Raw genomic sequence first — 136585 nt, forward strand, 5'->3', positions numbered from 1 at the left:
AGCTTAACACACTCTTGATCAAGACAGTGTGAAGCAAAACCAATTTATGGTTCCAACAAGAGCTTCATCAATGGAGGGCAACCACAATTATCAAAAGCTTCACACTCTTGATCAAGACAGTGTGAAGCAAAACTAATTTATGGTGCCAACAAGAGCTTTATCAAAGGAGTTCAACCACAAATTCTCAAAAGCTTCACACACTCTTGATCAAGACAGTGTGAAGCAAAACCAATTTATGGTGCTAACAAGAGCTTCATCAATGGAAGGCAACCACAATTCTCAAAAGCTTCACACACTCTTGATCAAGACAGTGTGAAGCAAAACCAATTTATGGTGCCAACAAGAGATTCATCAATGGAGAGCAACCACAATTCTCAAAAGCTCCACACACTTTTAATCAAGACAGTGTGAAGCAAAACCAATTTATGGTGCCAACAAGAGCTTCATCAATGGAGGGCAACCACAACTCTCAAAAGCTCCACACTCTTGATCAAAACAGTGTGAAGCAAAACCAATTTATAGTGCCAACAAGAGCTTCATCAATGGAGAGCAACCACAATTCTCAAAAGCTTAACACACTCTTGATCAAGACAGTGTGAAGCAAAACCAATTTATGGTTCCAACAAGAGCTTCATCAATGGAGGGCAACCACAATTCTCAAAAGCTTCACACTCTTGATTAAAACAATGTGAAGCAAAATCAATTTATAGTGCAAACAAGAGCTTCATCAAAGGAGTTCAACCACATTTCTCAAGAGCTTCACACACTCTTGATCAAAACAGTGTGAAGCAAAACTAATTTATGGTGCCAACAAGAACTTCATCAATGGAGGGCAACCACAATTCTCAAAAGCTTCACACATTCTTGAACATGACAGTGTGAAGCAAAACCAATTTATGGTGCCAACAAAAGCTTCATCAATGAAGGACAACTACAACTCGTAGAAAGCTTCACACACTCTTGATCAAGATTGTTCGAAGCAAATTCAATTTATATGGTTCATCCAAACCTTTGACTACTACAAGGTGTGGCTTGCATCAATCTCTTGCTCAACAGTGTGAAAGCAAAATTTGTATATGTTGTCCATCCCACATTTTCAAATTTCTAGTTTCCCAAAAAAAAAAAAGGAAATTGGGAAATTCAACAAAGCTTCATCAATGGAGGACAACTACAAATTCTCAAAAGCTTCACACTATCTTGATCAACATAGTGTGAAGCAATATCAATTCATGGTACCCAACAAATTTCGCCTACAAAGCTTAACCAACAAAAGCTTCAACAAATGAAAGGCAACTACAAATTCTCAAAAGCTTCACACTATCTTCATTAAGATAGTGTGAAGCAAAATCAATTCATGGTACCCAACAAAGCTCCACCACAAAAGCTTCACCAACAAAAGCTTTAACAAATGGAAGGCAACTACAAATTCTCAAAAGCTTCACACTATCTTGAACAACATAGTGTGAAGCAATATCAATTCATGGTACCCAACAAAATTTCGCCTACAAAGCTTAACCAACAAAAGTTTCAACAAATGGAGGGCAACTACAAATTCTCAAAAGCTTCACACTATCTTCATCAAGATAGTGTGAAGCAAAATCAATTCATGGTACCCAACAAAGCTTCACCAATAAAAGCTTTAACAAATGGAGGGCAATTACAAATTCTCAAAAGTTTCACACTATCTTGATCAAGATAGTGTGAAGCAAAATCAATTCATGGTACCCAACAAAAGCTTCAACTCAAAAGCTTCACCTACAAAAGCTTCTACACAAAAGTTTCACACACAAAAGCTTCACACACAAAAGCTTCACCCATAAAAGTTTCACCCATAAAAGCTTTACCCACCACAAAAGCTTCACTTACAAAAGCTTCACCCACAAAAACTTCACCAACAAAAGCTTCACCCACCACAAAAGCTTCACCCACAAAAGCTTCACCTACAAAGCTTCACCTACAAAGCTTCAACACAAAAGCTTTACCGACAAAAGTTTCACACTATCTTGATTAAGATAGTGTGAAGCAAAATCAATTCATGGTACCCAACAAAGCTTCAACACCTAAGCTTCACCTACAAAGCTTAATATATATATATATATATATATATATATATATATATATATTTTTTCGAAAATTTGAAAATTTGAAAATTTGAAAATTTGAAAATTCGAAAAAAAAAAAATTGCCTAGGCCTCTTCTTCTTTGGGCCTAACAATTTCATAACAAATATATATGAAAGAAGAGTTTTGGGCTACCACTTAGAAGGAAATGTCTCATTCGTCAACTCCCTCGACCGGACACTTGGGGGACTCCTACCATATGCTACTGCACCTTGATACTCGGAAGTCTCACGACCACTCAATGACTTGGATTTTTCAAGTCTCCAACCGAGAAGTTTTCCTAACTCGGAAAATTAAGGAAGCATTACCTCAACATACATGTTTCACTCAAGCTTCAACATACAAGCTTCAACAAAAGAAAAAATTCAAAGAACTTAGTGAAGAAGACATTGATGTATTTAACACAATACGTTGAAATGAAGTAAAGCTTGTTTATTGATATCTCCGATAAGTTACAAATATGTACATATACATGAATCAAAATAAACAAACAAGAGGGAGCCTTCACAAAGGTTGCTCAGGAGAAGTCTCAGCAGTCGGCAAAGCCTCAAAAAGAGGAGGCACCAGAGAGTGATTATTCGGAGCCTCAGTACTAGGCAGAACCCCAGAAGGAGGAGGCACCAAAGATTGATCATTTGGAGCTTCATTACGCGGTACAGCCCCAGAAGACGAATGCAATAAATGTCTTTGGAACAAACCCACAAACCTCTGATGATCAAGTAAAATCTGATCATCAGATTCCTGCAGCTGGTCGAGCTTCCTCTTCATGTTTGTAGCACAGTAATGTGCGAGCCTGTGCAACTGTTTATTCTCATGCTTGAGCCATCTGATCTCCTATTTGAGACTTATCACTTCAGCCGCCAATGATTCAACTTGGTGGGTTCGAGCAAATAGGCGTTGGGCCATATTTTACACAGAACCTGCACATTGAACACTGAGAGCCAGAGAATCCTTAACAGCCAACTCATCAGACCGTTTGGAAAGTAGTCTGTTATCTTTGGGAGTGAGAAGGTTCCTGACCACCACCGCAGCGATCATATCATTCTTCATCACAGAGTCCCCAACGGCAAGAGGACCAGTAGAAGATAAGAATGATGAGTGCCATATGTTGTCTTAAGAAGGCATAGCTGCTTCTTCACCAAAGTTTAAGTCAAAACGATGGTCGGATGGGCCAGACATTCTCAGAAATGATCTCTAAAGTACAAAAATAAAGGGAAAATTCCTGCAAGCAATAACTCTCTGAACGTATTTCTTGCACACAATTGGTGCCCCTATAAAAGAAAGGGCAACAAGGTCGTTGGTTCAAAAATCGAAGAGGCACCACTCTCCGGATTTCGAGAAGCAGATTTTCCTGAGTAAAATATGTCGACAATCCCCACATGCAACATCAGCTCCTCGGGTACCACAGATAACTTTGCCAAAGATCTCTGACAAAGTTTAGACACATAAATTTTGAAGGTCCAGCTACCCTACTATTACCCACAAGGGTAAATGAACAACACCACTGCTTGATAACTGGAAAGTCCCTGTGTGTGTCAACCTCAGTGCTCCGTGGCAAGCTGACTGGCAAAAATGCCCAACCTTTACTCACATCGAGAAAACACTCCCAACAGGATTACTTTCTCAAAAATCGAAGAGGCACCGTTCCCTGAATCTCGAGAGCCAGACTCTTACCAGGATTGCTTTCTCAAAAATCGAAGAGGCACCGCTATCCGAATCTCGAGAGCCAGACTCCCATCAGGATTACTTTCTCAAAAATCGAAGAGGCACCGCTATCCGAATCTCGAGAGCCAGACTCCTACCAGGATCGCTTTCTCAAAAATCGAAGAGGCACCGCTCTCTAAATCTCGAAAGCCAGATCCCCAATAGGATTGCTTGTTCAACAATCGAAGAGGCAACGCTCTCCAAAAGTCGAGAACCAGATCCCCAACAGGATTGCTTGTTCGAAAACCGAAGAGGCACCGCTCTCCGAACTTCGAGAGCCAGATTTTCTTGGATAAAATTTGTTTGCAATCTTCACACGCAACATCAGCTTTCCAGATACCACAGACCACTTTTTCAAAGTGCTCTGATAAAGTTAAAACACGTGAAGCTTGCAGCTCCCACTACATTGCTATGATCGAGAAGGGTAAAGGAACAGCGTTACCACTCGCTGTTGGGACGATTCCTGTATATGTCGACCTTCATCCTCCACAGCCAGGCAGACCTGCAAATAAAAAATGCTCAACTTTTCCTCACATCCGAGAGGGCACTCTCAGCAGAGTCTTTCGAAATACTCAACTTTTTCCCCCAAATAATACCTCTGCAAATAAGCCACACTAGAGCAAAAGTATCTCATATCATCAGGGTTAAAAGCAAGAGTATCCTATATCATGCTTCTTCCCTGTCTTTTCCTTTGCCTTTGTTCTTACCTACAAGATAAGGAGAAAGAGAGCAATCAGTCAGCACTTGGAATCAAGCTTCCAGTCAGGAACTGACTGCCTGGAACCCCTTGTCTGATTACTTACCTGGCATTGCTCTCGAGTACTCATCTTTAACATCTTATGCTTCGAGAGAAGCAAGGTTCTAAAAGACACTAGGCGCTAGTCGGGCGGCGGCTAGGGCCTAGCGCCTAGGCAGCTAGGCGGGCGCCTAGTGGACAAGGCGGATTTAAGTAAATCCATTATATTTCGTGTAAATAAATGTCTGTTTATACTTAAAATATATATAATTTCATCATAAACTACAAAATAGAATGACATATGTATTATAAAGTATTGGAATATAATGAAAACATGGGAAACAAGCATATAGTGTGTGCCCATTTAAGTATTCAACAAGTCTATTACAATTTATTGAAAAAAAATTAAATGCAAATTGAAAGTTATCTATTTTCTATCAAAGTGAGTCGCAACCTAGGCAGGTGCCTAGGCGGGTCTGGGCGGGCGCCTCAACTGGTCTAGGCGCCCTTTATTAATTTTCAAACGCCTAGGCATTAATCGGGGCGGTGACCAGCCGCCTAGCGCCTAGGCGGCGCTAGGTGGGGATTTTTAGAACAGTGGAAAGAAGATACCACATATGCCTGAGGAACAGATAGGGCAAGTAAGAATGATACAAGGAAGCATGTGGAGACAAGCATAACAGAATATGTGCTAATACATCCACTACTTTGTCAACAGCAAAAGTATCCCATATCATTAGGGTCGAAAGTACTCTAGATTTGATGGACTTGTTTTGACCTTCAAATTCTTGAGTCGGCCTTATACTCTGGAGGAAACCAGAAAACCCTCCAGCCCAGTTTAAGAATAAGCCTGTGAAAAGTTACTTCTTCAAAAGCAAAATTATCTCATATCATCTCTTTTCATTTTTCTTCTCTTTATCATTCTTGCTGCCTGCAAGATAGGGAGAATGAGAATAATCAGCCGGAACTCGAAATCAAACTTCTGATCTAGGACTGATTGCTTGGAACTCTGATTGCTTACCTTGTCTGTCACATTTTTCGGCAAATCTCCTAGCTCGGCGACTTGGGGGACTCCTACTATGTAATTTATTTTGAAATAAAATAGTACTTGAGGTATGAAAATGAAATGTTTTAAAGATGTTGTATGGGGTTGTAATAGACCTCAAACCTGAAGGGCTACTATGTAATTTACCTTTTTAAATTTGTAAAGGAAAGAAATCAAGACTCAAGAGGCAATCAAAGGGCATTCATGGCACTCTGTATTCTTTTTTATTTTATTTTTCTATTCAAAATGTAGCAATTAGAGTAATTTGTATATATCAAATCAGTTTTCAATTCTCGCAAATTTTTTTTTTGCACCTAGTGTAATTTTAAATTTTCTCGCACTTAGCGTAAATTTAAACTTGACACACTTAGCATAATTTAAAATTTTCCCGTACTTAGCGTAAATCTAAATTTCTCGCACTTAATTGTAATTTTAATTTTCTTGCAATTTACTTTATCGCAATAGGAGTATTGTAATGTAATTATTTATCAATTCAATCCATTCGACTAGTCCATTTGGGTTGATGCGATTCGTCTTTTTATACAATCAGCTCACCATATCAATCACCAAACTCGCTTCCACCCATCCATTCTCATCATGTCCGCACAGACAACAACAATCTCAACGTCTATCTAACACTTATTTAAAATTTCTTGCACCCAAGGGATGGAGTTTTGGCGTGAGTCAATATGTAAAAAAAGGAATGCAAATATTGTGTAAATATTAGAGTCCTTTATTAGAAAGGATATTTGTGATCTTTATTGTTTCCTTAGAGACCAAGGATTGTTTGTACTTATATTCAAAGTTATGGAATACAAGAAAATTAAGCTATATAATTCTATTTGGCATTTGAGCCGAGTTATCGTAACCCTAAACCAGAAAGCAGTTTTCTTCCACCGTGCTACTGCTGTAGTATTGGAAGTCTGCAGTTTTTTCCGCAGAGAGTCAAAGTTGTCGTATTATGCTGTTGTGCTGTGTTGTCGAGATGGCAAGTATTGAAGAAGGGTCGAGGCTGAAGTTGGAAGGTAGTTCACGTGCAATAACCAACAACTCAGTTTCGAGTCTCGTAGTTATACAGAATGATGCTTCAAGCGTACTGAATACCGTGAAACTCAATGGATCAAACTATCCTCTTTGGTCCAAAGTTTTGGAGATATTACTGGACGTGACAAAAAGTCGTGACATGGAGTATCAAGAAACCCAAGGAATAGAGTGACGTGTATGAAACTTGGGAAACTGGGAATGCAATTGTAAATGAGTGATTGATTAATTCCATGGATCTTACCATCATGTTTCATCCATCTTCATACCGATAAAGAAGTATGGGAAGAGGTTGCTTTAATGTATTATGATAGTTCTGATATCTCTTAGATTTATGATTTAAAGGTAAAGTTGTTTTAACTTTGTCAGGAAGGGCATCCTATTGGTGTGTACTATGCTGATCTCAAAGCTGTTTGGCAAGAATTAAACCAACGAAGACCAATCAAGATGGAGTGTACTATTGAATTGAAGGCGCTTCGCGAAGAAATCCAATTGGACCGTGTTTATGCTTTTCTAGCAGGCTTAGATGACATATTTGATAAGGTACGTAGTGATATTTTGAGAACTTAACCCTTACCATCTGTCGATGATGTGTTTTTTGTTGTTAGGCATGAAGCACAACATCATGCTGCCATGATAGGATGAAGTAATATAGGCAACCAAGGAGGAATACCGACACTATCACTAGCCATGGTGTCATGGCCACCCTCTGTTGGCCGGCCCTATGTCTTGTCTTCATTGGCAACTTCTCGTCCTTTTATCCGAGAAAATAAAGATCATTTAAAGTGTACTTTCTACGGTTAAACCCGTCATACTAAAGATACCTGCTTTCAAAAGCATGGGGTACCTGAGTGGTTCCCTGAATTGAAGAAAAAATTGCGTGCAAAGGAGCAAGCCACTAATGGAGCAAGTAGGAGCTACTTATCCATAGCTGCTACCGCACCTAGTGCTAAAGAGGTTGTGCCTAGGCCTGGAGATCCGAGTCAAACCTTGTTGACTAGGACTAATCCTAGTAAATTGTCATCCGATACAGGTATTATGAGACGTGTTCTTTTAGCCTCCGACACTGAGCATCATACAGGTTGGATTCTGGACTCTGGTGCAACACACCATATGACATTTGATAGAAATATGTTTAAATATATGATGATTCATCGAAAGTGTGTAGCAATGGCTAATGGTACCACTGCCCCGGTTATTGGAGCAGACATTGTGGATCTTATGCCATCCATTTTTCTTTACCACTGCTTACTTGTTTCATCATTGTCTCATCATTTATTATCTATATCTCAGGTTACTGAGCAATTGGATTATGTTGTACTTATGTTTCCACTATTTTGTTTACTTCAGGATGTTCAGACTAAGGAGATAATTGGGCATGGCACTAAGAGAGAGGGGTTGTATTATGTGGATGACATCGTTCATGGCAGAGCTAATGCAGTTTAAGAATTTCATATCAGTAATTTGCAAGAAGTTTGGTTATTACATCATTAGTTAGGATATGCCTTTTTTGGTTATTTAAGGCGTATATTGCCTAGTTTATTTCATGAAATAAAAGAATCAGACTTACATTGTGAAGTGTGTATTCTCTCTAAGAGCCATTGTGCTTCACTTCTTCCTAGTATGAATAAACAATTGTTTCCGTTTGATCTTGTGCACTCAGATGTTTGGGGGCTTCTCCTATTACTACTCTTTCTGGAATTAAATGGTTTTTACATTCGTTGATGACTGCACTCACCCGTATGACTTGGATATATGTGTTGAAAAAATAAGAGTGATGTTAGTATGGTGTTTCAATCTTTCTCTCATATGATTACAACATAATATTCCTCCGTTATTAAAGTTCTCCGCTATGATAATGGAGGTGAATATATTATTTCTAAGTTGTCTGTTTTTCTTCGGGATTAAGTAATTCTCCATCAAATAATGTGTCGTCATAGTCCGTAACAAAATGGGGTTGCTGAAAGAAAGAATCATCATAGTTTGGAAACTGCTTGTGCATTGCTTATTGGTGCATCAGTTCCTAAGCATTTTGGCCTAAAGGTGTCACTTATGCAGTTTATGTGATTAATCGATGCCCTCTCAAGTTGTGGAATTTTATACACCTTTCCAAGTGCTGACTGAACATGTTCCAGTCGTGTCTACAAATACCCTTACTCCTTGGGTATTTGGGTGTGTTGCTTATGTTCATATTCACAAGATTCATCTTAGTAAACTGGATATATATGCCATTTAATGTGTCTTTGTTGGTTTTGCATCGCAACAGAAATGGTATATATGCTATCATCCAGAAACTCGACATATGTATGTGACGATGAATGTTACTTTTTTGGAATCTGAATATTTTTTTTCTCTGTTACCATCACCTTGAGATCACCAGGGGAGAACACTAGTGGCAATCTTGGTGATTTTGGTTGGTTAGATGTACAAGAAGATGTGATTTGTGCTTTAAGGGGAGTGGGCGTTGAAGAAAATACCTAAACTGATACAGCAGTATCTTGGCCAGCTCCTGTCGAGACTGCTGCAAGCCTTCAACTGTTATTTGCCGAAAACATTATAGACTATCGGTCATGCCGAGGAGTGTGCTGGTTTTCTGCCAGCTTTTGCCGAAGGCATAACAGCTCAGCAATAGGCTGCTACTGAATTTAATATAAGAGAGGATATGCAGATTCTTGTCAAACCTACATCACCCTCTCTCTAGCTCAATAGTGTCGTCCAATATGTCTTCTTTGAATATCCCTGAGGTAAGTACCATAGATGCTTATGTAGCTAATCCAAATAACGTTGTAAGTACATATAAGTTGCCACCAAGGCAAAATCATGGTGTACCTTCTGACAAATTTTCTCCAGAAGGAAAAGTGAAGTATCCAATAGCCAATTATGTGTCATGTAAAAATCTTGCACCTGAACGTCAAGCATGGGTAAATAATGTGGAGTCAATTCAAGTACAAACCCTAGTGAATGAAGCTTTGAAGGATCCAAAATGGGCTAAAGCGATAATATCACATGGGAAATAATGGAACTACCAAAGGGAAACAAAATAATGGAACTACCAAAAGGAAAAAAACTAGTTGGATGTTGATGGGTTTTTACAATTAAATATAAGGCTGACGATCAATTGACAGGTACAAAGTAAGGTTGGTGGCAAAATGATATACTCAAACGTATGGTGTTGATTACCAAGAAACTTTTTCTCCAATAGCCAAGATGAATACGGTACGTGTCTTATTTCTTTAGTTGTAAATTTGGATTGGCCATTGAAACAATTTGATGTAAAGAATGCTTTTCTTCATGGGCATTTGGAGGAAGAAGTATATATGGACTTTCCTTCGGGATATGACGCAGGGGAAAACCGGAGTATGGCGATTGCAAAAGTCACTCTATGGACTTAAGCAATCACCTTGTGCATGGTTTAGTAGATTCACTCAAGCCATCAGAAAGAATGGATATTATCAGAGTCATTCCGATCACACCTTAGTGAAATAGAGAAGTGGTAAAGTGATAGCCTTGATTATTTATATGGATGATATGATAATAACAGGTGATGATTCCAATGAGATTGTAAAATTAGAAAGAAAAAAACCTTGCTGTCGAGTTTGACATGAAGAATTTGGGAGATTTAAAGTAGTTTCTTACAGAAAGTATTTTCTTGGAGTCGAAGTTGCTCGCTCGTCCAAAGGTATTTTCTTGTCTCCACGTAAATATGTTCTAGATTTATTAAAGGAAACATTTATGCTTGGGTGTAAACTTGTGTACACTCATATTATGGAGAAACATCACTTAGGAATTTATCCAGATAAAAAACAGTTGACAAAGGCAGATATCAAAGACTGGTAGGAAAATAATTTATTTTGCCCACACTCGTCCAGATATTGCTTATACAGTGAGTATGGTGGGTCAATTTATGCACTCACCAAGTGTGGATTATAAGGTTGCAGTTATGCAGATCTTATCATATTTAAAGTCTGCTCAGAGAAAGAGAATTTTGTATGAACATCATGGTCATATGAGGATTTAGAGGTTTACTCATGTTGATTGGACAAGTGATGTGACTGATAGGTATTCTACGTCTGGGTATTTTTCGTTTGTTGGAGGAAATTTAGTTACTTAGCGAAGCAAGAAACAAAAAGTGGTGCCACGGTCTTCTGTGGAAGTCGAATACAAAGGCATGACGCATGGAGTGTGTGAGATTCTTTGGTTGTGAAAGCTGCTTTGGGGTCTTAGGTTCAAGCAAAATGAGGCTATGAAATGGTATTGTGATAATAAGTTAGCAAGAGAAATAACAAAGAATCCAGTACAGCATGACATAACGAAGCATGTTGAGATTGATCGACACTTTATTAAAAAAAGATTGAGAAGAAGATTGTGTCAATACCGTTCGTAAACTCGGAAGAGCAACTTGCAGATGTTCTTACTCATGTCGTGTGCAGTAGGAACTTTGGTGACTCACTTATCAAGTTGGGCATGTGTGACATCTATGCACCAACTTGAGGGGGAGTATTGGCATGAGTCAATCTTTAGAAAAAGGGAATGTAAATATTGTGTAAATATTGTGTAAGTATTGCCGATTCACCACCTTACCCTACGATTTACCTATTAAAATGAAGGTAGAAATGAGAGGGAGAGATTCGTACCTTCGTGGTCCATTGTCGTGGCTAGGAAGTGGGCTTGAACCCGTCGGACTTGCGGAGAGAGTTGGGTGCGCTAAGCTCCAAAGGGTGTGCTCTATGATTCACGAAGGAGATAAGGGAGAGAGCGCAGAGTGTGGGTGGTGGTGAGTGTGTCCTCAGGGAAAGAGAGAGAGCGAGAGCTGAGGGAGGGAGGTCTGCGAGAGGGAGAAAGTGTGAGCTGAGAGAGTGACTTGGGGAAGAAGAGAGAAAGAGAGAAAGAATGAGGGATGGGGAGCTGCCACATGGCAGTCAAAGAGAGAAAGAGTGTTAGGAGAAAATCCAAGAGGGAATCCGGATTGGATAAAGGACCTACAAAAAGGTAATTTCATAAATTTAAAAATGTGAAATTACAATTAACTTTGGGGTGGGGTTTCACAAGTGAACCTAACATATATGCAATTTTCAAAATGTTAAGTAGTTATTTGAAATGTTTTAAAAGGTTAGGACCAATTTGGAACCACCTCCAAAGGTTGGATAGTTATCTAGACTTACCTAATTTAATTTCTATGCAATATATTTACACTATAGGGTGGGAGAAGCAATTGATATCGAACTTGTTATTCACGATATTCGAACCTAAGACCATTCAAGAAAAAAATAACACTAAATTGTAATAGTAAGCGGTAGAAGTTTGAATCATTTCTCAATTTATGCTTGTTTTATTTACTAGAAAAAAAAACTATTTTCTCATTCTTTGATTTCTTCGTTTATGGCAACTGATTATCATCCAAAACTATGAAACATTTATTTTTATTGAATTTTGAGAGATTACATTAATTGATTATTATTATGGGAAATGAGGAGGGGGAGGGCGTCAGGTAGTCGACAGCCGGCACTCCATGATCACGTCGAATCCTTATGAAAATGAATCCAGAACAAAATTGCGCTAAAGCTAGGGCGTCACCCGTAAGTGGCGCGCTGTGTGGCCCGAGCACAGTGATAAGTGAGCAAGGGTCGCTGTATCTCCATCGGCACCCAGATGCAGTGTTAAATGAGCAAGGGGGCCATAGAAACTTCTTTTCGAACGACTCCACTCAAAGTTGTATGGGAGCATATGCTCCTATCAACTTTACACGAGACACACAAAAGAAGTACTTTGATCCTATTAGACGGGGGAGGGTGAAGAAGTTAGGACAAAAGGGTAGAGTTCAAGAGAGAAAACTGCGTTTAGGAACGTGGAATATAGGAACCTTAACGGGAAAATCTATGGAAGTAGTGGAAGTTATGGTGAGGAGAAGGATAAATATTATGTGCCTACAAGAAACTAAGTGGGTTGGTAGTAAGGCAAAGGATCTAGAAAACTCAAGGTTTAAACTTTGGTATTCGGGCACAAATAGAACGAGAAACGGTGTTGGCATCATCGTGGACAAGACCTTGACACAAGATGTTGTAGATGTCAAGAGGGTAGGAGATAGAATCATGACAATCAAGATTGTAATAGGACAAGAACTTATCAATGTGATTAGTGCGTACGCACCTCAAGTAGGGTTGGATACGAGTTCGAAGGAGAAATTTTGGGAAGACCTTGGAGACTTGGTGCAAGGAATTGCTCAGACGGAGAAGTTATTTATAGGAGGAGATTTAAATGGACACGTGGGTAGGGAGACAGGCAACTATGAAGGTTTTCATGGTGGCCATGGTTTTGGGGAGAGAAACGAGGATGGGGAAGCTATCTTGGATTTTGCAATGGCATATGATCTCTTCTTAGCCAATACATTCTTTAAGAAGAGAGAAGAACATGTGATCACCTACAAGAGTGGGTCGTTAAAAACACAAATAAATTTTCTTCTAATGAGGAAAGGGAATCGTATAACTTGTAAGGATTGCAAAGTTATACCAGGAAAGAGCGTGGCTAATCAACATCGCTTGTTGGTGATGGATGTACATATCAAAAGAGTGAGACAAAAGAACAAGACTTGGAAGTGCCCAAGGACTAGATGGTGGAATCTATAAGAAGAAAAACAAGCCATTTTCAAAGAGAAAGTAATCACCCAGTGTGTGTGGGATAGAGAGGGGAAAGCTAGCCAAATGTGGGATTCCATGGCTAGTTGTATCCGAAAAGTAGCAAAAGAGGTATTAGGAGAGTCCAAGGGCTTTGCTCCACACCAAAAGGAATCTTGGTGGTGGAATGAGGAGGTACAAACAAAGGTGAAGGCTAAGAAGGAATGTTGTAAAGCCTTATACAAGGATAGAACTGATGAAAATGGTGAAATGTATAGAAAAGCGAAGCAAGAGGCGAAGAAAGCTGTGAGAGAAGCAAAGTTAGCGGCTTACGACGATATGTATAAACGACTAGATACCAAAGAATGAGAGTTGGATATCTATAAACTAGCTAGAGCAAGGGAAAAGAAGACAAGGGACCTAAACCAAGTGAGGTGCATCAAGGATGAGGATGGAAAGGTTCTTGCTACAGAGAACGCGGTTAAAGACAGATGGAGAGGTTATTTTCATAATCTTTTCAATGAAGGACATGAAAGGAGTGCTTCTTTAGGGGAGTTGAGTAACTCAGAATAGTGCAGAAACTACTCTTTTTATCATCGAATCCGGAAGGAAGAAGTGGTTGTAGCTTTGAAGAAGATGAACCATAGAAAAACAATAGGCCCAGACGATATACCAATCGAAGTGTGGAAAGTTTTGGGAGAGACAGGTATAACATGGCTCACTGACCTTTTCAATAGGATTTTGAAAATGAAGAAGATGCCAAATGAGTGGCGAACGAGCACTTTGGTGCCTATCTACAAGAATAAGGGCGACGTACAAAATTGCATGAACTATAGGGGTATTAAGCTAATGAGTCATACAATGAAGCTCTGGGAGAGAGTCATTGAGCATAGATTGAGGCAAGAGACACGGGTACCGGACAACCAATTCGGGTTCATGCCAGGGCGCTCAACCATGGAGGCAATCTATCTCTTACGAAGATTGATGGAAAGATATAGAGATGGGAAAAAGGATTTACACATGGTCTTTATAGATTTGGAAAAAGCGTATGATAGGGTCCCAAAAGACATTTTTTGGAGGATTTTAGAGAAGAAAGGAGCACGAGTAGCATATATCCAAGCTATAAAGGATATGTATGAAGGAGCAAAGACTGTCGTAAGAACCCATGAAGGACAAACTGAAAGCTTTCCCATAACTGTAGGATTACATCAAGGCTCATCCTTAAGTCCTTACCTTTTTGTGTTGGTAAAGGATGAGTTAACAGGACATATTCAAGATGATATTCCTTGGTGTATGCTTTTCGCAGACGATATAGTGTTGATAGATGAAACTCAGGAAGGGGTAAATGCAAAGCTTAACCTTTGGAGAGAAGTGTTGGAATCTAAAGGTCTTCACCTAAGCCGATCAAAGAAAGAATATATGGAGTGCAAGTTCAGTGCAAATGGAGGCCAAAACGAGTTAGGGGTGAGGATCGGAGATCAAGAAATACCAAAGAGCGACCGTTTTCGTTACCTAGGATCTATCTTGCAAAAGAACGGAGAATTAGATGGAGATCTCAACCATAGAATACAAGCTTGATGGATGAAGTGGAAGAGTGCATCCGGCGTGTTGTGTAACCGCCGTATGCCACTGAAGCTCAAGGGAAAATTTTATAGGACGGCAATAAGGCCAGCGATGCTGTATGGCACAGAATGTTGGGCGGTGAAGCATCAACACGTATACAAAATGGGTGTAGCGGAGATGAGGATGCTTCGTTGGATGTGTGGGCATACGAGAAAGGATAAGATTAGGAATGAGGATATCCGGGGTAAAGTAGGAGTAGCCGAAATTGAAGGAAAGATGAGAGAAAATCGGTTACGGTGGTTTGGACATGTGCAAAGAAGGCCTACTGACGCTCCGATTAGAAGATGCGACTATGGGACAAAGGTTCAAGGCCGAAGGGGTAGAGAAAGACCTAGGAAAACTTTGGAAGAGACTCTAAGAAAAGACTTAGAGTACTTGGATCTAACGAAGGACATGACACAAGACCGAGCACAATGGCGTTCTAAGATTCATATAGCCGATCCCACTCAATGACTTGGATTTTCCAAGTCTCCAACCGAGAAGTTTTCCTCACTCAGGAAATTAAAGGAACACTACCTCAACCTACATGCTCCACTCACAAAGCTTCAACAAAAGAAAATTCAAAGAACTTAGCGAAGAAGGCTTTGGTGTATTTAACACAATACGTTGAAATGAAGGAAAGCTTATTTATTGATATCCCCGATAAGCTACAAATATGTACATATACATGAGTCAAAATAAACAAACAAGAGGGATCCTTCACAAAGGTTGCTTAGGAGAAGTCTCAGCAGTCGGTAGAGCCCCAGAAAGAGAAAGCATCGGAGGGGGATCATTCGGAGCCTCAGTACTGGACATAACCCTAGAAGAAGGAGGCATCAGAGGTTGATCATTTGGAGCTTCATTACGCGGTACAGCCCTAGAAGACGAAGGCAATAAATGCATTTAGAACAAACCCACAAATCTCTGATGATCAAGTAAAACCTGACCATCAGATTCCTTCATCTGGTCAAGCTTCTTCTTCATGTTTGTAGCATAGTCATGTGCGAGCCGGTGCAACTGTTTATTCTCATGCTTGAGCCCTCTAATCTCCTGTTTGAGACTCATCACTTCAGCCGCCAATGATTCAACTTGGCGGGTTCGAGCAAATAGGCGTTGTGCCATATTAGACACAGAACCTGCACACTGAACACTGAGAGCCAGAGAATCCTTAACAGCTAACTCATCAGACCATTTGGAAAGTAATCTGTTATCTTTAGGAGTGAGAGGGTTCCTGGCCACCACCGCAGCGGTCATATCATTCTTCATCACGGAATCCCCAACGGTAAGAGGACTAGTAGGGGAGACGAAGGATGGGCGCCATATGTTGTCTGGAGAAGACGGGGCTGCCTCTTCAACAAGGTTCAAGTCAAAACGACGGTCGGAGGGGCCAGACATTTTCTAAGGTGTTGAAGAGAGAAGAGGTCGGACAAATCAAGATCTTAGAAGTGCAAGAATGGAGCTTCTACTGGTGGAGATTCAAGTGTGCTTTGGAACTTCATGCCAGCCCCTATAAAAATCTGCACTCGACGGAGCTTCAGAAATCGAAGAGGCGCATGCTCAGAAATCGAAGAGGCGTTTGCTTTCTCAAAAGCTGGGCTGCTCAGAGACCACGAGGGTCGATCTCAGAAACCGAAGAGGCGTCTGCTTTCTCAAAAGCTGGGCTGCTCAAAGACCACGAAGGCCGATCTCAGAAATCGAAAAGGCGCTTGCTTTCTCAAAAGCTGGGCTGCTCAAAGACCACGAAGGCCGATCTCAGAAATCGAAGAGGCACCTACTTTTCCAGCCTTGTCAGCACCTGTCACACGCACACTCAGCTTTGCGGAAATTATGGGCATTCTGTCGAAGACTTCTGGTGAAGTAGAAAGCACATGAGTCTTACTGTTCAAGAAGGGTAAAAGAATAGCACAGAAACAGCACTAACAAAGTTTAGACACATAAAATTTGAAGGTCTAGCTACCATATTATTACCCACAAGGGTAAAGGAACAGTACCACTGCTGGATAATTGGAAAGTCCCTGTGTGTCAACCTCTGTGCTTCGTGGCAAGTTAGACTAGCAAACATGCCCAACCTTTACTCACATTCGAGAAAACACTCCCAACAAGATTGCTTGCTCCAAAATCGAAGAGGCACCGTCCTTCGAATCTCGAGAGCCAGACTCCCAACATGACTACTTTCTCAAAAATCGAAGAGAGGGTAAAGGAACAGTACCATTGCTGGATAATTGGAAAGTCCCTGTGTGTCAACCTCTGTGCTTCGTGGCAAGGTAGACTAGCAAACATGCCCAACCTTTACTCACATTCGAGAAAACACTCCCAACAAGATTGCTTGCTCCAAAATCGAAAAGGCACCGCCCTCCGAATCTCGAGAGCTAGACTCCCAACATGATTACTTTCTCAAAAATCGAAGAGACACCGCTCTTCGAATCTCGAGAGCCAGACCCCAAGCATGATTGCTTTCTCAAAAATCGAAGAGGCATCGTTCTCCGAATCTCGAGAGCCAGATCCTCGATAGGATTGCTTGTTCGAAAACCGAAGAGGCAACACTTTCCCAACTGCAAGAGCCAGATCTCCTTGGATAAAGCTGTCTGTAATCTTCACACGCAACATCAGCTTTCCAGATACCACAGACCACTTTTTCAAAGTGCTCTGACAGAGTTAAAACATGTGAAGCTGGCAGCTCCCACTACCGTGCTATGACCAAGCAGGGTAAAGGAATAACATTACTACTTGTTAAGGAGACTCCTATATATGTCGACCTTCATCCCCAACGGACAGACAGACCTGCAAAAATGCTCAACCCTTCCTCATACCTGAGAGGGCACTCTCAACGAAGCCTTTCGAAATATTCAGATTTCTTTCCCCCTGATAATACCTCTGCAAACAAGCTATACTAGAGCAAGAATATCTCATATCATCAGGGTTAAAAGCAAGAGTATCCCATATCATGCTGTTTCCCTGTCTTTTCCTTTGGCCTTGTTCTTACCTGCAAGACAAAGAGAAAGAGAGCAATCAGTAAGCACTTGGAATCAAGCTCCCAGCCAGGAACTGACTGTCTGGAACTTACTTACCTGGCATTGCTCTCGAGTACTCATCTTCAACATCTTATGCTTCCAGGGAAGATACCGCATTTGCCTGAGGAACAGATAGGGCAAGTGAGAAGGATACAAGGAAGCATGTGGAGACAAGCGTAACAGCACACGTGCCAATACATCCATTACTCTGTCAAAGCAAAAGTATCCCATATCAGCAGGGTCGAACGTACTCTAGATTTGATGGACTTGTTTTGACCCTCAAATTCTTTAGTCGGCCTTATACTCTGGAGGAAACCAGAAAACCCTCCAGCTCAGTTCAAGAATAAGCCTGTGGAAAGTTACTTCTTCAAAAGCAAAAGTATCCCATATCATCTCTTCTCATTTTTCTTCTCTTTATCCTTCATGCTGCCTGCAAGATAGGGAGAATGTGAACAATCAGCCGGAGCTCTGATTGCATACCTTGTCTGTCACATCTTTTAGCAGATCCCCTAGCTCGGCGACTTGGGGGACTCCTACTACATGGTTTGTATCGCGCTTGACCAAGCCTGAAACTACAAGTAAGCTTCAAGTGAAATTGATACATTACCTTGTGCATCTCCACCAGTTAAAGATACCACCCCTGGATGGAGGAAGAGTACTCCCAGAGAAGATGCCACATCTACCTATGAGACAGATAAGGCAAGTCAAGACGATACCACACTCCGATACTTAGAAGTTTCGTGATTACGAGATCATTCTCACACAATATTTCCTAATGTCATTTGTACTAAATCATTCACCTGTACTCACTAAAGGAGAGCTTGAACCTATGTACTTGTGTAAACCCTTCACAATTAATGAGAACTCCTCTATTTCGTGGACGTAGCCAATCTGGGTGAACCACGTACATCTTGTGTTTGCTTTCCTATCTTTATCCATTTATATACTTATCCACACTAATGACCGGAGCAATCTAGCGAAGATCACAAAAAGCGACCGTTTTCGCTACCTAGGATCTATCGTGCAAGAGAACGGAGAATTAGATGGAGATCTCAACCATAGAATACAAGCTGGATGGATAAAGTGTAAGAGTGCATCCGGTGTGTTGTGTAACCGTCGTAGGCCACTGAAGCTCAAGGGAAAATTTTATAGGACGGCAATAAGGCCAGCGATGTTGTATGGCACAGAATGTTGGGCGGTGAAGCATCAACACGTACACAAAATGGGTGTGGCGGAGATGAGGATGCTTCGTGGGATGTGTGGGCACACGAGAAAGGATAAGATTGGGAATGAGGATATCCGAGGTAAAGTAGGAGTAGCCGAAATTGAAGGAAAGATGAGAGAAAATCGGTTCCGGTGATTTGGACATGTGCAAAGAAGGCCTACTGACGCTCCGGTTCGAAGATGTGACTACGGGACAGAGGTTCAGGGCCGAAGGGGTAGAGGAAGACCTAGGAAAACTTTGGAAGAGACTCTAAGAAAAGACTTAGAGTACTTGGATCTAACGGAGGACATGACACAAAACTAAGCGCAATGGCGTTCTAGGATTCATATAGCCGACCCCACTTAGTGGGAAAAGGCTTTGTTGTTGTTGTTGTTGTTGTTGTTATTATTGGCACTCCAAAATCTCATTCTACACTCCTCATAAGTGTATTTTTCTTTCCTAATATAGAAAGTTTGGAGTGTATAATGAGATTTTTGGAGTGCTAATAACAATTCCCATTATTATTATTAGAGATTTGATTAGTTTCTGTCATTTTCTCAAGGCATGCAACAATGATATAGTTGGTAAAGTGAATAGTTAGGACACCTTTAGGACAACATGACTGCAATAATCATGTATATTTGTTGATATTTGTCACAGCAAGGTGATGGCATGGCCAACTTTAAAGGCCTACATTTGCAACCGTTCGCGGAAAGATTACAGTGCAGTACTAGAAAGGATTCATATCTCATCTCGACTATATATAGACACTATAACTGGAAAAGAACCTTCATTACTAATTGGTGTTTTGTTTGTTCGATGACAAATGCTAAGGAGACTCTCAAAGTCAGACTTTCTACGGACTCTTTGTCACCTAAAGCTTAATGTCAATTTCTGTGTCAACATTCTAAAGCATTGTGCCAAGGAACACGAGCGTTGCCTTCATCCATATTAATCATGGTGGTCGAGTTGCCTACAATAAAGGATTAAGTATTTCCAAGCGAGAGAGTTTAGCCATGGAAAACTCTCAAAGTTCAAAGATAGGTTCTATTTTTCTATCTTAATTTCTAGGCTTCAAAGCCTCACAATTAGATACTACTAAGCTCAGAACCTCCTCCTAAATTAATTAACATCAATGCGGGGACTCAAAGTAAAATTTTGACTTAGATAGTTTGAGATTTTTTCGTCTCAGCAATCCTTACAAGAATGTTTGTTAGACATTAGATGCTACTGTTTGAGCTGCTTAATCAACACATCAAAGTTAGTGTAAGAAGACCCACCATGTGTTGTAGCTGCTTCTGCTTTCTTCTTCCATTCCGTACTATTTTCCCTCATTTCCTTCCCTTTATCACCCTCCATCAATTCCCTCACAAGCTTCTCAACCTTGTCCCTCTCAACCTGTGTGTCAATCTCCATCCCAAACCCCCACTTATTACACAAGTAAAAGCAATTGGTTTGTTGTTCTGCAAAAAAGGGCCAACAAATTAAGGGCACTCCCTCACAAATGCTTTCCAATGTGGAATTCCAACCACAATGTGTTAGAAACCCTCCAACTGAAGGGTGGCTGAGAATTTTCTCCTGTGGGCCCCATTCCAAAAACAAAGCTCTATCCTTTGTTTCCTCCATGAAATTCAAGCTTGATATGATCTCTTCCCCACCATCCACCAGATTTGGCCTCATCACCCACAGAAATGGATACTTGCTGTCAGCAAGCCCCCATGCAAACTCGGCCAATTGTTCCTTTGTCATGATCACTAGGCTTCCATAGTTCACATAAACCACTGATTGTCGCGGTCTTTTGTCTAACCAATCCAAACATTTCTCGTCTTCCGTCCACAAATTGGCTTTGATCGAGTCCAAGTAATGAGTCGCGGAGAGGTGATGTTGAAGCAATGAAAGCGGACCAATGGTGTAGAGGTTGGGGAACCTGGTTTTGATCACGTCCAAAACTTCTTGCTCCAGTTCATCGAATGTGTTGAGGATTACACCTTGAGCTTTCATAGCAATGTTAACTGCTTGTAGATTATAGTTGAACATTGTATCATCACTATCCGTGGTCCGTAAGAAGGTGGGCAGATCTTTCAAACGAATTCCTTTCATTGCTGGTATCCAATCAATCGCCGTATCAAGAAAGCCATTGCTCAATTGGCTCTCGTCTGCACATCAAAAAAAATAGAAACATGATATGGATTACGATTGAGAAGCCTTTAATATGTGTATTTCCATTATGATATCAATCAAAACTGAAATTACTATTGCTCAGAAAATGATGTTACAAGTTTCAGAATGCGATCGTGTTATTTATAAACATGGTAATGTTCCCTCGGTACAAGGATGTTACCAAACAAATATTTCTGTTACGGGACTGTGAATCTTGACCAGAAATTCATGCAACGATCGAATTGGTTAATGATTCAGATCCATAACTTGACAACCTAAGTTTTTATCGGAGAACATTTCCATGGAGAGTAGAGATCAAACCCAAATTATACTGCTCATAAAGTGAATACAAGTACTGTCTCAAAATTATGCTGAAAATGTTTTCCTAAAATAAATTGGAAAATTTGATAGGGCAAAATAAGTGTGTTTAATTTGAGATCAATGCGATTGTAGCTGGAAATTAAGAAAGATTTGTACCTTTCAATGGAAAATAGCCTCTTTCTACTAGATCTTCATAGTGTAAATACCCCAGCATACCACAACCACTAGGAGTAAAAAAAAGCATCTCCGGGATGCCAAATTCTTGAGCAACTTGTAAAGTAAATCCCATCACTCCATCAGAAATAATACAGCTGACGGCAGGCACATGATGATCCGACGATGAAGCATGATTGAGTTTAGTGACGAGGTCTCTGAACGAGCGCTGGCCATCAACCTGTATCTTTGTGACCAACTCCGGGAGGTCAAGTATCCCTCGTTCGTTCGTTGGTAGTAAGCCATCGGATATGGTCTCAAACCGGAAATCGTTTGAGCTCTGGAGGTCATCTAGACTAGATAGTAAACGCCGGGCGTTAAACTCCGTGTGCACGAAGGTGATGCAAAAGCCTTTGAAGTGGAGGAGTTTTGCAAGTTTGAGCATTGGGTTTATGTGGCCTTGCGCTGGAAGAGGAATACAAACGGCATGAGGCTTCGTCATTGAATTCATTTTTTCACTGTTAATTTTGCAAAGGAAAGTAGAAGCATTTATCTTGAAGATACATAACAGTGGGAATCTCACCAATCAATACATAGACAAAAAGAGTAGACAAAGTGAAAAAAAATAAACTATAAAACAAACACATGGTGGGGGTCTCACCAATCCATGTAAAACCAAACGGAACTTTGTATAGATCAAAACAAAACTAAAAATAAATTATACTAATTAGTGTTGTAAGTATTGGATGTTCACTATGTAGTGGGAATAGTACGTTTTGTTACTATGGTTGGTGTAATAGGTAAATGCTTAATGGATGTGGTAGGTGAATGTATGTTTACGTATCCGTCATTGGAATGGGAATGTGGAATTGAATTCTAATTATGGAGTACTCCGGTGTTTACTAAACATGGAGGAATCAAAAAAGCAATGGGGCCCACACAAATTTTGGAATTCAATTCCTTGTATTGGTGGAATTGGATTCCCTAGATATAGGAGGTAATCCAATTCCTGATTGTTTGACACTTTTGTTCCCTTTATGCCCTCACTTACTTTTTTTTATTTCCAATACTCCTTTATAAACCCATTAAAGTATATAAAATATTTGATTTGGGACAAGGACATTTTAGTAATCATACTGGTTTATATTTCGAATCTGCTAAATTAGTAAACAGTTTTATGGAATTCTATTCCGATTCCAGAACATTTAAGTAAACAGTTTCAACATAAATCTGATTCTGACTTCTCCTCATTTCAACTCCTCCTCAATTCAATTCCTTTACAATTTAATTCCTCCTATTTTCATTACCGTTACGTAAACGCGCCATAAGTGAGTGTGGTAGGTGTTGTTTTAACATCTTGCCTGTTCATTTGCCTATATAAGGAAGGTCAAAGTGTAAGCAGAGAGCACACATTAAGAAGAGAGGGAATTATGCACAACATCAAAGAGAGGAAGAAGAGAGGAAATTATGGAAGAAGAGAGGAGAGAATAGATAGAGTTATCTTTATACTCCTATTATTCTAGATTATAAATGAAAACATCACTGCTGCTCCGAGGACGTAATCCAGTCATACTGACTATAGAGAAACTTTGTAAATTTTGTGTCTTGTTTCATTTATTTCATTGCACACGTTACCACCGATTTTACAACAATTATAACAAAGATAGTAAATTATTCAAACAGTTAGCCGCCCCAACTTGGCCATAAAAATAATATAGAACAACTTGGCCATAAAAATAATGTAGAACAACTATGCATGAGTGGAAAAGAGAGGATCTGATGAGTGGAAAAGAGAGGATCTGGACAGTGAGAGAGACTTGAGGTACCGTTTGGTACGTAGACGGGACGGGACGAGACAGAACAAATGATGTAAATATTAAAAAAGATAAGGAGAAATTTTGTCATAAAATGTTATAAATTTGTGTTCCACGGATGTGGAACGGATCGTTCCAGGGGGAAGAGGTGGAACGAAAAATCAGCCAAATTTCGTCCCATGGGACAACCCGTTCCACAGTTTTTAGGCGCACCAAACGTAAGACGAAACGGTTCGTCCAGTTCCGTCCCGTCCTGTCCCACATACCAAAGGGTACCTCATGGAACGGGATTTGTTCTAGTTGTACTCCCTTCCTAGTCAAGTGGTTGTTCATTTCTACGTCAGAGCCGCCTATGGATTACAAATATAAGAGGCCCTTACATTTTGTAATATGCCAATGCTTCTCAACGGTTTATCCAACAAACTTTCAACTTGAACCACCTGATCGTAATCTCAATTAAGTGATTCCAATGATATGCACATGGTCATTAATCTTTGTGCAATTATCTAAAAAAACAGTCTCCAGCCTTCATGTTTTCTTGTAGGCACAGGCCCTGGCAAACCGTCATAATTAGTGAACAAGTGTGAGCTTCGCTGCCCGACAGTATGGAGTACTGCACACCGAGGGAAAGGCATTGGGTTGCCAATTAGACTCAAATAGATTGCAGTAACTTCTTGTTCTAGTGTAATAAAGAATGTTATTGGGAAGTAATTATTTTTCTTGTTTCTGACACAACATAAACCTGTATACATTTACCTTCACAACGGATAAAAAGTAATAAATCAGAATATTTCTGTAGTACTTTTTTTTTTGTGGAAAACCTCGACGGTACGGACAAGGTAAATTTATTGATTTGAAAAAAGAACTTATATAAAGAATGTATAACAGAAAATCAGACTCAACAGGAGCTGACTTTTTTTTTGTTCCAAAGACCATGAAATGGTGTTGGATGGAGGCTATTCCTCTATGTCAACATAAAGGGAGTCGGTGTAAGATTCATTTGAGTAGATGGAACCATCGTCTTAGCAAGAACATCTTGCTTAAATAAGTATGAAAAATCAAGATAATCTGTCTTCTCCTGGCTCCTAGTCTAGAGAAATGAAGTTGATGAATACAACTCCGATGATTGCAAAGAAAGAATTTGCCTGTCCAGAACTGGTACTTTGAACACCCTTAACCCTACTTTCCTGCCCATACACAAGCTGGGTACCGAACTCCTTTGTCCAGAAACCATATTCTTCATTCATGGAAAGACGTACATCGTCCCTTTCTGGTTGTAGTCGTCAAGTAGTTCATCATTTCGACATCAGTGCCTGCTATGGATTCCAAAATTGTACAGGTCCATATTGATATAGTTGATAACAGACCAAGTTTATTCAGATCACTAGCTGTAGCGTTTAAATGAATAACCGTGGCACTGTCGTTAAGCACAAGCTTCGAGCAACCAATAAGAACAAGTTCCTCTAGAGACCTCAACATGCGCAATCTTTTCGGAAGCTTCATAAGACTTTGGAGTCCTTTAGATTCAAGAAAACAAGTTTCCAGTGGATCAACCACACAAACCAAATTTATGCAACCCTTAATTAATCTCTCAAGGTTAGGGAGTCCGGACAAGTCAGGTGTTGTCTTAAGGTCATGCGAATGACTGATATTAAGTATTTTTTATCTTAGAAGAAACTGTATCAAAGAGAAGTGATTGATTGAAATAAATACACAATTTTCGTTAAATTTATTTTGGGTAAATTACATTTTACCCCTTCAAGTTTGAGATCGATTACAATTTCTTACAACATCTTTAAAACACTTCAATTTCATACATTTACTTATCATTTTATTTCAATTTCATATATCCGTTAGAAAATCCGTTAAGTAAAACGTTAAGTGATGACATAACAAATATGGGATCCACATTTGTCTGACGTGACTGCCAAATTTGTTACGTGGAAAAAAAATAATTTTTTATACATTTAAATATAATAATTTACCCTATTTAAAAATTTAAAACAAAAAAAAAAACCCCAAAAACCCATCTTCCCCCCCCCCCGACCCACCTCCTCTTCTCCACTCTCTTCACCTCCCCTCCCATCCAAAAATCCACCCCATCCCACCCTACCCCCACCTCCCCTGCAACCCCCCTCCCCACCCCACCCAAAACTAGGGGTGGGCACGGTGCGGTTCCACCCCTAAACCGGAACCGAAACCGGAAAATATCAATAGTTTAGTTCGGTGCGGTTCCGTTTAAATTTATTACTAGAACTTTACGGTTCGGTCTGCATCGGTTCCAATTCGGTACTTGTCGGTTTACGGTTCCGAATACTAAATTATTTGAACACCAAATCATCATGCATTCAAATACATCTCCAGACTACTAAATATGCTAAATATGAGACAAGATGATTAATCAAGTACAATTAAGTTCAACTAACCTGGAACTGTAGAAGATAATTAATCAAACAGTAGAAGATAAGAGTGTGCAGATGCCCTTCGCTCCAAAATTTCACGAAAAGCTTCAAATGGGAAACAGTAGAAGATAATTAATCAAACATCTGTATGCTTCAAATTGAAAGTGGACACAATATCTTTATTTAAAAGGACATAAGGTTTAAGCATAATATACATGATACGCCCTCCCAAGATGAAATGAGAACAATAAATTAGGTCTCAATCGTCTATTTGCGAATGGGCTAAGGGCTGGTTTGGTATTGCTGTGCTTTGAAAAAAAACTGATGTGAGAATAAGCGGCTGTGTTGTGAGAATAAGCGGCTGTGAAATAAAGCCAGTAGAGTGTTTGGTAAACTTTTTTGTGAAAGTGCTTTTGGAAAAAAAATCAGGATGATAGTGTGTCTTTTCATTAAAGGAGCACTGTAGCTCCGTGTGCTTTGAAAAAACTGGCTTTTTTTCAAAGCAGCAAATAGCAGCTTCAGCTTTTCCTTTGATTTTCAGCTTATTCTCACAGCAGCTTCCAAAATAAGCCCTTTTTTTTCAGTTTACCAAACACAAAAATGACCCTCAGCTTTTTTTCACAGTGGCTTTTTTTAAAATCACCTCAATCCAAAACGGGGCCTAAGTAATGTATATGCCTCAATGCCACTGTACAGGGAGGACATCCATTCAATCAAAATGACCCCAATTAGACAATTACGTTATACTACTTTTCATTTTATATTATTTCTGTTGTGGGGTACTTTTAGTTCTCAGCTTCCTCAATTTGCATTATAATAGAAAAAAATAACATTACTTATTTCAGTTCAACCATACAGTCCATGACTCCGTGTAAGAGCCAATATCATACACCTCCAGAGAGCCACAACTTTCTTGTTCCTCCCCAAGATCAGAGCATTATATTCCAACAAAAGATAATAATCTCAAGGGCAAGCCTAAAAATACCAAACATCCTCAAAACCAAGACTATGTCTTATGAAAGAACAATGTCGAGAGAGGTGCCCATCTCCAATGTGGAGATGAGAAATACATAATCTTTTGTTCTTTTAGTAGCAAACAAGAACTTATTACCAAATAGAACTCGTAAAAAATAAAATACAAGATATCAACCATAAGAGAAAAACAATCCTCAAAACCAAGACTATGTCTTAGAGCAAGTCCACCGGGGGTAAGAAAGGCCAGCACCCAGCTAAAATACTAGCCCGGCACCCAGTGAAACCACTCCAGCCCAGCATTTTGACCGGCACCCAACCCAAGCTGGTCTCTAGGCCAGCCTAAAATCGACAGAGGCGTGAGCCGGCCCGTATGACGCCAGCGTGACGTCGTGGAGTTCTGTTCGTCGATGTACCTGAGGTTGTCTTTAAAGATCTGGAACTGCCGCTCCTTCTTTCCCAGGGCGTTGTATGCCTTGCCGTGCTCCGCCAGCCACCCCTCGTAAATCGACATCACCTCATCGTCGGTCCTCTAGCTACTTGTGGACTTGCTGTCTCCGAGGTTGTTGTCGTATGAGATGATGGACATGTCGAGGGCCGATGATACAGTGAAGATCGTGAGGAGGAGAATCGCCACGGTCGGCGACGATCTGTATGGCCCCATTTTTTTGCTGTGTTTGTATGCTGAGAAAATAAAGAGGAGAAGGGTGGGAGTGATAAAATGATAAAATATTAATATTAGATGATAAAATATTAATTGATATGAATAAAATAATAATTGATATGATAAAATATTAATTGATATGAATAAAATAATATAATATTAGATGAACTAGGTGCCAGCTCATTTTTAGGGGTGGAGATGCATTGGCCTATTACTGTTCACTAAAGTATATTACTGTTCACTTGAGTAGATAAATGAGCTGGGTGCTGGCACAAAGTCCTTAGGGGTGGATTTGCTCTTATGAAAGAACAATGTCGAGAGAGGTGCCCATCTCCAATGTGGAGATGAGAAATACATAATCTTTTGTTCCTTTAGTAGCAAACAAGCTTGAAATCCCCAAAAACACGAGGGTTTACATTTGCATGAATAATACCTAAATTGGAGTTCGAGAGAAACTAGGGTTTTCGAAGGAGTTCTTACCTACAAATGGTACCATTCAACTCGTATGAACCTCAGGAACACGATGGTGTCCTTTAAACCCTCGATCTGCAACTTTCCATTCGTGTTGTTGTTGGTCCATACGTGAGGGAAGGAGAGAGAGTGAGTCCGAGGGAGAGAGAGCACATGAGAGAGGAGAGAGGAAGAGTTTGTGTGTGTGTGAGTGGTCCACGTGGGTCACCAACCAAAACCACAAAAACTAAGTTCCAATTTTGTCCAAAAATTAAGGAAAAACATAAGTTTGAACCACCATTAACATGCATATTACACACCACCACACTCACGTCCAAGGGTAAAATAGTCAACTCACGTCATCGATAATTTATTTCAGGACGGGCTGTGACAGTAATTCCGTAATTGCATGCCAAAAATATTATATTCTAAAAATCGCTAGCACTAGTTTGAGTTCCATTTTCTCGTTAGAGAGACTAACAAACAAATAATGAATCGTAACTGTAAGTAATTTGAAATAAAAAATAAAATCACAAAAACAAAATTAAAAAGTCACTTAGCCCATGTATATCCGCCTAAGCTCGTCTAAGTGCTTATTAAATTAGTTAAATATGACGCTTTTTAGAACAAAATAAAAAAATGTTTTTATAAATTAGGGCATAGCATTCAACATTAAAAGTATCTACTATCGAATGATGAAATTAAGTCGTTATTAAAAGATTTTGAGGTTTTTCCACTCATTATCAATTGACGTTAAGTTATATGCTTACATTTTAACGTACAATCAATATTAATTATTTGTGTGCAGATATGAGCTTAGTTAAGTTAATTAAATCAATGTAATTTTCTATGTACATTCAAGTTTAAATCCACCTTCCCATAATAATTTTCTATGTACATTCAAGTTTAAATCCACCTTCCCATAATTTAGATGATTTGTAGTCTAAATTATTGTAGCGTTTATTAAAACAAAAACAAAAAAAAATCAAACCTACCCATTTTGTTTTCCTATTTTAATTTTTTCCCCTATTTTTACAATTTGGGGGCTGAAGTTTCAGGAAGACGGAAACATGTAGAGAAGGAGAAAGAGAAATAGATAGAGACGGAGACGGCGAAATAAAAAATGGGATCGAGAGCGAGAGCAGCCGGGGCATTACCAAACCTGATTCGGACCCTCCGGAAAGAAGCCCACCCGAAACCCGCAACCCAACAATCACTCCCTTCTCTCAGGCGCGCCTTCTCTCTCTACGATCAGATCAATCTCATCGACAACGTCCCCGACGACCAGCTTCGCTTTCAACGGTACCTACCTATTCCTTAATTAATTTTTGATTAATTTTTTATTACTCCCTAATCAATTTCAGTTTTAGCCACTAATTATTACAATTCTGCCATTTGTGTTGGTGAAGGTATACAGAGAATGGATTCACAGTGAATGGTGTGGACTATGAAGGAAGCTTGCTTTGTGTGGGAAATATGTTGATGTCTTGGGCTCCCACGAAATTCTCTGATGTCACTCCTGATAGGTATTTGCTCTGCACATTTTCCCCTTCATTTTTCAAATGTATACATGAAAACTTTGGGCTGTCATCGATAATGTGTCGATACAAATTTCGGGTTTAGAAAGCGTAATGGTTAAGATAAGGGAAGGATGTGGGTCAAGATTGCTCTGACTTTTCTCTTCTTCTGTGGAAATTATACCGAATAATCTAATTGTTTGTTATAAGACGTGGGTTGCCTACTTGCGTTTGGGTTTGGGGTACATATTGTGTTATGGATATGTATGTGTATGTACTTACTAGTTGAGTTGAGGAATGAGCTAGCAAGTTTATCTGAATTTCATCTTCATTGTTGTGATGCAGCTTATCAATCTTCAAACTTGTGCGGCCTATACCTGGTAAGTTTCAAATTCTGGTTTAATACGGTAGTTGTGTCTCAAAGTTTGTTTCTTCTTTTCCTTCTTGTTATATGTGCCTTGTTTAAGATTGGCCTAAGTCAATTTCTTTAGGTAGACTCGTAGGCAGAATTAGAGAAACACATTTCGTTTCTTTAAGAAGCAGTAAGCCAATATGTGACCAGTTCATTTGTAGGAATCATGGGCAGCCAGCTAACCATTCGTATAGAGAGCATTTGGCACAAGCTGTTCACTTGTGTGAAAAAGACTCTTTGTATGGCGCATAATTTTTAGGGCATGTTTAAGTGTGTTTCAGTAGCTTTCTAACATATTTAAATATAATACCTCTAACATTCATACAGAGAATGGTTATCCCCGGTTCAACCATTGAATTCTAAAGTCAGCTTATAAGTATAATACCTATAACATTCTAACACTAATAATTTAACTTTCTCATGATAATATCCAAAGCAAACCAAAAAGGTCTTGGATCTTAAAGTAACTGAACCGGAAACCTTTTTATAACTATAGGCTACAGGGAATAGTGCTCTTCACATAGCATGTGACTCAGATAGAACTCCTGAAAATCCCATGCGGGAGGCCGACGAAGAATAAGCATGTAAATATACATCCTTGTGTACTGATCTCCCTTGTATTGTTAACTTGTAGCATTGTGATCCTGTGTCATCTTATGCATCCAAATCTGAAATAGTAATGACCTACAAGTACATGTTGTTGATGCACAAAACCAGCGATGACTTTGGTACAACAGAAAGTGTCAGGTTTGTGACCTTCGCTTGGTTGCTTCGATCACTAGTGAAGATAAGTACGTAAATGAATAGGGACAGGGAAGCAAACACAAGATGTACGTGGTTCACCCAGATTGGCTACGTCTACGGAGTAGAGGAGTTCTAATTAATTGTGAAGGGTTTACACAAATACATAGGTTCAAGCTCTCCTTTTGTGAGTTCTAGTGAATAGTTTAGTACAAATGACATTAGAGATTATTGTGGGAGAATGATCTCTATTTATAGAAGAGAGTTTCTAGTTTTGTTCTGACATTGACATGTGTCGTGTTGTGATTGGCTTCTGATGTTGACACGTGTCGCGCTGTGATTGGCTTCTGATGTCGACACGTGTCGCATTGTGATTGGCCTCCTGGTTGAAGGGAAGCTCTTCTGGGTCCTTGACGGTATAACGTTGACCGGTGCTCAGTAGTTTCGGGATTGGTCAAGTATGGTACAAACAGTGCTCCCCTAAGTTCCCGAGTGAGGGAAGCTCCTCGGTTGGGGACTTGCAAGATCCAAACCACTGAGTAATCACGAAACTTCTAAGTACCGAAGTGTGTTATCATTTTCATGTGCCTTATCTGTCTCATATGTAGATGTGACATCTTCTCTTGAAGTACTTTTCTTCCATCCAGAGGTGGTATCTTTAACCGATGAAGATGCACAAGGTAATGTATCAATTTCACCTTGGGGTGAACCACAATACATCTTGTGTTATTTACATTACTTGCAGATTCACGGTCGGATTTACGTTGTACTAAGACCATCCGGTTTTGTGTATCAACATTTGTTTATTTTGACTCATGTATATGTACATATTTGTAGCTTATCGGAAATATTAATAAATAAGCTTTGTTTCATTTCAACGTATTGTGTTAAATACACCAAAGCCTTCTTCAGAAAGTTCTCTGAATTTTTTCTTTTGTTGAAACTTGTATTGTTGAAGCTTTGTGAGTGAAGCATGTAGTTTGAGGTAGTGTTCCCTTAATTTCCCGAGTGAGGAAAACTTCTTGGTTGGAGGCTTGAAAAATCCAAGTCATTGAGTGGTTGTGAGACTTCCGAATATCAAGGTGCAGTAGCATATGGTGAGAGTCCCCCAAGTCTTCAGGCAAGGAGAATTGCCGAATGAGGTGTCTTGCTTGTTACTAATTTGTCAAAGTAACAAAGTCTGGTTTTGATATCACACCTTCATATATGCCTTATCTAAAAATATTTTCAACTTTTGTGTGTTTGATGCTGCATGCTGCTGACTAGACAAGATCAAGTGCAATTAGTAGCTTTTCTCTCTTTTTGATAAGTACCCTGTGTCCTACCTAGCTTCATTTTCTGTGTTATTCTTCTTTTTCATCTTTTCTTTGGTGTATGGGAGCTTGCCTTTATTGTTGTTTACGTTTTTTTGTTTTTTGGTGGAATTGTTTTTCGTTTCCACTAATCAGCCTGAGTTGTTGCAATATAACACCATTCTCTATAGCTCAGATCTCAAAGTCGTTTTCATGAAAGTTGTTCCTTATCTTGTGAACTACAACATATCCAAATTTAAGATCCATCGGAGTAGTACAACTCTAGACATTTAAGTATGATGAATAATTGTTCATCAATTTTCTGTTAACTCGTCAGACTTGTGGTGAGCTTCGAAACTCCATTTTCTCTTGTTCAGCTCAACATATTTTCTTCATCGAAGTTCTTCCTCACCTTGTGAACTACAACATATCCAAATTTGAGATCCATCGGAGTAGTACAAATCCAGAAATTCAGGTATGATGAGTGACTGTTCATCATTTTTCTGTCAACCTGTCAGACTTGTTGTGAGCTTCGAAACTCCATTTTCTCTTGTGCAGCTCAACATACTTTCTTCATCGAAGTTGTTCCTCACCTTGTGAACTACAACATATCCAAATTTGAGATCCATAGGAGCAGTACAAATCCAGAAATTCAGGTATGATGAGTAACTGTTCATCATTTTTCTGTCAACCTGTCAGACTTGTTGTGAGCTTCGAAACTATATTTTCTTTTCTTCAGATCAACATATTTTCTTCATCAAAGTTGTTCATCATCATCTCTTCCATAACATATCAAAAATTCAGAACAAACTAACGGTTGAATATTTCTATATCTTCGAAACACCGCAGCAGCTTTGAAGCTTGCAGAAATCTGACCGTCATGTTTGTATTTACTCATGTGTTGTTGTACAAGTTCAAGAGAATCTTGGTTTTGTGAACAAAATTTATTTATTTGCCACAAGGTTTTGTGTTTGGAAAATAGTTGAATAGGTAAGGTTTAATGACTATAGATTTTTGTTTAGGTATATAGCGTGACTAGTTAAAGCTATTTTTAGGACACAAAACTTGAATTAGCTTTGCACTATCTTGATGAAGAATGTGATGCTTTTATATGTTTTGGTGTTGAAATTTTGTATTGTAGGTGAAACATTGGGGTTGAAGCTTGATAGGTGAAGCTTTGGTGTTGAACGGTTGAAGCTTTATAGGTGAAGCTTTGGTGTTGAAGCTTTATAGGTGAAGCTTCGATGTTGAAGCTTTATAGGTGAAGCTTCGATGTTGAAGGGTTGGAGCTTTATAGGTGAAGCTTTGGTGTTGAAGCTTTATAGGTGAAGCTTTTTGTGGCACCATAAATTGATTTTGCTTCACACTATCTTGATGAAGATAGTGCGAAGCTTTTGAGATTGATATTTGTCCTCCATTGATGAAGCTTTTGTTGGCACCATAAATTGATTTTGCTTCCCATAAAAGACAGCATCCATTGTAACCACGGATGCAAAGGTAAATTTACCCCCAAGGTCACTAATGTCTGGGTATAGAACATAACATGACCCTTGGGCGGCTCAGAAGACAATTCTTCACAACGCACCAAACGTATTCTTACACTAAGGGGGATACTACATGATCGCCTTAGGGCCTCAAGTTGCTTTTCGCTATCTAACAAGTTATTTTCTAAATGGTCCGCTGTGAACTCAAGCGAAATATGGGTATGGCATCACAAACAACCCCCTCACCCACCAGCATGGAGGAATAACCAATATTGGCTAAGGTTTGGCAATTGTGAGGATCATCCAACGTTTCTTTCGTACTAGACTCTAACAAAGGCCATGAAGATCCTGACGTTGCAGGCTCAAACCTAGAGTTAGAGTTAGGGGACCCCTCATCACTAAGACTTCCAGACTCCGACATCTACAACAAACAGAAACAAACTCTATCACTACATGAAGGATCAAAACATAAGGAAGCTCATAGGGCATGAAGAAAAGCTCAACCAGTTCATTATGTTCTTAACAAAATACATGAACACTCAAACAATTCAACAAGAATGAAAATATCCGATCTAGTGGAGAAGATTACCAACTTGAAGATGGTACAACAAAGCAATGTCAGAATCTCTCTCAAGTAAAGAGCATTCTGTCTTAAAAAATCACTACAAGATGAGCAAATGAATGTAAGGTAAAGAATGGAAACTTACTCTTCTCATATATAGTTCAACATGGCTATTGACATTCAAAATTCAAATTCAAACCATGAGAAAGCTTCACATGAAAAATCTTCAAACTTCTAACACTTGGGAGTTCCAAATTTCAAATATTTCAATTCCTCTTTCAAAAAAAAAAAAAAAGAAAAGGGAAGGGGGAACACAGCATCTTCATCAATGGATTCAAATATCAATTTCAAAAGTTTCGCACTATCTTCATCAAGATAGTGTGAAGCAAAATCAATTTATGGTGCCAACAAAAGCTTCATCAATGGAGGACAAATATCAATCTCAAAAGCTTCGCACTATCTTCATCAAGATAGTGTGAAGCAAAATCAATTTATGGTGCCACAAAAAACTTCACCTATAAATCTTCAACACCAAAGCTTCACCTATCAAGTTTCAACACCAAAGTTTCACCTATAAAGCTTCAAACCTTCAACACCAAAGCTTCACCTATAAAGCTTCAACACCAAAACTTCACCTATAAAGCTTCAACCCTTCAACACCAAAGCTTCACATATAAAGCTTCAACCTTTCAACACCAAAGTTTCACCTATCAAGCTTCAACCCTAATGCTTCACATACAATACAAAATTTCAACACCAAAACATATAAAAGCTTCACTCTTCATCAAGATAGTGCGAAGCTAATTCAAGTTTTGTGTCCTAAAAATAGCTTCAACTAGTCACGCTATATACCTAAACAAAAATCTATAGTCATTAAACCTTACCTATTCAACTATTTTCCAAACACAAAACCTTGTGGCAAATAAACAAATTTTGTTCACAAAACCAAGATTCTCTTAAACTTGTACAACAACACATGAGTAAACACAAACATGACGGTCAGATTTCTGCAAGCTTCAAAGCTGCTGCGGTGTTTCGAAGATCTGGAAATATTCAACCGTTAGTTTGTTCTGAATTTTGATATGTTATGGAAGAGATGATGAGGAACAAGTTTGATGAAGAAATTATGTTGATCTGAACAAGAGAAAATGGAGTTTCGAAGCTCACAATAAGTCTGACAGGTTGACAGAAAATGATGAACAGTTACTCATCATACCTGAATTTCTGGATTTGTACTGCTTCGATGGATCTCAAATTTGGAGATGTAGTTCACAAGGTGAAGAACAACTTTGATGAAGAAAATATGTTGATCTGAACAAGAGAAAATGGAGTTTCGAAGTTCACAACAAGTTTGACAGGTTGACAGAAAAATGATGAACAGTTAATCATCATACCTAAATTTCTGGATTTGTACTGCTCCGATGGATCTTAAATTTGGTTATGTTGTAGTTCACAAGGTGAGGAACAACTTCGATGAAGAAAGTATGTTGAGCTGCACAAGAGAAAATGGAGTTTCGAATCTCACAACAAGTCTGACAGGTTGATAGAAAAATGATGAACAGTCACTCATCATACCTGAATTTCTGGATTTGTACTGCTCCGATGGATCTCAAATTTGGATATGTTGTAGTTCACAAGGTGAGGAACAACTTTGATGAAGAAAGTATGTTGAGCTGAACAAGAGAAAATTGAGTTTCGAAGCTCACAACAAGTCTGACGGGTTAACAGAAAATTGATGAACAGTTACTCATCATACCTGAATGTCTGGAGTTGTACTACTCTGATGGATCTCAAATTTGGATATGTTTTAGTTCACAAGATAAGGAACAACTTTCATGAAGACGACTTTGAGATCTGAGCTATAGAGAATGGTGTTATATTGCAACGACTCAGGCTGATTAGTGGAAACGAAAAGCAATTCTACCAAAAAATAAGAAAACGTAAACAACAATAAAGGCAAGCTCCCATACACCAAAGAAAAGATGAAAAAAAAGAATAACACAGAAAATGGAGCTAGGTAGGACACAGGGTGCTCATCAAAAAGAGAGAAAAGCTATTAATTGCATTTGATCTTGTCTAGTCAGCAGCATGCAGCATCAAACACACAAAAGTTGGAAATATTTTTAGATAAGGCATATATGAAGGTGTGACATCAAAACCAAGCTTCGTTACTTTGACAAATTAGTAACAAGCAAGACACCTCATTCGGCAATTCTCCTTGCCTGAAGATTTGGGGGACTCCCACCATATGCTACTGCACCTTGATACTCGGAAGTCTCACAACCACTCAATGACTTGGATTTTTCAAGCCTCCAACCGAGAAGTTTTCCTCACTCGGGAAATTAAGGGAACACTACCTCAAACTACATGCTTCACTCACAAAGCTTCAACAATACAAGTTTCAACAAAAGAAAAAATTCAGAGAACTTTCTGAAGAAGGCTTTGGTGTATTTAACACAATACGTTGAAATGAAGCAAAGCTTATTTATTAATATTTCCGATAAGCTACAAATATGTACATATACATGAGTCAAAATAAACAAACAAGAGGGAGCCTTTACAAAGGTTGCTTAGGGGAAGTCTCAGCAGTCGGTAGAGCTCCAGAAAGAGAAAGCACCGGAGGGTGGTTATCCGGAGCCTCAGTACCGGACAGAACCCCAGAAGGAGGAGGCACCGAAGTTTGATCATTTGGAGCTTCATTACACGGTACAGCCCCAGAAGACGACGGCAATAAATGCCTTTGGAACAAACCCACAAACCGCAGATGATCAAGTAAAACCTGACCATCAGATTCCTTCATCTGTTGAAGCTTCCTTTCCATGTTTGTAGCATAGTCATGTGCGAGCCGGTGCAACTGTTTATTGTCATGCTTGAGCCCTCTAATCTCCTGTTTGAGACTCATCACTTCAGCAGCCAATGATTCAACTTGGCGGGTTCTAGCAAATAGGCGTTGGGCCATATTAGACACAGAACCTGGACACTGAACACTAAGAGCCAGAGAATCCTTAACAGTCAACTCATCAGACCGTTTGGAAAGTAGTCTGTTATCTTTGGGAGTGAGAAGGTTCCTGGCCACCACTGCAGCGGTCATATGATTCTTCATCACAGAATCCCCAATGGTAAGAGGACTAGTAGGGGATATGAATGATGGGCGCCATATGTTGTCCGGAGAAGGCGTGGCTGTCTCTTCTCCAAGGTTCAAGTCAAAACGACGGTCGGAGGGGCCAAACATTTTCAAAGGTGTTAAAGAAGGAAGAGGTCAGACAAATCAAGATTTTAGAAGTGCAAGAAGGGAGCTTCTACTGGAGGAGATTCAAATGTTCTGTGGAACTTAATGCCAGCCTCTATAAAAATCTGCATTCGACGGAGCTTCAGAAATCGAAGAGGCGTTTGCTTTCTCAAAAGCTGGGCTGCTCAGAAACCACGAGGGCCGATCTCAAAAATCAAAGAGGCGCTTGCTTTCTCAAAAGTTGGGCTGCTCAGAGACCACGAGGGCCAATCTCAAAAATCGAAGAAGCACCTGCTTTTTCAGCCTTGTTAGCACCTGTCACATGCACACTCAGCTTTGCGGAAATTACAGGCAATCTGTTGAAGATTTCTGGTGAAGTAGAAAGCACGTGAATTTTACTGTTCAATCACCACTCTCTACACGCAACATCAATTCCTCAGGTACCACATATAACTTTGCCAAAAATCTCTGACAAAGTTTAGGCACGAGAATTTCGAAGTTCCAACTACCCTACTATCACCCACAAGGGTAAAGAAACAACATCACTGCTTAACAACTGGAAAGTCCCTATGTGTGTCGACCTCCGTGTTCCGTGTCAAGACAGACTGGCAGGAACGTCCAACCTTTACTCACATTCGAGAAAAGACTCCCAACATAATTACTTTCTCTAAAACTGAAGCGACACCGCTTTCCGAATCTCGAGAGCCAGATCCTCGACGGGATTGCTTGTTTGAAAACCGAAAAGACACAGCTCTCAGAACTTCGAGAGCCAGATTTCCTTAGATAAAGCTTGTCTGTAATCTTCACACGCAACATCAGCTTTTCAGATACCACATACATCTTTTTCAAAGTGCTCTGACAAAGTTAAAACACGTGAAGCTGGCAGCTCCCACTACATTGTTGTGACCAAGAAGGGTAAAGGAATAGCATTACTACTTGTTATTGGAAAATCCCTATATACGTCGGCCTCCCTCCTCCACGGACAAGCAAACCTGTAAAAATGCTCAACCCTTTCTTGCATTCGAGAAGGCACCCTCAACGTAACCTCTCGAAATACTCAGCTTTATTTCCCCCCGATAATACCTCAGCAAATAAGCCACACCAAGAACAAGAGTATCTCATATCATCAGGGTCGAAAGCAAGAGTATCCCATATCATGTTTTCTCCCTGTCTTTGTCTTTGTCTTTGTCCACGCCTGCAGGACAAGGAGAAAGAGAGCAGTCAGTCGGAACCTGAAATCAAACCTCCAATCTGGAACTGACTGCCTGGGACCTTTGCCTGGTTGCTTACTTAGCATTGCTCTCGAGTACTCGTCCTCAATTGCTGTCAAGGTCATGAATTCCTCCGGCAAATACCTCATGACAGTTGATCAGATATTGGTACTTTACATTGAAACTGCCAAGCGTGGATGAGTCACTATGAAGGAATGTTCTGAATGACCATTTAAATGCAAAGGTTGCACACCACTTCTGCCATGCAAAAGATTGAAGCAGAAGGTTCAACAATGAGCTGAAACAGATCACTACAGCACGATACCTTTCCATACCACATTCATTATTCTGTCAACAGCAAGAGTATCACATATAATCAGGGTTGATCATACTCTAGATTTGATGGACTTGTTTTGACAACCTTCAAATTCTTGAGTCGACTCACTAAGGCGTCGTGAATTGCACGTGCCGATTCACCACTCTTGAATCAAATCCTTAAAGATCAACCCACCAATGGTCCTTGAAGATATCACAAGCCCGATACAAGATCAAGTGTCCACCACCCTGAATCAAATCCAGCCTAGTTCAAGAATAAACCTGTGGAAAGTTACTTCTTCAAAAGCAAAAGTATTTCATATCATCTCTTCTCCATTTGTTTCTCCTTATCCTTGGTGCTATTTACGACATAAGGAGAATGAGAACAATCAACAGGAAGCCGAAGTCGAACTTCCGATCCAGGTTGCTTGCTTGGAAGTCTGATTGCTTACCTTGTCTGTTACCTCCTTCGACAAATCTCCTAGTTCGGCGACTTGGGGGACTCCTACTATAGGGTTTGTATCGCACTTAACCAAGCCCGAAACTACAAGTAAGCTTCAAGTGAAATTGATACATTACCTTATGCATTTTCATCGGTTAAAGATACCATCCCTAGATGGAGGAAAAGTACTTCTAGAGAAGATGCCACATCTACATATGAGACAGATAAGGCACGTGAAAATGATACCACACTTCGGTACTTAGAAGTTTCGTGATTACTCAGTGGTTTGGATCTTACAAGTCCCCAACCGAGGAGCTTCCCTCACTCGGGAACTTAGGGGAGCACTATTTATACCATACTTGACCAATCCCAAAACTATTGAGCACCGATCAACGTTATACCGTCAAGGACTCAGAAGAGCCTCCCTTCAACCAGGAGGCCAATCACAATGTGACACGTGTCGACATCAGAAGCCAATCACAGCGCGACACGTGTCAACGTCAGAAGCTAATCACAACATGACACATGTCAATGTCAGACCAAAACTAGAAACTCTCTTCTATAAATAGAGATCATTCTCCCACAATAATCTCTAATGTCATTTGTACTAAACTATTCACTAGAACTCACAAAAGGAGAGCTTGAACCTATGTATTTGTGTAAACCCTTCACAATTAATGAGAACTCCTCTACTCCGTAGACGTAGCCAATCTGGGTGAACCACGTACATCTTGTGTTTGCTTCCCTGTCCCTATTCATTTACGTACTTATTTTCACTGGTCTTGGTACAACATAAATCCGACCGTGAATCTGCAAGTAATGTAAATAACATAAGATGTATTGTGGTTCACTCCAAGATTTGGGCTACGTCCACACTAAATATGTATTTCTCTGAGAGTATTTGTGAGAGAAGGAGCTCTGTAATGTTAGAGCTTTGAGAGGGGGTGAGAGGCTTAGGAATTGGTCTCTCCTAATTGTGAGGGTGAGGGGCCCTTTTATAGAATAAGGACTCCTCACTTATTACATATTTGCCCCTTCCTTTATCACATAATTACATTTAAGTCCCCTGAGTATTTGTACGAGATCTAAATACGATGCCCTAAATATGGTATAAACAGTAGTCCCCCAAGTCTTCAGTCAAGAGAGTCTTTTGGCTGGAGACTTGAAATTCAGTACATGTGTGGGCCGAAGTAACTAGATGTTGTCTTGAACTGATGTTCGATGTGAGGCGGTGCCCAATCTGAAATGATGTTCAACTATAAGTAGCACATGCTGTGAGGCTCGTGGCTTGTTTTGCCTTGGTTGGCTCGGCTTGTGGCGTTGAAGGTGAGGGAGTTCTTTTTATAGAATAAGGGTTCATTCTTCAATACATGGATGATGGGCTAAAGTTGATGCTCTCTAATGATGGTGAAGGAGTCTCTTTTATAAAATAAGGGCTCGCTCCTCAATACATAAATGATGGGCTAGAGTTGATGCTCGCGGCGAGGCGGTTGCTCAGTAGGCGGCGATGCTTTCTAATGATGGTGAGAGAGTCTCTTTTATAGAGTAAGGGCTCGCTCCTCAATACATAAATGATGGGTTAGGAGTGATACTCGCTGCGAGACGGTTGCTCAACTGGCGGCGTTGCTCTCTAATAAAGGTGAGGGAGTCCCTTTTATAAAATAAAGGCTCGCTCCTCAGTACATGAATAATTAGTGCTTTCTAATGAAAGTGAGGGAGTCCATTTTATAAAATAAAGGCTCGCTCCTTAATACATAAATAATGGGCTAAGTCCCCCAAGTATTTTTCATGAGGCCCAATATATGGTACATAATGTAGTCTTCCAAGTCTTCGGTCAATAGAGTCTATTGGCTGGAGACTTCAAATTGAATCTGTGTATGGGCCGAAGTGGCTGTTGTTTGGAGGCGGTGTTTGTATACCCTGCACTGAAGCTTTGTAGGTGAAGTTTTGCAAGTGAAGCTTTGAAGCTAGAGCTCTGTAAATGAAGTTTTTGAAGCTGATTGACATGAGTGATGTTCATGAATGTTTATGTTGATTGACATGAGTGATGCTCATGGATGTTGTCATGAGTGATGCTCATGAATGTTAACATGAGTGATGCTCATGAATGTTGATATGAATGATGGTCATGAATGTTTATGTATGATTGTCATGAGTGATGCTCATGAATGTTGATATGAATGATGGTCATGAATGTTTATGTATGATTGTCATGAGTGATGCTCATGAATGTTTATGTATGAATGGCATGAGTAATGCTCATGTATAATTTGGAGTACTGGGCGTATTTTTGATCACCTGGTTGGTGGCATAAATGAGAGTACGGGTTGCACATTTCATCACCTAGTTGGTGGCATGAATGGCTAGTTGCCAAATGATATTAGAGTACAAGTTGTACATTTCATCACCTGGTTAGTGGTAATAGCGGCAGGTTTCCGAATAATTGTGGAGTACTGGGCGTACTTTTGATCGCTTGGTTGGTGGTAATAGCGGCAGATTGCCGAATAATTATGGAGTATTGGACGTACTTTTGATGACCTGGTTGGTGCTATTTCGGGCTTATGAGCCTTCGCCCTCCACAACATGTCAGCCCATTTGTTTTGGGCTTTGCCGTTCTTTTATTTTTTTTATTTACCCTCTGATGGGGTTTATACTGATGTTTTCGAAAGATACGAAAAATAAATTACATCATACAAAAACAAGAAAAATAAACCACATCACTCTGGTGGGGTGTTTATTCCTTGCTTTTGCCTGTGTTTTTTCTGCTGCACTCCATTTCCTTCTCTTTTTCTCTTTTCCTTTTGCTTTCCACTATGTCTCTGTCTCTGTCTCTTAGCGAAATTGGAGGGCTAACTCCACTTGCTTTTCTTAGACAGCGTGGTCATGCCCATCCATTCTCACTTTTCTATTGTCTTTTTCTGCTGTTTGAACACAAGCTGGTGTATTCCAGCTGTAAAAAAATCCCATCAGAGTACTTTTCTTTCTGCTCTTCTGCTTTTGCTTTCGGCCTCTTCACAAGCTTTTTCTCTGTCCACCCATGTTTGCAAGGTATCTTTTGGTGCGCTTTGCCTTAATTGCACCTGATGGAGGTGGAGATGTTGGGCACAACGGGACCACCAGGGACGAAGAGGTTGCGGATCCACTGCTATGGATTCAAAGCAGGTCTGTGAAATCTGTAGAAGCCATTGTAACTGGTATACTGACATTTGCTGCATGCCTTACTGCTTTGAAATCCAACCTGGCAGCACATGCACACCGCCTGAGCCACCGCCACTGCCTTCGTCAACTTTCATGTTTTTGTTGTCCAGTGTGGCATGTGTAATTTTAGTGGCTGAATCAGAAGAGCAACCTCCATGGCACAACGGTCACGGTGGCATTTCATCAGATTTGGTGCAGTGGTTGAAGATGGACTCGACCATTGCAGTGACTTCATCTTTTCTAATGGGTCTGAGATCCTCAAGCCTCTTTGCAGAGAAAAGCTTAAGGGTGCACATCTTCCTCACCTTCATGTAGTGGGGCCCATAGTGAGTCTAGATAAGATCCTGACCGTCCCTGCTAATCCCACACAGTGACTGTAGTCCGAGTTATGCGGAGGCTGAGAGCGGTCCACGTCCGAGTTGTCTGGAATGGCATTTTTCAGGGGGCTTGCGGAAATTAGTCAAAGCCAGAGATCCTTCAAACGCAATCGCGGCCCTATCGTAAACCATATCGGCCTCTTCCGTCGTCTCGAACGTTCCGAGCTAGACCTCAAAGATTAAACTTTAGCCTTCGCGGAACTGCCTCGTGGATCATGGAGGACGAGTTTGTCCAGGCCATTGACGCCCTTGCTGGATTCAGCGCCGAGATGAAGGCTTGTGTTAGCATTAGCCATAGCACTAGCGCCACTGCTAGTATCAATTAATGCATTCATGGCCACTACAGCAGAAGTAGCGGTTGGATTCGGAGCTTTGTCGCTGCTCATTCTTTGTGTAAATCGATCGATCTCGTGAATGGGTTATTTCTTGCTGTCAGTGTTGCCTGAAAACAACGTCACCGTGGGTCAATTGGAGCAGCGAGTCGTCTTCTCCTGCGATTTTGATGAGTGGGACGTCGGACTCCATCTCTTTCTTTCTCTGTCTCTGGAAATCTAGGAAGATCAAATGATTGGAGGAAGTTGTTGCGGATGGAAGAAATGGTCGAATCAAATAGGTGTGCAGAGTAAAGTAATAGAGTGTGCAAATTTTGTGTTTTTGTGTGGGTTTTTACAGATTCACGGCGGAAAAAAAATAAAAGAGAACAGACACAACTTTTCGTATCGTTTCCCACAGACGGCGCCAAATGTTGATGCACAAAACCGGATGGTCTTGGTACAAAGTAAATCCGACCGTGAATCTGCAAGTAATGTAAATAACACAAGATGTATTGTGGTTCACCCCAAGGTTTGGGCTACGTCCACACTAAATATGTATTTCTCTGAGAGTATTTGTGAGAGAATGAGCTCTGTAATGTGAGAGCTTTGAGAGGGGGTGAGAGGCTTAGGAATTGGTCTCTCCTAATTGTGAGGGTGAGGGGTCCTTTTATAGAATAAGGACTCCTCACTTATTACATATTTGCCCATTCCTTTATCACATAATTACATTTAAATCCCCTGAGTATTTGTACGAGATCTAAATATGAGGTCCTAAATATGGTATAAACACATGTCATTCATTTTGATGGGAAAAATTTAAATGTCAACTAAAGTAATATGTACAACCTTGGCTTCAATCATGGGGATATTTTAATTTTCTTTCCAACCGATTTTCTTTTCCTCATCTCCCTCACTATGTCTGGCCATCCCCTCCTCACTCGAAGACAAAGTGACCTAAACTACTATATATATGGCTCTTAAAATGATTGTAATTGAAACAATGTAGGAATTGTAAGAAATTCTAATGCGTACAGAGGGAAATGTAGAATGTGGAGCCTCAAGTTTTTGGCTCTTACAGATTCTGTTGATTTTTGTGATGATTCAGGCAAGGGAACTGTTATTAGCATTCCAAAAATCTCCTTCTACACTCCTCACGGGTGTATTTTTCTTTCTAATTATAGAAAGTCTGGATTGTCAAATGAGATTTTAGGAGTGCTAATAACAATTCCCTTTAGGCAATGAAAATTAGAAGATGAAGGGGTATCACTTTTTCTTGAATTTTAAGAGCTCTTTACAAAGTTGAAACATAGCAGATGTAATTCCTTTTTTCTTATAATCTACCCGGATGTAATTCCTTTTTTCTTATAATTTACCCTACTTCTTGTCATACTACTGGAAACAATAGGTTACTCTTTAGTTTGAAATTATTCCTTGTTATTTCTCTAGTGACATTAATTTGATAATTTATTTCAGAGATTTTGATTCTCGGCTGTGGGAGAAACATTGAACCCGTAGATCCTGAACTACGACGCTACATTCGTTCTACGGGAATGAAGTTAGAAGCCGTTGACTCGGTATATTTCATCCGTGTGTCTATTTTATTTCCCTTTCTTGCACATTATTCTTATTGTGGTCACTTAATGTTTTGATTGATCAGACAAATGAATACGTAACATAGCTTGTAAGAATATGATGATGCTACTTTATTCACATGACATCCTTTCCTAACATTATATATATATATATATATATATATATATATATATATATATATATATATATATAATGTTAGGAAAGGATGTCATGTGAATAAAGTAGCATCATCATATATAGGATGTATTAGGAAAGTAGGGGATATATCAAAAATTCAAAACATGATCAAACTATTTTGGTAGTATGATAACTGGCCACTTATAGTGTAATTTTTCTTCTAGGTTCCATATGGACCCTAAAAATCTTAATGTCAATGAATAAGAATTAATACTCTAGTGGGGCGGAAACTTTCTTCCGGCATCAATGGTTTTCCATCTAAACAAAAAAAACAAAAAAACCAAAGGTGATGAAGGATTTGATCATCTCTTGGTAATTATTTTTGTATTAGCCCCAACTTAATTTTTGTCTTGGGAAATCTTCGTGAAGGCTTTCCTCCATTTTCTCTGTACTTGGCTGTCTTTTGTGAGAATAAAGTGATACTATACATGGGCAATCAACTTCACTGAGGGGCACTTTACAAACTAGCTCTTCAGGTGTTTTCCTTTGCTTAAACTGATGCCATAAGTTCTCAGTTTCAAATTGATTCACTATCTTATCCGCTGCATAGTGTTTAAGTCCCAGCATTGGCAAATTACAAATTTTGTTGGGTGGTTTCACATGCAAGTCTGTTAAATGGAGAAAGTGTTATCTGGTTTTAAAGGTTGAAAGTTTCAACCATTTATTAACATTCGGGTGGGTCGGGTTCAATTGGGTTAATAGTACTTCGACCCAACCCGCCTATAGAAGGGGTGGTCAGGTTTTTTCCCATATTTAAGTTTTTAATGTTTAGAACTCAACCCAACCCAACCTATATCAGTTGGGTTGGTTGATAGACCCACTAAAATTCCCACCTCTAGTTGAAACAGTCGAGGGTCATACTTGTTGAAACAGTTAATATTTTAAGTTACTAGTGAAGGTGTTCTATATGCAGGGTTACAATTTGTATTGAGAATCTTTAACCTCGTTTTATATTTCTTAGTTTTTTTTGCTCCCATGTGATCTGGGCTGTTTTTAATGAAGCGTATTTTCCACATCTATTAGTTTGTTGTTGGTCTTTATGTCTAGTTGGAAATTTGTGCAAACATTTTTTTAACAAAAAGTAGGAAATTTTTAGTTTATTATCCCCAGAGTCCCTAGACTCGCTAGTCCTTAGGGTGGAAATTGTATTAGGAAATATCCTGACTACCGCTGTTTTCTGTGTGAGGCCACAACCTACCATCTCTTTCTTCAGTTTATTTGCATACATTGTTCTAACTGGAACACATTCTACTGCAAGCCCTGTACCAATTTTCAAGATCAAGTTGAGGCATGAAATCAATTGCTGGATTTTTACTGTAGGCGTGATGTGAACTTTAGTTAGTGTCTGGTAAAATAATAGGTTGAATTCAAGCGTCGGTTCTTGTTTAGTTTCAATATATAGAGTATTCTTACTTTTATTTGGATCTCTCAGTCTAACTCTCTCCCGTAACTTATATTGATAAGTTTTGTTGTAACTACTCTATTTGACCTCTTCGAAGGTGTGATTGGGGCCTGTAGTTCCAATTGGTGGAGAGTTAAAAAGCTGATTTGGATGCTTCATTTCAATCTCTATATCAAAATGATATGACAATTAGAGCTCCATTTCAACGGGGTATGATCACGGTGGTGAGTTCTACTACCAACTTCTTTATATTGTGTGTTTTTGTCTCAGAGAAACGCTATATCAACTTACAACATTCTGAACGAAGAAGGTAGGATTGTGGCTGCTGCACTCTTGCCATACGGAGCGGCGTAATGATGCCGGAGACTCGGTGCAAGATGCTTGTTTTCCGCGTTGTAAGGATCACTCATCACTAGGTACACACAACTTCGAGAAAACGAATGCATTGATCAAGTAACTAGTGTATTTGGGAGGCATTCATAACATAAAACGAGGAAGTATTTTATCAAGTATAAATGTGTCACATTCTGGAATGAATTGCTTGTTACGTGATCCTATTCTTTTTATGGCTTGTGTTTTTTAATCGACAGGCGCAGGATGATTCAAACTTTTGATCTCTTTTAATGGTATGAAGAGAAATATCATTAGACGAAGAGCGATTTACTGTTTTTGGTGAGGTTTAAGTGGCATAAGCCTCAAATAAAGTTGGATCAAAATAAATCGTAAACATGTGAAAGGAAAATGGAAAAAAAAAAAATTGCTGAAGGTTGAACGTTAGTTGTAAGTCGGTGCTATTTGTCATCCTTCTCATGCCGACGAATTTATCATTTAAAAAGGGTGACCTATAGTTGAAGAAAAAGAAATTTGAATAAAACTGTCTTACTAGGGAAGCTCGTACATAGTGAGATAATATTGGGTCAAATAACATGTCGAATATGTTGTAGGGAAAAACAAAATTCGATTTCAGGTTTTTTTCTTTTTTTCTTCTTCATTTCTCATATGATATCAAGTTAATATGTCTGGTAAAAAAGAAGGATAACGTCTTTCATTTTAATTTACTACGTCCTAAGTTTAAATTATTTTCTCTTCCGTCATTATAACAAATGGATAACGTTTTTCATTTCAACTTACTACGTCTTAAATTTAACTTATTTTCTCTCCCTTAGTATAACTTGAGTAATAATAAGTATAACTTGAGTAATAATACCAAAATTGTTGTTCTTTTGATTACCTTGTAACGGTGGCTCATCTGTGGCAAGTGTGCAACAATCCCATCTGGCATCTTCCATCTTCCGTCTTCCATCTTCCGTCTTACTGGGTACTGCATGAGGAGATTTGAATGATGAGACTGCAGTAACAAAAGTCCAATGATAAAAATCGACCATTCGATAATTATTTAGTTTTTAATTTTAATTTTTTATTTTTTTAAGATTAAAAATTGAAATTTTGTTTGGTAAACTATTTTTAAATTTTCATTTTTTGATTTTTTTGTTTTCATTTTCTAAAACTAAACTCGTGGAAACTTCCAGTTTTTTTTTTTCTTCCTTCTCTTTTTTCCTTTAGATAATGCTTGAAACTTCCTTTTCTGAAATAAATACAAAACCTCCTACCAAAGTCCAGAACTTAAATTCAGCATTATATTCACGACCCATGCATGCTTCGGCATCATACATCAACTTGTCCAGCTCTTGCCTCTTGCCAACGTGGCAACTTCCCATATATATTTTATATTTTAATCTGGTCCTACTGGTCCCACTTTCTGGGACCTGACATAAGCTTTTAGTCATTGTTTCATGGGTCGGTTTGTTTTTTTCACGTAAAGTAATGCCAGAAGATTAATTTGTAGAATTATTTTGCAGACTAAATTAGATGTTATTAGTAAGAAATGAACATATTTATCAACATTTAAGTAATAATTCAATGATCAATTTCTATATCTTTAATTTACAAAATTTAATCTACAAATTTAAGCTCTTAGCATTACTCTTTCACGGAATACAAGTGAAAACAAAAACTCAAAAACCTCAAAGTTTGCGAAGATCAAACACTTTTATCCTCAGCAAGCCAACCGACCACCTCTTTGTTTTTCTGTCACCCTCTGCTTTATATATACGTGCATAGCTCTCCCTCTTTCTGTATTAACCAAACTCCTCGCTCACTCCAACTGGAATGCTCCGAGTTCGATCCCAGTTTCCAACTCTCTCCCGCTTTCGCTTGCATCACAAACAAAGAAAAATCTTCACGCACTCACTTCCAAATCTAAGTAACGTTGCTCATTTCGTTACTTTTTTTGTTGTTTGGCTTCTCTGAATCTTCTTTTTGATCTCCCTTTTTCTAGCTTTTAAACCATATATTTCGAGAATATAATCAAATTCCTGTTCTAAACTTCAGCTATATACCACCTTAATCTTTTGTTTTAGCTTTTTCTTTGAGTTCTAGCCCTCCTGTTTATCCTCTGCTCATGGAACCTCCTGATGATCCTGTTAATCCGATCCGATTCGCGTGTCGGTCTGACAGTTTAGAACAGTACTTTAATTTGTCTAATGGAAAGTTTAGTGTCAAAGGTGTTCCGTTGCTCACTGAAGTTCCAAGCAATGTCACTTTTAATCACTTCCACTCAATCTTCCAGTATTCTGATGCTCCACTTCCTGTGCTCCAACGCGTTCGCGCCTTGTCCCACAAGGGCGGGTTCCTTGGATTCAGGAAGGAGGAGCCTTCGGATAGGTTGATGAACTCCTTAGGTAAATTTAGCAACAGGGATTTCCTTAGCATCTTTAGGTTCAAGACATGGTGGTCCACCATGTTTGTGGGAAGTTCAGGGTCAAATCTGCAAATGGAAACCCAATGGGTGCTCTTTGATGTCCCGGAAATTAAGTCCTATGTTATAATCTTGCCTGTTATCGAAGGCAACTTTAGGTCTGCTCTTCATCCTGGCACTGATGATCATGTCATGATCTGTGCTGAGAGTGGTTCTACCCAAGTGAAAGCATCGAATTTCGATGCCATCGCTTATGTCCATGTTTCGGACAATCCCTACAACTTGATGAAAGAAGCATATAGTGCTCTTAGGGTCCATCTTAATACCTTTCGGCTGTTGGAAGAGAAGACGGTCCCCAATCTGGTTGACAAGTTTGGTTGGTGCACTTGGGATGCCTTCTACTTAACTGTAGAGCCTGTTGGTGTCTGGCATGGTGTCAACGAATTTGTCGAAGGTGGTGTATCCCCTAGGTTTCTCATCATTGATGATGGCTGGCAAAGCATCAATTTGGATGATGAGGATGTGAATGAGGATGCGAAAAATCTAGTACTTGGCGGGACTCAAATGACTGCCAGGCTTTACAGGTTTGACGAGTGCAAGAAGTTCAGGGAGTACAGGGGCGGTTCGATGTTGGCGCCGGATGCTCCTTCGTTTGATCCCAAAAAGCCAAAGTTGTTGATAGCCAAGGCAATTGAAATAGAACACGCTGAGAAGAATCGTGACATGGCCATTCGATCTGGAGCCACTGACTTGTCCGATTTTGAAACAAAAATTCAGAAGCTGAAGCAAGAGTTGAATGAGATCCTTGGCAAGGAAGAAAGCACTGCTTCTAATGAAGGCTGCGGAAGCTGTTCTTGCAGCGCCAATAACTACGGAATGAAGGCTTTCACGAAGGATTTGAGAACCAAATTTAAAGGCTTGGACGATATATACGTATGGCATGCTCTCTGTGGTGCCTGGGGTGGTGTTAGGCCAGGTTCAACACATCTTAAATCAAAGATCACTCCATGTAAAGTCTCTCCGGGACTTGATGGTACCATGACTGACCTTGCTGTGGTGAAAATCGTTGAGGGCGGAATTGGACTTGTTCATCCTGATCAAGCTGATAATTTGTATGACGCGATGCACTCCTACCTTTCCAAAGTTGGCATCACAGGAGTTAAAGTGGATGTTATTCAAGTAAGTCTTGTATATATCACCTTCTTAATTTCTGCTATATTGCCTTGTTTGGATTATATATATTCAATTTGTGTACTCCAATTGTTGATATGAATTTTCCATACAGACTCTCGAGTATGTATCTGAGGAGTATGGAGGCCGCGTGGAGCTTGCGAAGGCGTATTACAAGGGGTTGTCTCGCTCTCTTCAGAACAACTTCAAAGGGAATGGACTAATTGCTAGCATGCAGCAGTGCAATGATTTCTTCTTCCTAGGGACAAAGCAAATCTCTTTTGGAAGAGTTGGTAAGAAACTTCGAACCAAACTGATTTCGTGTTCAAACTATAATTTCCTTTTAAACCGCGGGACATTCAATCTTAATGAGATCGTGTGGATGTTATGCTTGTGTTGCAGGTGATGATTTTTGGTTCCAAGATCCGAATGGAGATCCGATGGGAGTTTATTGGTTACAAGGTGTTCATATGATCCATTGTGCCTACAACAGCATGTGGATGGGTCAGATCATACATCCCGATTGGGATATGTTCCAATCAGACCATCTGTGTGCCAAATTTCATGCAGGATCTAGAGCTATCTGTGGAGGTCCGGTGTATGTAAGTGACTCAGTTTCCGGCCATGATTTTGATCTCATTAAGAAGCTTGTTTACCCGGATGGTACCATTCCCAAGTGCCAGCATTTTGCCCTCCCCACTAGGGACTGCCTCTTCAAAAACCCTTTATTTGACAACAAAACTGTTCTTAAAATTTGGAACTTCAACAAGGTATGCATATGTTCCTTATTCTCAAGTGCTTTTGTAGTTTGTAACAATTTAGACGCTAAACATATGTACTAAATTTGTTATTGTTACACAGCATGGTGGTGTGATTGGAGCTTTCAACTGCCAAGGGGCTGGTTGGGACCCCAAAGAGCAAAGGATCCGAGGATACTCAGAGTGCTATAACCTGAAATCTTGTTCACTGCATGTTTCCGAAATTGAATGGGACCAAAAGATAGAAGCAGCACATATGGGCAAGGCTGAAGGGTACGTAGTCTATCTCAACCAGGCTGATGAACTCCGCCTAATGACCCCAAAATCTGATGCAATTCAAGTTATCATCCAGCCATCTTCGTTCGAGGTTTTCAGCTTCGTGCCAATTAAAAAGCTCGGACGCAACATCAAATTCGCACCAATTGGACTTACAAACATGTTCAACAGTGGAGGTGCCCTCCAAGAGTTGGAGTACAAGACTAGTGCAGCTGAGGTTAGTGCCATGGTGAAGGTGAAGGTCAAAGGTGGAGGCAATTTCTTGGCCTACTCAAGTGAGTCTCCAAAGAAATGTTATTTGAATGGTGCTGAAGTGCCTTTCGAGTGGTCGGCCGAGGGTAAACTGGCTCTGAACCTTGCTTGGGTTGAAGAAGCTGCTGGCATTTCTGAAGTGGTTTTTGCTTTTTGATAATTAATTAGATTCTAATTAACTTTGCTTAGGGTCTAAGAGTGTGACCAATTTGTATAAGAAGCAATGTATTTATTTAGTCTTGTATTTTCTGTACTTAATCCAAACTTCGTAAAGATTTTATTACTGATTTAAACTTCTTTTCGACTTCGTATTTTCTGCTTGTTTTTCCACGGCAAAACGAATCAATTGAAGTTACTCTCTCTTAAGCACAATGCCGCTAATAATAATACTGTCTCCTGATATTTGTGTTCATCTTAAGAGTAAATTGTAGCAATGGTCCCTCAATTTTAATCAAATTGGAGCAATGGTTCCTTAACTAAAAATCCATTACTATTAGTCTCTCAACTTATCAAAATGTGTAGCTATAGTCATTTTCATCAATTTTGTCAAAATAAGTTATGTTGGAATAACCATTTATATAATTAGGGTCTCTCAACTCATCAAAGTGTGTAATTATGGTCATTTTCGTCAACTACGTCAAAAAATTTGTCAAAACGGGTTATGTTGGAAGGACCATTGCTATAATTGGGTTAGAGTTAAAGGACTATTTCTCTAGTTAAATTAAAATTGAGGGACCAATGATAATGAATTTTTAGTTGAGGAACCATAGCTGCACATTTTGATGAGGTGAGGGACCAATGGTAATGGATTTTAGTTGAGGGATCATTGCTCTAATTGAATTAAAGTTAAGGAACCATAACTACAATTTACTCTTCATCTTATAAGTGGAGAATTTACTCAATAATGACAATGCTAAATTATTGTGACGGACTACAATGGTTGAATGAGTAGCTAGAGGCCTAAACCAAAAGCAAACTGGACATGGCCCATATGTTCTTCTAACAATGAGAGAGATTTAATCTTAGAGCATCTTCAAAAAATATGACAAATATAATATGTCAAAATTTTATTTGATAACTGGTGTAGCCAATCGAATACAAATGTCAAATCTTCTTTTTCATGAGAATAAATCCTCTCCGGATCTCTTCCATCAAGGCCACCGGATCAAGTGTTTCGGGCCTTTGAAATTTCATCCAACGACCCACCTGTTTTGACCCCTTAAAAACTATAATAATTTTGGACCGTTAGATGAAATTTCAAAGGTCCGGATCACTTGATCCGGTGACCTTAGTGGAAGAGATCCAGAGAGGATCTCTTCTCCCTTTTCAATACATACATCAAGTATTAATTTTATTATTATATTGGGCCTCATAGTTACATCAAGTATTAAAATTGATTTAGTTTTTATTTTATGATTTTTATCATAAATGGTCCATGAGATTGATCAAACTCATCATTTTGGTATCTCACTTTCAAAATCAATCAATGTCGTCCCTGACATTCACTACCCCACATCAATTCAACTATTCTGTTAGTTTGTACGTGGAATCCACAAATCCAATTAAATGATGACATATGGATTTACACAAATAAGGGTTTTTATCGGAAACGGTCCCTGACATTGATCCAACTCCTTATTTTGGTTCCTGAGTTTTAAAAATCGATAAATTTAGTCTCTAACTTTCACTATCGCACATCAATTTAGTCATTCCGTTAAACTTTCATCAATATTTTTCGTTTATGTGTTGATGTGGTCCCACTAATCCAATCATATGGCTCCACCTGGATTAACTATAAGAAACTTTTTTTTTTTTAAGAGTGGACCAACGAACGAGTATTCCGCGCTGACATTTTTCTCACATCCCACAACCCAAATTGGGAAAAAAAATTCAATGTAAATTCTATAAAATCGAATTCAAATTCAATTCAAATTTGATAGGATTATAACCAACTAGAGAGAATGAGGAGTGAGTTCAGGAGGCCAAATACTTTAGTGGTGTCATGGTGTCTTCCTTTTCCTTTTTAGCATACCCTAATGAAGATGACGATGACTTTTCTTTCTTTTAGTTTCTTATTTTACTTTGAGTTTTATATCTTAAAAAATAGTTTGTTATAGTTAATCCACATAGCACCTTATGATTGAATTGGTGTGACAAAATATATTAACGAAACTTTAACAAAAGGGTTAAATTGACATGCGGTATTGAAAGTCAATGACTAAATTTATCGATTTTTAAAACTTCGAGACCAAAATGAGGAGTTGGATCAATGTTAGGAACCATTTGCGATAAAAACTTATTTTGTGTAATCCACGTGTCACAATTTCATTGGATTTGTGGGTCCCACAAACAAGCTAACAGAATAGTTTACGGAATCTCAACGGAATGACCAAATTGATGTCCAGTAGTGAATGTCAGTGGCGACATTGATTGATTTTGAAAGTGAGGGACCAAAATGATGAGTTTGATCAATCTCAGAGACCATTTGTGAAAGAAACAAAACCTTTATTTTATTGGTTGTTAATGAGACTCATGCCTTAAAAAATTAAATTAAATATATTTGACTATTTCTTTGTTTGCGGTAAAAAGAGACATCTAGAAAGCACTGAATCAAATAACTCAATTACCACATTATATATGACATATCCATTGAAAAACACCTGAATATCTTTTAGTATTTGACATCATTTGGAGATGGTCTTAAGCACTAAATTCAAAGGCTAATCGTGATTATGTTCTTGCCAGTTACTGGCATACCAAGTGGCTAATTCTTTTGGTTTTTAAACTCTGTTTCCTTGTTTTTTCTGGGGAGGAAAGTTGTCGGCAGATATTTTGCAATACCTAATTCATAGTTTGCCCCTTGATAGGGATGAAAACTAAAGGTATGCCGATGTCGATCAATTGGTTAAGGAGAGACTAGAGAGACACAAGAAGCGGGTTAGTAAAGTAGGCATTTTCCTTGGACAATAATTATAATATCTCAGAAGCTTTTCTTTGACAAATGGTAATTAGTGGATTAAATAGTTAGTCATTAATGAGAATTAGTGAGGATTGAATCCGCATTAAGATGCATAAATATGATTGCTTTCAGCTATTGCGATAAAATATCATATACAATCCCTTTTAGTTGCAAGTAAGAATATTTCTCTTCAACGTTCCACGTTTTTGCGTGAAAATAATTTTTGTGTTTAAATCCGTTTCATTCTTTATGCACGCAGTCTAAATTAGAAAGCAATATCACATAACAAAAATAAATTAAATAAAAGTTACCCCCTAAATATCTCCTAATCAGAAATTTATCACTCTATTTCTAAGTTTGTATTGCCGGGTATGGTCCTACTTTTCTTCTTTTTGGGCTTAACAAAAATAAATAAAATAAAAGTTATCCCCTAAATATCCCCCAATTAAAAATCTATCACTTAATTTATTATAAGTTTGTATTGCATGGTATATGGTCCTACTTTTCTTCTTTTTGGATCAAAACCTAGAGAAGTCGGTATACTTCTACCCATAGTTTTCTTTATTATTTTAAAATTGTTATAACGATAGTACTAGTTTTCTCTGGATAAGCCCATTTATTATTTCTTTTAGCTAACCTGTTATCATTTCAATTGATAGTGGGGAAAAGAAGGGTTTTGCAGCAAATTTTGAAAAATCAGATTTTAGTCATTGTCTTATCAGGTTGATGAACCCCCACGATTTTCCCAGGAAACAAACAAGGGGGTTAATCCAATCAAACCAAATGAAAAGGCCAATCAGAGGGTGAAACAAATTCAAGTCAATAGTTAGTTAGTAGTAAAACTCATGACCTTTAGTCAATAGTTCTTTGCTTGTGAAGACGCGTTTCCTCCATTTCTGATTAATTAGAATATTAGATTTATCCACATCTATCTTTTGGTCGGCGCAATGACATGCAATTAGACCACTAATTAACTGTCATCCTAGCTAACAAACTACAACAATCATACGGGTGGTAAATTGATTAGAGATGAATTTCAGATCCATATTTCACACAACAAGTTTTAAATTTGTTTTTTTATGCTGGTGAATCATAAAATGGTGATTGAGAAGAGGCTAAAATGTTATGTGAATCTTTTCAACTTTGAAAGTATGAACTACTGTGACGAAGTTATCAGCTGATCTTTTTTAAATGGAAAAAAAAAAAAATCTAACAAACTAACACGTAACATGTGGCTCAGAATTTCCCGTTTAAATCGTTTTCTCCATTTCTGTATAGAATATAGATTTATCCACATTCATCTTTTGGTCGGCGCAATGCCATGCAATGAGACCACGACAACTAACTGTCATCCTAACTAACAAACTAACACGTAAATTAGACCGCTAATTAACTGTCTTTCTAACGAACAAACTAACCCGTACATATGGCTTAGAATTTCCAAACATAACGGTTTCTTTTGTCCCTCAAAATTTGGCCCATGATTATGTCCTGTGGGTAATGTGGTATTTGGTGGATTACCACATTAGTTGATGCATGTACCTTTGACGTGACATAACATGCATGGTATTCTCATCTACATGGATGACGGATATGATCGTATATATATTTAGTAAAATGTTATTCACATGCTCATTTTTATCTCACAAACCTTTATTAATTTTTGTTTATTAGCCTTTTCTAATTCATTTGATCTGACGACTAGAAATTAAGAAGAGTATGTGAAAATTATAAATAGATGTATAGATAGCATTATCTTATATTTAATTTCGCTGTGAATGCTACCTTGTTAATGTGCGCTTGGATTGTTATCAAATAGAAAATTTGCGGTGGTCACAAGTAACTCCTTTAAACTATATTTTACAATTTGTTAGACAAGTTGTATTTTAAACTACTTTAATTTACAAAGAGGGAAATTCAGACATTGGTGCAAGGAGAAGGCACACTACTTGGCTAGCATGCCTAACCAGCATCTACAACTATGTTATTGCACATGGTTGTTATTTCACCGCAGATTATATGTTGATAGGCGGTACATTTTTTTTTCTATAATTTTATTTTTAAAGTGTTTTTCACTAACATTAACCATTGTAAAAGGTGTTATACTGATTAACTAAAAAAGAAAGAAAAAAAATAGGATCTCAAATTTGGTTAATTGCTGCAGCCTATATTTGCTTTAATTTTTGGGCCGTAAAAGGCTTCCAGTCCGGCTTTGAGGCAAGAAGAAGTTTGGGCCACCTTGATATCTACTTGCTCTTGATAATCGCATCTACTCAAGTCCAATCTAATAGGGACTTGGGCCCTCTCTCTCTCCCCATCTACAACCTTTTAGTAATCGTGTTTAAATTATAATGAAACAAGGATTAACTTATGTTCAGATAATGTTTGTTCATCAAACGTGAAGATCAAGTAAACAAGGCTTATCTTTATTTAAGAGTATCATTGGTAGGGATGGACAATAGTTAGGCAAGCAGGTAATCGTAGTTATTTATCCATAACCGTCTAAGTTCATACCAGTTTAAATGAGTATACACATACCCATAACCGTTTATAAACGGTTAATCGTATCCATAACCGCATACTTATTTAACCGTAACCTCATCCCAGTTTACCTCTTTTTTTTCTTTTTTTTTTTTTACCCATTTACCCTTTTTTTTCCTATTTACTCATTTTTTTAACTGTTATCAATAAATGTAATATAATATATTTGCCAAGAATTGATCAAGGGTTATTAACAAAAGACCTTTCATTACTTGACCAAGTAAATTCAAATTTCATAATAGTATTTCTTCTTACAAACTAAAGTATATTGGAAATAAAATTCATGCATTTTCAACATACTTTTCGCTACGCCTAAGCAAGTCTTTAATTATAGCATCTAGACCAAGAGTAAAATAAATCATAGTCCATATGGTCACAAAGTAAAGCTTCTAAAATCTCAAGGTAATCACTATCTTGAATACTAGATGATTCAAAGCTCCAAAATATTCCAAAACTAAACCTTTGAACACTCTAATGTATTAGCACGTTCAATCACAAAGTCTCATCGACTCAATTCATCAAAATAAACGGCTAAATGGGTACCTGTTTTTAATTTTTAATTTTTTTAATTTTACAAATATTCAAATAAACGACTAAATGGGTATCCATTTGTAATTGCGAGTAATGCCCATAATCACCCATTTAAATTTTGTGAGTAACCGGTTATACCCATAACCGTTTGTTTGTTTAAATGGTTAACCATAACTGCAACCATGAATTTTAAATGGACGGATAACCGCAATTACCCATATCCATAGGTATTTTACCCATCCCTGATCATTGGATTAAGTCCTGGATTAAGAGAATATATTTAGTTTTCATGTTACTTGTTTCCTTTCTTTCAACCACTAATTAGACAGAGAAGAGGGAAATCTCCAATTCTGTGAAAGCTACAAATGTGACTCTCTGGATACATTAGAAAATTTAAGAACCAGCAATCAGAAAGAAAGGAGAAGTGAAGAACCTTCATGTTGAGGCTCTAACAAAGGTAATCTTTAGTTGCCTTTTTCTGATGTTCTTGTTGCGCTACGTTGATCTACTTGTTTCTTTTTTCTTTTCATTTACACCAAAATTCTTTTCAACTCTTCTCGTCTAGTCCTTCTTTTTCCTTGATTTGTTGTTATCATGTCTACTCAAATTCGTTTCATGTTGATCATGGTCTTCTGTCCTAAATTCTTTGTAATATTTTAGCACGCTCACCTTGATCATCATACGTAATCTCTTGATATTTTAGCTTAGTTTTTTTTTATACGTTTCAATTCATGAAACAAAAACAAAAGTACTGTTAACCTTGATGTATATTATGATTGGCTGAACTAATTATAAATGAAATCGTACTGGAAACCTTACGCATAATTCTTAAACAATTAATGCAACAAGAAGAGCACATCCTTGTTTTCTTCAAGTCATAAAAATAGTAGTGCAAGTATGCCCAGTTTTCTGTTATCATGTCCAATTATTGCATTAAATCAGTTTCATGTTGATCATGGTCTTCTGTACAAAATTCTTTGTAATATGCAGTGCAACGTGTATTTTAGCACGCTCACCTCGATTATCATGCATAATCGCTTAATATGTTAGGTTATTTTTTTATATGGTTCAATTCATGAAACGAAATCAAAAGTACCGCAAACTTTGATGTAGATATGATAGGTTGAAATAATTATAAATGAATTCATACGCATAATCCTTAAGTAGTTAGTGCAACAAGAAGAGCACATCCTTTTTTTCCTTCAAGTCATGAAAATTCTCATCAACATTTTCATCATTATGACACATACAATGTGTGTCTAAGTCCTTGAGAAACATAATCAACGACCCATATTTGGTTACCCTACACACACATTTGCTTGTTGTACGGACTAGTAAAACTGTAAAAAATCAAAAGGCATTTACCACTTATAGTGACATTGGATCTAACAAAAGCTACTATTTACAATTGTTATTTACGACCACTCCTCATCAACCACCCTCTCTTAACCTTATTTACAGCTCCCCTCCCTTAACAGCTCACACCTTTTGTATAATTTTTGCATATTTTTCCACATATATATTGTTAGTCATGGTCACAATTGTTCATAATATAATGATCGTCCTTTCGCAAGTTTTTAAGGCTAAATCTTTTCTTTAATAATCAATCGAACTAGCCAATATTTTTAAGTAAAATTTTATTTGAACCCAATAATTTATGGGACATTTAGACTTAAGGACCTAAATATGAGTGGTAAGGTTTAGTCAGTATCTTTTGGTTTTCTATAACAATGAATCGACCTAACTAGTATCTTATATTATGAGGGGTAAGTTTTAGATAGTAACTTTTTTTCTGATTCAATAAAAAAATTCTCGTACCGTCAAGGTTTTCATAAGACTTAAGAGAAATGAGTTTTTTTTTATTGTAACCTAAATAGTTTTATAAATCTAATATTAGTCCAATATTTAATTATCATTCAATTATATTAAAGTACCTCTCCCCACTTGTCACTAGCAAATTTGGCCAAATTCCTTCCTTTACTATCCCAAAACAACGTTTAAAGTTTTAGATATACTTTTCAAACTTTGTTTTGTTGGAATGTGAGTATGTTTTCACACGGTTAAGTTATTGTGGATTAACAATATGTTTATGAGAATGAATCCTATTTGGTTTTGGATTAGAGCTCTATTTTGGGACATGAGTTTAGTACTCATGATTATACAAGGATTTAGTTTCGTATTCCTTGTAGGATTGTTATAGGTAGTTCGGAACTTGTAGTATAAAACCACAATCCCTACTCTCACAAAGGGATCGCTCATATTGTTCCAATAACCTATAAGTTGGAGAGTATTGTGCTTTGTAGAGAGAAGAAGGTTGTGTGCAGATTACATATGGCCTCTACATCCGCAAACATGTCTGCATGTATGCTTCGATCAACATGTTTTGTATCTTATTTGTTTCTAGTTTATATAGTTCAAGATTTGTGATTTACTTGATCAATCCTTGTGTTTCTGGTGGTTATATTGAATATTTGTTTGCGCTTACATGTTTACCATTTGTTTTATTTCCTATTTAAACTTTAAGTTCTTTAGTGAAGGAATATAGTTTGATTTATTTATTTATTTTTGTTATATCCATTGTGTCACATAATAAAGTAAACTTTGACAACCCAAATTAAAAATCACATGCATTCATATATGTACAATTGTTGCAGTCATATTTAGAATAAGAATGTGATTGTGTAAATCCTAGTGTATATAGGGATATCTTGGAATATTCCTCTTAGTAGTTAATATCCTATTAGAGTTGTAATCCTATAAGAGTAAGGATTTAATCTATCCTACTACAATAAATAAAGGTATAATGGGGTGATACAACACACATCTCACAATTAAATCTTTCTCATCTCTCTCTTGCATGCCGACCTCTCTCCCTTTCTAGTCCTAAATACAGTTTAGTCAAATAAGCCTACAACACATTATCAGCACGCTTTTGCCAGAAGCTAAGGAACTGAAGGATCATATTAGGAGGTTTTTTTCCTACAAAATTCAAAGGCTTTTCTTTGTTTTCTCCCAATCAGGTATGCTTAAAATAAAGTAAGATATTTGAAACGTCCACAAAACATGAAAACATTCTCCATGATGCATGAACCCCTTATATTTATATTTTCCTTCCAATATATATATACACGTTTGATGCATTATGCAATTATTTTGCTATGTGAAAGTAAGATATTTGAAACTTCCATGAAGCATGAAAACATTCCTCATGATGCATGAACCCCATATATTTATATTTTCCTTCCGATATATATTGTATATGTTTCATATATTTGTCTATATAGATATATATACACGTTTCATGCGTTACACAATTATTTTGCTATATGGAATTTGTGAGTCAAAGCATATAAATAAATTAGAAGCAATTTAGAGTTTTTCAAACCCTAGAGATGTCGAAAGAAAAAAAAATTCTGGGAATGTAATGCGGCTCGCCACCGCACCGTCACTGGCACCACCACGCTGGTCTGCAGCCCAGCTGCGTCGAGCACGCCACCAGGACGACGTCGTTACAACGTCTGGACTATGGCAGCCGCAAGCCTTATACATGTCCCTGGGCCAACCTGGCAGCAGCCTTATGCTGCTAGGAATGTCCCATGCCACAGGCCTGCCTGCAGCAAGCCCGTCTTGCTTGCTAGGCTTTGCCACCCCTCAACCCATTTGCCCATAACTTTTGCTGCTAGGCTTGACCTGCCCTGACCCAAAAACCAGAAACCCAGCCTCGGCTGGGCTTCCCCGCACCAAACTGTAGGCCAGCACATATTGGGCCTGTATCCATGTCTAGTTTTTTTCCCAAACCAGCAGCTTTTGCTGCTGGGCTCACCCAGACCACACGACCCAGAGGCCCGCAGCCCTCCCTGAGGCCTAATAGCTTGCAGCCGAGTTGCAGGGCCTATCTCCGCGTCGTTACCTGGGCCACGTTATTTTTTGGACCCGATGCCAATTTTTGGCATCTCCGTGTTATAAATCATGCCCAAATATTTTTTTTTGGGTACTTTGGTTTACGCTAATTAATTCTAATTTAAGTATCACTTGGTTTATCACCAATTGAAGCTAATATTACCCGATTGTCATTATTTTACTTCCACGATCGACCCCGTTTGGTCTCGGTCTATTGAATTAATTAAAATTGACATGTAGTCCATTAATCTGATAATTAATCCAAAATTATTGACCTAAAGATCACTTTTGGACATGAATGATTCAATAATTTATTTTTCTACTTTGAACCGTTGATATCCTTTCGTAGTCTCGAAGCTCTCACACTTGAGTTATCGAAGCAACTCAAATCCACTACACTTAAATCAGCATATTACATTTTGTGTTCTTGCAGGAACCTTTCCTTTATGAACTAATCATTCATAAAACTAAATTGAACCTACAGTTTCATATTTAGTGCCTTTGAAACTCGAAGTTTTCATTCAAAACTTACCGCATGAAACATGTAGCTTTCATGTTTAAATTAAACTAATACATATCTATAGAACCTGAATGTTCTACAATGTATGTCTATGGATTACCATATAACTAACCACGTTTTATTGTATCCTCCATTTTAGGGACATGTTGAACTTGAACAAGCTCGATTTCACCGCTCTGGAAATCTCTGGAATAAACTACCTAAAGTGGGTTCAAGACGTGAAGCTCCATCTTACTGGGTATTAGAGCCACTATTGAGGCACCTACCGATGCCACCCCCATCGATGAAGCTCATAAAGCTACTGCAATTATCTTCATTTAAGACACATCCATGATGCACTGCAGATTGAGTACCTCGCTAAGGAGGACCCAAGCACCCTCTGGCTTCCTCTGATCAATCATTTCGATCACCAAAAATTACTTGCCTGAAGCAATACATGATTTGCAGCATCTACACTTCCAAGACTTTAAGTCCGTAAATGAATTTAACTATGAAGTTTATAGAATCTGATCACTGCTTAAGTTCTGTAAAGTGGACTTAACAGATGCAGATCTCTTGAAGAATACCTATTCGACCTTCCATACCACCAATATTGTCATGCAGCAACAATATAAGGCACATAAATTCACCAAATTTTCAGATTTGATCTTTGTTTTACTTTTCATAGAAAAGTATAACTAACTTTTGATGAAAAATCATCAAGCTCGACCCATTGACTCGAACGCTGCGCCTAAAGTGCATTCGACCAATTCTAGTAGCCACAAATGACAACCACAAGCCTAAGGTCAACAAAACCAAGACCTACCCAAGAGAGAAAATTTGTACCAAAAGCGTCAACCCCTTGCACCTAAGTTCCCAAATTTCAAGAACAAAGGAAAAGCTACCGTTCAATCGGCTTCCACTGAAATGAACATGTGCTACTGATATGGATTAAAGGATCATTAGTCATGTGTATGCCGAGCTACCTCTAAGGCTATTGCCAAGTATCATTTTTGTCGTGAGCCTAACTTTGCCCATGTGGAACATCCCAAATATGCTATTACGTCTATGGAGATATCAGATTTTTAGGAGGCATCAACTCCTATGGGTTCGACCACTAAGGGCTCTAAACACCCTAAAAACATGTCTAGAAGAATAAAACTTATTCATCTATAAGAGCTGATGCCTCCTTAAAATCTGATATCTCCATTGATATAGTAGCATCTTCGAGATGTTCCACATGAGCAAAGTTAAACTCACGATGGGAATGATACTTGGCAATAGCCTCGGGGGTAGTTCTGCATACGCGTGACCAATAATCCTTTGATCCACAGCGGTAGCACATGTCCATTTCAGTGGAAGCCGATTGAACGGTAGCTTTCCTTTTTTTTCTTGAAGTTTGAAGCCTTAGGTGCAAGGGGTTGGCACTTTTGGGTCAAATTTGCTCCCTTGGGTAGGCATTGGTTCTGTTGACCTTGGGCCTGTTGTTTTACTTGCCATCCATTACCATGGCCACGACAATGTTTTCATCATTTGTGGCTGCTAGAATTGGTCGCATGCGCTTCAGGCATAGTGTTTGAGCCAGTGGGTCGAACTTGATGATTTTTCATCAAAAGCTGGTTCTGCTTTTTAGCGAGAAGTAAAACGTAGATCAAATTTGAAAATTTGGTGAACTTTTATCCCCTATATTGTTGTTGCAAGACAATATTGGTGGCATGAAAGGTCGAATAGGTATTCTCCAAGAGATCTGCATCTGTTAAGTCTACTTTATAGAACTTAAGCAGGGATCGCATTCTACAAACTTCAGAGTTGTATTCATTCATAGACTTAAAGTCTTGGAAGCGTAAATGCTACTAGTCATGTCTTGCTTTAGTAAGTAAATGTCTTTTTGATGATCGAAACGGTCGGCCATAGCAAGCCAGAAGGTAAGCAGGTCCTCCTCAGCGAGGTACTCGGTTTGCAGTACATAATAGATGTGTCTTCGAATAAAGATCATTGCAGTAGCTTTCTGAGCTTCATCGACAAAGGTTGCATCGGTAGGTGCCTTGATGATGGCTCTAATACCATTTGCAGTAAGATGGAGCTTCACGTTTTGAACCCATTTCAGGTAGATTCTTCCAGAGAGTTCCAGAGCAGTGAAATTGAGCTTGTTCAAGTTCGACATGTCCCTCAAACGGAGGGTATAATAAAACGTGGTTAGTTATATGGTAATCCATAGACATACATCGTAAAACATTCCGGTTCTATAGATATGTATTGGTTTAATTTAAACATGAAAGCTACAGGTTTCATGTGGTAAGTTTTGAATGAAAACTTCGAGTTTCAAGGGCACTAAATATGAAATTGCAGGTCCACTTTAGTTTTATGAATGATTAGTTCATAAAGGAGAGGTTCCTGCAAGAACACTGAATGCAATATGCTGATTTAAGTGTAGTGGATTTGAGTTGCTTTGGGAACTCAAGTGTGAGAGCTTCAGGACTATGAAAGGATGTTAACGGTTCAAAGTACAAAAATAAATTATTAAATTGTTAATATCCAATAGTGATCTTAAGGTCAATAATTTTGGACTAATTATCAGATTAATGGAGTGCATGTCACTTTTAATTAATCCAATAGATCAAGACCAAACGGAGTTGATAGTGGAAGCAAAATAATGACAAACGGGTCATATTAGCTTCAATTGGTGATTAACCAAGTGATAATTAAATTAGAATTAATTAGCGTAAACCAAAGTACCAAAAAAAAATTAAATTATTTCGGCATGATTTATAATGCAGGGATGCCATCAATTGGCATTGGGTCGAAAAAATAATGCGGTCCAGCAAAAAGTAGGCTGGTAACGACGCGAGGATAGCCTCTGTAGCTCAGCTGCAGGCTATTAGGCTTCAGGGAAGGCTGCAGGCCTAGGTCTTGTGGTCTAGGTGAGCTAAGCAGCAAAAGCTGTTGGTTTGGGCAAAAAACTAGACACGGGTGCAGGCCCAACGTGTGCTAGCCTGCGGTTTGGTGTGAGAAGCCCAGTTGAGGCTGGGTTTTGGATTTTTGGGTCGAGGCAAGTCAAGCTCAGCAGCAAAAGTTACGGATAAGTGGGATGAGGAGTGGCAAAACCCAGCAAGCAACACAGGCTTGCTGCAGGCAGGCCTATGGCACGAAACAAAGCCCAGCAGCATAAGGTTGCTGGCAGGTTGGGCCGGGGACACGTAGACGGGTCCACGAAAGGTTATAGGCCTTCTTAGGAGTTGGCCTGGGCTGCGTTCCCGTGTAACCCTACCAAGCCGAAAGCCTGGCGTGTCCGTGTAGGCGAAGCAAAGCCCAAAAGTCTGCTGCCATGGTCCAGACGTCGTCCTGGTGGCATGCTTGACGCGGCTGGGCTGCAGGTAGACCTAGCATTCGTGTCGTGTTTTCCGTGTTCATGTCATTTTCGTGTCATACCTAATATCTTAACGAGTCGTGTCGTGTAACACCCATTAAAATAAACGGGTAAAATGACCCGACCCAATAATATTAACAGGTAATATGACTCGACCCGTTACCCATTAAGGAAAATATATTTTACACCAATAAATAATCAAATGAAAAACATAATAATAAATAAGTATATACATACCATATTGTCACATCCAAAACATAAAAACTCAATTTTCTTTTATGTATATTTTCGCTTACCTAAATTGATTGCTCTAGCCTTTTTCTTTGCAAGACTCGTATTTGTATTGTCTATAATTTCGCTTTCAAGATGAACGGTTTGGATCGTTGATATTATATTTAGAGTCTTATGATTAGTGAAAATATTGCTTGATGTTTATAAAGTTTATACAAACTATATGACATCGACTCTCAGTTAACCGTAAATATCGAAACGTGATATCAAAGATCTGAACCGTTCATCTTCTTACATCCGCCAGATGATCATGTTTTCAAAAAAGAAAATTTAAAAATGAAATTCAGTAAGAAGAATAAAGCATAAATGACAATCGACGGTTAAATATAAATTTAAGGTTTATGGATTATAGTGTTGGATTTCGAAGCTGACCCCTTCATGAAAGTTGTAAAGCTTGTCACTATGAGTAATTGTATTTTTTATTTTTTATTTTTTTTACATATTTTACACTTCTACAATAATTATTATTAATTTTTCCCTCAAATAAAAAACATTATTCATGAGGGTTTGGAGGATTTTAAAAATCTAAACGATAATGTAAGTGTAACCATTATCTACTCGTGGAGGAATAATGATGAATCACGAGTGTTTATATATTCTTTCACATTTTTCATACTTGTATGTATGTCTTCTTAGTTCTTGCCTATACAAATACTATACTAGTTTATTTTAATTTTGGACAACAACATGTTAAGTAAAATTTATCCTACTAATGATAATAAGGAACTCTCATAATAAAAATAAATAATGACTAATTTTTTTTAAAACTTATATAGAATAATAATACAAAACTATATATTTAATATAGAACTAGCCTTTTTGCAAGCGCCTTGCACTTGCGAATGGTTTTTTTTACATCATGGCACGTTACATGCTGTATACATAATTCTTTTTTCGGTTCCATAATTATGCATGCATAAAGACATCTTTACTACAAAAACTTCAAAAGGCATACAAATTTCGTTTGAAAAAGCTTCACTATGATTCCCATATTATACCATCAACTCATATTTTTCGTAATCCAATTTAAGGTTGCCAAAACCTATTCAACCAATTTAAGGTTGTCAATAGAAGGTTTTTGTCTTTTCAATATTTCTCGTAATGCAATTTAAGGGTGCCAAAACCTATTCAACCAATTTAAGGTTGTCAATACAAGGTTTTTGTCTTTTCAATACTTTTCGTAATCCAATATAAGGTTGCCAAAACCTATTCAACCAATTTAAGGTTGTCAATGAAAGGTTTTCGTCTTTTCAATTACTCTTCTCATGCGTGTGCAAAATGTATTTTTACATTGTGAAGTTTTTTTTTTCTTTATTACATTTGGTTACGCATAAAAACATTCTTATAATTATTTTTAATTTGTGACCTACATTATGAAAGGTATCAAATTAATAAACCAAGAAATCAAGAATGTCTTTATGCGTGAAGTCAAACATTAACTGGAGATATTCATTATGTAAAACTAAATTATTGCTCCTATCACCTATGTCCATTCTTAATTTGTTGAAATCCACTTTAATTTTTTTTTCGTATTCCTACATAAACCCAAAAAAATAAAACGAACGCAATAATTTTTTTGACAAAAGAAAATATAACATGAGGAAAAAATATATGCAATAACAGTAACTTGCATATTAATATCAGTGCAGAGAAGAGCTATATATTCTTCTCTACCAATCAGTGCAAAGAAAGAGTTATTTAAAAGACAAAAATTCTCTAAACCTAAGTCATAGAGACGAAGCATCCACATGGGAACCGAAAGACCATCATCAAATTATCAAAATCCAGTCAAACATAAATGAAAAAAGACATAGTAAATAGAAAAAAACAAACGAACTCCATCGTCAAAATTAAATCGTACCTTTGCATCACCTCCTCATCCACAGGAGTAACACATACAACCCTCGCCCTGGAATTTCCTGAAGGCATCCTCATCCACGGGAACAACACACAGAACCGTGGCACTGGAATTTCCAGAAGGCATATGACTTATTAGAGATGCCTTTGCATTGCTTCCTCATCCACACTGGAATTCCCAGAAGACATCCTACATGAAAATTAACACGTCACATATAAAAATGTCTTAGAATCTCATCAAGCAGATTAGACTCCATTTGAAGGAGTTGCCGAGTTTTTTGCCTGAAAAACAGACAAAACGAAGAACAAATGAGCCCAACTCTACAAATTCCATGCAATGCAGCAAATGATAAGATCAAATCCACTAGCTGTTCTCTTCACATGAACTACTCCCATTAGTCACAACAACATCAATGGACTGCATGTTTTGCTCCAGCTCCGACGCTTTCTTTATACCAAACTTGGCATCCTAAAAATATAAATAATTTTATCAGTAGAGAAAACAGAAGCAAGCAAAACAAATAAAAGTAAGCAGTACTCTGTAACGTAAAGCAAAACCTAAAATTTAAAAGAAAAAACCCAAAACCACTGCTCCCTTTTTGTATTGAAAATTCATTTGCTCTTCTCTTGAAGGCTTCTAATCGAGTTTATGAGGCCACGTCGTTGAAATTTTGTACCCATTTTTGGCTGGCGGTTTATTTCTTTTCTTCTCTATAACTGTTCCGCTTTATTTGCAAAGCCAGAGACGTAGAGGAAATACTGATGTGGGAGTGGGAAGTTATAGGGGAAAAAGTATGCTATGCGTGCGAAGGAAATTTGAATCACACGTTCAATTTTTTTACTTTTTTTTTCCTCTTTTATTTATTTTATTTTACTTTTTAGTTTGACAAAAATATCCATCATGAAATATTCATAAATTCTAGAGCTTTATATCTGAGGTAGTTTTTTTTTTGTTTGAGGGGCTTTTTAGTCCAATTGTTTTTGGTGAAGCCATAAGACACCAAACTAGACTTCTGGCTTTCTAATATTAAAGATATATTGTATGTATTAAATATGGCTATTGTATTTTATAATAAATCTTTTAGTGATTAAACTTTAAAATTATCAAAATATTTTTTTTCTTAACCGGTCGAAACATGTTACCCGCGTGTATACCTGTTATTAACGGGTCACCCGATAATGACCCGATTAGTTATCGTGTTGACCCGAAACTCGTTATTTTCGTGTCATTTTCGTGTTGTGTCAGAAACTGCCTGGTCTAGCTGGAGGCCAGCGCGGTAATGCCAGGGACGGTGCGGCGGCGAGTGGCATTAAATTCCCATAATTTTTTTTTAAAATTGCTTCTAATTTGTTTATACGCTTTGACTCCCAAACTTTACATAGCAAAATAATTGCATAATGCATGAAACGTGTGTGTGTGTGTGTGTATATATATATCGGAAGGAAAATATAAATATAAGGGGTTCATGCATCATGGGGAATGTTTTCATGCTTCGTGGACATTTCAAATATTTTACTTTATTTTAAGCATATCTGATTGACAGAAAACAAAGAAAAGCCTTTGAATTTTTTAGAAGAAAACCTCCTCATATGATCATTCAGTTCCTTAGCTTCTGGCAAGAGCGTGCTAATAACGTGTTGTATCACTCCTTTATGCCTTTATTTATAGTAGTAGGATATGTTAAATCCTTACCCTTATAGGATTACAACTCTAATAAGATATTAACTACTAAAGAGAATATTCCAAGGTATCCCGAGATACACTAGGATTTACACAATCACATTCCTATTCTAAATATGACTGCAATATAATTATATTTTATCATATATTCTTAATTGTGTGTGAATTTCTCTATATATATGTATATGCATGTTACGTACCTATGTATGTACTACTGTTACGTACCGAGATATGTTGTACCAATACATTCGTACCGAATTTCTGTACCGACACATCGTATCGAAACTTATTTACTGATACAACGTACCGAAACTTCTGTACCGAGACAATTGTACTAAAACTGACGTACCAATACTTTTGTACCTATGAATTTGAATAATGTTTTATCTATTAACAAACTGAAGTACAAAAAAACACATTAATTATGGATGGGTAGAAAACTTCGGATGATAAGTTTATAAATGATAAATACTTAAATACGGTAAGTTTTAATAATAGGGACTTAAATTAGATTTATAAAATCATCCAAGTTATAGACAAAAAAAATCTTATATAAACATTAAAATCTAAAAGCCTCTTGTTTAATTGTGCTAGATGTTATAAGAAGTAAAGTTAAAAGTCTGTGAGAGATCAGAGTAATGTTTTTGGACAATTGAGACTTTTCTTCGAAAAATATAACCAAATATCTAGCGAAGTAAGTCCATTAATATCAGCTTTGAAAAAACATTTGTTTTTCATGATTTGTTTCTTTGTGTCATTTGTTATTTTACACTCTACTAGCAGAGAGCACACACTTTGTGTGTGTGAATAATTTCTCTTAATAAGTTCATATTTTTTTTAATATTACGTAATTACTGTTTTGTCCTCCTTATGTAAATATTGTGTATCAAAAGTTAGGGTAAAATTGGAAAAATAAGTATATGATTGTCATTTTGTCAAAAGGTACAATATTACTATTTTGCCCTTCTTTTGTCAATAGTTTGTATCAAAAGTGAAGGCAAAATAGGAAAAAATAGGAAAAAAGTTGACAATGAGGGTTTTCTTAATAATAGTACATATATATATTATTCATTTTTTATTGGTGCTTTAACATTTATTTTGCTTCTAGTGGGTTGACCCTACATGGGTCGTCCATTTGGGCCGGAGGGACTCCACCAACGCCAATTTCTCCGATGTTGGCGTTAATATCCCATTCGCAAGCTTCAACCATTTTAAGTTAATTTCTGTATTTAAGGGCATGAGGGCTCAATTCCAGAGAGATGGTAGCCTTGTCAGGTAATTAACAAATTATTGATTTTCTGTTAGATCATAACACATTTTACATGTAATAAAATGTTGTGATGTGGGACTTATTGCTACTTCTTATCTGCTTAGTATCATGAATCGTAATGGGATAACATTTTAAAATGATTAACAAGTTACACAACTACATATCCTTGGTAGTAGACAATGAAGCAAATGTTGTAGGTTTTGTTAGGTTGCCAAAGTTCAATTGATTATGTTCTAGTTTGGCTAGGGGGGTTTAAGGGAGACAGAATTAGTCTTTAGTTATGTAGATTGTTTTGGAGACGAGGTTTTGTAATAATGTTGATTTATTTATAAATTAACTACTTGGTTTTTTGAATGTAGGGGCACACACCTTTGGAGAAGCACATTGTGCCTCCTTTTATCACCACGTGTACAAGGATAAGGATTTTTTTGTTTGTTTTTTTTTTAGGAGAAACGTTAGCATTTTATTGAGAAATCATAATTTAAGCAACATCAGATAGGGTCTCCACGATCGAGTTCAGAGGCTCCTCATACCAACAAAAGTCAATAGAAGAAGAAACAGCCAACTTGGCCATACCTTGTGCCGCAACATTAGCAGTGCGACGCATATAACAAGCCTGCAAATCCACAAAGGCCCGCAAAAGAATATGAATGTCATCCACTAGAAGATCCATAAGTGAAGACCCCTGGACTTGGCTACCAATAGCTTAAACCACCTGCAATGAATCACACTCCATAATAATGTGAGCCAAATTTCGATCTGCAGCCCAACGAATACCCTCGTGAACAGCAAGTAATTCCACCATAGTAGGGTTCAATGCAAGGGATATTTTACAAACAAAACCTCCAGCATAGCTACTGGCTTCGTTGCGAAATACCGTACCTACACCTCCCATATTGGATCCAGCAAGAAAAGAACCATCAACGTTAACTTTCACCCACCTAGCTTAGGGGGGACTTCAACGTGACGGCGCCTGAAGAGGGCAAGAAGTGGAACCGGGTTTGGCTTTCACAAACTCAACCAGTTGCAACTTAGCAAGATGAGAGACCAAAGATGGATTACTCGTTTTATTCTCCCAAAGCAACAAGTTCCTAGCACACCAAATTCCTTGAAGAGTCATGAACAGCAAATCCATGGCTTTTGGATAAATGTTCCACATATAGTGACAGCCAATCATACATAGAAACTTGACCCAAGGGCCTTAACCCTAAACTTAATTAAGAGAGTGTATACCACACGAGTGAATGGACAATCTTTAAACACATGTACCGCCAGCTCCGAAGAGGAACTACAAAACAGACATATGTTGTCCACAACCACTCCCTTGGTTTCCAAATCAGCACGAGTAGGCAAAATATCACGACAAGCCCTCCAAACACATCTTTACTTTACTCGGTAAAGCCGCCCTCCATATAGCTTTCCACACCGAAGCTCCTCTCGAGTTCGACTACGAAGATGAATCCTTAAAGCGACGATTAAAAGCAACTTTATAAGCACTCTTTACAGAGAACAAACTTTTCACATCATAATGCCATATTAACTTATCAGATGAAAGCCTACAGCTTAACGGAGTAGCAAGAATCATTGCAGCCTCATCAGGAAGAAATAATTCAATAACCAAGTTGATGTTCCAAGACGCCATTTCCGCAACAATCAAATTAGCCACATACTTCACCCCAACAATCGGAGAAGAAGGCATGAGAGGTCAAAAGAGATGGGGACGATCAAGCCACTAATCATGCCATATCCTAATCGAGCTGTCATTCCCCACCCGCCAACGGGACCGATTTTCCAGAATTGATCGTGCTTCCAACATGCCCCTTCAACACACTGACGGGGAAGATCCAAATGTCGTCTGCCATAAAGTATTATGAGGAAAGTACTTGACCTTTAATAGCCAAGACGCCAAAGAATCAAGATTTTGAACCAACCGCCACCCTTGCTTAGCAAGGAGCGCAAGATTTAAATCATACAACGACCGAAAGCCAAGCCCACCCTCTTCCTTGGAACTGCACATGTTTTCCCATGACTTCCAATGGATACGGCGGGAGTCTTCATTATCACCCTACCAAAACCAACAAAGTATACATTGGAGATCCTCACAGAAGGACTTGTGTAGAAGAAAATAGTTCATTGAGTAAATAGGAAAAGACTAACCAACAACCTTGATAAGAATCTCATTTCTGGTTGCACTGAGCAGTTTTTCTTTCCAGCCTTTCAACTTTTTCCATAAACGATCCTTAATATAAGAGAATTTTTAGAGCAATTCTTCCTAATGACGATAGGCAGACCGAGATACCGGTCCTGTACATCCACCCGTGTAACACCTAAGTAAGCGGCCAGTTGATCTTGTATATCCCACCTAATATTAGGCGAAAATGAGACCGCACACTTCTGAAAATTAATATAATGTCCGAACGCCACCTCATAATAATGCAATATTTGCTTAAGATACAAGCATTCCTTAAAAAATGATTCCATAAACAAGAAACTATCATCAGCAAATAGCAGATGCATTATACTAGGCACTCCACGACATATAAAGACTCCATGAATGAGACCCAGCTATTCATATCGAGCAATCAAACTAGTAAAACCTTCTGCACAAATAAGAAATAGATAAGGGGAAAGAGAATCAAAACCAGAAAAAAGTATGTAACTGAGCTAATGCAACTCCACTAACCAGAAAAAAGTATGTAACTGAGCTAACGCAACTCATAACCAAATCTATCCAGCAAGAATCAAAACCAAGTTACAACATAATTTGCTTAAGAAAATACCACTCCACACGGTCATATGCCTTGCTCATATCAAGCTTCAAGGCTAGGAAGCCCTGTTTTCCCCTTCAGAGATTATGAAGATAGTGACCTAGTTTAGATGCAACAAGGGAATTGTCGGAAATTAAGCAGCCTGGGACAAATGCACCTTGCTACGTCGAAATAATAGCACCCATCATTCCCTTTAATCGATTTACAATAACTTTAGCCCCAATCTTGTATAGAACATTACACATATCTATAGGCCAAAGCTAGGTCATATTCGTTGGCTCAAGAACCTTAGGAATTAGAGAAACTGTGGTGTAATAGAGTTGCTTGAGGATGCGACCGGAGGTAAGAAAAGACTTTACAGCAGCAATGACATCCGAACTTACAATATCCCAAAACTTCTGATAGAAGAGAGGAGCTAGCCCATCAAGCCCCGGATAAACACAAATTAACAAGAAAAGAGTTACAAGAGTTACGTAAGAAGAAGGCTAAAAGACTCAATCTTAATCTCACTCTAACAACAAATAATGATAACCATCTTAATTCTCACTAACAAGAAATAATTTATTTATTTAATATTTACACCAACACTATACGTATAAAAATTATCAACAAAGTAGTTTTGCGAAAAGAAAAAAAAAAACTCACCTAATTTAGATAAACTACCATATATGTAGACATTTATATAACCAATTATCACAACATATTTTCAACTTATACTATAAAACTCTAATTATGTCGATAAATATTACTCACCCTAATTATGATAAGCAACTAAACCCATATTAAATTATACCTATGTTGTTTCATAAATATTAGTAATATATAGATTAATTTACCCATATCATAAATATTAATAGGTATCTTTCGTATGAAAAAAAATTTCCTTTATACAATCAATTATTTGGAATCAAATATGTTTGATAAAAAAGCAAAGAATCAATTAATATTCTTTTATTTTGTAGGTAAATTTTTTACATGCACTATTACATATATTAGGCACTATTTGCTTTTGGCCACTACGGTAAAGCACCATTTGCAAAATTATTTACGCATATTTATATGTAAAATATAGGTAAATTAATTTTGAATCAAATAGCATTCCTTTATTTTGTAGGTACATTATTCTTTATGTATTATTACATATATTAGGCACGTTTTATTGTTAAAATAGATGTGTAATTAGAATAATTTTCCAATATTTATTTTGCTTGAACATGTATTCAAGACATTTTATTGTTATAATATGTGTGTTTAAAATACTTTACTTATATTTATATATAAAGGGGCGGATATGTGACACCACTTTTTTTACACAAGATTTGACACACGTTTTTGTGGGGCCTACTACGTAATGTAAACTTAACGATCTGAACCATCCATCTTTTAGAAAATCATTTATGAATCATCCTTGGCAAAAGTTAGACAAATAAAAAACCATTTAGACATTCATCTTTAGTGAAGAAAATGGACAAATACGATTCTACAAAACAACCTTGAACCTTTACTCCAATGGTTATATGGGTTTATATTTTGTGATTTATGAGAGACATGATCTTTGCGGAAAGGCCTAAAAGATAGGTGGTTTAAATCGTTGAAATACATTACGGAGTAGACTCCACAAAAACGTGTGTAAAAACTTGTGTAAGAAAAGTGGTATCATGGATCGTCCCAATGTTGGGGGACCTTTTGATCGAATTGGATTTGGGCTTCGGTGGAAACTCTTAGCTCCCTTGGTTCATTGATACCTCAAAAGAATTGGTGTGGCTTAGGAAGTACCTCAATTGAATCAATGATTCAAAGACTGAATAATTGCAACAAGTTAAGACTTGCCTGAGTGAAGCATGGTGTGAAAGCTAAAAAGTTTATCGGTTTAGTGTGAGAGAGCACTCAACTCATGCTTGGATGGTTTTAGGAATGCTAATCTAGGGTTCTTAATGTTCTAGAATACTTATAGTGGCTAAGGGAAGCTTGAAGAAATCCTAAGAAGGTTAGGAGAATTCTCCCTTCAAGAATCAAGGTTTCCTGCACTCAGAGAAAACTTGCTCTTCCTATTGCAATCTTGCCTTGATCCTCTACGTTCTCTTTGTTGTTTCTCCCACGTTGTCCCCCTTCTATTATGCTAACTTCTTTCTAATTTTATAGGCGTAGGGCTCTTTTCCAGCTTTCCTTAAGGAATCCTTTGATTTCCTCGCTTCTTTCTATTTTTGCTAAGTCTTTGTTCCTCATTTCCTTTGCGCAAGTATGACTTTCCTTTTTTGTGTAACATTGAAAAACGCCGCTAGCCTTATGAAGAATAGGTTGTGAACACTGACCAGAACATCTTCTTCCACGGTCAGTTCCCACAGACTTTTCTTTTGGCAACGTCCTTCCTTGTTTTACTTCCTCATTTTGTAGGCAATTCAGCTTTGGGATTTTGTTTCTTCCTATGTATCCTAGTTAGTTTGCAAGGGAAAGGGAAACTTGGTTTTGTTCTATCTCAGACTTACCGACGTGAAACCAAAAGCTATGTGCTTGGACTTTTGGTGCTCCCAAGCAGCCCATAGTGATAGGAGCATATTTATGCGCCTTAGTTAGCTAGTTCTTATGCATTTTCGTTATGTTTTATTAGTTAAAGTAGTCTTTTAAGCTATTTCCATGTGTTTTCAGGTTTTAAAGGCATATTATACAAAAAGATGCAAATTGGAGCTTTTTGGAGCAAAAGTGAGCTTGGATTGAATAGCACATGCTTGGAACAAAAGGCTTGGACGAAATTGAAGATTTGAATATTTGAGGATTCCTAGTCCAAGAAGGAGTCCTAATCCAAGAAGGAGTCCTAATCTAAGAAGGATTCCTAATCAACGAAGGAGTCCTAATTGAAGAAGGATTCCTAATCAACAAGGGATTCCTAGTTGAAGATGGATTCCTAGAAGAATGAAGCTTCCTACTCTAACAAGGTTTCCTACTTGAAGTAGGAAAGTTAAGCCTAAAAGTTGCTATTTTGGGTTGATCTTTCCTAAACCTAAATGGCCTTAAGTTTCAGCAACATTAGAAGGTTCTTAAGCGTTGGAAGACACAAAGAAAGGTTGGAGAGCATTTCCTTATCCTTGTCGTGGGTTAGGGTCTATTTCTTCTTGGTTTTGGGTTTCTAGAAGCCCTATCCTTTTTCCCCTAACCCTTGCCGCACTTACCCCTTTCTAGAACCATTTTCCTTGCCTTGCAAGGCTTTCTAGAAGCCTTATCTTACCCTATCCAAACCTGCCGCACCCCCTAGGCCTTTTTCCTTGTGGATTCTGATTTCTAAGCCTTTTTCCTTGTGGATTTAGGTTATCCAAGTCCATATCTGATTACCCTAGGGTTTTAGGTGCCTATATATACTCATATCTCAGCCCTAGCCGAACGACCACCCATTATAATACATAAATCACGCCAGAAATCATCCCCACTCTTTGCCGCAGCCTTCCATCACCATTCTCCCTAATTTCTGCAAAAAATAAACCCTTGCCGCACCTATCATCCACCCTAACCACTCTCATACCATTCCATATCCATTCCCCCATCCAAATACCACCCAAAACCTGTCCATAATCTCTGTGCCGCAGCAGGGAGGAATGAGGAACTTCGTGGATGCACCTGCTGCCCAAGTTGGAGTGTCTAAGTGTTTTCTTTCTTTGAATTTCAATGTCTAAACTTATTTATCTTTGCTTTGTGCATATGAGGAACTAAACCCCCCTTGGCTAGGGGGGATTCGAAACCATGTTTATGCTTTCTATATGATTTGATTACTTTCAATTGCATTTCATAAGTTATGGATTCAATTTGCGTATCTATTTGAATTAAACTGATTTTTGTGTGTTGGTTGAGAGTGCACGCTTAATTTTCATGCATAAATCTAATGCTAGGATATAAGGGAGTTTCACCTAATCGTTATGAACTTATATTCGCAAGTAGTAAAGGTTGTTGATCACAATCGTGTTAAGTAAATTCTTGGCATAAGTTTCATGCGCTTTCATAGTTACGAGTGCCTCGTCAATACTTATGATTTCCATTGAACGTAATGATCTTTGATTGTATCTCTATTATGCGCTTTCATGTAGGGAGCTTTTGAGGAATAATTTGGTTGCGATGCGCTTTTTCCATCCAATTCATTGACTTAAGGGAAATCTGAAAGTTAATTTAAGCGTATCTAATTAACTTGGGGTGTTGAGAATTCATGGGTTATTGAAAAGCAATTGGAAATCGTTTTGTATGCAAGTGTGACATGTGTGTAGAAGAACCCCTTAGCTAGCTTTCCATCCATTCACTTTAACCAAATTCGTTTTAAAATCTGTTCAAGTTACCAAGTTTCTGTTTTGTTTTTAATTTCGTCAAAACCAAATCCCCCTTTATTTTGTTGAGTCATCTTAGTTAGAAATCAATTTAGTTTGTGTTTTTAAGTGTCTTGAGTCAAGTTATAACCTATTTTCGTCCAAATTGTGTTTTGTGTTCAAAACTGCCCATATTGTGTTTTTAAAGCAGTTTTGAGTGTTTCTGGGCTGTTTTGAGTCTTTTGGTTTGTTTTAGTGTTTTAGAGTTTAGTTTTGCATTCTTTGAATCTAGTTTAGTGTTTTAAACTTTGTTTTTACGTTTTGAGTCAGTTTTCAAGTGATTTAGCAATCCCTCCTAATCCTCGGCCTAGAACGATCCCTACTTATACACTTGAAAACTGACTCAAAACGTAAAAACAAAGTTTAAAACACTAAACTAGATTCAAAGAATGCAAAACTAAACTCTAAAACACTAAAACAAACCAAAAGACTCAAAACTGCCCAGAAACACTCAAAACTGCCTTAAAAACACAATCTGGGCAGTTTTGAACACAAAACACAATTTGGACGAAAATAGGTTATAACTTGACTCAAGACACTTAAAAACACAAACTAAATTGATTTCTAACTAAGATGACTCAACAAAATAAAGGGGGATTTGGTTTTGACGAAATTAAAAACAAAACAGAAACTTTGTAACTTGAACATATTTTAAAACGAATTTGGTTAAAGTGAATGGATGGAAAGCTAGCTAAGGGGTTCTTCTCCACACATGTCACACTTGCATACAAAACGATTTCCAATTGTTTTTCAATAACCCATGAATTCTCAACACCCCAAGTTAATTAGATACGCTTAAATTAACTTTCAGATTTCCCTTAAGTTAATGAATTGGATGGAAAAAGCGCATCACAACCAAATTATTCCTCAAAAGTTCCCTACATGAAAGCGCATAATAGAGATACAATCAAAGATCATTACGTTCAATGGAAATCATAAGTATTGACGAGGCACTCGTAACTATGAAAGCGCATGAAACTTATGCCAAGAATTTACTTAACACGATTGTGATCAACAACCTTTACTACTTGCGAATATAAGTTCATAACGATTAGGTGAAACTCCCTTATATCCTAGCATTAGATTTATGCATGAAAATTAAGCGTGCACTCTCAACCAACACACAAAAATCAGTTTAATTCAAATAGATACGCAAATTGAATCCATAACTTATGAAATGCAATTGAAAGTAATCAAATCATATAGCAAGCATAAACATGGTTTCGAATCCCCCTTAGCCAAGGGGGGTTTAGTTCCTCATATGCACAAAGCAAAGATAAATAAGTTTAGACATTGAAATTCAAAGAAAGAAAACACCTAGACACTCCAACTTGGGCAGCAGGTGCATCCACGAAGTTCCTCCTTCCTCCTTGCTGCGGCACAGAGATTATGGATAGGTTTTGGGTGGTATTTGGATGGGGGAATGGATATGGAATGGTATGAGAGTGGTTAGGGTGGATGATAGGTGCGGCAAGGGTTTATTTTTTGCAGAAATAAGGGAGAATGGTGATGGAAGGCTGCGGCAGAGAGTGGGGATGATTTCTGGCGTGATTTATGTATTATGATGGGTGGTCGTTCGGCTAGGGCTGAGATATGAGTATATATAGGCACCTAAAACCCTAGGGTAATCAGATATGGACTTGGATAACCTAAATCCACAAGGAAAAAGGCTTAGAAATCAGAATCCACAAGGAAAAAGGCCTAGGGGGTGCGGCAGGTTTGGATAGGGTAAGATAAGGCTTCTAGAAAGCCTTGCAAGGCAAGGAAAATGGTTCTAGAAAGGGGTAAGTGTGGCAAGGGTTAGGGGAAAAAGGATAGGGCTTCTAGAAACCCAAAACCAAGAGGAAATAGACCCTAACCCACGACAAGGATAAGGAAATGCTCTCCAACCTTTCTTTGTGTCTTCCAACGCTTAAGAACCTTCTAATGTTGCTGAAACTTAAGGTCATTTAGGTTTAGGAAAGATCAACCCAAAATAGCAACTTTTAGGCTTAACTTTCCTACTTCAAGTAGGAAACCTTGTTTGAGTAGGAATCTTCATTCTTCTAGGAATCCATCTTCAACTAGGAATCCCTCGTTGATTAGGAATCCTTCTTCAATTAGGACTCCTTCGTTGATTAGGAATCCTTCTTGGATTAGGACTCCTTCTTGGACTAGGAATCCTCAAATCTTCAAATCTTCAATTTCGTCCAAACCTTTTGTTCCAAGCATGTGCTATTCAATCCAAACTCACTTTTGCTCCAAAAAGCTCCAATTTGCATCTTTTTGTATAATATGCCTTTAAAACCTGAAAACACATGGAAATAGCTTAAAATACTACTTTAACTAAGAAAACATAACGAAAATGCATAAGAACTAGCTAACTAAGGTGCATAAATATGCTCCTATCAAATTTCCCCACACTTAGCTTTTGCTAGTCCTCGAGCAAAACAAAGAATCAAAGAAAAACAAAACAAACAAACAAAACCTAAACCTTCCAACGTTTACCTCAGGGATTTCCAATGCACATGACATATTAAAAATCACCATTCCCACAGATTTTAGTCATCTTCACCCTTAAGCACATACTTAATCATAGTCACTACTTACTAGTTCACATTTAACCAATTAAAACGATGTTTTGAATGTAGTAACATGCCTTAGAGAATTTGCTCAATTCCTTACAAGATATGCACTCAATTTTCACTCAGATTTTCTAACTACACACCCTATACTAGTTATATGTGAGAAGATTGATGTAGACATAAAAATGAACGCTTACATATATATATATATATATATATATATATATATATATATATATATATATATATAACAAAGGAAGCATTTTCTGGAGTTAATAAGCATTTAGATATGATCTCATGAATAGAATGCTACTACTTAGATGCGAGAACCAGTGACACCATATGCTCATACCAATTCTAAACTCCACAAATTGAAACACACAACACTCAAGATTAAAGTCAAGGATTGTAATGGGGCTTGGGGTATTGGCTAACAAAGAACGGATAGGGATAACAAAGGTTCTTTAAGCAATAGCAAGCAAAGCAATGAAATCGAAACTTAGAATTCACTTTAGAGCGCAGAAATCAACTTTTAAACACAATGGAAGATTCATGCAATGCTTAGGATCGAATTCAATGTTTTGGACCCTTTCTTCAACAATCAACACTTAAGAGCTCATTTTCACATCTTTTTCAATTCTTTTTCATACTTTTCACAACTTTTCTTTTTTTCCTTCTTTTCTTCACGAATTTTCTTTTTCTTTTCCTACCCGTGCCTCATTAAAGACTTTGGCACTCACATACATCCCTTCCCCCACACTTGTTTTCTGCAATATATTGATCAAAAGGAATTCATCTTGAGTCATGCTTTACTATGTTTCAAGAACAAGGGTATGGATGGTCCTAATCTAGGCTAGGTGAGGATAATGTGGGTTAACAAACAATATAGGCTGAACAAGGCTCAACGGGGTTAAAACCTACAAAACATATGAACATGGGGGACACGGCAATTTGGCTTAAATGGTGGTCACTACACAACTTCATCTTGAATATGTGTTATGCAAATCAATAGCATGCTTTGAATGAAATGGGCATGAGTTCTAGTGTTTGGAACTAAATGATGAAAAAACTTCTAAGTAGTAACCAAGCAAAGAATAATGAGATCATGCAACGACTTTAGAAAACAACAATGCACAGATTATTAACTCTCCAAATAAACGTTTAGGCTTAAGTCTCACAAGGTTGTAGCGTTAGTTTGAGTTCCTTCCTTCAAGCATGTTACAAAAATTAATTTTTTTCTTTATGATTACATGTGAATTCATAAGTTATAACCACAACCAAACATAAACCAAAGAGTAAATCAAACTTTCATCCATGTTTACAACTCTCTTTAACAGTCATGCAATTAAAAACCGAATCCTCATCATTATGTTGGAAGGTACCCTAAGACACACACAAACACACAAAACAACTTTAAAACGACTCTTTTTGGTTTTTTCAAAACATTTTTTCAAATTTTTTCTGGGATTTTCGGATTTTTATGTAAAACACACTAAAATGCATCAAAACAGCCTAAAAACACCTAAAACAGCAAGGAACAACATTGAAAATTATGGATGATACAACCCTACGAATTTGCATCAAAACACTTTGGTTACACAGTCTTCCATAACCTTAGAGTGTAGCATATTTGACATGATTTAATTACAATGTTGGTATCATAACATTGCTTGGGGTAATAAATGTGCATAGATTTGTTAGGGCTAGGCGTGGTTATACAAACATCCAATGTATAAATTATTATTTTATTGGCATGGCATGATCATAAATTATTATTTTATTAGCATGGCATAATCAAGGAGGGCTAAACATAGTTCGGGCTATGCTTTAGCTCTCTAAAATATCATTTGTTTAAGAGTAATGTATAGCACGAGTTATATGTTATTCGTCACCTATTATACAAGGCTATATATAGACTATTACTTTTTAGTTTATAAAATGTTTAAGTAAAAGTTAAACATAGAGGATGGAGAGAGGGGAGTAGGGGACTCATGTGGGAGAGATGGCCGGAGTGCAGAAATCGCCACTCTTAGGATAGTATTACTAGAACGGAGAGAGCATATAAATTTTAGGTTTTGAAGGAAAATGAAGAGCACGATTCATTAGGAATGCTAATGAAACTAAAGAGGAAAAACATAAATACCAAAGGAGAAATAATGATGTTTCATTATTGAAAGAAAAATCATGTTTTCTCATGTTAGCACGTCGCCATGCACATGAACATGTGGAATGTCGATAGGTAGAGCAAGCTTTTCTTGTGCGACGCAGGTGCCCACCAGACCACACCTGCACCTTAATTTTGTTCCTAAACTACCCTGCATAAGCATGACAATGCAAACATAACAAAATTTCAAGGAAAAAGGAGAAAAAGAGAAGAATTAAGGCCAAAAAGCCACAATTAATTAATACTCTTCCTAAGCACATGGAGAACATTTGATTGCTTGCTTACTCCTTGATTACAAAGGGAAATATTGTATTGCGTGGGTTAATCATAATTAAGATGACACTTATATATATGGTCACAAAGCCAACAACTCATTAGAGGGAAAAATAATAATTAAGAACATAATTAAGTGTCTGCATATGTCTGGATGATGAGAGGTGTAGCTGCCCATTTAGTTGGGCACGATTGTGCTAAACTGTAGGTTATTATTTTATCTATTTCAATTAAGTGTCAAGCTTCCATGTTCACTGAAATAAAAATTTCTATGAAATTATATTTCTACTTGTGCAGAATTCATCTAACAATATTGTAACATGTGAACAAGTTCGTACCTAATTTTGTTCTGTATTGGTTTATTTCACAATATTTCTCATAATCTAAACTGGTTGTCTTTTAAGTTATTATTGAAAGATCATTCTTGTAAATATTAGCATAAACAAGAAGTTGTTTAGTTATCTAATTGTGCAATAATTATTGATAAAAAAATAAATATACACATCAATAATCAAAGGCCTAAACATATTTATGATTCAGTGAATTTTTGCATGTAAGATATTTGAAGAGGTACTTAAAAAATGAATGGTTCGGATTAGAAAAATATTTTGTTGAACAAGCTCAAACGAGTGGTTTGCCGTATTAAGACGTTTGAGCACTCTATCACACACACACACACTCAACAAATGAAGTCCAAATAGCAGCTTTGCTAGAAGAAATGTTTTTACTAGTTCATATTTGCATGGCCTTCTAAAATTACGAATATTGATGAATCAATAATGCTTAATTTGCATGACTACTAGCTAGGGTTAGGATGATCCATGTGCATAGCCGTCACAAATTAGTTTATTTGTTTTGTTAAACCGAATTTATATTTTCCAATTAGTATACATTAAAAATAGTATGTAAACACCAACCAAAGGATGACAAGAATATCATGACACACTAATTTCTTATCCATTGGTCGATCCATATATATTTAATAATTAGCACAATCATTATAATTAAGTAGCCCTAGCCACGTATGGTGAAGGCATATGCTCTAGCAGCTAGCTAGCTAGAGTTTTGTTCTAGGTTTTGCCGCGTTGCATATTTTAGAACCATTCGATCCATGGACTTGGATAATGCTGGCCAAATATATAGTAACCGCATACGCATGTGCATCGTGTTCTTTGGCTTATGCTTAATCCCAAAGCTAAGCTATTGCTAGCTTGTAGCTAGATTAATTGAACCACCAGGAGACATTAATTGAAGTAGTTCGACCGCTCCAAAATAATCAATCCCGAGCTGAAACGACGTTGTTTGGTATGAAAGGGTTAAGTTTAATTTTGAGGTTTAGCGATAAACGTTTTGAGTTTAGGGTTTAGCAGTATTTAGGATTTATTGGAAAAAGAAATTAATGTATTGAAGTTTGAAACAGCATCATTGTAGACATAAACATCAGATTATCACCAAAAAGATGAAAATTTGATTAGAATTCTCACAAAATTTTAGAAGGTTCGGTTTTGATTTTATTTATGGTAATTTGCAAAGCGAACTAATACTGCGCATGCATGCATGCAGCTGAAACATTGCTTCTCCCCTTATTTTTATTTTTGAAAAATCATTATATAATTTATACTGCTAATAATTTTTGCTGAGAATTAAACAAGACATAATTAATTAATAAGGGCTCCGCCAATATATATCCAATCTCAAGCTTGCTTCTGGTATGGTATATATCTCCACCGAAAGTATATGAGTGACAGAAGATGCATGCATCTTTGTCTCTGAGATTGTCCAAGTTTAACGCTTCGTCGGGGTACTATGATATACATAGACATGCATGTTACAAAACATGGCTTAGGAACTTGGAATAATTATTTTTCTAAGACTTGGGAGACGTCAATCATCACTTTGATGGAAACTAGGGTTCATGAATGTCAGAACCAAATCTACCTTATCCCAACATCAAGATCTAATTTGTCCACCCAATTCTCAACCTAAATGGTATTTGTGCAGCTTTTCCAATTCCTTTTACTTTATTTAATATAGGTTTCCTGCCTGGAAACAAGGCCGGCCTAACCACCATGAAACCCTAGAACTAGAAAATTATATAAAAATATGAATTGCCATGTTTGATTGAGCTGTAATCATGAGGAAATTAAGGACCCAATAGCAGTTCACGTATATGATTATCGAACGGCATTGAATTTGGAAAGGTGGGAGGAATAATCCAGGGTGTTTTCCATGGGATAGACGTGATGAAAGGTGGTGGTTTGAGGGATGGCGCTTAGGTGGTGAAATTACAAGAATCATGTGGTTGCATGTGCATAAGTTAGAGAACATGCCCAAAGCAACAAGCTAGCAAACACCACCAATAGCTACACTTGGCACCATCCAATTCATTTATCCCCCTATTCCCTTGGAGTCCTTCTGTGAAATTGTCCCTTGTGGTCCCTACCTCTTCATTCTTTCATTAGTTAATTTGCACAAATTATAATGTATTATCCTTAATGGCGCTCAATCCAGTTTCCAGTTTATACCCTATAAAACCCCCCACCCATTGTGCCATTCTGTCATCGTAGTCTTTTCATTTCAGTTTTCACAACCAGACTTAGCACTCGGAAGTTTTAAACTGTGCTTTAAGCCATCGCAGGATCATGGATTCTCAACAGCCTGTCCTTGTTTCCCTTGGTTTAAAGGGCACGGTCCTAGAAAACGAGGGAAAGTCCTACACAAATGGGGCATTGTGGAATATCACAAGGGAAAGTGGTGGAGTGGTTGTGAGGAACAAGAGATCGCCAAGAAGAAGGATCTTGAAGAAGAAGAAGAAGAAGAAGAAGACGGAGACACGCCTACAAAGTGCAGGAAGGCGCAGCAATAATATTGGGATCAAAAGAAGGGTGAAAACTTTGAAGAGACTGATTCCAAACAGTGATGATTCGATGGGGTTGGATGGACTTTTCAGAGACACAGCTGATTACATTTTATCCTTGCAAACTAGAGTCAGGCTTATGCAGATGATGGTTCAAGCATTCGCAGCAGGTTCTGATCTGCAGTGATTGCTCAAAATTCATTTGTGTAAATTAGAGAGTAGTATTCTTTATTTTTTATTTATTTAAAAAGATCTTCTTTCTTCTTCTTTACTTTTCTTCTGTTTTTCTTGTGATTTATAGTAATAGAGGTTTGTTTGGAAAGCCCAGATACTTGCTCTAGCTGTCTACAGTTTATAACAGAGCTTGATCATTTTATGTTTAATTGTGTTAAAAATAGTAACTTGAGTTGATCATTGTGTAAGTGGTTTAGTGAATGTAGTTTACATTTATTTATGAATCTGAATTTTGCCTTATCTGCTTACATATATGTTTGTATTCTTTAGGAAGTTTGCGAAATGAGAAACACTCTTTTTAGCTTCTCACACTTTCATGTGCGAAAAGTTAAAAAATGTGTGAGAAGTAAAAAAGAATGTGTAAAAATCACCTCTCTAAATGAATAATAATTTATTCTAATGTGTATATTTTGTTCCCGGTTTGATGATTGACTCTATGGTGACGAGTCTAAACTTAAGTTAGATTTCAACCCAAATTGTAATGTGGACTATAATGGGTGATAATTGGCCTCTCAAACATTACTCTGGTACGGGCACATATTTTTCGTTGTGCGATACTTATAAGGCATAGGTATACATTGTCATAGTGGCATCGCGTGCCAATAAGCTAAAGACATGTGGAAGGTTTTCACACCCCCCCCCCCTCCTTGTCCTTATTTTATAAGTACGAGATGTCATGTGAGTGTGAATGTCATGTAAGTTATTCTATTTTGTTGTTTATGATTGACTTGGATAAGATAACTCATTATATTTGAAGAATTAGATGTTTAAATGAAGATAGAAGATAAAATGACCATGAAGAAAAACTCTCTTCCAGTCCGACAATTTTTGTAGAGATTGAAAGGGATTAATTTTCTTCATTGGTAATTCAACTTCTACCTTAACTTGGACCCAAAATACAAGTGGACACCCAAGTGGACCTCTCAATTTTGAACGTTAACATAATCACGATAGTAAATATTAATTTGATCCGTGTTAGAACGATACTCTACTTATCATTTTATTACTCAACCGATATAGTACAATTGCAAGTATCACAAAATGATCCAATGGCCACTCATTATAGCCTGGTCGTGAGGGTTATTATTATGGGATGAGGATCCTCTTCGGATCCTCTTTGTGTGGATTTTAGGGATCCTCACATCCTAGCCGTTTATCGTATATCGTGCGACCAGTTTTCGTCAGGTACTATTTATGTTTAATTTTAAATAAAAACATTCAAATAATTTCTAACAGCACGATATGCAATCAATAGCTAAAATGTGAAGATATCTAGAATTCCCACCATATTGATCCGAAGGGGTTCCAAATCCACCAGAGATAAGCCCTTATGTGCCATAAACGGGCCGTAAAGGACCAATATACTTTCAACATCCGTGCTCGGCCTCTATAATTGAATAAGTGGGGTAATTTGTAAATAAGAGTGTGTGGTGCTCAAATGGATACGGCGTACACAAATCATTTAGGTGCAAACATAGTTTCTAGAGAAATATCGATCCAAAGTAAAGTTGGGACAAGATTTGCTACAGGCAGTCTTATCCATGCTATTTTATCTATCTTTGCGAGTTGGGTTGGCATTTAGCAATATGCATCAATAAAATAACAAACTTCATAATTTTGTCACAGTAAATGCTTTGCTTTAACTAAAACAAATTTTAAAAAAAATCGCATTAACTAAAAGTTTATGAGATTAATCATAAATAGGTGACTTGAAACATGTAATTCTACTGTTATTTTAACCAGATAAAATATATACTTATCTATCTATATATGTGAGTTAGAATTCAAGACTCATATTTTTGGCACATATTTTGTAAGATTCACTTCGTAAAATTATTTTAACGATCTGAATTGTCTATATTTTATTACATCATTCATAGATCATCTTTACAAAAAATTGGACAACTCCAAAACCATTAAAATATTCATTTATAATGAAGAAAATAGATGATACGGTTCTACAAAAAAAAAACACTAAACTTCATCCAACATTCATATGGCTTCTTATTTCTATCTTTGTTTGGTTAGTACATCATCGAAGCCTTTCCGAAATTTCTACTAGAGCACATTCTCAGAGACTGCTGATCAAAGAATTACCCATCTCATTCACAAATATCTAACATATATATATTATAGACATGATATTTGAGGAAATACCTAAAAGATAGACAGTTTATATTATTAAAATACATTACAAATTAGGCCTCACAAAAATATGTGTCAAAAGCGTATCCCCAAATCCCATATATATTATTTATATGCTTAAATCATAAGTATTATTTTGGAAAATTGATTTTGGTAGCCATCTTATAAAGTCACCAATAAAAATAATCTTCCTCCTAACCTGCACCAGTCTTCTTTGTCCAAAATATCTTAACTGAAATACATTTCGACAAAAAAAAAATACATTTCGACAATATACAATAACGACAACATATTAATAAAATAAACGGCCATATACAATATTGATAGTATTATCGAGCTGATTGTAAATTGATATATAATAGTATATTGAGAACATCATCGCTAAAGAGAACTAGAAGTGATTACTGTATTTGCAATGTGAAATTGACTGAACACGATAAGTTCGATGAACCACGACCATGGAATACAACATGTGTTTAGTTGAGTGAAACAAAATGGGATATAATGTTGAGCCAGGCCGACAAATGGCTGAGCAACTTGGGTTTCTGGATTGGAGTAGGATTATCTTCCCTTATCTTTTTATCCCCTTCTATCTCCTCCTTTCCTATTTTTTATTTTATCTTTCTATTTTTATTAAAAAAAATTAATATAAAATATTGACGTGACTCAGCCGTGACCATTCAAATAGAAATAAAGGAAGTGAAAGAGGAAAAATATAAAATATTGACGTGACTCAGCCGTGACCATTCAAATAGAAATAAAGAAAGTGAAAGAGGAAAAAAAAAAAAAAAGAGAGAATCTTACTCCTTCCCGATTTCACAATTTAGGACACAAAAGGTACGTCGGCAGGCACCAACCAAATTAGTACAAAGACGAAAAGATGTCAGCTGCTGCCTCTGCCATCATGTTATGCATTCATGTGAATCAGCTTTGGGGGGCTTCTTTTGGGATCCTGTAATATTTTCCAGATATAGAGTCCGTCGTTCACCAAGGTATGGGGTTCATGGGGCTTTTCCCTTTTGCTTTTTTTTCCTTCTCCGCGAAATATGGTTACGGGCAGTGGCTTACTTACGTCATGTACAATGAATGCAATGCATGCTACTATATATCAATCAACAAGTATGCAATGTCATGCTTTGAATTAATGATCCATCTCTTGATTTTATGGATAAATTAGGCTTTCATTCTCCTCTTTTAATGTTTTTTTACATAAAAACTCCGTATGTGCTTGATTTGTCATAGAATGTACCCACATGTCAATACTCAATAGAGTTGAATATCAGAGTGCGCAATGAACAAGAATACAAAATAAGAATATTATTAAACAACCGAGAATGCCTGAACAGCTACAAATCCCTAAGAGACTACATTGTGATTAACATGATCTCTAATGAATAACAAAGCACCCTATTTATAATAACATATCCCTAATCTCTAACAAAACCTAATTCTAACGGGCTAAGCCCAGAAAACCAAACATTCAAATAAACCAAAATACTAATATTTTCCAACACCCCCTGTCAAACTCATGACGGTATACGACATGGGTTTGCAAACAAGCAGATGCGGACTGGCTCTGTTAGGCAGACAGACAAACAGACAGGCAGGCAGGCTTCGCAGCGCGGACAGACAGACAAGCAGGCTCCGCAGCGCGGACAGACAGATAGGCAGGCTCCGTAACGCGGATAGACAGGTGAACTAGCTAACTGGCAATTCTGGCTGGCAAACTGGCAAGTATTGAGAGTATGGAAAGAACCCGTCACTAAACGGACGAGATTTCCATATCTCAATTGTACCAACAAACGAACAACACCAACAACTTGTGTGGCCCATCAAACCAAAAAATGGGTGGCAAACAGCCAACAACCCACTTTTCTTCTCTACCCGTGTGGGCCAAAACAAACTTAACCAATTTTTAATTTTTCCCTTTTCTTGTATTTTTTTTTTCTTTTGCAGTGATACAGACTTGCGAGTTACTTCCGCAGGTTGCAACATCAAGCTTCAAGGGTGCAAAAGCAGCGTCAGTGCAACTGGTTTCATCAAATACAGTGCGGATGGGGAGGTACAGACTAGAGCGGCGACGGATGCAGATTTGCGGAGGAGGAGGAGGACCAAGGCAGCTGCATGCGGCTGAGGAGGATGAGGGACCAAGGTCAGATGGATTGATGGTGGTGCGGCAGGCGAGCGGATGGGATCCGAGTCTGGTACGATGCGGGGACGGCGACAAGACAGGCAGACGGCGAGGGAGGATCTGGAGGAGGAGAAGGTTCAGGGCTAGGTTGCGGGCAGGATCTAATGCGTGGACTTGACCGGTCTGGCTGCATGCGGTGACTACAACTTCAATTCTGATTTTTTTTTTCTTCTGCAAACTAAACCAAAGATAAAAACAAGAATACATACTGACAAACAGAATACCAACCCGACCAAGCAGATTAAATCCCGAAGGATTGAACCTGCTCTGATACCAAGTTGAATATTAGAGTGCGCAACGAACAAGAATACAAAATAAGAATATTATTAAACAACCGAGAATGCCTGAACGGCTACAAATCCCTAAGAGGCTACATTGTGACTAACATGATCTCTAATGAATAACAAAGCACCCTATTTATAATAACCTAACCCTAATCTCTAACAAAACCTAATTCTAATGGGCTAAGCCCAGAAAACCAAACATTCAAATAAACCAAAATACCAATATTTTCCAACAAATAGGTCATCTATAGAGACTTACAATTTTTTTAACACTACGGGTAGATTTGTTTGAACATTATGGTTACATTTGTGTGTGTGTGTGTGTGTTATATAATATATATAGGTACATTTGTTTGAAACTTTGAAATTTGTGTTATAAACTTCTTATTTAAGTGTGATTGTATAAATCCTAGATTAGATTTGATTCCAGTTATTCTTCTCTATTAGGACTTGTGTTCCTTGGAGGAGAATGATTTCTTCTGTCCCTTATTACTATAAATAAAGGCATTGCGTAAGGGAAATAACACATAATCTACACAACCCTACAAACACATCTCTCTCTATATTTTCTCTATGTCGTCGGCCCCTTCTTCCATGTCAATTAAATATAGGCCACAACACGTTATCAGCATGCTCCTACCGCTGCGCTTAGGAATCTGACATAGAAGTTTTTTGCACCAAACCAGTTTATCAATATCATCACGTAATCAGGTTCTTTCAAAACAACGGTTTTTATCTCGCTATTTTTGCAACCTTGATAACATGAACATTCACCATAGTGCATGACCCAACTTTACGTTTTTCGAATTTTAGATTCCACATAAATTGTGTATGCATTATATCCATAATTGTTGAATTATGTGAATTGATATTGCCATGAATTGCATCATATATCTGCTTATGCATTAAATTATATGTTGAATTAATTTGAAAAAAAAAGGGTTTCGTAAAACCTTAACATCGCCGGCTACATGCCGCGCCGCTATGCAAGCCGCCAACAACCTGCGTCAGCTTGGCGAGCCCAACCCAACCACAGATTATAAGGCAGCAAGCGTAGAACCAAACGGTGTGTTTTAGGCACCATCGTCCCCATCTGAAACCCCGGCTTAAAGCCCAGGTCCCCCCCATCTATTTTTCCGACGAAAACACAATTGGCAGTGGTGTGATTTGGACAAAACTCATCGTTTTCACCAACAATTTTTTAAATTCCAGAAGAATTTAGTGAGTTTTTGTAGGATTCACCCAAATCCATTCGGTTCTCACCACCCCTGACGTTGAGGTTCAACCTCCGTCTTCAAATCTTGGTTCTCCAATGAACCACGGCTTGCACCAACCATGGAACACTACCTGAAGCGGTGTCGTTGACCATCTATGGCCCATCCACACACCTAGCGCCGCTAAGGTGGCTTGAAGATCCAAACCCGAGCCCTAACGGGCCTTAGATTCCTTTGGTCCATCTCGCACATCACCCTTTTATTGGGCCTGCTTGTGCCTATCCCCTTGATTCACATCACCAGCCCTTTGGGCTTTGGTGATAACCCCGCCTGAGTACCAGTTGAGCCCTTCTGGGCTCTTGCCGTCTCTCCCATGCACCGCATCATACACAATCATAGCCTCTGCTGGTGTGTGTCTGTGCCGCATCGGATCCCAGCCCATGCAGGTGTTGTGGTTTTACTGCGCTGTGACACACTGGATCCCAGCCTCGCTAGGGTATCCGTGCTCCCCACCGCACCTGATTAGCACCTTGTATGGGCCTATGCTTTGGGCCCGACCTTCTTGCAACCTATTTTTCTGCCTTGGGCCTATAGCTCAAATTTATTTTGGGGGCTGATTAGTCCATGCCTAACCCCGGCCCAGTTTTTAGGCTTGGACCTCATGGTTCTCAATTTGCTCAGCCCACCAGTGGGTTTTGGCCCTATTATTTTGGGTCCCGAGTTTAAATGCTTATTTTTTTAGGCCATATGGGTTTTATAATTTTTTCACCCACACTTTAAATTTGGCCCGAAGTCCAAATAATTAATTCAATTATAATTATAGACCTGAAGTTCTATTTGCATATTTTCTTGTTGCATATTTCTATATATATATTTGTGTTTGTCTGTAGGAAAATATGAACCTGAAGTTTCTAGAAACATGCCTTGTTTGAAAACCTGAAGTTTTCCTTAAAAACATCATTTGAAAACACGAAGCGTTTTAATGTAAATTTAAACCAATACATGTCTATTAGATCCTGAATGTTCTACTCCTATGTGAATAGGTTGATTTTTTCTCCATTACACTAACCACATCTTGTCCATTTATTTGGTGATAGGAATATGTCGAATTTGGACAAACTCGACTTAATCGCTTTGGAAGTCTCTGGAAGAAACTACTACCTCAAGTGGGTTCAAGATGTGAAGCTCCACCTCATTGTAAAGAATTTGCGTCCCGCTATTGAAGATGAAACAGATAACCCGGTTGACTAAGCTGAGAAAGCCACTGCCATGATCTTCATCTGAAGACATATTCATAACGCATTGCAAACCAAGTACCTTGTTGAGGAGGATCCACGAGCACTCTGGGTCGCTTTGGTTGATCATTTTGATCACCAAAATGACATTTTTTTTTCCCGAAACAAGTCTGTGAATGAATATAATTATGAAATTTATTGAATCCGGTCACTAAGTTTTCAGATTTGATCTCTGTTTTACTTTTCGCTAAAAAGCAGAATCAGTTGTTGATAAAAAATCATCAAGCTCAACCTATAGAGGCGACTGTTATGCCTGAAGCACATTATAGCACAAACAAACGCCAAAACGCCAAAATAGGCGTGCTAAGGACAGCTAAAAACCACCCTGTGAAGGTCAACAGAGCTAAGGCCCATCTAAAGGAGGAAACCGATCCCAGAAGCACCCTAACCTCGCTTCTAAGGCCCCCAAACTTTAAGAATAAGGGTAAAGCACTTGAAATCATGGATGCGTACATGTGCTATCAATGTGGTTCAAAGAACCATTGGTCCCGTGTTTGTCGATCTCCCCAAAAGGTTGTAGCTGAATATAATTCTTGTTGTAAAAAGTTTGAATCAAATTTTGTGCAGGTGGATGAATCGAAAAGTACCAAGATAGAGGTTTCTGACTTTCAGGAGCATACCACCCCTATGGAAGATTAGAATCTTAGACATAAACTATTTTCTAGTTAAAATTTAGACAATGGGGCCAAATTCCACATAGTGACCAAACCCCCCTTGTTTTTGGTTAAATTTTAAACAATTTTCTTTTATATTTGGATTATTTGTTGGTGATTTGTTTTTGGATATTAAGTTTTTAATTAATTACCATCCTTGAATACTTAAATTATTTTGAATGGATATTGGTTTTAAGAACTTTTATGCATGTGATCGATTCCAATTAATTTTTATTTCTAGGTATAACTAATGGGAAAGTTAGTTGTTTGGCAATTAGTGCAACCACGTACACCATTTTGCGTGAACGCATCTATTTCGCTAGCTTCATACCTAAGAATGCACCTCTGACAACACTCTCAGAACCATCCAACCTGATTGAAAGATACAGGAAGGCACGTATAATGTTGTCCAATGGTACAATTTTGATCATTGATAAGGCACTTTATTCTTCACATTCCGGACGAACGTTGTTGAGTTTCAAGGACATTAAAGATAATAATTACCACGCTAAAACCTATGTAGAAAATGGAGTTGAATTTATGTGTATAAGTTCCTACAAATATGGCCAGAAGCATATTCTAGAAAAGATAGAGTGTATCCCAAGTGATTTGTATACTATGACCATACGCCCTATAGAAAGCCATTATGTGGCCAGCCCTACCTCTGGGACCGTGCATAAAATTATACTTTGGAATGATCAATTGGGACACCCTGGACGAACAGCGATGCGCCGTATTCTCAAATCATCACACTGGCATCCACTAACCCAAGGTTTAGGATCAATTCAAGGAATCGCATGTCAAACCTACTCCATGGGAAAGCTTATTATTAAGCCTTTTTATGACAAGATTCATTGGAATCCTCATATTTTTCAACAAGAAAATTCAAGGGGACATTTGTCAACCAATTCACCCTCCATGTGGACCATTTAGATATTTTATGGTTTTGGTTGACGCTTACACACGTTGATCACACGTGTGCTCGTTGTCCACATAGAACGCTGCATTTTCCAAAATGTTGGCTCAGGTTATCAAGCTCAAGGCTTACCACCCTGATTATCCGATGAAATCTATTCGATTGGATAATGGTGAAGAATTCACATCTAAAACTTTTGGTGACTATTGCATGTTGGTTAGGGTTGAAGTTGAACATCTAGTACCTTATGTTCACACCCAGAACAGCCTGGCAGAGGCATTCATTAAGCACTTACAAATGATTGCTCGATCGTTGGTCATATGTACCAAGTTCCCAATCGCTGCTTAAAGCTATGCAATATTGCACACAGCCATGTTGGTCTGTTTGAGGCCTATTGTAACCCAACCATATTTGACACACCCCGTCCCGAAGAAGGACATGCTGGCCGTCACGTGAGAGTGACGTAACCATTTACACAGTTCGGAAGCTTTAAAGATACAATTACTAAGATATAACACCCGAGGGTGAATCCTACTTTTGTGAATTCTGTCAGAACACCGTTGGATTCCTCGTGGCCACCAAAGCTCTGCTATCTTAAACCTGGAGGGGTGCAAAACAAAGTTTGAGTGGGTCAATAAAAACAAAGTTTTTCGAAAACATTTCAATTAACAACAATTCTAACCCCTCACTGTAAAACATGTATACTTTCCCAAAAAATAGAATATATATAATCATATATAATCTCAAAACTCAAATCGCAAGTCTTTTAACAATTTTCAAGAAAACATGCCATGCTATGCATCAAAACATAATAAGGATGCAACATTATAACAGGTGAAATAAGGAATCAACCGGAGACCCTGCAATTGGTCCTGTACGGTTAATTCTATAGCTCAATATCCAATCCAACCGGAGTCACCAACTGTGACCTGTACGGCACTACTCTGCACATAAATCGGAACTACTTGTAGTAGTCTGTACGACAAGAATAGTGTAAGAATACGCTCTAGTGCTTCTCTCATCAATCATCTGTGCACATAATCTAAGGTCACCTACTAGTCAGAACCACCTCTAGTGGTCTGTACGACTAGCATGTCGGAACCCTCTATCAGTCTGTACGACATGCACCTACTTGGATCCAAGGTGAGCGTGTGGTGTAGGGTGAATAATATAAGCACTATCACCAAGGTGCAGGTTATGAGCTCTCAACACAATTCACATCATCAATGATTCACATAAATAACATAAAACTCACCTGATACTCACATGTGCGTCCACAGCACCAATTCACATATATATATATATATATATATATATATATATATATATATATATGCATCAATTATCAATTCATATAATTCACAATATGCACGCATAGCATTTTAAAACATACTTTCATATAAATTCAATTTCTGGGAAAATCAATAGTATATAGGTATAAATAGAAAACAACTGCCCACTCACCTGGAGTTCGCCCTACAACTCCCTAGCACAACACATCAAGGCGTCATGACGATTGGCGCCTAGAACAATCATCAAATCAAACCTCAGAATCATATCGATAGAATATATAACTTATATAAAACACGTCACTACGTAGTTCGATCCAAAAGATCTGCAACTCAGATTTCCAATCCATAACTTCCAGAGGTACACAATATATCTCTAGAACAACATCCTAAAATTTCATTATCATCCAACGGTCGGATCTCCGTCAATTGTCAAAACCAAGTGACGGTTAACATTTTATTTTATGAACTTACAACTCCAATTCCGGAAGATCTGTAAATCGGATTCCCAATCCGTAAGTTCCTATAATCCTCAAATATTACGTATTACAACGTATCAAAGTTTGGTGACGATCCAACGGTCGGATCGTCAATTCACATTTTCACCTAACCACGAATCGTAACGAACTTAGGTTCAATTACTCAATTTACGTCAATCAATTATCAAAACTGAACCTAGAACATTAAACACATGCTAAGAATGACATTGGTGGCCCACTGGCCACGCGCCGCCTCACGGGCCGCCGCGGGTGGCGGTTGGCCGCCCCGGCTCACCGAAAAATCCAACTATTTCCAAAAATTCTCAAAAATACAGAAATGAAGATCTCAATGAGTAGAGTAAACTTTATACCTGAGGCCAAGGCCAATTTGGCTTGGAAACACTTCAATTTCACCAAAATCCGTACGAAACCCTATATGTGGTGATCTTCAATTCGTCTTCAATTCAACTCCGCCGCTCCAACCAATGATTGGGCATTGTTCTAGGCCTCAAGGGAAGTGTATGGGTGGTGGCAATTGAAAGAAATTGCTTCGGAATTGGGTGAAATTTGAACAAGAAGTCGCGGCACCCACGAGTACGTTCTTCACCAAATCACCATCAAATTTCATGATTTTTGGGATGAAACATGAAGAGGGAAGGCCTACGTGTTGATTGGGAGTGGTTGTTTGGTTCAATGCAGGGGAAAAATGGGTGGAAACGTCGAAATTTGGGTGTGGGTGTCGCGGGTCAAAATGCGTCGCGGGTGAAGACCCGTTTTCTTCCTTCTCTCCTCCACTTCTCGCCCTCTCTCCTTTCTTCCTTTCTCTATTCCGATTGGCCAGTCTCTTCTCTCTCTTGTCCCCATTCGCCAGCCTCTCTCTCATTTCTCTCCCGGAGCTCCTGCTTTCCTCCTCTCTCATTTCCCGATTGGGCATTTCTGCCCAGTCTCTTTTCTCTTCTTCTTCACCAGTCACACACACACACAAAACCTCATTTCTTCTTATCCCAACCATTCATTTATTTCTTCATTAAATCTGGGCCGTCCACTTTCATAAAAGAAATTCCAGATTTTACTAAATTATAATTCCTAAAATGCCCAAATTTCAAACGTTAATAACTTCTTCGATATAACTCCAAATCATGTACCATCTGCGCCCACGCGTCCGTAGCGACGGGTACTACGAGGATATGTCAAGAAAACAAATCTTAGATGGCACGACATAACAATTAACCTCGAATAATGCGCGTGCCTCAAAGGGCATTTTTGTAAAATCCTTTATTAAAACTTTAAAAACTCTTAAAATCAGGGACGGGCTGTCACAATCTACCCACCTTAAAAAATTTCGTCATCGAAATTTACACAATCTTTACAATCCATCAATATCCAGAAAACAACCTGAAACACATCTCTCTCATTTGATCTTTTGTCTCCCAAGTAGTTTCTTCTGCTGAATGATTCCTTCATAAAACTTTCACTAGCTTCACTGTTTTATTCCTTAGAACCTTGTCCTTCCAATCCAAGATAGTCACTGGTTCCTCATCATAAATCAAATCCGGATTAACTTCCAAAGATTAAGGAGGAATCATACGTGAAGGATCTGAAACATAATATCGAAGCATGGAAACATGGAACACATTATGCACTTTCGATAACTCTGGAGGCAACTCAAGCTTGTAAGCAACTTCACCGACTCTCTCGGTGATCACATAAGGTCCGATGTACCTAGGACTTAACTTACCTTTCTTCCCTAACCGAACCCTACCTTTCCAAGGTTAAAGCTTCAGAAATACTCAATCACCTACATTATACACCCGGTCCGTGGCATGTTTATCGGCAAGGCTCTTCTATCAATCCTGGGCCATTTTCATAATAGCTTTACTCACTTGAACATTCTGAGTAGTCTCCTCTACTATCTCAGGGCTCACTAATGTCTTTCACCAACTTTAGACCAACACAAAGGTATACGACAAGCTTTCCCTTAAAGTGTCTCAAATGGTATCATTCCCATACTTGAATGAAAGCTGCTGTTGTAGGCACATTCCATCAAATCCAACCGCTTATGCCAAGCGTCACCAAACTATAATATTGAAGATCTTAGCATATCCTCCAACATCCGAATCGTCCTCTCAGATTGCCTATCTGTTTAAGGATGATAAACCGTACTATCAAGTAGCCTTGTATCCAAAGCCTCCTTAAACGCCAACCAAAACTTAGAAGTAAAACCTGGGTCACAATCCAAAATAACACTCATTGGCACTCTATATTACTTTACAACCTTCGATATAAACAATTACAGTTAATCAGTTTAACGAATATTTTTCCCTCACTGGAATAAAGTGAGCTGACTTAGTAAGCCGATCAACTAACACCCAAATGCCATCATAACCATTTCGTATACAAGGAAACTTGTACACAAAATCCATAGCAATATTTTCCCATTTCCACTTTAACCTGCTGACAAATGATCCACCTACTTACATACTCAGAAATTTCCTTTTTCATACCCGGTCAATAATAAAATAGTTGAAGGGTATGATATATCTTAGTACCTCTTGAATGCATCGCATGAGCTGAACAGTGTGCATCGTCAAAATTGTTTTCTTTAATTCCACATCATTAGGCACATACATCATGTTCTCTTGCATAAGTATGCCATCTGGTTCTCTAACTATAAGGTCTTTCTTTTTTTTTTTCCCTTTATTCCTTGTCTCAATTAATTCTTGAATTTCTTCCTCATTCATCTTCCATCTGAGTTCCAAGCACACGAACCACTAAAATTTGGCCTAACTTGAAAATTAACAAGTGAGGCTTATTCTTTATCTTCCACTCCTAACTTCATTCCAGTGAACTGTAATTATCAAGAAGAAGACCATAGTAATCATAACTGGCATGAAGTCTAGCTGAAGTCTTCCTACTATGTGCAGCTACCATGGTTGTACGATCAGGATGATAATCAATCAAGCAATCCTAATCTTTTAGCAACTCAATCCACCTTCGTTGAAGAAGTTTAAGATCTCTCTGAGTAAACAAATACTGGAGACTCTTTACTTTTTTCCCCATAAAGACAATGTCTCTAAATCTTCAAAGCAAAGATGATAACTGCTAATTCCAAATCATAAGTAGGGTAATTCATCTCATAAGGGTTCAATTGTCGTGAAGTGTAGTAATCACACTACCCTGTTGCATCAACACACATCCTAAACCATTCAAGGATGCATCACTGTATACCTCATAATTACCGTTATCATCTGGGAGTGCTAAAACAGGTGTATGAGTGATATAATACCTCAATTGTTGAAACTTTGCTCACAATTTTCATCCCACTCAAACCTAACCTCTTTTCTAGTCGATCCCGTCAATGGCAAAGCAATGACTGAAAAATCCTTAAAAAACGTCTATAATAGTCTGTTAGACCAAGAAAACTCAGTACCTCAGTGACGGTTCGAGGTTGTTCCCAATTCTCCACCGCTGCTACCTTTTAAGGATCCACTTGAATACTTTAAACGGGTATAACATGTCCTAGAAATGTCACTTGATTCGTCCAAAATTGACATTTGTCAAACTTTGCATACTACAAATGTTCCCTCAAACATTGCAACACCAACTCAAAATGACTAGCATGCTTTACTTTCAACTTAAGAGTATACCAAACCTCAACTCTTTCCTTGAAAACACATAGGCACCACTAAGCTGATCAAACAATCATCAATGTGCGGCAATGGATAACGGTTCTTACTCGTTACCCGATTCAATTACCTAATATCCATACATATTCTTAAGGTCCCGTCTTTCTTCCTTATAAACAAAGCTGGGGTTTTCCAAGGTAACGTACTAGGTTGACTGAAACCTTTATCAATCAATTCCTATGACTGAATTTCAATTCCTTTAACTTTGTAGGAACCAATCTATAACATAAAATCTGTACTTTGAGACAATTCAATAGTGAACACCACATCTCTGTCTGGTGGCAATCTAGGTAAATCATTTCGGAAACACATTAGGAAAATTTCTACCACTCGTACGTCATCCATAATACTAGGAGTACGATCCTGCAACACCACATGAGCTAGGTATCCTTGGCAACCTTTTGATAACAATCTCTTTGCTCTCACAACAGAAATAACGGCATGCCTCACTCCACTTTGCTCACTCACAAAAGTAACCTCTGATAATCCAAGACAATGGAAAGTAACTGATTTCCCATAGCAATCCATATTGGCACGATTATAATGCAACCAATATGTGCCTAAAATCACATCAAAATCCACAATGTCTAATGGGATAAGATTCGCTGGCATAACTACTTCTTCCACCATCATTGGACACCCTGAATAATCATAACTGACATAAAATGACCCACCTGTTTACTTGCTTAACGAATCCAACAAATAAGTTATGGATATTACGGTCTGCAGCCCGTAATAACGATAACTCACTGTTGTCTCGATAAGTAAGCAACAATTCTCAAGGGTGCAATATTATCATCTTGCTCATCATTAGAAATACATATATACACCTCGATCGCTCCAACATTACTCTCTTTGGCAACATCGTCAACAACATCAAATTTCCGCATCATGACCAATGAACTTTGGCAAAGTGACCAAAATATCTAACGTATCCATAATCAAGTCCGAAAGATTCTGAGTATCTTGTAGCTCTATGTCCCATTTATCCACATGTAAAGCATTCTCTGCTTTCCCACCTACACTCTCCAAAGTGTATGCTATTGCACTTACGGCACAAATGTACATTTCCTCTACCAGAGTCACCTCGCCTCTGTAATCTAGGATCTCCATTAAATCTACCACCCTGCATCTGACCAACGATACTAAAAATCTTTGCTGGCAGAACTAGAATTAACTCCACTTCTTTTGAAGCTCTAAGTCTTGCGAGGTTCTTGAGACACATGACCTTTACCTTGGTCATCTTTCCTTTGATTCTCATTATTTTCCTTGTCTCAAATTGTAAACTTCTGTTTCTTACCGTCCATATATGCCGAAGGAATAAACCTTTTCTTAAACAACTCTTTAAACAATTCTCATTCAGCTGTCTCCTCTGATAACATCGTATAAGACTCCTATCTCCACTAAGATGCAATTTCAATACTCAGAAACCAGGTAGTCATCTCGACCTACCTTTCCAAAAGAAAGATTCCCTTAACTTGCAGAATCTGAAACGCCTTTTCCAAATGATTAAGCCATCGATCTGCTTCCTCCGGTCTTTCATTTCAATAAAGTGATTCAGATTCAACTTATAACCATTCTCTAAAGGAGTCATTTGGGAAGGACGGATAACAGACTGAATCACATTAATAGTAGTTTCCCATAACTAAGTTAAATCGGGGAAACTAAGCTTATCTGAACAAAATGGCTATCCACGAGGCGGTAAAGTTCTGACAGAAGTCACTGGGGAATTCTCAAGATGTCCAGGACTGCAACCTAGGCTCTGATACCAACTGACACACCCCATCCCGAAGAAAGGCATGCTGGCCGTCACGTGAGAGTGATGTAACCATTTACACAGTTTGGAAGCTTTAAAGATACAATTACTAAGATAAAACACCCGAGGGTGAATCCTACTTTTGTGAATTCTTTCAGAACACCGTTGGATTCCTCGTGGCCACCAAAGCTCTGCTATCTTAAACCTGGAGGGGTGCAAAAAAAAGTTTGAGTGGGTTAGTAAAACAAAGTTTTTCGAAAACATTTCAATTAACAACAATTCTAATCCCTCACTGTAAAACCTGTATACTTTCCCAGAAAATAGAATATATATAATCATATATAATCTCAAAACTCAAATCGCAAGTCTTTAACACTTTTCAAGAAAACATGCCATGATATGCATCAAAACATAATAAGGATCCAACATTGTAACAGGTGAAATAAGGAATCAACCGGAGACCCTGCAGTTGGTCCTGTACGGTTAATTCTATAGCTCAATATCCAATCCAACCGGAGCCACCAACTGTGACCTGTACGGCACTATTCTGCACATAAATCGGAACTACCTGAAGTAGTCTGTACGATAAGAATGGTGTAAGAATACACTCTAGTGCTTCTCTTATCAATCATTTGTGCACATAATCTAAGGTTACCTACCAGTCAGAACCACCTTTAGTGGTCTGTACGACTAGCATGTCGGAACCCTCTATCGATCTGTACGACATGCACCTACTTGGATCCAAGGTGAGCGTGTGGTGCAGGGTGAATAATATAAGTACTATCACCAGGGTGCAGGTTATGAGCTCTCAACAGAATTCACATCATCAATGATTCACATAAATAACATAAAACTCACCTGATACTCACCTGTGCATCCACAGCACCAATTGACATATATATATGCATCAATTATCAATTCATATAATTCACAATATGCATGCATTGCATTTTAAAACATACTTTCATATAAATTCAATTTCTGGGAAAATCAATAGTATATAGGTATAAATAGAAAACAACTGCCCACTCACCTGGAGTTCGCCCTACAACTCCCTAGCACAACACATCAAGGCGTCATGACGATCGACGCCTAGAACAATCATCAAATCAAACCTCAAAATCATATTGATAGAATATATAACTTATATAAAACATGTCACTATGTAGTTCGATCCGAAAGATTTGCAACTCAGATTTTTAATCCATAACTTCCAGAGGCACACAATATATCTCTAGAACAACATCCTAAAATTTCATTATCATCCAACGGTCGGATCTCCGTCAATTGTCAAAACCAAGTGACGGTTAACATTTTATTTTATGAACTTACAACTCCAATTCCGGAAGATCCGTAAATCGGATTCCCAATCCGTAAGTTCCTATAATCCTCAAATATTACGTATTACAGCATATCAAAGTTTGGTGACGATCCAACGGTCGGATCGTCAATTCACATTTTCACCTAACCACGAATCGTAACGAACTTAGGTTCAATTACTCAATTTACGTCAATCAATTATCAAAACTGAACCTAGAACATTAAACACATGCTAAGAATGACATTGGCGGCCCACTGGCCACGCGCTGCCGCACGGGCCGCCGCGGGTGGCGGTTGGCCGCCCCGGCTGGCCGGAAAATCCAACTATTTCAAAAAATTCTCAAAAAATACAGAAATGAAGATCTCAATGAGTAGAGTAAACTTTATACCTGAGGAAAAGGCCAATTTGGCTTGCAAACACTTCAATTTCACCAAAATCTGTATGAAACCCTATATGTGGTGATCTTCAATTCGTCTTCAATTCAACTCCGCCGCTCCAACCAATAATTGGGCATTGTTCTAGGCCTCAATGGAGGTGTATGGGTGGTGGAAATTGAAAGAAATTTCTTCGGAATTGGGTGAAATTTGAACAAGAAGTCGCGGCACCCACGGGTGCGTTCTTCACCAAATCACCATCAAATTTCATGATTTTTTGGATGAAACATGAAGAGGGAAGGCCTACGTGTTGATTGGGAGTGGTTGTTTGGCTCAATGCATGGGAAAAATGGGTGGAAACGTCGAAATTTGGGTGTGGGTGTCGCGGGTCAAAACAGGTCGCGGGTGAAGACCCATTTTCTTCCTTCTCTCCTCCGCTTCGCGCTCCTTTCCTCCTTTCTCCGTTCCGATTGGCCGGTCTCCTCTCTCTTTTGTCCCCATTCGCCAGCCTCTCTCTCCTTTCTCTCCCGGAGCTCCTGCTCTCCTCTTCTCTCATTTCCCGATTGGGCATTTTTGCCCAGTCTATTTTCTCTTCTTCTTCACCAGTCACACAGACACACACACACACACAAAACCTCATTTCTTCTCATCCCAGCCATCCATTTATTTCTTCATTAAATCTGGGCCGTCCACTTTCATAAAAGAAATTCCAGATTTTACTAAATTATAATTCCTAAAATGCCCAAATTTCAAACGTTAATAACTTCTTCGATATAACTCCAAATCACGTACCATCTACGCCCACGCGTCCGTAGTGATAGGTACTACGAGGATATGTCAAGAAAACAAATCTTAGATGGCATGACATAACAATTAACCTCGAATAATGCGTGTGCCTCAAAGGGCAATTTTGTAAAATCCTTTATTAAAACTTTAAAAACTCTTAAAATCAGGGACGGGCTATCACAATATAGCGTTCTTCAGTTAGTTATCGAATAAGAACCTGACATGTCGCATCTGAGCATTTTTAGTTGTGTGGTTTATGTGCCAATTTCGCCCCCCTTACGTACAAAAATAGGGCCTCAACAAATAATGGGAATCTATGCCAGATATGATTCTCATTCGATCATTCGTTACTTAAAACATTTGAAAGGCGATCTGTTTACCGCTCGTTTCGCAGATTGTCACTTATATGAGACAGTCTTCCCAACGTTAAGGGGAGATAAGAACATCAATGTTCCTAAGGAAATACACGAATTATCGTGGACGACTCCCATTTTGTCTCATTTAGATCCTCACACTGCTCAATTTGAAACTGAAGTGCAGCGCATATTAGATCTTCAGAGCATAGCTTAGAGCATGCCAAATACTTTCACTGATCTAGCGTGAGTGACAAGATCGCATATTCTAGTTGCAAATGTGCCTGCAAATATGGATGTACCAAATGTACGAAAAATTTCTTCCTGGAGGCTCGGGTCGCCAGTTTGTCCGATCCACGTACATTAACGACTACCCCAATTATCTACCCCTACACAAAAGCATGGCAGACCTCTTGGTTCAAAAGATTCATACACCTGGAAGAGGAAACCCACGACACAGGCACCTGAAGAGCCTACCGTGAATCCGACTGTCGCCTACTCGTTATATCCAACTCATGAGGAAATTCTAGATTACAGAAGAGTTCTTAAAGAGACGAATCCACCTCCCAAGAATCGTGAGATTTTGGTCCATTATGCTAGCTTGGATGATGTTTGGTGTAGAAATGAGATGATCGTCGACGATGCATTAGCATATGCAGTAGCTACTAAGATCATGTTGAGCGATGACATTGAACCCCGTTCTGTTGATGAATGTCGACGTAGAACTGATTGGTCAATCTGGAAACAAGCAATCCATGTCGAACTCGATTCGCTTGCAAAATGTAAGGTGTTTGGACCTATAGCTCATACTCCTCCACATGTGAAGCCTATTGGCTACAAGTGGGTTTTCATTCGTAAACGTAATGAGAAGAACGAAATTATGCATTACAAAGCTCGTCTTGTTGCGCAAGGCTTCTCACAATGCCTCAGGATTGACTATGACGAAACTTATTCATCCGTTATGGATGTGATTACTTTTCACTACCTTATGGTTTGGTAGTTTCTGAAAAACTAAGTATGCAGCTGATGGACGTAGTAACTGCGTATCTCTATAGAGATCTTGATACGGAAATTTATATCAAAATTCTCGTAGGACTTACATTGACTGGATCAAATATTGCCAAACCCCGGAACACATTTTCAATTCAGCTGAGGCATTTACTATACGGTTTGAAGCAATCCATAAGAATGTGGTATAACCGTCTGGGTGAGTATTTGACTAGTCAGGGATATGTGAACAACGAACTATGCCCTTGTGTGTTCATTAAGAAGTCACATTCCAATTTTACGATTGTTGCAGTTTATGTCGCGACATGAATCTCTAAGAAAGACTCGATACTATCTCGATCTCAAGATTAAGCACCGTTTGGATGGAATCTTAGTACATCAACACTTAGACACTGGACTAATGTTAAAGACATTTTTTGCTACCTTAAGAGTACTATGGATTTAGGCTTGTTCTATCCCTACGAATCCTCGAGTGATGCTGCACCCCCTTATCTCGAATCTATTCTCGCCTGCCGACGCATGATACTTATCTGATCCGCACAAGGCGCACTCTCAAATAGGATATGTCTTTACCGTTTGAGGCACTGCAATCTCTTGGAGGTCAACTAAACAAACCTTAGTTGCCACTTCATCTAACCATACTCAAGAGGGAATGTTATAAACTTAGTGTGATTGTGTAAATCCTAAATTAGATTTGATTATAGTTATCTTCCCTATTATGACTTGTATTACTTGGAGAAGAAGGATTTATTCTCTCCCTTATTACTATACATAAAGGCACTGCGTAGGGGAATAACACATCCTCTACACAACCTTACAAACACATATCTCTCTCTATATATTTTCTCTGTGTCGCCAGGCCCCTCTTCCCTGTCAGTTACATATAGGCCACAACAATTTGAACAATTGTTCAATCAAAATATTTTGAAATTCGTATATATATAGGAATTGTTATTAACACTTCAAATTTTTCATTTTGCACTCCTCACAAGTATATTACTTTTTCTAAATACAGAAAGTTTAGAGCGCAAAATGAGAATTTTAGAGTGTTAACAACAATTTCTTATATTTATATATAGGAGAAATTAGGTTCACATCCGTCTTTTTGCTACTCCATTGATTAAAATCCTATTTATTTTTAATTTTTGATTAAGGTACTTAGGTATTCATAATATCATTAATTATTTGAATAATAAAATATTTTTATTTTTAAATATATTCCCTTAGTGTTAAAAATGTTAAAATTAGTATATTTATATTTATGGCTAAATTTTTTTGTCATATATTTTTATTTTTAGTTTGTACCTATTTTTAATTTGTATCAATTTTCTTTTCATTTTTAATTTGTACCCATATATTAGTTTCTTTTTGTGCCCATATTTTTTAAAGTTTTATTTGTGTTTGTATTCATGTGTATATCGTCACGTGACATTGTATATTTAATCCATGATAGAAAAATTACATATGGTATATTTATGTTTTATGCCTAAACTTTGTATCATATATTTATATTTTGAGTTTGTACCCACTTTTAATTTGCAACATTTTTTTAAATTTGTAGTATTTTCTTTTTAGTTTTATTTTGTACCCATGTATTAATTTCTTTTAGCGCCTATATTTTTTTTAAATTCATTTGTACTCATAATTTTTTAATTTTTTATTTGTACCCTAATTTATTTATAATGTGCCCATTCTTCTTTATTAATGTACCAATTTGTTATATGTGAAATGTACCAATTTTTTTAGCACTATGGATACATTCTTTTGCCATTTCTTATTTCTTATTTTTACATAGTTTTTATCCATTTATTCAATCAAAATGTTTGAATTTTTTTATTGTAACCATTTCTAATAGTATTATAATAAGGAATTTTAAATTTATAGGATTATAAATCTCATAATATATCAAACAATTAATGTCAAAACTATAAAAATATAAATATTAATTGTAATATAATGAGGTGTACAAAGTCAATAGACTTTGATCAAACTTTGAATACCATTAAGGTTTTAGTCAAGGAATGTTAAGGATTAGGAACCGCATCCAAAGTATCACACACACATATATATATATATGTATATATATGAAGTCATACAACTCCCGCAATTTTGAAACTCTAAAATAATCCGATTTCAAATTTACTAAATTCGGCAGGGGTTTATGAAATTCTAAAATTTTGGTTCAGAAATTTAAAATAATATGCATTTCCGAAATTTTTTGAATTGAAATTGTAATACGTATTTCCAATCCTATCTTCTTTTTTTTTGAACTTTAACGAAAAGCATCCGGTATTGTTCACTTTAACGAAAAACCACATTTTTACACTAAAAAGTCAATCTTGGTACTATTCATTTTATCCTTATCATTAAAACTCAAAGTTTTCAAACTCTTTTAATTAGTTTTCCTTATTATTATTTTTTTGGATGAACCTTTTCCGATCCTATCTGACCTAAAATCAGGGGTAGAAGTAGATAGGTGGCGGGGGCCGATAATTCTAATTTATTTATTTTATTAATTAATGTATTTTCTCGAGGGTGCATGTTGTAAACAAAAATAAGTATTTATTTTCTTAGCATTAATAGTTTAGTTTGTTGTGCAATTGAGATCCACGTGTCAAATGGCAAGTGAGAAAGGCGAGAACGGAAATGTACCTAGCATTACTTTTTTTTAGGCTAAGATAGTTTAATTTTTGGGCAACAAATATGGCAAGCAACCCATTAAATTCTGATAACTTGTGCCCATTGATTGTAAAATTTATAGCACATTAGCTATTTATAATATTTTTGGGCCGGGGAATACTATCATATAGTTTTTGGAGGAAAAGAATATGAAAATTTAAATTTCAATGGGGTTTGGAGTAATTTTAATTAGGTATGTATGGAACAATATCACATTCTGTTATTATTTCACTTAAATTATAACACCTATATTAATTTTTATTAATATAATTAAGAAAGCTAGAAGAAATACATGTCATTCACGTGAGATCCACCCGTATTATAGAATGTGAAATTTCCAACAAAAACTAACGTTCATTTCACCTCTAAATTCATTTCTTACTTTGAAGTTTATGAAATTTCTCACCGTTTGGCTAAAGTTCGAAATGTCTCTCGACAAAAATCTCCGTTAAAATGCTTATTAGCCACATTCTCTCGAGTCCCGTTTACATGCAAATTTATATATATTAAAGCCCAGCCGAATGGTTTAGCTTTGACTTTCCTTCCATGTCCCATCCCATTCCCATGTGCAGCTCTCACCTCACGTCAACTTTTTAACCGAGAATACGCAGATGAGGTTAAGACTGATGACTCACGAAATATGACTACCAACCAAACGCAACACATTCACCGGTCACACACATTATATATCAAGCGGAAAAAGCATCCCAAATATCCATGTCAAACTTCTAGAAGTAGAGCTAGCTTTGAAATATAGAAACAAAATAGCTTAAGAGAACATCCATTGTTAATTATAATATATATATACATGCATGTTAATGTTTGTGATTTAATTAATTAATTAAATTGTTGGTCACATGAACAGGATAAGTGAGTGTGAGGCTTTAAGTGGGTGATTTCTTTTGTTTAAATAAGGTAACGGTTTTGGTGGGAGTAAGAAATACGTAGCCAATTGTAAAGCATGAACAAATGAGTTGCATGTAACTCTAGCTTATGGCCCGGCAATAATGGAGGCAGTTAATTAGTCAGTCTTTCCTTCAATGCCTCTTTCATGATTTAGAAAACAAGAAAGATAAGTACGTGTTAACTTAATACGAATTGATATTCTATTTTAATTTTTTTGAGGTTTTTGCTTACGTTATGGGTATAAGAATATTTTATTATGTAAATTTTCCATGCATTTATTGTCACATAAAATAAAAATGTGAATTTCTCATTTAAATTTACCTTACTTCTTCTATTTCTAAATTCTTCGGTTCTTTTCTTCTCTAATTTTTCTGTTAAATAAACATGCTTCAAAAAGAAAAAGAAGGAAATATCATAAGAATCGATCGAGATCGAGAGAGAGAGAGAGGAAATATTCTTGTTACAAGGTTTCGTGGATGTGATAGAGATGGGAGACACTATGCCAAACTTATTAATTACAAATCCCTGTCAGTAGGTCGGCATCGAGAGCTTAACTGGTGGTTCAATATGGACCAAAGGCCATCCAACATATGTTATCGTTGGTAGGGTAGGGTCTCAAACAGTCTAGTGGTAGAGCGTTTACTTTCTTACTTGTCGTCACATCTCCATCTCCTCCTCTTGAATTATATTTAGCCAATTAATTACTAATGTTGAGCTCTTTGTGTTATCTCACAATTACATAAGAAGAGTACACAAGTAACCAAATGTGTCCCATGACATTTACTAAATGTTAGAGTTACCATGATACATGCTCTATTAACATATCAACTCCGTAATTCGGAAAGTTCTTTTGTTTAGAACTCATTCATTGTATAGAGTTCATATAAAGTTTCACTCATTGTATAGAGTTCATATAAAGTTTCACTTTGAGATAATCACCTTAATATTTCTTATATTAATAGAAATTTTCACGTGTCGTACTTGAACAATGATAAGGGGTGAGATAATATTAGAGAGATTATCTTTTTTAAAATATATTTTATAAGCTATATTAAGTGGTTGTTAATGGTTCTTTTTTTCAATTTTTCAATTATAAAATTTTTACTTTCTTGGCACATCATATAATTTATGAAATATAGTTTAGACAATGACTTATCTGCACATTAGTAATAAAGAAATGATATAGATACTCTTTCAAAAATGAAACTGTCTATAAACTCTTTGTTACTTCATATTTTTTACATAATATTTTATAATGTTGATATGATAATTAATATTAAATTGTGAGATATCATTAAAAAGCGTAATATTTCTCCAATAAATATAAATTTAACCAGAGAAGAAATGGATTAGGGTTTACCGATTTAAATAGGAGAGGCATGGACTCGTGAGTTGCGACCGACTGTGGTCAAATCTTGGGCTCTGAGTCCCGAACTTGGGCTTGTAACGGACGGAAGAGACTTTCACAACAAAACAAAATCATTTTATTTAATTAGTATTGCGTTTTGGCTGTTTTTTTGAGCTCCTAAACGTACGCAAGAAGCAATACTAGTCAAACAGTTGCACACTAATATTATTTTATTTATTTTACAATCATCTCTGGTAGACTACTACCATTATATTATTTATCTCGAAAGCGTGTTATGTAAGAAACCCAAAATATTCCAAAACCGCGTTAAGATCCATTACAAAACATAAACCAATTAAACTTGAGCGCTAATTACGTTCTCCCTGTGGCTTATATTTAACTAAAAGAAAGAAAGAGATAGAGAATAGGCTTGAGAAATTCGATGTGTTATTTTTCATACTTTGTGCCTTTATTTATAACAATAAGAATGAAAGAAACATGCTCTCCAAATAATACAAAATTTAATAGGAAATATCTTCTAAATCCTAAAGGATTCCTAAACATATTTCTAAATTTGCACAATCACATTTGTATTAGAATGTAGATCACAACATTCATATTTTTCTCTCTTTGTTTCATTCAATTATAGGACGATAGATTTCTCAATTTTTACTTACGAATGGAGTGCTTTATTTTTATTTTTTTCCCAGAAACTCTAGTGTTAATAGGTTAAAGTTAAACTATAGTTTTAATATTGAACCAACATCAAACTGTATAGGTATTTTTTTTCTATCGTTGCAGTAAACCGTCATCTGCTTTTCTTCTTTTTGTTGTTGGTTTTAACAGTATTTATGTGCTATTTTGTTACGTACATAATGGACTAATTACGACAATGAATTGAACTCATGAATTTAGTAGTTGAGCTTTTCAATATATGTGTGCTAATTTATTACATGCGTACTCGAGATTTGAATTGACAACTAACTTCAGCAGTGAAATATTGAATTGACGAGTCTTTCAATATTTGCGTGCTATTTCATATTACAAACGTAGTCGAGATTTTAAAATGGCAAGATGAGCAATGAAATATTAAACTTAATTAGATGAAATATTAAACTCATGAATTTAGCAGTCGAGCCTTCCAAAATTCAATATGTTTGGACAATGCTCTACAATATAACAATGAGTAATGCTAGAAAAACAAAATTTGTAAATAAAATTTGCAAACTAAATGATACGTTACTAATATAAAATAGACATGTTTATCAACAATTAAATAATAATTCAATCATCAACTTTCCTATAATTTAGTTTACAAAATTTTGTCTATAAATTCAATCTTCTTCACATTTACTCTATAACAAAATCATACAAGAAACTTGCGCAGGGAAGGTAGTAATAGACGAACACAAAAAATTAATATGCTTTTTAGTCAAAATGGTCCATGAGATTTATATAACTCCTCACTTTGGTCCTTGAGATTTGAAATCAATATAAGTGGTCCATAAGATTATCCACCATCAATCATTTTAGTTCTTAGATGAAAAATTATGTTAAATAAGGATCAAAATGATAAAATTACCCTTAATTTAATAAACAATAAGCCAAAATGATTCGACAAAATAGAAGATATTTTTGTCATTTTACCCTTATTTTATGGAAAATTTTCACAAAATGACCAAAATAATTGATTATGGACAAACTCATGGACTAATTTTATTGATTTCAAATCTCAGGAATCAAAATGAATCGTTATGCAAATCTCAAAAATCATTTTGACTAAAAAACCAAATTAATAATAATAGGAGGGCCATTGCAATGATGGTTTCTTGCAAAAACGTAGCTCACATAAAGCACTAGTGACCTCAGCAAGCATATATGGTTGAGTGTATCGGTGTATGAAAAGATGTATTATCGGGATCGATGCATCAACAGCCACAACCTTTACTTAAGAAAGTATAGTAGAGGACAATGATATAACTACAAGACTAAGATGTTCAATCATTTTTTTTCCTTTTTCATTTGGCATGCATGAATGGCGCTCAATAAAATCAAAAGAACACGAAAGTAATCAAATGGTATGATCATTTTATTTTAAATATAAACTAACAGATCAAATTCTTTCGTTATGCAGTTTCGGTGTCAAATGAGTCGGCATATTACAGTTACATCTCTCGGGTTAAATGATCGGTAAAACAGAGCTAGTAACCTGCAAAATACATGAGTTCAAAGTAGCAAACCTTACCCGAAATATATTTATAAGAATATGTAGTGATAATTGTTTTACCAAGAAAAGTTGGAAACAACATAATTAGAGGCAGCAAAGTGAGTCCCGGATTTACACGGGAATTGTGTCAGCATGTAATTTTTGTGTGTCTCGTGTGTTCGTGTGCGTAGTACTCCCACACGCCCATGGGTGAAGTTTGCCCTAGACATTACACAATTTTCACCACCAAAAGAGAAAAGACAAGTAAAAAAGACGATTGTTTCTTTGGGATTTGCATCCCTTTTTTCTTTTTCTTTTTCTTTTTTCTGTGGGGATTTTCTGATCTTTTGATCTTCATTCGGTGCAAGATAAAAAGTAGCTAGGGTTTTTATCACCGACTATATAAAAGGAATATAATATAATTATACAATTAGTTTAAAAAACACATGATTTCACACCTGAATTAAAAAAAGTTGATACTCTTATCGTATATTTGGTTATGTTCCAATTCATTGGATTAATTATACAAAAAAGAGAAAACTGTCGTACCTGATCCCCACCTAAAGTTTGTCCTGTCCACTGTTTTTATATGCGATATAGGGAGTATCGATTTTATATTAGGTTTCGTAGATGCATCGAATATAGTAACTATATCCTAATTATTCCAGTTAAAATTTACAAAATAAATAACAACTTATATTGAAGGATTTCACTTATAATTATCATAATATCTATTTCTGATAAAACACAATATTTACTGAGATGTACAAATAATTTGGGTGATTATTAGTCGTCTATGGCCTGACTAAACAATTACAACTTAAATAGAGAAATGCTAAGAAGACATTACACTTTGCTACCTCACAGTTTAACGTCAACCGTGCCATATTATAAAATATTGTGCTAAAAATATGAGGTAACAGAGAGTCTATAAAGAATCTCACTTTTAAAATGTTCTCTTTAGCATTTCTCACTTAAATATATCCTAATTTTAACATTTTGAACCGATGAAAGACATCGTCGACCTAATTTATATGAGATAGTAAGCCCTGAGAAAACGGACGTCTGTGAATCTTTTAGGCTAAAAAAACATGAACAAACGTGACACAGCCACCAACAAATTCTTTTTTTCTTAAAATAAAAAAAAATTGAATCAGTCATAAACGTCGTCCGCCTACCATATATAAAAGATAGCAAGCTATAGTGCTAGTGTTTAATAAGTTGGAATTTCTGTAAAATAATAACTGTCTAATTCAGTATAATCTCCAAATAAAGTAATATAGGTTAATGAAGTCGATCCCATAAGTATTATTCTAGTTAATTATTAATTCATCGAGGATATAACATATCCTCATCTTTATACTTTACCTGCAGCACCAATTACAAAACGCCACTACCTTTCCATTAATTAAATCTCCTCCATTTTTATAATATGGTTTTTGCTTTGACTATATTTAAATTTAATTATGTCGACGAGAATTACGAAATTAAATTATCAAATAATCAAAAGATGATTAGAAGAAGAGAAGTTCACAGCATGTAATCTGTGTAGCCGTAAGAAGGTCACGTGCAACGAAACCCCCGTTCACATTACATGAATTAATAAAATAAACGGGTTAACCGGTCAAAGGTCTAAGTATGAGGGTCGACCGTTTTGTCGGAACCATTGCGTTCAAATTTTTTTGCCACTGCAAACTCTGCCTTTCTCCGTACAAAACCCATGATCTCCAATTGCCGGTCAATCTTTGAGGCCAGCCAAAAACGCTCACTCTCAAATCCCTAACCCCCAAAAGCTCTCTCTCTCCTCTATATCTCTCAAAAATCTTATAAACCAGATGAAACCCTACCCTACTTTCACTCTCTATATCTCTCTCTCTCTCTCTCTCTCTCTAAGACAAACAAAACCCACTTTTTTTTCTCTCTCTCTCTTTGTTTTTCTCTCTTTCTAGGATTTGATGAAGTATAGATAGTAGTTTGAGTACTGAGAGTGAGCTATGGATGTGAAGAAGGATGTTGTGAAGAGGGAGGACAACAATATGAATGGAGGAGGAGGAGGATGCGGATTTTCCACATCACCATTTGCAAGCATGTTTGATTTCTGTGAAGGAGAAAAGAGTTCATCTTTAGGGTTTATGGAGCTTTTGGGGGCTGGGGTTGGACAGGACTATTGTCCCACTTCCCTGTTTGATTATTTGCCGCAAACACCATCTACAGTCCTGCCTTCATTAGTTTCCACAATGGGAGGAAAAGACCAGTTCTCTGCTGACTACTCCTCTTTGAATCAGCAGCCTGCAACACCAAACTCTTCGTCGGTTTCGTCGGAATCAAGCGAGGCAGTGAACGAAGAACATACTGATCATAAAGCTGCCGCAGACCAAGAGGAAAATAATGAAGAAGAAGAACATGATGAGCAAAAAAATACCAAGAAAGAGTGAGTTTTTATTTTACTTTTTAATCAATTAATTTCTTGCTTTTCTTAGCTTAAAGTTTTGTGTTTGAGAGAGACCCATTTCGTTACAGATCAAGATAGAAATGGGTTTTCTTGGAGATTGAAAGTTTGGGATTTTTGGGTAAAAGGGCAAAGTCAAATTTAATCAAAAGCCTGGTGAAGAGCGAGATATTAATGCTTTTGTAATTTCTTGTGTTGGGAGAAAAGGTTGAAAGCCAAGAAGGCGAGTCAGAAGAGGCAGAGAGAGCCCAGATTTGCATTCATGACAAAGAGCGAAGTTGATCATCTGGAAGATGGCTACAGATGGAGAAAGTACGGCCAGAAAGCTGTCAAAAATAGCCCCTTTCCCAGGTACCAAAACTTCAGTGCCAAATTAATCACTTCCATCTGCACTTTTGGTTTGAATTAATCAAAACCAGGAGAATAATTTAATAATGGGGTTTCGATCAGAATCTCATTTACATATATTTCATGATTAAATTTTGGTGATGTGATGAAATGATGATATGTTTTGTAGGAGTTACTATCGGTGCACAAGTGCATCATGTAACGTGAAGAAACGAGTGGAGCGATCTTTCGACGATCCGAGCATTGTTGTGACTACTTATGAAGGCCAACACACTCATCCGAGCCCACTCTTGCCTCGCCCAACTCTCACTTCAGCTTCTTCTGTTGCTTCTGCTTCTCCTTTTGCACCTAATAATTTTGCCATGCCATTAATCCCCACAAGAACCCTATTTCCTCATCACTATCAACAAGTAGAGCCGTTTGCAGATAACTCCTCTCCGCCTTCATCAGCACCTTTTAATTTTGGTAATTATCATGTGAACGGCTCTTCGTCGTCTCTAACAAATGCTACTAGTACTACCACCGGCCTCGTTCATCCCGAAAGGCGGTTTTGCTCTCCGGCAACCGGTTCTGCTTTGTTAGCTGACCATGGCCTTCTTCAAGACATAGTCCCCTCTCATATGCTTAAGCAAGAGCAGTAGATGTATGCCCATATATATATATATATATAGACATAAAGATATGGATATTATCATCATGAGATAGTGAGATCCTCCCATTAGAGCTACTTAATTATGTACTAATTTAGCTTGCTTACTGACTTTCTGTGTTAAGATGGTGATCCAGATGATGATTATGTTTTGTAATATGGATAGAACATGGACTTTGCAGGTACTACTAGGCAGTAGCTAGTTAACCTCTTTTTCTTTATATTTGTTCTTTTTTTTTTTCGTTGTTTTCGTTTTGTGTGGAAGGAGAAATTTTTAATTGTGAATGGAACACGAGTGGTACACTATGTGCTTTTACGTTAAGTGGTGAAAAATTTTATTTTTTAAGTTATTAACTTTTTAGCACACATATCACACTAATTGTATAGTGATACGTGGTGTACCATCTTATGTGCTAGTCACACTGTAAAATCTCTAGTGTGGAATGAGAAATTTTTCAATGTGACTGATACATGGGATTGTACATCACATGTCACTATACAAATTATGGGATATATGTGCTAAAAAGTTAATAACTTAAAAAATAAAAATTCTTACCACTTCTATTAATAACATATAATGTATCACTTGTATTCCTGTCACAATTAAAATTTTCTCGTGTGGAAGAGGAGAAAGAGAGGTGGGGTTGGGGGATGTAAAGTTAAAGATTATGGTAAAGAGAAAAAAAATGGGTTGTTGTATATTTAATTCTTCAGACCCCTTGTTTGTCCTTATATCTTTGTTTTTCTTGGTGAAGGAATGTGCATTGATTTCATTTGGGTACTAGTAGTAACAGCACCGCGCGCAGTCATGATTTGAGGGTTAGGTTTTGGACAGTCTCCACTCCCACTGTTAAGTAGGAGCCTCTTACTTCTCTCTTTATAACCATTTTTATACTCTTTAGGAATCTGTTTCCAGAACTTCGTATTTAACAAGTTTTATGTAATTATACTAAAAAGTGTAGACATGAGCATAACCACGTTAACTAAACAAATGTGCTCTCTTTTTGTGGATTTGGATCCTCTCCTGAGCTTATGGAGAGGATCCTCCTGACCAAGACACTTAGATCGTTGGATGAAAATCCAACGGCTACAAACAGGAGGGTCCCTTTGAAGTTATAATAATTATAATCGTTAAATTTTCATCTAACGGTCCACGTGTTTTGGTCAGAAGGATCCCCTCCTTAAGCTCAGGGGAGAGGATCCAAATCCCTTTTTTGTGCACTCAAATATAAATTATTTTTTTATAGTTCAGATTCATTGAAGTAGAATATTGATTTTATTGAGGTAAAGTAAAAACATTTTCTCATGGGAATTCACATAAAATCTTTATCCTAGAAAAAAGGGCTGCAATTTTTGAAGATTTTGTGACATTATAATGCGCGCTAGCCCCAAACTATGTACGCGTATGCGTATTTTACAAGAATTCTCTCTCCCCACCCCTACGTTGGACAATCTATGCTGTCAAATCTCACCCTACATATTCGGTTCATTGAATTTGAATAACAATAGGTGGGGAAAATGTCAATGTCGACTCTCTCTCTGCAAAGATTAAAGGCTTATTAAATAATTTGTCCTTCGAAACTAGGTTGTTTCAAAATTTAATTTAATCTACTCATTTAATCTAACGGCTGAAATTACGCTTTGACATTAATTCACAAGAGACGAACTTATAGACTAAATGAGACTAAAATGGTAATTTTATAGGATAAAGTAAGACAAAACCAATTTAAGGGGTAAAATAAGATTAATTTCACGGAACAGATCAATTAATAAGCTATGATATACATTCACAAGCAAAGTCACACCACCTTCATATTCGCTTCATTTACTGATAGAATAAAGAACATTAAATGGTAAATACCATCAAACAAATTATAACTGATTTAACGAGTCCTCCGTAATATGACCTTAAACATACCTAGATATACCTAAAAAACACACCTACAAGGGATTTCACCAAATATCTCCTCTCTAGTTGGTGAAGAATCCGCTTTGCATCTAGTGACAATGTGTTTCCACACTCGTACCCCTTGCTTCTTTTCCTTTTTGGCAAAGATGTGTAAGAACAAATACGATCGGTTTGGGTAAAATCTTCAAAAAGTTCAGCGAAAAGATGTATAACAAAATTGTTGTGTTCACATCATATGGGGCAGTGAGGGCCAAAGATTAACTTTCTAATTGGGAATAATTACTTCAGTTCATCTGTAAAATAACTGGACTATGGTACAAATCTCCGGGCAAGTAACGCGTCGATTGCACGACACTAACAACCCACCATAGTTAAAGCTTGGGTGGGTACATTTTTATACATGTGTCTAATAGGTAGAAGACCCCCTGTTCTAAGCTTACACCACTATTGTTCACCAACTAAACGCTTCTTGAATTCCTCTTGCCTACAGAAGCAACTTAAATATGAAGATAAACTGAGAAACGATTAAATACGATTGAAGAAATGAGGGCGGAGGGAGTGAACACAAAATTTCAGGATCTTGCAAATCTTCCAACAGCTAACTAATGGTTCCCTCAGACCGGACAGGCTTGCAATTGTCTTCTCTAGAAACAGAAAATTGACCATTCTGCATAAGAAACAAGAAGAATGATCTGAACTTTATGAACAGGAACTAAGTAGGAGGGCCGGAACAGAACTAGAGGACTCTGTGGGACCCCATTCTTTTCCTGTCTACCTCTCTGAATCCAGAGTTTTCGGAGCAATATCCCCAGATAGACCCTATAAAAGAAGACGAGTCATAAAGGCAAATATACAGCAAGCCCTTGGTTTCTCCTGCATTGTTTTTTATTCAAATGTGATACGTAAAAGACACTTATAAGCCGAGGCATTGTTAAGTACAAAATCTATACCTGTCAAACTCAGGTTGGGCCAACTAGAGGACTAGTTTGTGGCTGGATTTGCAAATGATCAAGTTCCTGCAAAATCACAACATCAATAACACATCAGCCTATATCGTTATTTACACTATAAAGGCCTTTGGGAATTCCTGAACAGAAATTCTCCATTCTTACACAATGAGTGCATGGTAGAAACAAAACCATTTCAAAACATAATCAGATTGAAGTTTTATACTCAAAGCACTTCTAGTGGTAGACACAATTGAAGCTTTATACTCAAAGCGCGTATAGTGGTAGACACAATTTCTATTTGGGCAATTCTTATACTAGCTGCTGATTTGTACAGGTATGATGCTTAAGGCGACAAGACACTCAATTTACACTACAATGGAGAAACCAACATCTCAAAAATCAGTTACGTGAAAATGAATACAAACCGTTGAAGACAAGGAAGGTTTCTGAAGTTGGAGTGTCTGATGGAAGGCATGTGTCTGAATCTCTACCTGTGCTTGATCACTTTGTTGTATAGAAAGAACCGATGTAGATTGAAGATGGTGAGAGGAATTTTGCGGCTGTGTCTGTGTCTGCGTCTGTAATTGTTTCTCAAACAAAGCAAACTCCTCAGGCTTGTCCCACTGCAGACCAGATAGCACATACATTAATCGTATGATCCCTATTCTTTTTTATAAGACATCAACCATATCTTCTGGTACTAAGAAACCTAAAAGACATGATGAAGATGGTCAAGGACTGAAACATACTATGCTTTCACAAGTTTCACAATTGTAGTAATACTTGTATCCATCAGGGCAGGTATGTTCACTCCAGTCACACTCTAGAGGAACTGCAGTTTCATGACTTGAAGCCAATGCAGGTGAGGTAGAATTGCTAGCAACTGTCTGAGGATTGCATCCAGTTTGTGGAGATAATTGAAGCCATAAAAAAACCAACATAGTTGCACAGTTCCCAATATTACAGCATGGCAGAAACGAATTTGCACAAAGTCACAAAATCATTGTTAGTGTGTGCCCTGCCAATCTTGTATCATATAATAAACCCCACAGAACAACTGAACATACATTCACACAAAGTTTGTATCCGCCAATAAAAAGCTCCAGGAATGACTAAAAACCATTCATCCAAATCAATAAAAAACAACTAAAAACCTCCTACTTGACTTTTATTTACCAAAAGAAATGAGATTACTCCCTTGCACATGCATGCTAATTAAACCTTTAACAAGATAGACGTGATTCTTGTAGTTGCGGAGTGTCTAAGCAAACAATTCAATGAATACACAGGGTGTCACAAGCAACGGCCACATGACATTTTTGTGAAACAATGCTCATGAAATTATCCTTTACAAACGCTGACCTGTTCAATCACTGATAAACTTCGCATTCCAATCAATTTATCATTGTTGCGTACTAACCTGAGAACTTTGCTGCTGCCCAATAATTTGCCCAGATGGCTGTGTCAGATGCTGCTTCTGGGTCTCATTAGCTTCTACTTGAGAAGTCTGAGAAGATCTCTGTGTATTCTGTGTCTGTTGTAAAGGCATCCTACACAACTGTGGTGGTGGCATGACAATGGAAGCTAGGGGTTCTGGGTTTGCCAATTGGGGAATAGGTGGGTTTGAAGTTTGCTGAACAGGATACGGTGCACTATGAAAATTATGCCCTCCCATGGGATCACCATGATCAGATACTAGCCTGCACCAAGTAAAGCAGAAAACGAAAACTCAAGCATGGTACTAAACAAAATGAAAAAAAAGGGGGTAAGATGCACAAAGACAGATGCATACCTAAATGGTTCTTGAGAGTGGGGTCCAATGTTCCCGCTGCTAAATCCAAAATTTCCCCTAGAGAAAAAGAATGTTTAGAAAATTGCGTCTGGGATTAACTACTCAATATCAAACCAGTACATAATCAGTCATCCAGTACTGTATACATCAACATACACCTCTTTGTCAGCCAGCATTTCTGTTTACTTTAACCAAATCTAGAAAGTTGCTTGTGGCTTTGGGTGACTGTTTATAAAATTATACCCATACATGTGTGTGTAAACCTGATCCATCCATCAGATTATTTTTTGCCAAAAAGTGTGGTCAAGAACCAGTCTGGGAACACAGGTCAGGAAAGAGAACATGTATGCATATATATACTCTGTGTGTGTGTGTGTGTTTGGTGGGGTGGGGGGGTTTGTTACTCCAGCAATTTGGTCCAATCACCCAAACTGTCCATCTGTTAGGGTTCCCTTCAAGGATCATCTCTTTGCTTAGCCATTTGAATTATTACCATCATCATATAAACATTTTAGCAAAACACTATGCTAAATATATTTATTTAATCATGGTCATATCAACAAAGGGGTTATTGGTTTGGCCAATTTTTTTGTAAGGTCATCCTACAATGGAATCTACAAAAGGGTTCCCTTCAAGGATCATCTCTTTGCTTAGCCATTTGAATTATTACCATCATCATATGAACATTTTAGCAAAACACTATGCTAAATATATTTATTTAATCATGGTCATATCAACAAAGGGGTTATTGGTTTGGCCAATTTTTTTGTAAGGTCATCCTACAATGGAATCTACAAAATGGATCGCTTGAATCATTGGGAGATGGGCCCCACATGCATCCCTTTTTCCTTAAAATGAGAGATCTCTATTTAAAATCTCCCTGCATATGCAGACAAGTCAAAGAAAATTACAGAAGACTACAACCTTGAATCTATTCCCTTTGGTTTCTTAGGATCCGCAAAACGAACAAGAAGCGGCTGAGCACAACCCTGAAGTAACATAGAAAAGAAGAATCAAACTAGTTGATGCCTACCAAGTTTTATCAGACTACTGATAAATGCTAGTAAGAAATAGAAAAGCTTTACTCTCATAATGAAGGTTCCATTTAATGCTTTGATTGCTGCCAGAGCCATATCTATCTGGGAAAACTTTACAAATCCACACCCTAACAAAAAATAAAAATAAAAATAACATTAACCACATCAAGGAGACAGAAACAGGTTATCAGCAATAGTGCTTCCATAAAAATATTTCAATGATTTTACAAAATATGCAATGACTAAATCAAAGAACGAGACTAGTTCACCATTATTACAATGTAAATGGGAACAATGTTTGAAATTTGTATACATCCCAATTGATGTGTTGTCGGTGATGCTATTGGCTATAGAGCCCACTAACTAATTCCACCCTTTTAAGAAAATTAACAAGCATACAAATCGGTTCCTTCTTTTGAAGTAAACTAACAAGCATACAAACCAGTACCCCTCCCCCCCTTTTAAGTAAATTAACAAGCAAAAAAAACACAGTTGTGCCCTTTTAAGTAAATTAACAAGCATACAAATCAGAATGGCTTCACTTATTGTGATGTCAAACAGAACCCAGGACATCTTTCGGTTTTTGAGCCAAGCATAATCAGCGCCTACAATGTAAGATATGTTCAATCTACATGTGACTCAAGTTACAAAGAATAGAGAAATACAAAGGACATACCTCGACTCTGCCTCAGCTCATCACGCAAAATGTAGACATCTAAAACAAGACCGTATGGTGAAAATATCTGACATACACAACACCATATAATGATCATCTTGAAAATAGTTGAGGGAGTATATAACCAAAAATGGGTTTGGAAAACATTGTTCTTTCACTGCAAGTAGTATGCATGAGTGCATAATAATCAAGTATATCTACAGGAAAAGATGTACATGCATAAAACATAAAAAATAAAAAAGGATATGTGCACACATGCATGATACATATTAACATATATATTGGTTGTACTGATATTACATGAAGGAATTATTTAGGTGGAATGGGATAAATAAATTTCAACAAACATAGACCTTACATCCTCAACTTCTTTCCACGAAGCTTCCTTGTTAAGGCCATTAACATACACTTTACCAAGTGTCTCTACCAAGAGGACAAGAAAAGAAAAAGTCATCAGAAGCTGAAGATTATAAAGGGCCCAAATGGGAGTGTTTCATACAGAGTGTTTTACTCCGCAACTTTTGTTAAAGGCACTAAAAGGTTCTATTAACATCCTAATATGGCCTGCAGATTGATCTGGAAGCGCGTTCATCACAGAGAAAAACAATCCAAAACGCAACCTAAATCCGTAAATTGCAAACACATAATGCACATTCTATCATCATTATTAAAATTCAAACGCACTTTAGAAGATACTCTATCATTCTCTAGCCACACATAAACAAGGATAAAGAAAGTATTTCCTCTCCTACAAAATATACTATAAGTCGTAACCACATCTGGGGTCACCAAACTTCAAATTGGAATTCATGCCTTCTCAAGCACAATGGAAACTGTTGCATTCCTTTTCATTTATAACCAAATAAATACACCGATCTTGATTATTTTTTATTTAAAAGGGTGGTGGATTTTAACTTGACAAGATCCCAGACTTTCATGTTAACGAAAAAACAACTAAATCTTTCCCAAGTTCAGCAATCATAATCAATAATGAAACCTCTAAATTTCAAGAAAAGTTCATTCATTCAATCTATATCAAATGAGGGGTCAGGATAACAAAATTTTGGAGCATATCTTAATATTCATATCTATCTACTCGAAATGTCACTGGGACTTTCCATACATTTAATTTTCTCTTTAGCATTTTATCTAAATAATTAATTATAACCCTCGAGTTATACAGAAGCAAAATTTCAAACAATCGAATAGCATGTAAGCATAATTTATTGTGGAACCTCAAGTAATAAAAAAGTAAACAGAAAATTAGAGCCACAACCATTTCTTTTGGCAGCGGTCCAATGCTTCTCCTTTTTTAATAGGTCTCTCATTTACTGTTTCATCAACCAAAATCTATGGTTTACATTAATATTTCTTTTAAATTATGTTCGTGCCCTTTTAAATATCAAAAAATTCATTCTGGTAACTACTATATTTTCTCAAAGCAAAGTGAAAATAACATAGCTTTCATTCTGTACGTACGGTTCACATACGCTTATGCTCTTAAAACACAGTGGTCCATCTGTATCTAACAAGACCCTTGATGAATATGAAATTAAGTAAATTGAACCAGAATGCCCATAAAACAGATAATTATCAAATTATTTTGCATCAAAATGATGTATCTATGAGACAAGAATGTGATAATGAAGAAAAAAAGCAAATTGCATTATTTCAATACTGTATATGTCTCACAAGTTCTTAATAGGATAAAAATCCACCCAGTTTTATATTCATTATGGATCCTGTTTGACACATATCAAATCAGTATTTTTTTTTCCACATAACTTTGATGTTCAGTATAAGCTTGTTTGATGCATATCAACCAAATTTTTAGAAACACAAAGTGTGTGCAAAACAGAGGTGCAAAGCCAAAGTTATGGCATAAATTTGAAAAAATTATTTCATTTTTTATTTATGAATTTGGGCATGCTTATTAGTGAATGGAACTAATAAAAAAATTTGTATCGCAGTTACTCTAGAAACTCTTACAGATTAAGAACACAGATCTAACAATTCGTAGGATACTGAGTTGCTGGTTTACAATCCATAAAATGGTTCCATAATAATTCCTTAAACAATAGAAAATTACCAAGGCGTTCCAATTCCCCATCGGCATATTTAACTGTCATCGGGAAGGCTTCCTGGACAAAGAAATTATGACAAACAGGAAACTTAATAACATGATGAATGACATCAATAGACATCTATTTTGTTCATCCAGCAGCAACTAAACTCACCCCAGGAAAATAGTGCTGATTATTTAAAGCTGTAATGGCCCTGTCTGCTTCATGTTGTGTTGCAAATTTCACAAAACAAGTTCCTGCAGGAGCAACCTAAATCTGTTTGCTTACTTTTATAGTTGTGGAAATACAAACACCCAAACACAAATGGTGGTAGCAAAAAAATGTTCATTTTTTTAAACTTGACTACCCCAAACACAGCAACCATCACTATTGAAGAATTTTGGAAATAATATTTTTTCTTGGTTATAGGGGAAACATGAGCAAATGGGTGCTCTTATCAGCCCCTCCGAAGACAGAGAAACAGAAACATCATTTCGTTGCTTGCACTAACAAGCAGTGTTTAATATATCCACGAAATTGTCGATATTTCCGTCAATATCCAAAAAATCAAGGATTGGTATGGAAAGGGGGTGAATGCAAACTTCACCCTATATCGGCGAGATAAAAGAAAATCAATGAATATCGATGATATTTACCAATTCACTACAAAAAATTTGCCGAAACCCATTGCAGATTTCGAACTTTTGAATTTTTTTCTCTAATTTTGACTAAATCTAAATGAATTGATATACCCACCTCATTGCCAATTACCATAATTTCCGTCGAAGGCAACCGATATTAATATTAGCATCGATATTTCCATAAATTTACATATCGATATTTCCACCTATATTGATATTTTAAACACTGCTAACAAGGGGAATTGGACCAAGATTCTATCCTTCACCCACCCCACCCCACCCCACCCCATAACGATTGAGGTACCTTGTTGGTGGCCAGTCCTCTTATCCCGCAAAATCACAACCTCAATAACGCTTCCAAATTGCTCAAACAAGGGGCGAATCTAACATTTAGAAGGAGGAAAAAAAATGTCATTTTATAGAATTAACAGTTACAAGACCAATGCATGAATTTGAAAGAGAAAACACACTAAAACACAGCCATTTTTGGTAGGTTGTGTAGCAAAACGAATAAAAAGGTCGTACCCAGTGCACAAGGCTCCCGCTTTACGCAGGGTCTGGGAGAGGTGAATGTCGGCTAGCCTTACCCCCATTTATGGAGAGGCTGCTCCCAAGCAAAACGAATACTAAAGAAATTTTGACAGCTCAAGGGCACAGCCATTTTTGGTAGATTGTGTAGCAAAACGAATACTAAAGACATTTTGACAGCTCAAGGGGACCTATTACTTACAAGTTCCTCTGTCGCTATTCGGGAAACCTGTGCAACATAAAGTTTAACATGTAGGGCGCTTTCAATGTTATCTGAAAGACAAAAACTACCAAATGAGAGAAACAGCGGTATTACAACAAAAATAGCTTTGGAGGGGATACAATAAATAAACTTGAAACTAAAACACCAATGCGGTTTCCATGAGTTTTAAAAGGATTCTGCTAAACATAGAGAAAAACTTTCCCTAGATGATAAACAGCAAAAGTGAGTAACATTAGCAATATATGGCAGTATTATTGTCAGCCTCGACTGATAGATTGTTTCGATTCGACTATTTTCCTGCATTTTCTTACCTACCAAACAGAGCATTAAGGAAAATACAAATGTATGTAATAATTAGTAACTTTTGTATTCATTTTGATTAGTGGAAAATTGGTCACCAGCTTAACTTACTGTCAAACTCCACCAATACAATGTTTGGGTTCGACCATTTTCCTGCATTTTGTTGCCTACCAAACGGAGCAGTAAGGAAAATGCAAATGTATGTAATATACTAACTTTTGTTCATATTCATTTTGATCAGTGCAAAATTGGTCACTAGCTTAACTTATTGTCAGCCTCCACCAATACATTGTTTCGGTTCGACTATTTTCCTGCATTTTCTAACCTACCAAACAGAGAATTAAGGCAAATACAAATGTATGTAAAAGAAATTGATATAGAATTGATATACAAACCTGGAGAGAGTCCTTGATTATGCTGAGACCAAGCCCTTCTGCGTACAGAAAAAGGCACCGGATGGAAGGGGCCATTAGAATGGTTGCCATGGTGGTGGTGGTCGTAGTGGTTGGAATCCTGGTGGTGATTGTGGTGGATAAGATGGTTGTTGTGGTGAGCATCGACGGAGGGCCAAGGCGAAGAGGAAGAGAAAGTCCCAGGCTGCGAGACGCGCTGGGACTCCAGGTGGTCTCCGTGCCTCTCCAGCTTCGCAGATTTTGTGCCTGGATTATTTTATGCGAAACCCTAACCCTAATCCTAAAATTACAGACCTGAGCGCAATTGAAGAAGAAGGCACCACGCTACAATGGTGGAGCTCGCGCGCAACCGATTCCTTCTCACTTACCGAGAAACAGTTACTGGTATATATTTTGTTTTAGGTATTGTATGAGCCCCTATGAAATTTATCCAATTTTGGTCAAGTATAAATTTCTTCGAAAATTGGCATATTAGATCATCTCCAGTAAAGACGTCAAAAAATAAATCTCAAATGTTAGTTTATTAGTTGACATGGCAATGTGAGACTTTCTCTTTCTCCAATCCATATGTTTCTTTTGTTATAAATGATATACGTATTGTTTTAAAAACAAAAATGATATTTGTATTGACCCATTTTCAAAAGGAAATCAATTAAAATAAATTTTCAAGATTTACAATTGATGCATTAATAGAATCCATACAATACAATAATTAAAAAAATTTAATACATTTTCTCATATGTCATATTAATGCGGGTTTTAGAAGTGTATAAAACATGCAAAAAATTCTATATATGTGTACAACTATATTATGTGTTCAACATCGGGGTTTACAATCCAATTTATACATTTACAAAAATGTTTACAACGCTATTTACACAAATATGTACAACTATGTTTACAACCTTATTTACACATATATACTAATAAGCACTTTTGAACTTCCTTGATTGTCACTTCAGAGCTTTCTTCTTCATTTTTTGATATATATGCTTCTCTCTTACAATATGAATAAAAAAAAGTTGGTAATGTAAATAAATGACAGTTTTAGCGAATGAGAGAGCAATTTCTGAATCGCTAAAAAAATTGAATAAGTTCTTCAGTTTCAAATGCATTTAATAAGATACAATGATGATCTACAAATTTAAGTGCACCATGAGAAAAAAAAAACAAAAAATTCAGCTGCTCATCATAATTAAGGTTGGCATATGCTAAAACATACATATAACAAAAAATTAGTGATAGGAAAATTATCTTTTCATTTATTGAATGAATAAGATTACAACATTTAGTATTTATACATTTACATCACCACACAGATGATTGACAGCTCACTAATAACTAATCCTACCTGTCCAAATAATACTAACAGTAGACTCTAACAGACTGTAGAAATATTTACAAGCTAATACTTCTATGTCCTATCTTTTACACTATGGTCCTTAATATCCCCCTTCAAACCGAGCTGAGGGAACCGAAGAGAGAGTTTGGTTTTGAGAAGCAAAAATTTGGGCTTGGGCAAGGACTTTGTACGTATATCTGCAACTTGGTCTTGAAAACAGATGAAATGAACTAAAATAGCACGGCAAAGCACTTTTTCTCTAATATAATGATAATCTATTTCAACATGCTTAGTCCTAGCATGGAATATAGAATTTTTAGCTAAAGACAAAGCAGAAATATTATCACACCACAGTTTGGGAGAACAGGGAAGAACCAAGTGAACATCAACTAAAAGTTTACACAACCAGGTGATTTCAGCTGCCGTATTGGCTAAGGATCTGTACTCAGCTTTAGTGGATGATCAAGCCACTGTTGGTTGTTTTTTTGCACTCCAGCTAAGGAGAGAATTGCCCAGAAAGATGCAATATCCACCAGTTGATCTTCTGTCTAAAGCACAGCAAGCCCAATCGGCATCAAAGAATGCACTAATACTGAGAGGTGTAGAACATTTAGAGAACCATAACCCCAAATCAAGAGAGCCCTTAAGATATCTCAGAATTCGTTTTACAGCTTGAAGATAAGATTCTCTGGGACTGTGCATATATTGACAGACAAGATTAACTGTAAAAGACAGATCGTGTCGTGTCCAGGTTAAGTATTGTAAACCACCCACAAGAGACCTATATTCTTCTGGATTAGATAACAGAGGAGAAGTGTGATCCAATGTTGAAGTGCTCAAAGGTGTGGGACAAGGCTTTTCTCCATCCAGTTTAGCTTTCTTGAGTAATTCCATAATATACTTTGACTGAGAGATCAGAATGCCAGAGGATGACCCTTTTACTTCGATGCCAAGAAAGAAGTATAATGGACCAAGATCTTTGATAGGGAATAAGGCACTGAGTTGAGCAATAGTGTCCTTGCATACCTGAGAAAATGGTCATGTAACCAGGATGTCATCTACATAGACTAAAACAAACACCAAGGTATGAGCATTCTTAACAAACAAGGAATGATCATTCTGAGAACCAATGAAACTCATAGAGGAAAGTGCACCTTGCAGCTTTTCATACCAAGCTCGGGCAGCTTGTTTCAAACCATAAAGTGACTTATGAAGATGACAAACATGTGTAAGCCTAGTAGGATCCTGAAAACCATATGGTTGTTGCATGAATACATTTTTAGACAGAGAGCCATGGAGAAAAGCATTACTGACATCTAATTGGTCAAGAAACCAATTATTTTGGACATCTAAAGTAAGAAGAAGCCTAATTGTAACAGGCTTGGCAACAGGACTGAATGTATCAGTGTAATCTAATCCTGCTTGCTGGTGAAAGCCTTTAGCAACCAGCCTAGCTTTATACTTGTCTATAGTGCCATTAGTTTTCCTTTTGATTCGAAAGATCCATTTGTAGCCCACAAGATTCTGTGAAGGATGGGAATGAACAAGAGACCAAGTGCCAGTAGAGAGAAGAGCATTATATTCCTCTTACATAGCCTGTCTCCAATGAGAGTGTTTTGAAGCCTGTAAGTAAGTAGTAGGAAAGAAATCCTCAGTGAGATAAGAATGGAATTGATGTTTAGTGACTGCATAGGCTTTGGGTTTGAATATACCAAACTTAGATCGAGTTTGCATAGCATGAGTGTTTGTGGGAGAGACAGAGGGTGCAGGACTAGATGAACTGGCAGGTTGTAATATAGATGCAGAAGACAGGACATTTGCAAAATTAGAAGAACTGGCAGGTTGTAATATAAGTGCAGAAAGAGATGAAGTGAAATGAAATGGTGATGTTGGGGAAGCACCTAGAATAAGAAACACTAAGGTAGATGGGATTGAAGAGGGTGAGGAGGTTGGGGAATTATATGGGGAAGAGATGGCAGGAATGTGATGAAATGGGAAATGAGATTCATCAAAGATAACATGGCGAGATATATAAACTCGCCTGGTTAAAAAAACCAAGACATCTATATCCTTTATGGTTCAAGCTATAACCGAGAAAGACACAAGGTTTGCTTCTAGGTTCTAATTTGGATGTTGTATAAGGTTTTAGCCAGGGAAAACATCGGCAACCAAACACTTTGAGAGTGGCATATGATAGAGGTTTGTGGAATAACTGTTCCCAAAGAGAAGATCTGGTCATAGTAGGCAGTCGGTTAATGAGATACACTGCTGTTGAAAAGGCTTTAACCCAATAAATGTAAGGAACATTAGATGCAATGAGGAGAGTGCGAGCAATCTGAACCAAATGTCGATGTTTGTGCTTAGCACAACCATTTTGCTCTGGTGTGTGAGGGAAACTTAGTTGGTGATGAATACTATTAGTCTTAAGAAACTGAGTAAAACTAGAACTTAAAAATTCTCCACCAGAATCCGATCTCAAGACAACAATAGAAGTATGCAACATATTCTCAACCAATGCTTTGAATTCAATAAAGGTTTGAAAAACCTCAAATTTACACTTGAGAAGAAAAAACCAGCAGTACTTTGTGTAATCATCAACAACTAAGAGGTAATATCTATAACCTCAGACAGACATAACAGATGAAGGCCCCCATACATCTGTATGTAGAAGTTGCAGAGGTTGAGTTGTAGTATTAGAACTAGATACAAAAGGAAGTTTGGTATTTTTGCCCATTGCACAATTGGAACAAAAATACTTAGTCATGCTAGATGAAACTAGAAGACTAGACTTAGAGACTTTTTTATTTAAGAGTTTGAAAGATGGATGGCCTAACCTTTGATGCCATATTTGAGAATAAGCTTTGACTGTTGCGGCCAAGAGAAGATGATTACCAACAGTTGGACTAGAGGCAGTGAAAGGGTAAAAACCATTCCTCACAGGGCTTTAAAAAGCATCCTCCCCGAAGAAAGATTTTTCATAATAAAGTGAAAAGGATATAGAGTAATTGAGCACCAGTTATCAATTGTAAATTGATTAGCAGATAACAAATCTTGTTTTAAACCAGGAACATGTAAGACATTTCGAAGAGTAAAGTCATGGTGAGTAGTAGAAAGTGTAGAAGAACCAGAACTAAGAATAGGCAAACCTTTGCCATCACTAATGTAGACTTGCTCAGAGCCAGTGTAAGGTTCTGAACTCTACAAGTTTGCAACGGAATTAGTCATATGAGAGCTTGCACCAAAGACAAGAAGCCAAGTTGAAGTAGCAGATGATGATGCAGCGTTGGCACACATTGCGGATTGAGAAGTCTTTGAGCCAAAATGAGGATTCATGCGATGAGGACACTCAGCAGCCTCATGACATTTTGGCGACAAATTTGGCAAGTGAGTCTGCGTCCAGAGAAGGTTGAACCAAATCGACCACCACGATTGTTCCTCGAATAATTGTTCCTCTGATTGTTTCTCTAATAATTGTTGGAGTAATGTTGACGTTGATTGTTAGACCTAGGGTTTGAGAAATTTCGATTGAAATTACAATCTTGACCACGACCGTGATGCTGATTGAAATTGGGGAAATTATGAGCAAGAAACGCCTGAGAATTAGGGTTTTAAGGAGGTAGGGGAAGAATTCCAGCAGAAGATCCAAGAGACAAATTAAACTCTTGAAAAGATCCTGAGGCGGTTGATTTCTTACGATTTGCAAGCTGAATTTCTTTGCTCAGTAGTAAACCATGCAGTTCATCAATGGTTGTAGATCCAAGATAAAACTGGATTACATCAACAAATGAGTCATAATCAGAAGGAAGTCCATGAAGAATGATAGAGAGAAGCTCAGGTTCTTTAATTGGAATGTCAGCACTGGTGAGAGCATCAGAGATTTCCTCAATTTGATATGTAGCTGCAGTATAATCACCCTTGGTGATTGTGTGAAGATGTGAACGAAGTTCATGAACATGAGACTGTGAAGTTGTAGCAAGTCGCGATTCAAGCTTGAACCAGAGCTCTCGAGAAGAATTAACACCAACTGTATACGGAATCAGAGAGTCATAAAGAGTCGAGTTGATCCAAATGAGAATATTTTGATCATTCTCATACCAAGCAACATAATCAGGATTCAAGATTGCATTTCCAGAAGAATCGCGAAGAAGTTTGGGCGGAGCAGCCACAGATTCATCGATGATTACAGTGAGATTGTAACGACGGAAGATCGGAACGAATAACACACTCCATGTGAGGTAATTTGTGGTTGTAAGCTTGATTGGAACCATGGAACCAATATTTTGGATCGTAATCGGTGCAATTGAAGAAGTGCTAAAAGAATTAATGCACGAATTTGTGACTGGAGAGGGAAGAGCGGAGCCAGATGATGGAGATGCATTTGTCACCATGATCACGATTTAGGGTTTGCATAGAGGAAAGTAGGGGAAGTGAGAGAAGAAAAGGATTGGTAGTTAGACAGAGGCGAGAGATACCATGACAGGAAAATTATCTTTTCATTTATTGAATGAATAAGATTACAACCTTTATTATTTATACATTTACATCACTGCACAGATGATTGATAGCTCACTAATAACTAATCCTAACTATCCAAATAATACTAACAATAGACTCTAACAGACTGTAGAAATATTTACAAGCTAATACTTCTATGTCCTATCTTTTACACTATGGTCCTTAATAATTAAACTTTTCGAATTTGAGTTATCTATTATAGATGGCATCTCAGCATGCAAGTTTGAATAAGGTTAAGTAATATGATTATTTTAATTCTACGAGAATGTCATTATTACCTGTGAGAATGTTTTATCATCTATGCGAGAGAATGATTGAAACTTTTGTGTAGGATGTTAAATCTTTAGTTTAAATTTTAAGACTAAAAATAAATTAATTTGAAGCTAAATTCATTAGTGTTAAGGTTTTAGCCTCAAGTATCTTTAGATCATCTTCAACCCTTGGGTTAAAACCTAAAATTTTTAGCCCGTAAAATTTCGGTTTTAACCTAGAAACAATTTTTTTGCTTCAACCCTTCTGAGTTAAAATTTTAGCCCCAGATTACTAAGGAATAAATTTAGGCTAATTTTTTTTTTCTCAAAGTAACTTTTTTAAAAGAAAAAATTATGTAGACTATAATTAATTAATGAAATCCTCTATGTCAACAAAAAAAGGGTGAAAAGACTATTTAGTCTTCTATCACACAAAAAAATGATGGGCAATAATGTAATTTCATAGGTCCAAATTTGACTGTTTTTTATTGAAATCTCACCTACAGGTGATGTTAAAATATCTCAAATATTTAAAATTAAAAAAATTAAAAAAATTAAAAAAATTTAAAAAAAAAACCAAAAACGAAAACCTCCCCCCCCCCCATTCTCTCTCTCCCCCTCTCCTTCTCAATTTTCTAAAAAAATGTGTTCATACTGTTCATACACACAAAATGTGTAAGCAAATACTAGTGTAGACTATCATAATTTAATTTTATGAACATTTTAACCTAAAAATATTTAGATTCTAACAAATATTGAAAAATCACAAACCGGCATCGTGAAACTCGTGAAGCACTATGAAAGAATATGAAACACATAAAAGATTTTTTTTTATTTTTTAATTACTTTAGTCATTAGATTTAAATTTGAACCGTTAGATATTTTTTTTTACCATTGGGTTTCATCAAATTAGATCTTAACCGTTGGATTCAATGAATTTATAAATATAAAACAAAAAAAATATATACATATATGGTGGCCCAGCCCTATTAACCTAGGGGAATCCTGGGCTAAATTTGGCCCAGAAATGAGTTTTGAGTTCTAACTCATATTTGCCCCAAAGGTTGGAGCAAGTTGGGGTAAGTTTAGAACTTAAAATTTGAGTTTTACTCGAAGGGTTAGAGTAGTTCTTAGGCAAGACATGCAATCCAAAATTAAGACAAATTCGAAGAGTCTGAAATAAGACTTCATTTCTAAGGGTTAGAACTTTTCTTGCCTGCCATTAAATGAAAGTTTTGAGGGTTGTCTAGTTTAGAGAAAGAGAACACGTTGTTATCTAGTTTAGAGCCAAAAACTGAGAGCTCAGGTAGACTAAAGTAGGAGCAGTGAGACTAAACTAAAGAGGTATGCAAAGTTGTAATAACACAAACTAAGCGAGGGAAAAATCGAGAGAACACTGTACTTAGAGCATTTCCAGCGTTGGGCAATTATCTTGGGCATAGGCTGTTCAATGCCCTAATCCCTTAACAATTGGCTCCAACCTAGTCCAATCGCCTCCAGGCAAGTTTGAGCTCTCCACCAGGCAAAAATCCACAGGCCCAGCTCCTAAGGGCAGCGACATAAGGCTGACGTTACAGTGACGTCAGCCACTAAGAAAAAATTATAAAACATTAATATAAATTATAAATTATAAAACTTTAATGAAAAATTATAAAATTATAAAAAAAATATATCTAACCATGTTGTTCCAGCGTAAACCACATTTTAATATTTTCAAATACTTTTAATCAATTTTTTATTATTCAAAATTAAAAATTAAAAATATTTTTATTATATTATAAAATAAAAAAATATTAATATTTTAATATGAATGCACTTAGACAATTATTGTTCACTAGAGATAATTATAGTTTACTTAAGCGAATTGAATTACCTATAACCCAGGAGCTTGACAACATGGAACTGCTCTGATAAACAATGTTTCAATACATGGCTATATGATCTTAAGGAGGTGTAGTCAAACTCGGATTTGAAAGGATTTTAAAAGACTTTAATATCTTAGTGTAGTCAACTAAAAGATTTTAAAGGATTTTAGAATCCATGCAAATCTAGGTGTAATCCATTGAGAGTTTATTAGAGATTTTAAAAAGTCCATCTAAATCTAAGTGTATTCATAAAATTAAGATTTTGAAGGATTTCAGTAAGTGGTGGATTTTGTGAGATTTGAGAGAAAAAAGTATATATAATCGGAACTGGATCCTCTCCTGAGCTCAAGATGGAAATCTTCTTGAGCAGCCCATCCGGGTCATTGAAACTTGATTCAACGGCTCCAAACAAGGGGCCCCTTTAAAAGTTATAATAATTGCAGCCGTTGGATCAAGTTTGAACGGCCCGGATAGGCTGCTCATGAGGATCCCCATCCCGAGCTCAAGAGAGGATCCAGTTCCTATATAACCAAGACCAAAAAGAATCCGACCTCACTCCCTAGGATTTCAAATCTTATTCCATCTGGGCAGTCCTTAAATGTCTAACAACTCGAGCCACACACATAGTGACAAACCGATGAACACCAAATACTACCGGAGACGCATATGCAGAGAATACATGGCTACATTGGTCTAATAAGAATTTAAAAAATACTCCTTCCATCATAGGAAAGAAAAGCTCAAAAAGGACTGATCCTAATAAATTCACTAATGTCAGTAACTCAAATGCATGCTCCACATTGAGTAGTGACGGTGCCTAGAAATTTGAGTTACCAACAGCAGAGACTTTGCAAATGGAAAGTTTGGTTCATTTTCTTTCTGTCATAGGCCTCAAAATTTAGCGGCTGTTGAATCTTTGGGACGGTGCCTAGAACGTGAATTCAATGTAGAAAAGGACTTGGGTAGCGATCAATGTGGCCATGTATTCTCTGCATATGCGTCTCCAAATATCGGTGTTGGTGCATAACCTGTTTTTCATCTAGATCTTCAGATGTCGATGATGATGGGTTCGGTGTTCCTTCAAATGCTGCTGAAATTGCTGATGAAACAGATTTTGGCGACGAGGTTGATGAGGATGACTTTTCAAAGGTTGCTGCAATTGCCGGCGAACTAGAACATCTGCTAAATAAATAAAAAATCGAATGAACAAAAGGCTAGTCGTTATTGAGGGTTTCTGGTGGTGTAGCAGTGCTAAATTGAGAGAGAGATGGAGCTATGATGGTGTGAAAGGGGACACGAAATAGGGAAAGGATAAAGTGGCTATCAAGTTCAGTAGGGCAAAGGAAAAAATTTTCCTTTTTTTTCAAATAAAAAAAATTATATAAAAATCCACCAAAATTCATCAAAATCTACCAACCAAATTCATTCAAATTCTTTAGAATCCATATAGGAGTCTTAAATCTTCATAAATCCTATTAAATCCATCACTTTAAAAATCCTTTAAAATTCTTTTAAATCATAGTTTGACTACCACCCTATTATACGTAAGCATGTCTATACTGACTCTTTTTTTTTTTTTTTCAGATGTCTATACTGACTCTTTGAAAACTCTAGGGCGGACGAGGACAAACCATTTTTTCATTTTTGTTGGTACGGATTAATTTTATGTTAAAAAACAAAGAGTAAATTGTAGCTATGGTCCCTGAACTTTACTCAAATTGGAGCAATGGTCCTTCAACTAAAAATCCATTACCATTGGTCCTTCAACTCATTAAAATGTGCAGCTATGGTCCCTCAACTAAAAATACATTACCTTTGGTCCCTTAATTTTAATTCAACTGGAGAAATGGTCCCTTAACTTTATCCCAATTGTAGCTATGGTCCTTCAAACATAACTCGTTTTGACAAATTTTTTTAAGTAGTTGACGAAAATGACCATAATTACACACTTTGATGAGTTGAGGGACCCTAAATAAGTAAATGGTTATTCTAACATAACATATTTTGACAAAATTTTGAAGAAATTAATGAAAAGGACTATAGGTACATATTTTGATAAGTTGAGGGACCAATGGTAATGGATTTTTAGTTGAGGGACTATTGCTCCAATTTGAGTAAAGTTCAGGGACCATTGCTACAATTTACTCAAAAACAAA

At 37.3% G+C, this 136585-nt stretch overlaps 7 protein-coding genes across 16 annotated transcripts; 4 read left to right on the forward strand and 3 right to left on the reverse strand.

The window, feature by feature from the left end:
* Nucleotides 1-20219: 20219 nt before the first annotated feature.
* On the reverse strand, nt 20220-22295 carry LOC126582319 (7-deoxyloganetin glucosyltransferase-like). The gene is made up of 2 exons (XM_050246434.1): nt 21712-22295; nt 20220-21230 (listed from the first exon to the last, which is right to left on the reverse strand). Exons 1-2 carry the CDS (start codon nt 22217-22219, stop codon nt 20302-20304), a joined length of 1437 nt encoding a protein of 478 aa, XP_050102391.1. The 5' UTR covers nt 22220-22295; the 3' UTR covers nt 20220-20301.
* A 6750-nt stretch (nt 22296-29045) lies between these two features.
* LOC126582327 (uncharacterized) lies at nt 29046-46809 on the forward strand. Of its 2 annotated transcripts, none has more exons than XM_050246451.1 (5): nt 29046-29312; nt 29420-29536; nt 29873-29907; nt 44578-44678; nt 46374-46512. In XM_050246451.1, the coding sequence occupies exons 1-5, from the start codon at nt 29134-29136 to the stop codon at nt 46377-46379; spliced, it is 438 nt and encodes a 145-aa protein (XP_050102408.1). In that variant the 5' UTR covers nt 29046-29133; the 3' UTR covers nt 46380-46512. The 2 variants fall into 2 exon arrangements, with proteins under 2 accessions (XP_050102408.1, XP_050102407.1); XM_050246450.1 differs by lacking the exon at nt 46374-46512 and adding an exon at nt 46547-46809 and having other exon boundaries at nt 29047-29312.
* A 1552-nt stretch (nt 46810-48361) lies between these two features.
* Nucleotides 48362-51783, forward strand: LOC126582317 (stachyose synthase-like). Its single transcript, XM_050246429.1, has 4 exons — nt 48362-50213; nt 50320-50497; nt 50607-50974; nt 51066-51783. The coding sequence occupies exons 1-4, from the start codon at nt 48738-48740 to the stop codon at nt 51645-51647; spliced, it is 2604 nt and encodes an 867-aa protein (XP_050102386.1). The 5' UTR covers nt 48362-48737; the 3' UTR covers nt 51648-51783.
* Nucleotides 51784-63739: 11956 nt separating this feature from the next.
* LOC126582329 (uncharacterized) lies at nt 63740-68137 on the reverse strand. Its single transcript, XM_050246453.1, has 2 exons — nt 67440-68137; nt 63740-64088 (listed from the first exon to the last, which is right to left on the reverse strand). Exons 1-2 carry the CDS (start codon nt 67511-67513, stop codon nt 63740-63742), a joined length of 423 nt encoding a protein of 140 aa, XP_050102410.1. The 5' UTR covers nt 67514-68137.
* Nucleotides 68138-84970: 16833 nt separating this feature from the next.
* On the forward strand, nt 84971-85829 carry LOC126582330 (transcription factor UPBEAT1-like). Its single transcript, XM_050246454.1, has one exon. It carries the CDS (start codon nt 85141-85143, stop codon nt 85540-85542), a length of 402 nt encoding a protein of 133 aa, XP_050102411.1. The 5' UTR covers nt 84971-85140; the 3' UTR covers nt 85543-85829.
* Nucleotides 85830-114203: 28374 nt separating this feature from the next.
* LOC126582322 (WRKY transcription factor 23-like) lies at nt 114204-116145 on the forward strand. Its single transcript, XM_050246438.1, has 3 exons — nt 114204-114909; nt 115135-115278; nt 115445-116145. Exons 1-3 carry the CDS (start codon nt 114473-114475, stop codon nt 115914-115916), a joined length of 1053 nt encoding a protein of 350 aa, XP_050102395.1. The 5' UTR covers nt 114204-114472; the 3' UTR covers nt 115917-116145.
* Nucleotides 116146-118077: 1932 nt separating this feature from the next.
* On the reverse strand, nt 118078-126881 carry LOC126582323 (flowering time control protein FCA-like). Of its 9 annotated transcripts, XM_050246447.1 has the most exons (16): nt 126439-126880; nt 125723-125793; nt 125297-125375; nt 124526-124608; nt 124378-124429; nt 122647-122711; nt 122289-122355; nt 122137-122217; nt 121661-121740; nt 121500-121564; nt 120576-120632; nt 120204-120483; nt 119533-119670; nt 119209-119406; nt 118784-118849; nt 118078-118652 (listed from the first exon to the last, which is right to left on the reverse strand). In XM_050246447.1, the coding sequence occupies exons 5-15, from the start codon at nt 124415-124417 to the stop codon at nt 118793-118795; spliced, it is 1128 nt and encodes a 375-aa protein (XP_050102404.1). In that variant the 5' UTR covers nt 124418-124429; nt 124526-124608; nt 125297-125375; nt 125723-125793; nt 126439-126880; the 3' UTR covers nt 118078-118652; nt 118784-118792. The 9 variants fall into 9 exon arrangements, with proteins under 9 accessions (XP_050102404.1, XP_050102403.1, XP_050102402.1 ...); XM_050246446.1 differs by lacking the exon at nt 122137-122217 and having other exon boundaries at nt 118078-118500; nt 119275-119406; nt 126439-126881; XM_050246445.1 differs by lacking the exon at nt 122137-122217 and having other exon boundaries at nt 118078-118706; nt 119275-119406; nt 126439-126881.
* Between the last annotated feature and the right edge of the window lie 9704 nt (nt 126882-136585).

Source organism: Malus sylvestris, chromosome 9 (genome assembly GCF_916048215.2).
Source record: "Malus sylvestris chromosome 9, drMalSylv7.2, whole genome shotgun sequence".
Lineage (NCBI taxonomy): Eukaryota > Viridiplantae > Streptophyta > Magnoliopsida > Rosales > Rosaceae > Malus > Malus sylvestris.

What these genes read in the sequence shown, in the direction of transcription:
- LOC126582322 (XM_050246438.1), top strand. Translation starts at nt 114,473, where the DNA reads ATGGATGTGAAGAAGGATGTTGTGAAGAGGGAGGACAACAATATGAAT. An exon ending in CAAAAAAATACCAAGAAAGA is followed by an intron (nt 114,910 to 115,134) that starts GTGAGTTTTTAT and finishes TTGGGAGAAAAG; the next exon opens with GTTGAAAGCCAAGAAGGCGA. An exon ending in AAAAATAGCCCCTTTCCCAG is followed by an intron (nt 115,279 to 115,444) that starts GTACCAAAACTT and finishes TATGTTTTGTAG; the next exon opens with GAGTTACTATCGGTGCACAA.
- LOC126582317 (XM_050246429.1), top strand. Translation starts at nt 48,738, where the DNA reads ATGGAACCTCCTGATGATCCTGTTAATCCGATCCGATTCGCGTGTCGG. An exon ending in TTAAAGTGGATGTTATTCAA is followed by an intron (nt 50,214 to 50,319) that starts GTAAGTCTTGTA and finishes TTTTCCATACAG; the next exon opens with ACTCTCGAGTATGTATCTGA. An exon ending in AAATTTGGAACTTCAACAAG is followed by an intron (nt 50,975 to 51,065) that starts GTATGCATATGT and finishes ATTGTTACACAG; the next exon opens with CATGGTGGTGTGATTGGAGC.
- LOC126582319 (XM_050246434.1), bottom strand. Translation starts at nt 22,219, where the DNA reads ATGAATTCAATGACGAAGCCTCATGCCGTTTGTATTCCTCTTCCAGCG. An exon ending in AGGCTATTTTCCATTGAAAG is followed by an intron (nt 21,231 to 21,711) that starts GTACAAATCTTT and finishes TTTGATGTGCAG; the next exon opens with ACGAGAGCCAATTGAGCAAT.
- LOC126582327 (XM_050246450.1), top strand. Translation starts at nt 29,134, where the DNA reads ATGGGATCGAGAGCGAGAGCAGCCGGGGCATTACCAAACCTGATTCGG. An exon ending in GACCAGCTTCGCTTTCAACG is followed by an intron (nt 29,313 to 29,419) that starts GTACCTACCTAT and finishes GTGTTGGTGAAG; the next exon opens with GTATACAGAGAATGGATTCA. An exon ending in ACTTGTGCGGCCTATACCTG is followed by an intron (nt 29,908 to 44,577) that starts GTAAGTTTCAAA and finishes AATTTATTTCAG; the next exon opens with AGATTTTGATTCTCGGCTGT.
- LOC126582329 (XM_050246453.1), bottom strand. Translation starts at nt 67,513, where the DNA reads ATGAGGATGCCTTCAGGAAATTCCAGGGCGAGGGTTGTATGTGTTACT. An exon ending in GATGAGGAGGTGATGCAAAG is followed by an intron (nt 64,089 to 67,439) that starts GTACGATTTAAT and finishes CCTCCGTTTGAG; the next exon opens with GGACATGTCGAACTTGAACA.
- LOC126582323 (XM_050246447.1), bottom strand. Translation starts at nt 124,417, where the DNA reads ATGACAGTTAAATATGCCGATGGGGAATTGGAACGCCTTG. An exon ending in AAGTGAAGCCATTCTGATTT is followed by an intron (nt 121,741 to 122,136) that starts GTATGCTTGTTA and finishes ATTTTTTGTTAG; the next exon opens with GGTGTGGATTTGTAAAGTTT. An exon ending in CACTCTCAAGAACCATTTAG is followed by an intron (nt 120,484 to 120,575) that starts GTATGCATCTGT and finishes TACTTGGTGCAG; the next exon opens with GCTAGTATCTGATCATGGTG.
- LOC126582330 (XM_050246454.1), top strand. Translation starts at nt 85,141, where the DNA reads ATGGATTCTCAACAGCCTGTCCTTGTTTCCCTTGGTTTAAAGGGCACG.